This window comes from Durio zibethinus, chromosome 21 (assembly GCF_047325235.1).
Source record: "Durio zibethinus cultivar Kanyao isolate XHJ-2024 chromosome 21, ASM4732523v1, whole genome shotgun sequence".
NCBI lineage: Eukaryota > Viridiplantae > Streptophyta > Magnoliopsida > Malvales > Malvaceae > Durio > Durio zibethinus.
In genome coordinates this window covers 5,775,224-5,898,716 of record NC_143182.1, presented here as the reverse complement: position 1 = coordinate 5,898,716, position 123,493 = coordinate 5,775,224, and the positions used below count along the sequence as shown (strand labels likewise).

At 33.0% G+C, this 123,493-nt stretch overlaps 12 protein-coding genes, 2 non-coding genes and 5 pseudogenes across 25 annotated transcripts; 14 read left to right on the top strand and 5 right to left on the bottom strand.

Moving 5' to 3' along the window:
- Positions 1–5,113: 5,113 nt before the first annotated feature.
- On the top strand, positions 5,114–8,288 carry LOC111305146 (receptor-like cytosolic serine/threonine-protein kinase RBK2). 4 transcript variants are annotated; one of them, XM_022902389.2, is made up of 8 exons: positions 5,114–5,239; positions 5,818–6,235; positions 6,332–6,583; positions 6,688–6,842; positions 7,044–7,123; positions 7,211–7,346; positions 7,486–7,635; positions 7,724–8,288. In XM_022902389.2, the coding sequence occupies exons 2-8, from the start codon at positions 5,869–5,871 to the stop codon at positions 7,850–7,852; spliced, it is 1,269 nt and encodes a 422-aa protein (XP_022758124.2). In that variant the 5' UTR covers positions 5,114–5,239; positions 5,818–5,868; the 3' UTR covers positions 7,853–8,288. The 4 variants fall into 4 exon arrangements, with proteins under 4 accessions (XP_022758124.2, XP_022758120.2, XP_022758122.2 ...); XM_022902385.2 differs by having other exon boundaries at positions 5,748–6,235; XM_022902387.2 differs by having other exon boundaries at positions 5,713–6,235.
- A 1,055-nt stretch (positions 8,289–9,343) lies between these two features.
- On the top strand, positions 9,344–16,431 carry LOC111305135 (autophagy-related protein 18g-like). 2 transcript variants are annotated; one of them, XM_022902368.2, is made up of 10 exons: positions 9,344–9,883; positions 10,952–11,416; positions 11,829–12,266; positions 12,715–12,960; positions 13,060–13,896; positions 13,979–14,136; positions 15,037–15,170; positions 15,267–15,506; positions 15,627–15,863; positions 15,951–16,431. In XM_022902368.2, exons 1-9 carry the CDS (start codon positions 9,710–9,712, stop codon positions 15,845–15,847), a joined length of 2,913 nt encoding a protein of 970 aa, XP_022758103.2. In that variant the 5' UTR covers positions 9,344–9,709; the 3' UTR covers positions 15,848–15,863; positions 15,951–16,431. The 2 variants fall into 2 exon arrangements, with proteins under 2 accessions (XP_022758103.2, XP_022758102.2); XM_022902367.2 differs by having other exon boundaries at positions 15,267–15,863.
- Positions 16,432–18,705: 2,274 nt separating this feature from the next.
- Positions 18,706–30,733, top strand: LOC111305144 (bifunctional 3-dehydroquinate dehydratase/shikimate dehydrogenase, chloroplastic-like; annotated as a pseudogene).
- Positions 30,734–31,881: 1,148 nt separating this feature from the next.
- Positions 31,882–38,247, top strand: LOC111305134 (BRCT domain-containing DNA repair protein). Its single transcript, XM_089750524.1, has 8 exons — positions 31,882–32,888; positions 33,068–33,430; positions 33,609–35,743; positions 35,837–36,106; positions 36,226–36,306; positions 36,486–36,597; positions 36,684–36,750; positions 37,309–38,247. Exons 1-8 carry the CDS (start codon positions 32,828–32,830, stop codon positions 37,391–37,393), a joined length of 3,174 nt encoding a protein of 1,057 aa, XP_089606650.1. The 5' UTR covers positions 31,882–32,827; the 3' UTR covers positions 37,394–38,247.
- On the top strand, positions 32,084–32,155 carry TRNAP-UGG (transfer RNA proline (anticodon UGG)). The gene has a single exon. It is a non-coding gene; the product is annotated as a tRNA-Pro (tRNA).
- On the bottom strand, positions 32,476–32,547 carry TRNAP-AGG (transfer RNA proline (anticodon AGG)). Its single transcript has one exon. It is a non-coding gene; the product is annotated as a tRNA-Pro (tRNA).
- Positions 38,248–38,568: 321 nt separating the features above from the next.
- LOC111305149 (U1 small nuclear ribonucleoprotein C-like) lies at positions 38,569–40,215 on the bottom strand. The gene is made up of 5 exons (XM_022902394.2): positions 40,060–40,215; positions 39,917–39,959; positions 39,723–39,764; positions 39,366–39,633; positions 38,569–39,035 (listed from the first exon to the last, which is right to left on the bottom strand). Exons 1-5 carry the CDS (start codon positions 40,065–40,067, stop codon positions 38,773–38,775), a joined length of 624 nt encoding a protein of 207 aa, XP_022758129.1. The 5' UTR covers positions 40,068–40,215; the 3' UTR covers positions 38,569–38,772.
- A 582-nt stretch (positions 40,216–40,797) lies between these two features.
- LOC111306420 (uncharacterized) lies at positions 40,798–42,144 on the top strand (annotated as a pseudogene).
- An 8,093-nt stretch (positions 42,145–50,237) lies between these two features.
- On the top strand, positions 50,238–55,759 carry LOC111305145 (RNA-binding protein BRN1-like). 4 transcript variants are annotated; one of them, XM_022902384.2, is made up of 10 exons: positions 50,475–50,614; positions 50,822–50,904; positions 51,429–51,474; positions 53,054–53,105; positions 53,260–53,385; positions 53,542–53,621; positions 54,337–54,507; positions 54,693–55,038; positions 55,133–55,276; positions 55,354–55,759. In XM_022902384.2, the coding sequence occupies exons 2-10, from the start codon at positions 50,873–50,875 to the stop codon at positions 55,479–55,481; spliced, it is 1,125 nt and encodes a 374-aa protein (XP_022758119.2). In that variant the 5' UTR covers positions 50,475–50,614; positions 50,822–50,872; the 3' UTR covers positions 55,482–55,759. The 4 variants fall into 4 exon arrangements, with proteins under 4 accessions (XP_089606768.1, XP_022758118.2, XP_022758115.2 ...); XM_022902383.2 differs by lacking the exon at positions 51,429–51,474 and having other exon boundaries at positions 50,278–50,614; positions 54,693–55,026; XM_022902380.2 differs by lacking the exon at positions 51,429–51,474 and having other exon boundaries at positions 50,297–50,614.
- Positions 55,760–60,194: 4,435 nt separating this feature from the next.
- Positions 60,195–61,367, top strand: LOC111305150 (uncharacterized). Its single transcript, XM_022902395.2, has 2 exons — positions 60,195–60,826; positions 61,057–61,367. Exon 1 carries the CDS (start codon positions 60,343–60,345, stop codon positions 60,766–60,768), a length of 426 nt encoding a protein of 141 aa, XP_022758130.1. The 5' UTR covers positions 60,195–60,342; the 3' UTR covers positions 60,769–60,826; positions 61,057–61,367.
- Positions 61,368–61,763: 396 nt separating this feature from the next.
- LOC111305143 (Rho GTPase activating protein with PAK-box/P21-Rho-binding domain-containing protein) lies at positions 61,764–65,226 on the bottom strand. The gene is made up of 4 exons (XM_022902378.2): positions 64,700–65,226; positions 63,639–63,759; positions 63,191–63,541; positions 61,764–63,002 (listed from the first exon to the last, which is right to left on the bottom strand). The coding sequence occupies exons 1-4, from the start codon at positions 65,041–65,043 to the stop codon at positions 62,292–62,294; spliced, it is 1,527 nt and encodes a 508-aa protein (XP_022758113.2). The 5' UTR covers positions 65,044–65,226; the 3' UTR covers positions 61,764–62,291.
- An 11,067-nt stretch (positions 65,227–76,293) lies between these two features.
- On the top strand, positions 76,294–77,972 carry LOC111305155 (peroxidase 3-like). Its single transcript, XM_089750433.1, has 4 exons — positions 76,294–76,633; positions 76,733–76,924; positions 77,037–77,202; positions 77,495–77,972. The coding sequence occupies exons 1-4, from the start codon at positions 76,406–76,408 to the stop codon at positions 77,899–77,901; spliced, it is 993 nt and encodes a 330-aa protein (XP_089606559.1). The 5' UTR covers positions 76,294–76,405; the 3' UTR covers positions 77,902–77,972.
- A 2,266-nt stretch (positions 77,973–80,238) lies between these two features.
- On the top strand, positions 80,239–88,961 carry LOC111305133 (sister-chromatid cohesion protein 3-like). Its single transcript, XM_022902364.2, has 22 exons — positions 80,239–80,373; positions 80,467–80,686; positions 80,959–81,071; positions 81,314–81,406; positions 81,816–81,979; positions 82,081–82,317; positions 82,425–82,569; positions 82,683–82,861; positions 82,957–83,102; positions 83,185–83,303; positions 83,905–84,078; positions 84,248–84,409; positions 84,496–84,696; positions 84,779–84,916; positions 85,006–85,209; positions 85,305–85,449; positions 85,690–85,796; positions 85,961–86,098; positions 86,788–87,050; positions 87,146–87,270; positions 87,476–87,787; positions 88,577–88,961. Exons 1-21 carry the CDS (start codon positions 80,326–80,328, stop codon positions 87,784–87,786), a joined length of 3,432 nt encoding a protein of 1,143 aa, XP_022758099.2. The 5' UTR covers positions 80,239–80,325; the 3' UTR covers position 87,787; positions 88,577–88,961.
- Positions 88,962–89,796: 835 nt separating this feature from the next.
- Positions 89,797–91,549, bottom strand: LOC111305139 (protein SLOW WALKER 1 pseudogene; annotated as a pseudogene).
- A 340-nt stretch (positions 91,550–91,889) lies between these two features.
- Positions 91,890–92,754, top strand: LOC111305152 (histone H2AX). Its single transcript, XM_022902396.2, has 2 exons — positions 91,890–92,202; positions 92,321–92,754. The coding sequence occupies exons 1-2, from the start codon at positions 92,005–92,007 to the stop codon at positions 92,540–92,542; spliced, it is 420 nt and encodes a 139-aa protein (XP_022758131.2). The 5' UTR covers positions 91,890–92,004; the 3' UTR covers positions 92,543–92,754.
- A 144-nt stretch (positions 92,755–92,898) lies between these two features.
- Positions 92,899–97,876, top strand: LOC111305153 (uncharacterized; annotated as a pseudogene). Its single transcript, XR_016331304.1, has 8 exons — positions 92,899–93,361; positions 93,452–93,536; positions 93,625–93,732; positions 94,291–94,409; positions 95,181–95,896; positions 96,399–96,649; positions 97,073–97,184; positions 97,556–97,876. The product of XR_016331304.1 is annotated as an uncharacterized LOC111305153 (transcript).
- Positions 97,877–98,726: 850 nt separating this feature from the next.
- BSL1 (BRI1 suppressor 1 (BSU1)-like 1) lies at positions 98,727–106,311 on the top strand. Of its 2 annotated transcripts, none has more exons than XM_089750401.1 (21): positions 98,727–99,663; positions 99,749–99,809; positions 99,921–99,999; positions 100,105–100,184; positions 100,292–100,386; positions 100,858–100,957; positions 101,057–101,126; positions 101,471–101,572; positions 101,666–101,747; positions 101,841–102,011; positions 102,895–103,078; positions 103,171–103,351; positions 103,452–103,619; positions 103,694–103,932; positions 104,082–104,166; positions 104,267–104,365; positions 104,442–104,641; positions 104,721–104,796; positions 105,324–105,459; positions 105,533–105,672; positions 105,757–106,311. In XM_089750401.1, the coding sequence occupies exons 1-21, from the start codon at positions 99,459–99,461 to the stop codon at positions 105,838–105,840; spliced, it is 2,637 nt and encodes an 878-aa protein (XP_089606527.1). In that variant the 5' UTR covers positions 98,727–99,458; the 3' UTR covers positions 105,841–106,311. The 2 variants fall into 2 exon arrangements, with proteins under 2 accessions (XP_089606527.1, XP_089606526.1); XM_089750400.1 differs by having other exon boundaries at positions 98,735–99,663; positions 103,171–103,372.
- A 661-nt stretch (positions 106,312–106,972) lies between these two features.
- Positions 106,973–108,598, bottom strand: LOC111305142 (protein VAPYRIN-LIKE pseudogene; annotated as a pseudogene). Its single transcript, XR_016331302.1, has one exon. The product of XR_016331302.1 is annotated as a protein VAPYRIN-LIKE pseudogene (transcript).
- Positions 108,599–108,833: 235 nt separating this feature from the next.
- Positions 108,834–116,395, top strand: LOC111305154 (sugar transporter ERD6-like 16). 2 transcript variants are annotated; one of them, XM_089750403.1, is made up of 20 exons: positions 108,834–108,969; positions 111,279–111,495; positions 112,012–112,039; positions 112,161–112,362; positions 112,620–112,682; positions 113,370–113,459; positions 113,558–113,617; positions 113,739–113,804; positions 113,890–113,955; positions 114,046–114,121; positions 114,209–114,273; positions 114,348–114,440; positions 114,526–114,606; positions 114,699–114,783; positions 114,873–114,919; positions 114,994–115,056; positions 115,138–115,197; positions 115,364–115,417; positions 115,531–115,590; positions 115,680–116,395. In XM_089750403.1, exons 4-20 carry the CDS (start codon positions 112,168–112,170, stop codon positions 115,839–115,841), a joined length of 1,386 nt encoding a protein of 461 aa, XP_089606529.1. In that variant the 5' UTR covers positions 108,834–108,969; positions 111,279–111,495; positions 112,012–112,039; positions 112,161–112,167; the 3' UTR covers positions 115,842–116,395. The 2 variants fall into 2 exon arrangements, with proteins under 2 accessions (XP_089606529.1, XP_089606528.1); XM_089750402.1 differs by having other exon boundaries at positions 113,584–113,617; positions 115,680–116,390.
- The last annotated feature ends 7,098 nt before the right edge of the window (positions 116,396–123,493 follow it).

Sequence of the window (123,493 nt, the reverse complement as noted above, 5' to 3'; positions counted from 1 at the left end):
TTGTGTAATTGTGTTATTATAAAATACTAGTACTAATAAAATATCCATAACGCGTTCCTTTTTATTGAACGAGAATATTCTTTCAATAAAAATAGATAAAACTCCTTTTATTTTAAAATATATCAGTTGACTGTGCGGATGAATTATTACTATTAATATTATATATAATTTATGAATTATAATGAAATATTTAATATGATATTTAAATTTAAAAATTTTTTAATAAAAATATTTAAATTATAAATTTATTAATTAATATAAAATTTGAAATGTACATGTCATTATTTAAAATTAATTATATTATGATAAATATTATATTAATTAATAAATTTATAATTTATATCTTAAATTAAATATTTTTAAAATTTAAATATCATATTAAATATTTTCATTATAATTAAATAATTTTTGTACTGTTAAATCTAATAAAATGATAAAATACGTGTAGCTTAATATTGGCTTTGAAGCATGGTTTCAAGTAACGTAATCAAAGCCTAGTGGGTGGATCACTTAACCCGCACTTAAATTTAACCTTTTTTTTTTTTTTCATAATTTAGGATAATTTATAAAATGAACTCATTAAAGATGAATTTGAGTGTCAATATATGATATAAAAAATTTGAAGATCAATTTATAGCTAATAAAATTTAAAAGTGACGTATTTATCTATTACCCTTAAAAAATTAACCAAAGTTTAATAAAAACAAAAAAATTTACCTATTAAAACTTCAATTGTGATTGTAAGTATACAAAGATTATTTTTATGTGCGAATATAATAAAGAAATATTATATGTTTGAATGAAATATAATTTGATAAATAATTGTTTAATTATATATATATTAAAAAATACATTTAATAATGTTGATAATTAAGCAACTATACAATAATTTCAAATTATAAAAACTAGTTATGAATGAATATTTTTATATTGTATAATTCTTTTTGTTAATAATTTGTCTTATTTTATGTAAAGATATTATTGTTATGTAAAGGTTACATATGCAAATTTTATATTCATATATTTGTGTATTATGAAATATAATACTTTTATAGTCCATTTTTGTGTGTCTTATTTTTTTTTTTTTTAACTTTACTTTAAACCCCTATCTAATACTTTTTTGATTAAAAAGATATTATGTATATAAATTATTTCGAATTTGTAATATTTAAATATTAATTTTAATAATATATCAATTAATTTAAAGATCAATTGATTTATACGTTTCATTTTAATTATTATAAAAATTATAAAAAAAATTTAGTATTTTGTATTAACATGTTTAATTTTTTTAATTTGATATTTCATGTTTTTTACATAAAAAATAATACATATTTGAAATATGAAAAAGAATAAAAATATTTGTCATCGGATAATCGAAAAATTAAAACATATATTATAACTAATTGACTCCACTAAAAAAATATTAAAAAGGTATTTACTACGCCACTGATGGTTTCCATACAAATTTGAATCCACGTTTTACCCTTGAATTGGTTCAAAGTGCAGGAAAAAACAAAAAAAAAAAAAAAAAAAGTTCCCCATCCATATTTCCCTTTCACGGAATGGTTCGGAAGGGAACAAAATAAAACATGTACGAACCTAAGGCCTTTGCCGACAGCATCCATTTTCACTGCGTATATGAAAAAGAATAGTTACATTTTTTATTTTTTTAATATTAAATAAACGTTTGAAATTGTGACCTTCCGTTCAGTGTTATTAAAATTATGACCCTTTCGACCTAAGGTTAAACGATATAAGAAATGAAATTGATTACAGAATATGATGAGGAAATAGAGTAAGCCAAGTGGCAAGACATATGGCATGCCACATGGATGGATGAGGTTTTTTTCTAAGTGGTCAACGCTTAAAAAAAGTTCCAATGGGAAATTGGAAACAAAATAAAAGTAAAAATCTTTTCCTCTGGAATTTCAAATTAATTAGCAAACAGCCACTTAAATCCCACAGGATTAAAAATATAACAAATACTCTTAAAATCTAGTTAAAAATAAATACATATACTAGTTTTTAAATTTTATTTATGAAATTAAAAAAATCATATTATTAATATATAAAAACATCTCATATATATTTATAGAGGAATTTATTTATACTAATGTAAAATTTTTTAATTTTATATTTTTTTAACCATTAATTTTAATATATCTAAAAAATAAATTTAAATTATTTTTTCATTTATTTTTTAATCATTTAAATTTATTAAAATTAATTAATAAAAAATATAAAACTAAAAATTTAACATTAATATAAATTACGAAACTGTGAAGAGCAACACCGGAGGAAGCAATGTAGGAGGCTTTTTGCCCATATAATATGTCAACTGGCACTCTGAAATAATAAATAACTAATCTTTTTATCCATTTACTGCTGTATATCATGAATCAGGTGCAACTACCGTCACTTTATTTAAAAAAAAAAACAAAAGGAAGGGTAACTTTCTAATCATGCTGGCAATCCCCACAAGTTATGAATCGTGACACTGTTTATATGTATATCAACAAAACGTATAACATATCTATTTTACAATTTTTTTTTTAAAGTTTAGGAAATTAGAAACCCATTTCCTTTGACCAGCTTAATTTATGATAGTTAAGAGATGTCAAGATTTGGAACTTTTTTTTTTTTTGAATAAAATACAAAATGAGATTTTGTACTAAATTTTAGATTCTATAATAGTTGGTGATTTAAAATGTTAAATTTAACTTAATTTATATAATTACTTTTATAAAAAAATCTAATAAATTTAAATTTTGAATTATAATATTTAAAGTCACTTTCCTCTGTCACCAAACTCGGTCTCCTGTATAAAAAATTTATTAAATTTATGACTCATATTTTAATTGGTCAATTGCTTTGCTGCCTAATTTTTCAGATTATCCAAATTGAGTAGGCTTATGGGTCAACAAAAAAAAACTGTATCACGGACAAACCACACCACCCCCCCCCCCCCCACCAAAAAAAAAAAAACCCCACAAAACAAAGAATTTAACAAAAAAATATAATAATAAGTTGTTGATGGTCTTCACCAAAAAGACCAAAGTAGTAGTTGACACAGCAAAATCTGATCTCAATTCTTAACAAATCAGTTTTTTAGCGTAAGACCCAAATGCGAGCCACCAACTGAAAGGGGAAGAAGAAGAATCCCATTATTTTTTGATCTCAGCTTGTATCTCAATCAAAAACCACTTTCAAAAGTGACTTCGAATTCTAGTATAAATAAATAATTTACTCTCTTGCTGTAATCACTACTCTTATAAAACAAGCAAACATGATATTTTTTATTACCAACCAAAATATAAAAAAAAAAATCATAATAAATATGCGGTTATTTGTATTTTTTTAAGGAAAAAAAAATGAAGAGTATGAGAATCTTCGTAGTAGTGTTTGGTATGATTAGTTATAACGATCTCTTGATTTGGAGGTAAAGAATGTCCCTAATCATTTATTTTTCCACATCTAAGCTTACTTGTTTGTGGGTTTTTGATTTATGAATACTGAAGTAAATCATACTACTACTAATTACTACTTTATAATGATTACATACCAATGTTAATTTGTATAGTTGTTGATGTCATGAAATTGATATTATTTGGTTGTTCTTAAGGCATTTTGGAGTTATCACAACATTTATTTTATTTTTTATTTTTTTGGATTACAATTAGATTTGAAGTCTAAATTTTCAATTTTAAAATCAGACTTTAATACTACTAAATTAACAATTTATTGACTATCAAAATATTTATTATTATTTTATTTAAATAATATATTAGAAGTAGCATTGATTCGGTTTAACTAACTTAAGGAAATGGCATGAGATTAAATAAATCATAAATGATTTCTGAAGTGAAATGTCTAGACTAGTGTTAATGAGATAATATAATTAAGGACTAGATGGCTCTAAGATGATCATGGCTTCCGTGGACAAATTTTTTTAGCATTTCTTTTGGTCAATTAAATAAATTAATTTAGTACAAGAAGAATGGCCCATGTCTATATATAAATTAATTGAATTATCATTAAAATTTTTAAAAAATATTTATTAATAAAAAGTTAGATTTTTAATTTTAATAATCAAATTTTAATTTTTGATAATTTTAAATATAAAAAAATACGTGCATAAAATATTTTTCAAAAATAAATTTATTCAAAATACAATAATATAAAGACTTAACAATACTAAAGTGGTTAAATGTTGTATTATTATTGACATCTCACTCAAAATGAACATATTTATTTTTTTTCCCTCAATGTAAAATTCAGTAATTTGGAATTTAAAACCATTTGATCTGAGAAAACGTAAGTTTAGCAACATGACAAGTTCACAACATTGTCCAGTTCTCCACAAAATCTAAACTAAACCAATTTTTGTTTAGATTATGATTTTAGCAGAAAGACTCGGAAATCCTAACAAAGTTTACAAATATTTCAATTTTGTCCTTTTTTAGTTAGATATTCAAGATTTTTGTTTTACCTTAAATAAAACTAAAAACTCTTTAAACATTGAACATTTAGAATCTTCAAACTACTATATTTAAATTTCCTTTGATTTACTTATTGTTAATTTTAATTCATATAATTATTTAAATAAATCATGATATTTTTTTTAAGAGGGTAAAACAAATCATGAAAGAAAATTTGTCATGTTTATGATTTATTTATTTAATTAATAAAATTTAAAATATTATTTACGATTATTTATTAAATGTGATAAATAAATAAAAATAAATAAAAATTAAACATACTCATGAAATTTTTTAAAACCTTTTTGAATTATCTCTAATTTTTTTCTATACCTTAGTACAGGAACTCATTAAAAATCCACGTGACACAACTGGAAGGAGAACAGAAACGGAGTCGTCTATGACCAATCAAAGCTTTTCAAGTACGGATAAGAATCTTAAACCTCCTCATCTTTAATTTCCATTCTATTTTATTTCTCTTTAATAATATTAATTAATAAATAAATCATTTAAGCAGTAATAGTATTTACTTTTGAAATAAAAAACATATTTATTGAGGAAGCAATCATTAAAAACAATATTGTTGAAGAAGCAAGTGATCATAAAAGCTTAGAGTAACTGCAAAATTACGTGCCTCTCTTCTTTCTCCGTCACCCTACCCCTTTTGTTTCCGTATCCTCTGTTGTTGTTTTTCTGTTGTTTGCTCTTTGTCTAACAACATCTGAATATTTCTGAAGAGTTTCGGCTTCTCCTTAATGGTATGTCCATTGTCTTAGCTTATTGTTCTCTATTTTCTGTCTTTTCTTAGTATTCTGTCCCTTTTTTTTTTCTTCTTTGTTGCTTAGTTGGATGAATTTTGCATTATATTTTATCATAAACCTTTTTTCACGTCTTTGTTTTCTGTCTTGGCTTCCCCTCTGTATTAGTTTCTCTTTGTTGGGTTGCTTTCTTTTCAACATAAAACCCATTGTTTTTTAATATATATATATATATATATAGAGAGAGAGAGAGAGAGAGAGAGAGAGAGAGAGAGAGAGAGAGAGTAGGAAGCGTGCTGTTTCCATTTATATTTGTTCTATTCTGTTTACCAAGTTTGTTTTGCTACGTCAAAATTCTAACCTTTTGTAAGAATCCATCCTTTATCTTTGCACTCAAGTTGGTTTTTATTTGTTGTTCATCCTATTTTTTTTCTTTCGAATATGCCGCATGTTTTAATCTCTGCCCATTTTAGGTGATTCTTAGCTTTCTGTGATTGTATTTGCGCAGAAACCAAAACGATTTTGCAAGTTAACGGGTGAAATCAATTCACTCTGTTCTTTCCCCTGTCTCTTTTCAGTGAAGCTGCAAAATGGATTTTAGTTTTGGTTTCTATCCATGATCTTTAGATATGGATAAGAAGGCTGATACATGTTCTCCTAATGGAGTTCTCGAGGATTTCTTTAAGAGTGAAGAGTTTGAAAGGAGTTATTCTTCTAAAGCACCCAGTACAGACTCAGCAAATGAGCAAAACTCAAAGCAAGGTTTTCGATGGAGTGGATTTGCGCAATTATTTAGAAGTAGATCGAAGAAATCATTAGCCAATTTGCAGTCTCTTGGGTCATTTAGACTCTCGTTAAGGAAGAGTAGTAGTATGAGAGAAAATGTTGCTGTTGCACCTGATTTTCTCGGCAATAGCAATTCGTATAATCTTAAGTCTCCAAGGAGGGTTTTCACTTTTTCCGAGCTTCAAATTGCCACCAAAAACTTCAGCAATGGTTAGTATTTTCTAGAATGCTACAGATTGATCTTTTCTTCTGCTTGCAAATTGATTATGGCATGACTTAGTAAGATGTTGATTTACATTTGTGCAGAAAATCTTATTGGAAAGGGTGGTTATGCTGAAGTTTATAAGGGGAGTTTACCAAATGGGCAGCTTGTTGCAATCAAACGGCTAACAAAAGGCACACCTGATGAGATTATCGGGGATTTCTTGTCTGAACTAGGGATTATGGCTCATGTGAACCATCCCAACACTGCTAAGTTAATTGGCTATGGAATTGAAGGTGGAATGCATCTTGTCCTTGAGTTGTCTCCGAATGGGAGCTTAGCTTCTCTTCTTTATGGTTAGTTCATGATTTCTGGAAATGCTTGATTATGAACATTGAACAACCATTTTTTATAATTACCAGAATCCCAATCTAAATAACATATGTATTAATTCGTACAGGTTCAAAGGACAAACTGATATGGGGTATCAGGTTTAAGATTGCTCTAGGAACAGCTGAAGGTTTAAGATATCTTCATGAGGGTTGTAAGAGGAGAATCATCCACAGAGATATCAAGGCTGCAAATATTTTGCTTACAAAGGACTTTGAGCCTCAGGTACCATTCAAACCAGATTCTGAAATTAGATAATCTGCTTTACCATTAAGTTCTATTTGTAATATTTACATTAGTAACAAAAGGCAACAAATTTGGTGACAGATTAGAGGAAAGTTGAAAAAAAATGTATATTTCTTCTTTTTTCTTTAACACGAAATTTGGTTTGCTTTCTTCTTCAATTAGTAATTACTTTTTGTTCAGATTTGTGACTTCGGGCTTGCAAAATGGCTACCAGAACACTGGACTCACCACACTATTTCCAAGTTTGAAGGCACATTTGGGTTTGTATACCTAATACTACCCTTCTTAGCAGTTATCAATTAGAGATTCTATAATTAAATTATTTGCCTTATTGCTTACTTTTGCAGCTACCTCGCTCCTGAGTACTTAATGCATGGCATAGTCGATGAAAAAACTGATGTTTTTGCATTTGGTGTACTGTTGCTTGAACTAGTCACTGGTCGCAGAGCTTTGGATTACTCTCAGCAGAGCCTTGTATTGTGGGTACGCTTCTCTTTTGTTTTCTACTCACTAAAACACAACATTATACTCAAGGACTCCCTTGTACGCACATACATTTAAGGAAAATGCCGGCAAAGTAAGTAGATGGTAATCGAGGATTTGAAATTTTATGCTTTTCTAGGCAAAACCTTTGCTAAAGAAGAACGACATTAGAGAGCTGATTGATCCTGCCCTTGGGGAAGATTACATTTCTCGACAAATGAACCTTGTCCTCTTGGCTGCTTCTTTGTGCATACATCAGTCTTCAATACGACGCCCTCAAATGAGTCAGGTATGTTGAGAAGTTCACAATCAGTTTGATATAGCAGCTTTGATAACTTTATTCAATTTTAACAGTTGCTTTTCATTATGTCATGCAGGTTGTACAGCTCCTCAATGGCAACCCCAATTGCTTAAAGAGCATGAGAAAATGTCGGATCCCGTTCTTCAGAAAAGCTTTCCATGAAGAGATTTTCAATGCAGAAGATCTAAGTTGTGCCCAGAGTTAGAGGATCTCGAATGGAACAGACAGGTTGCACAGGAATTCTAGTGTAAACTACTATCATCTACCTCTTTTGCCAATACCCTTTAGGAAGATGAAGGTTTGTGATCAATGGGGCTTCAATTTTGTTGCTAGCAGAAACAAGTTACATGCAAAAGGAGTAAGTTCAAGGGGACAAAAGGATTGATGTTGTTTCACGTACGTAAAAGGGAATTTTAAAAAGAACAGAACAGGCGTGGAAGGAATTCGGAGGGGCAAAAGTAAAGAATGCCGGTGTTTTGGGACTTGGAAGACAGTGCATGTACGTAAGAGAATCCTAGGGAGCAAAAGTAAAAGAATATCCCATGGTTTAGTCAATTTTGTAGGATAGATATATGAAAGAGCCGTTGTCTTTTTCTTTTAAAGTAAGTTATGAAAAAGTCCTTACAAGAATCCTGAATCAATAGATTCGTTACCTCTGCTTCAGTTGCTGATCATTGGTCAGGGCTTAAATCATCATAAAACAACAAAACGTTCATTTTATTTATCACGTTACGTTAGGTTTGGGTATATAAATGAAGCTAATCCTGAAGATTAGATTGGTTACTAAAAACTAAATTACTTTCTAGATTAGATCATATTTCTACATAAAACCATGTCTTTAAGTTCAACCATTTTCAGCTAACATAGCAATTAAATAAATAGAATAATAAAAAACTTCGAAATTGTTGATCTGTGTTTTGTCTTTTTCATTGTGTTGGACCAAGTCCAAAGTAGAATTAGTTGGAATTTACCAATTTGCATCATGTTTCTCAAGGTGTTTGCGGTAGACAAACTAATTGTCATGATTTGTTTATTTTTGACCCAACCCTGGCGGCACGCAAACCTAATAGCCGCCGTAATCCGCCTATCCATCCCTCCTTATCCTCATTATGATCTTATCATCGTATCATTCACAGGTAAGAAATTTTTTTTTTTCATTAGTTTCGCAAACTATTATAAATAAACAGCCAAACGGCCGCTTTTATAAAGATATAAATGCATGGGGCAGGTTCTACTGTCCATCAAGAACAAATTCCACGACGAATGAAATCGTTTGTACATAAAAACTTTTTTATTTTCATTTTGTAGTTTCATAGCCCAATCCAAATCAGCCTAGGCCAGGCCCTACTCCTTCAAGCCCAATGCGAAGACGAAAACTTACCCAAACAACAGTAAAACAACGCAATGCAACTGACATCACGGCACAAAAGCTCCACTGTTACCGCAAATCCAAAATTTAACCTCCAATTTCCTCCTTAATCTCAGGCATTTTTAACTTCAAAAAAATTAAAAAAAAAATTTACTACTTCCTTTTGCTTACACCTCAAACCATGGGCGGAGTCGTCTAACACCAACACGAAAATACAGGTAGAGTGAGAGAAAGTTTGGGGAGAAAGCGAAAGAAAGCGAGAGAAAAGGAGACTTCAGAGAAACAATTAAAATATATAAATAAATAAATAAAATTATGTGGAAGAGTAAAGATAAAAAAAAGAAGGAAAGCAAATTAGATAAATAGAGTATAGAGTCGAGAGGAAAGAGGAAAGAGGCTCTTTCCTTAAGTCAAGCCTTAAGCAAGCTAAAGTGGGCTAAATTGGAAAGGTTTTTTTAGTTTTGGTTTGTTGTGAGTGTTTTTAAGTAGCGATCGGAGAATCGGATGTTATATCCGATCGTCGGCGATCGGAGATGCTACTTGCCTGTGGTGATGGCTGTGAATGCGGAGGTAGGCCATTGTGATGGTTTTGGGGGTGGTGGTGGCGGCAGTGGCGGAGGAGGAGGAGGAGAAGAAGTTGGCTGTGGTGGTTGAGAGTAGTAGAACAAGTAGGAGTGTTTTTACAGTTGGAGGATGAGGAAAGGAAAAGGAAGGAACAATGGCTTGTTGCCAAATTCGTTGAGGATAATATCGTCTTGTTTAAAGACTGTTTCCTCGAATGCTAGTAACGTCGCTTCCACGGTTCGCTCCGCTGGTGCTTCCGTTGCTGCTTCCATTTCCACTTCTTCTGAAGATCATAAGGATCAGGTTTACATTCAATTTCAGACTCAAACATTTACATTTGTTTTTAATTTTAATTTGCTTGGTACTTGAAAACTTTTAGGTTATTTTAGTAGAGTAGTCTAGTGTATGTATAGAGTGAGCGGCGATTTAGAGCTTAATTGCACTAAATATCTTCTTTTTTTTTTTTTTTGGGTACAAAGGAGGCCACATCTGGGGATAGAGGAATGGGTTGCATTTGCTAGGATTTGAACTCAATATATCTTGTCTTGGTACTTAAATTAAGTAAGCTTAATTTTTAGAGTGCCTAAACTCTATTAGGTTAACTTATTTATGTTTCATTAATGCTATTACAATTTACAAGTATATGAAAACCATAATTAAAGAAAAATATATGAATTCTTTTGGCCTAAAAGTTCTTGCCCCAAATTTTATTATTATCAAATAGTGAGAGAAGACTTGGTCGGGATATGTTGCTGAGAAACATTTGGATATGCTAAATATTAAACAATTCGGATTTGGAGTCAAGCTAATCTGCTCTAACTATGTTTGTTAGCCCAAACCTTATATCTTTACTAACCTTAAAGCATTGATTATATTGATGTTGCTTTTACTTTGCATAATTTTCGTGGGGTGTTAGTTTGGAAGATCTTAAAGTTAAGACACCCATGCACCTCCTTCTTGTGAAATAAATTAGTGTAGATTGCTATGATGATATGTCACACCTGGAGAATTGATATCATAGAACTCACGTATGAATTTTCCTTTCACAATGTCTCATGTCTGGACTTTTGTGCTTTGTGAAGCATGAATATTTCTTCAGAAATTTTGTTAACAACACTGAACATGGAATGTGATAGGTTCCTTCGTGGAATGGTGCTTATTAGGTTTAAGCTTTAAATCGTTGATAAATAGTATTTACACAATGTTTCTTTGATCTGCTGTCCTTGCCTTAGTATAAATTGGGCAAATTCTAATTCAATGTCGTGATTCTGTTGATTTTTTTGGGGTGTTTCAGAATGCTTCTTAATGCATTTCTTCCTATTTTGAAACATGTTTGCTTAGGTGTGTTTCCGTAATTTGTTCTGTGAACAGGTAACATGGGCTGGCTTTGACAGGTTGGAACTCGGTCCATATCTCTTCAAGCATGTCCTCTTACTTGGTTACCAGAATGGATTTCAAGTCCTTGATGTGGAGGATGCCTCTAATTACAGTGAACTGGTTTCAAAGCGTGATGGTCCAGTTTCATTCTTACAGATGCAGCCTTGCCCTCTGAGTTCAGATGGACAAGAAGGGTTCAGGGCATCACATCCTATGCTATTGGTTGTTGCTGGTGATGACAGCAATAGTTCAAGCTTGGGTCAGAATGCTGGCCATTTGGCTGGGGTGGTTCGAGATTGCCGTATGGAGTCACAGTCAGGGAACTCTGTCAACTCGCCTACAGCAGTTCGATTTTACTCTCTTCGGTCTCACTGTTATGTGCATGTTTTGAGATTTCGGTCATCCGTGTGCATGATTAGATGCAGTTCCCGGATTGTAGCTGTAGGTCTTGCAACACAGGTAAGTGCTGGCTGATATAAATGGTACATTAATGTGCAAACATATGAAAATTCATTTTTCTTGTGGCTTTTGAAGTGCAGATTAAAGTACTCAGTGTTGATACTGCTTTATTCTATGATAAAGACTTATCAGTAGCATAAGTTTTTTCTTCTAATTTATATCTCTTTTCTTTCTAAGTTTTGTTGTAGTTGTGGTTATGGATGATCTCAGTCTGTAAGTGGTCTTAGTTTCATGTATTGCTTTAACTAGTGCTGCAAGTAATCTTTCACTCCAAAGGCAGTATGTTGATTCATCATCTTGATGTATACCAATCAAAGACAACGCAATTGTATGAAGATTGTGTACTCCCCTTTGTCTAAGTTTATTTATGGTGCTACAAATCTCATAATTAACTCTTCTTGTTTGGTTGCAGATATATTGTTTTGATGCCCTCACTCTCGAGAATAAGTTTAGTGTTCTCACCTATCCTGTTCCCCAGTTGGCGGGACAAGGGGCTGTCGGGGTTAATGTCGGCTATGGTCCAATGGCTGTGGGTCCAAGGTGGTTAGCATATGCTTCCAATAATCCACTTTTGTCTAACACTGGCCGCTTAAGCCCACAAAACCTTACCCCTTCTCCTGGTGTCAGTCCATCAACATCCCCTGGTGGAAGTAGTTTGGTTGCTCGTTATGCAATGGAGTCTAGTAAGCATTTGGCAACTGGGCTAATCAACTTGGGGGATATGGGATATCGGACCTTATCCAAGTGTTGTCAAGAGCTACTTCCTGATGGGTCAAATTCTCCTGTGTCACAAAATTCAGTTTGGAAAGTCGGAAGGCTAGCAGGAACTGATATGGACAATGCAGGAATGGTTAGTTTTATGCTTTTGTGTAGAGTAAATGTCTTTTATTTTGATTAAAATTTTTTTTTCTTTTTGTCTATATTTCAGGATAAAAATTTATATTTTTTAAAATTGAGGTTGTATGTGTTATTTTTTGATAATGTTCTGAAGAACGGGTGTTTGCAGCATAATAATATGAGGAGGTGTACTTCCCAACTATTCCAAAACTCATTTAAATATTCCAATTAGATTCCTCTAATGCTTTTATTTATAAGCAGACGAGCAGGATAAATAATTTAATTTCAATCAACTCTTAAACAAATGTTATGATCTCTGAACAAATAGAATTTAATTTAATTTAATGAAGGTATGGACTCTGTGCAAAGAGAACGAGATGATCTTTTTTTTTTTTTTCCAATCTTGTTTCGGAATATCCTAATAACTAACACTTCTTAGGGTTTAAATATTGATTTTGTAGGTTGTCGTAAAGGATTTTGTTTCTCGAGATGTTATATCACAATTTAAAGCCCATACGAGCCCCATCTCTGCATTGAATTTTGACCCTAGTGGGACCCTTCTGGTTACTGCATCAGTATATGGAAATAACATAAACATCTTCAGGATTATGCCATCATATGTGCGCTCTGGGTCAGGTGTTCAAAGTTATGACTCGACCTCTTCTCATGTGCATCTTTACAAGCTACATCGCGGAATAACATCAGCTGTTAGTATAATTTTAGTTTCAAGATATATCTTAATTTTCTATTTTCTTCTTACAGATTGGATATATATATTATTGTATTTTTACATGTTAATTTGACAGATGATTCAAGATATTTGCTTTAGTCACTATAGTCAGTGGGTTGCGATTGTTTCATCCAAGGGAACTTGCCATATTTTTGTCTTATCCCCTTTTGGAGGTGATGCAGGATTTCAAACACATAGTTCTCAGGGTGAAGAGCCTTCCCTATTTCCAGTTTTATCCCTGCCATGGTGGTCTACCTCATCTTGTGTCATTAATCAGCAATCTTTCCCACCTCCACTACCCGTTGCCCTTTCTGTTGTCAGCAGGATAAAATACAGTAGTTTTGGATGGCTTAATACGGTAAGTAATGCTGCTGCTTCTGCAACAGGAAAGGTTTTTGTGCCATCCGGTGCTGTTGCTGCTGTTTTTCATAATTCTATATCACTCAGTCCTCAGCACGTTGAACCAAGAACAAATTCCTTGGAACATCTTCTAGTTTATACTCCATCAGGTCATGTAGTTCAACATGAGCTTCTGCCATCAATTGGGGCAGATTCAGGTGCTAATAATTCAAGATTTCAGACAGGTTCATATACACAAGTACAAGAGGATGACTTGAGGGTGAAAGTTGAACCTGTTCAGTGGTGGGATGTATGTAGGAGGTCAGATTGGCCAGAAAGAGAGGAATGTACTTCTCAGGCTACCCTCGAGAGACAAGATGTTGCTGAAGTTCTTCAAACTAAATCAGATTGTGAGGGATACAGAATTGATTTTCCGGAAATTAATGATAGTGTCAGTGGAGAAAAGACTTCAAAACTTTTTCCTACAAAGCCCCATGAGAGCTTCCACTGGTACCTCTCTAATGCAGAGGTGCAAGCAAACTCCTGGAGGTTACCAATATGGCAAAAGTCTAAGGTATAGTTCATGTTCTTAAAGTTCTCTTACTCATAATTTTGTGCCATAGCTCAGTTGAGATTTATTTTTCTTATGATTACAGATTTCTTTCTACATGATGGATTGTCCAAGAGCAAATAGTTGTAAAGGTGGTGAGTTTGAAATTGAGCAGGTCCCAGTTCATGAAGTTGAAATCAAACGCAAGGAATTATTACCCGTTTTTGATCATTTCCATCATATGAAATCAAGCTGGAATGACAGGTGATCACTCTTTCATTCTTACTTTTTTTGCAGCTTTTCTACCTATATTTTGAACTATGGAATTTGATGTTGATATCTGTCTTTGCTTGAAATTTCTGGTTGTTATTGATTGGGCCTGGTGAAATGTTTTATTCTGGCTGATAATTCATGGAAAATGCCCCTGAAATGGGTTGATGTTGCTGAATTTGTCTGGAAGTTTCTCATTCTCATAGCACATGAGGCTTTTTTTTTTTTTTTTGCCACAAAGCACATGTGAAGCTTAGTTCGCACAAAGAATGTGTTTAGGTCTAACTTTTATTGTTCTTTATTGTTGCTGATGTTTTCTTTATAGTGTAGTCTTAATAACCATCCAAGGATTTAATAAGATTTTCGCGGTTTGCCACAAATTTAATTAAGAGTGTTTCTGTGGGTGGGTGTGTGTGTGGTCTTCTAAACAAACAATAGAGTTCCCCAATGATTTTATGGTCTTGATTTCTCACCATTGGCACTTGAAAACAGAAGATATAAGAAAACATGGCCTCTTTCTCCCTCAATTATAATGCACTCGCATAAACTAATCAGGAGGGAAAGGGTGTGTTTGGCTGTGGTTGAAGAAAGGTAGTTTGTTCAATGAATACAGAATATGCTAACATCGTGGAAAATTTTCTTGTATAAAATGTTGGACATAAACATGTATTTGATTGCAAAAAAAAAAAAATGTTTCTGGTAAAATTTTCTGTTAATTTTAAGGATTTAAGTGCCATACTTGTAGGAATTCTATGTTTCCAACAAGTTTCATATGCGTATATGTCAGGGTGAAGTGAAGAATCCCTGCAACACAAATGTGTGTTCATGTGCATGTTTGTTTACTACGGTTGTGTTTAAAATCTACTTAGCACCAGCCTTGGTTGTTCCATATAGGTGTTTTGCTGCGGGAAAATATCCTCTGTCCTTGTCTCCAGATCCTCATCAAGGTGAATATAGAGCCTCACAAGAGACTATTATCTGTCATTCAATGCCAGCGTCACTTAGCTCCACTGAAAGTTCTGAAGGAGGTAAGCCTATGTGATTGCTGGAAAGCAGTTTTTGTTTTGTTTTCAAAATGTCTTGCCTATAAAATTTCATCATTTGATGATTGCAATTCCTGTTAGGTTCATCAAGGAGACTGGAGAATCTACTTGATTTGGATCAAATTAACTGTGAGAAGTCTTATACACCCATTTACCAGTGTCTGAATGAAATTTGCCTGGGAAAAAGTGGGAATGGCATCATTGAGCCATTGGTGCTGAATCAGGAGTCTTTGACCATTGTATCTTCTGCATTTGAGCAGTCAGAGAATATATATTTCGATACTGGTCACTCTGCGACAAACGGTTTTTCCTCTTTAGAGAGTAAGTTGCCTCCGTTAAGAAGTAAGGCTGAAGGAACACCAGCTATCAATGCTGTTGGTATTGGTGATGCCTCAATGTTGCATGTAGACCATTATGATGCATCTACAAACATTCTTGCAGATGGGTCGTCATTTTCTACGCAACAGAATCAGGTTGATTTTGAGCATTTCCGGGAAGGGCAATATGAAATCTTACAGCACAATGAATGCGGCAATTTGACTGAACTTGGGAATGATGATGTTGATGGCAGCAGCAACCACTGTGGTAAGGAAAAGCTACAGGAGGATGGGGAAAATGATGAAATGCTTGGTGGCATATTTGTGTTCTCTGAAGAAGGTTGAAACTTGAAGCTATACGGTACCATTTCCTCGCTAACAATGTCATTTTTCTACCTTTCTAAAATTAATTCACATGGCTTTACATTGGTTGGATTTCTTTTGGCAGGTTGAGCTGGATTCATCACTCATGGTATTTGTTCAAGCTGCAATACAAAGCTCGGTTCAAAGTTATCTAGACAGTTAGCGAAGGTATCTTTTTGGTATCCAAATTGCATTTCAGGTTGTAAATAAGAGGACGTACTGATGGTATGGTATTGTTTCCGAGTAATGCTCAAGAGTGTTGCAAGAGCATGCTTCATCTCTCCCCATCTCTTTTGTATATTTTATAGATGGCAATTCGTAAAAAAATCATGGAGAGTTTTGGATTTAGGACAAGGGTTTAACTCAAATCAAAACTCTTGGTGGTGCTACATTTGGGTTCACATTCCTTGTCTTGATGATATCAAACTTTTTCTGTACAGAAATTGTGTGAAGTTCATGTCCCAAGCTGTATAACAATATTGTTTTTCTGGTGATGACAAAAAAAAAAAAAAAGAAGAAAAATCAAATGAAAGGAGGAAAAAATTAAATGACTTTCTGTTTATAAATTCTTCACCCTCTCCTTGTTCTTTGGCTATGCAATGAAAAAAAAAAAAAAAGAACCATGTAGGATAACACATGCTTGATAATAATATTTCTAATATGATTAATATGAATGAGAAGATAAAAGTATTTATAACTCATATTAGTTACTAATACATAAAGATTGTAAATGATTTTAAAATATGGTAAGATAAAATATCAAAACAAGATAAATATTTTTTAAAAAATTAAAAATCATTTAAATGAAAAAAAAAATTGTTCCACACAAATAAGTTTTTAGGTCATAAAATCAAAGGCAGAGATGTTACATTCATTTTGTAATAATTTTAAAAATTTTATATATTTTTAATAAATATATTTTAATACAATAATAAGTAATAATTTTAAATCTATTGCTTTTAATTTTTAATGCTCTATAAAACACATTTTCTTTTTGTAACATGTAATTTTAAATTTTAAAACAAACAGACAAAAGTTAAGTGAAGCGGGCTTGAATTACAACAAATGTTTTCGTTTTTAGAGAATCCCAGCTTGAAACCATGCAGTTCAGAGAAGATTAACTCGTGCTGAAGAGGCCATTGCTGGACTTAAAAGAATCAGAGACTGGACTTCACCGCAAGGTAGATATTAATTCTTGAATGCTGTACCCTGGAATCTGTGTATTTGTCTATATGTATAACATGTCCATTGAGCTTGACAGTCTTTACAGGAACTAATTGACTTGTCACAGAAACATTACACTGAAGTTGCTCTTTCAAAACTTGTAATGCTGAGTGTTATTTCCTCATTGTAGTAATTCCTGATTCTAGCTAGTACTTACTATGCATTTATTAACAGGTTGCAGATTTGGTTCTTTGGAACTCTCACCATTTGATGGGGGGACTCTTAACTGATTTCATGCATACAAATACTACAGGTTCTTTGGGACATGTTGTAAGTGCCATACACTGGTATCTTTTGATTCTTAGATGCTTGCCTTGTACAACATCTTTATCTAGCTTGAAAAGGAATGCTTTAACGTTATTTCTTATTGTTGCCAAAGCTCTGCCAGTTTTCTACTCTCTATTTGTAACGAGTTCACTAATTTTATTAGTTTTCTGAGCAGGTTTAACGTGTATGTATTTGCTATAAACGTATAATATATTCACAGACTTTGCATCGTAGAGAATGTGAATTGACTACTCTGAACTTGGGTAATTGACAAACAAATATTAACTGTTCTGTCAGTAAATCGTAAGCTCTTATGGTATATACATTTATTGACATGGTCCCCCCCCCCCCCCGGTAGGCTAGCTACAGTCACAATCACTGTACGATGAACAAGTGGTCAAGTTCCTACGATACAGACCATACATTGAGAGAATTTAAGACCAAATGACAAAATTCAAGAAAACACCCATATTTTAATCTCTCGATGGAACCGGTCATATTGATAGATTTTGATACTTGATTTTGAAAGTCAATTAAAATTACATATATTTCATTGGTTATATTATTTGAATTCGAGAATAAATATTAAATATAGATACTTATTCAATTAAGATATACTTAATTTTTTTAAAAAATTTTTCATATATTTAAATTATTTAATTTCAAATTTACGTATACCACACAGGCATACACACATAATATATATATATATATATAAATTCAAACAATTAATATAATTTATTTAAAATTTTATCAAATATAACAAAATTAAAATAGTCTCAAAAATGTAAATAGGTAAGTGTAGTAAATTAGAAAGAAAAATAATACGTTTGGTAAAAAACTTTAAATCATGTTGAAAAAGTTATAAAATTAATTTTTTTTTTTTAACTTACATGAATGTAATTTATATATTTATGATAAATTTATCGCGTTTCATTTACCAAAATGGGCCTTCAGAGATTATCAGCCCCAGAATCGTTGGAGTGATGAGCTAATGAGATTGTTGGAACAAGACAAACATGTCTGTTCCAGAGTAAAGCTTGTATCTTCTTAACAATACGCATGGCACCAGAAGGACACAAAATCAAATCGAATTGGTGTTAACAAGCGAAGCAGGATCATGTTAGACACACTCTTTCAGTTTTTTTTCCTTTTGGTTTCTCTTCTTTTCCCCCAAACACTGTTTGCCAAAAAAACATCTTTTTTTTTTTTTAATTTCTAGTTTGATTTTTCGGATAGCCTCATAAATAATTGCTAAATAACAGTTATCCGTCTCCGCTATCTTAGACAAACTTTATTTTACGGACATGACATGTTGACATCAATGTCTTATAATTTAGGCAGTGTACTCTTGTACAAACACTACAAAGTAAAATTTCAAGGCTCAAAAGCTACCAAGTTTAACCATCCTTTTCTTTTCTTCTCTTCCCAAATCCAATTTCTTCTCTCATGGCTGTCAAGAACAATGTCCTAGTCTGCACGCCATTGGAATGTGAGACCTTGGAAGAAATGATGGCTTCCATGGAAAAGGCAAAGGAAGAAGGTGCAGATCTTGTGGAACTTTGCATTGCGTCCATGGCGTGCTCTCATATTTCTGATGTTGACAAACTTATTAAGCAAAGAACTCTTCCTGCTATAGTCTCCTTCAGGTAAATCCCCTCTATACCTGTCCAATACAATCCCTCTTGATCACCATTTCTCCATGGATGAAGTTTGTAACTTCATTACCACACCTAAAAATAAATAAATAAATAAATAAAACCACAATGATATATTTTTGGACGATGATGTCCCTCTTTGCTCCTACATATATGCAACTATTTTACCAAATCTTTCCCTTTTCCCTGGAAATACGTTTTGTTTTTATGTACTGTCAATATTTTACTCAACATACTCATTGTTAGGGTTTTGTTAAAAAAAAAGAAAAAGAAAAAGAAAAGAAAGGGTGATTTTCTAAATTTGGTAGTACTCTCTATTAGTATTATTGTTTTCTTTTTCTTTTACTCAAAGCCATTACTAATAAGTCAAGGGTATTAACTTAGGCTTGGTTTAATGCTACTATGTCACCTCTGATAAGGTGCAGTTAGTAATAAAAAGCCATAAAAATTACATTTGAAATTCAATTGTCTAGACAATGAGATTACTTCTATAACATTGAACCCCCATTTTTCCATTGGAGTTTTGAGGTTCGGTGAAAATTTATTTTCACCGCAGCTATATTTTCTAATATTACCTACTTTTTTAATCCTTAGTATATTGTGCACTAATTTTTTTTTTTTTTCATTTTTATTTAAAAATTTTTATTAAGTTAATATAATAAAAAAATTTATTTATAATAAATTAATAAATAAATATTTTCATAATTAAATAATTAATTAAAATAAATAACTATATAAATAATAAAGTAGATACATATTATTATATTCAAATTTTAAACAAGTTTATTACATTAAAATTTTAATTTAATGTCTTTAATGTTTATTTTTTTAATATCAATTATTTTACTGCTATCATTATTTTTACATCCAAACATATATTTTACTATTAATTTTAATTTTAATATTACAACTATTAATTTCACATTCACCATTATTTTTTATTTCACCATAATCATTCTCATCACTCGTTTAAATAGGTTACAACATAAAAAATTCTCTTCCTTTTTATCTTTATCTTCGTAAACAAAAATCAATATGAATTTTATTTAAAAAAATCAATATGAATTCTTTTTATTCTTTACCAAAAAAGAGTACCACGCAAATTTTGAAATCTTTATTATATTAAGCTTATCTTTATCAATTGAGTTAAAATGACATAATTTCTTTGATAAAATTATTTTATTAATATTTAAAAAGATTAAAATTTTTTATCTAAATTTTCACGAGATGGAGACTTGATCATTAATATTTATAATATTTTTATTTTTATTTTTAGATTTCGGTTTTCTTTAGTAAAAAAATTAAAATTTCATATGAACCGAAAGGTGAGAGAGAAAGCAAATTAAGGAGCCCCACACGTCCAAAATTAATTGAATGACTACAATCAAGAGGGAGTATTCATAGTACAACATTAAATTACCACGTGCAGGTAAGTTTGCAACCATTTTGTCTTATGTTGATGATATTGTCACACCTCGCGTGAGCTCCATCAAGGCCAAGGTCCAAGCACCAACATTAGAAAGCTAGACGCTTGCTCAAGCATTAGGTCGAGAAAATAAGTCCCTACAACAATTTCTTGCTACTGAGCTTAAAGATCTTGTGAGATAAGCTTCTAGAAAGCCTCGGAATGGTGGTACGGGCATTTCATATGTGAAGACTCTAGATAAACTTAGGTCCCAGCCAATGGTGAAGGCATAGAACATTCTGAAAGTGTTAGATGCGCAAATAAGCAAAAGTATTATAGCACTCAAACAAGAAAGCCTCTAGAAGGCCTTGGGCATGGACACTCTGCAAGGAAGCCTAGAATCTTCTAGACCCAGTGCATCATAGAGTACTTGAAACCAATTCCCTTCTAGAGACTTTCCAATCGACCTTATATGTAGTTAGGGATTTTGGAACCCTTTAGAATGTATATAAGAGCCACACTTGGCTCTTTAGTGACCACATAAGTCATAGAAGCTTATGTATAAATAGGGGTGCTCTTTCTTTTTAGGAATATCTATGAAAGCTAGTGAATTTGAAAACCACCCAAACTACTTAAACATAATTATACAAAAGCCACATTTTTCTAGCAATAAAGGATCTTGTATTCTTTCACCAAGTAGCTTTTTAGTGTGCACACCCATTTAACTCTATTAGAGGCTGACTTAGGCATACTTGAACGGTAGTTTACCTCTTAAGGCGTATGATTGCTAGGCTTAAAACTGAAGCTTGTGACAGTTGATATCAGAACACGGTTAGTGTGTGTCTGATCCAAGACAATGTCTACTTCAGAGGTAAGCCACTAGTACGCTGAGGGGCAAGAGTCTCGCGAGACACGCACTACTGGAAAGAGCAAGAAAGGTGACATGATGTTGGCCTTTGATGCTCGATTGGCCAAGGTGGAGTTGGCCATTGCTGAAATGCAAGACAAATATGAAGACCAAATGAAAAAATTGCTCTAAAAAAAAAAGGAGATCACAAAAAAGTTAAAGCAAACTCTTTTGGAAATATCGAAAGCTTTACCCATAAGAACTCCGCCCTAGAGGCCTTGGTGGAGGCCATGAGAGAGGAGATGAAGCAGCTTAAAAGGAGGTTTTCTGCGTGTGAGTCAGCTGTAGGGGGAGGTATACTTGCAATAACTTTTAGGACAAGGGTGAAGGTTCCCAAGCTAAAGGAGTTCAAGGGAACATAGTCTGTAAAAGATGTAGATAACTTTTTATAAGGCATGGAATAATATTTCCATGTAATGGGCATCAAAGAGGATGCTACTAAGGTAAGCACCACCTTTATGTATCTTGTAGATATTGCTTTCCTATGGTGGCATCGCAGGTTTGAAGAGGCTAAGCATGGTGGTGCTGTCATTGAAACATAGAAAGAGTTCCAAAGGGAGTTTAGGCAGTAATTTTACCTATAATACACCGTGGAAAATGCATGCACCAAGCTACGATGACTCACCTAATGTGAAGAGGTGCAGGAATATGTTCGAGAGTTTTTCGAACTCATGCTCTAAATTCCCAAACTTAGGGAGGACAAGGCACTTTTCACATTCATGGATGGGCTTAAGCCATAGGCTAAGCAAGAGCTAAGGAGAATTGATGTTCAAGACTTCACCCGAACCATGACCGCCACTAAATCTTTAATGAAATTAAAAAAAAAAAGACAAGTTTAAGTCTTTCAAGCCCAAGGGCAAGGGCAAAGGTAGGGGACATAAGGACAAGAGTAATGATGGCAATGCCTCAACACATAAATAAAAGTCCACTAAGGAGGGGGATAAAAATAAAGCTAAATGGCTAGAGACCAAACCCATGACCTATTTCCTATGTGACAGTCCACATCGAGCCAAAGACTATCCCAATAGAGCCAAGCTTATGACCATTGTTAAGGGGTATAAAGAGCAACCCAAAAAAGAAGGAATGAAGCTTGGTTCAATCATTTTAAGTTCTATCTTAGCAAAGAAGAGGCGTAAGAGAAAAAGGCTTATATTTTTTGAGGTCTCAGTTATAGGTAAGCACTTGAACGCTCTAGTAAACATAGGTGCATCAGACCTTTTTATGTTTGAAGGAGTGGCCAAGAGACTAGGGCTCAAGGTTGAGAAAAAAACTGGATGGATTAAGACTGTCAACTCCAAAAAAGTTTCGATTATAGGCATGGCACAAAGAGTCGAGTTACAGCTTGAAGTGTGGAAAAACAAGAAATCCATCGAGGTAATCCCTCTCGATGACTATGATTTTGTTATTAGTTTAACTTTCCTTAATAAGAATCAATGCACTTCTTGTTCCCTTTGTCAACTGCATTTGTATCTTGGATCGATGGTGTCAATGTATAGTCTTGGTGAAACATAAGTAAGAGACTAGAACCAAGGCATTATCTGCTATCCAGCTCACTGAGGGTGTATGAAAAGAAGAGCCCACCTTCTTAGTGGCACTAAAAAAGGATAAGCTTTAAAGGCCAAATGACAACACCCCTTTAGAGGTGTTAGAGGTGTTGACATCCTTCAAGTATGTCATGCCCTAGAATTACCTAAGAGACTACCACTCAAGAGGGAGGTAGACCACAATATTGAGCTGTGCTTGACGTCAAGCCACCAGCCAGAGCCTCGTATAAAATGTCACTCCTAGAGCTACAGGAACAAATGAGATAACTTAAAAAGTTTCTAGATGCGGGGTTCATCAGACCCTCTAAAGCTTCATATGGTGTATCAGTTCTATTTCAGTGAAAGCATGATGGATCCCTACGGATGTGCATCGACTATCAGGCATTAAACAAACTTACAGTGAAGAACAAGTATCTCATTCCCCTTATCACTGACTTGTTCAATCAGTTGAAAGGAGCACGGTGGTTCACCAAGCTAGATCTAAGATTGGGATACTATTAAGTAAAGATAACCGAAAGGGTTGAGCCAAAGATGGCATGTGTGACTTGCTATAGGGCGTACGAGTTCCTAGTCATGCCTTTCGACTTTACGAATATACCCATGACATTTTATACCTTAATGAATAAGGTACTATAACCTTTCATTGACCAATTTATTATAGTATACCTTGATGATATTGTTGTCTATAACCGTACACTTGAAGAGTATATGGATCGCTTGCGACAAGTATTCTAAGTATTAAAGGAGAATGAACTATACGTAAAAAAAGAGAAATGTTCATTCGCCTAGCATGATATCTCATTCTTAGGCTATATTATAGGGAATGGTCAAATCCGGATGAATGGTGACAAGGTCTGGGCCATCCAAGAGTGCAAGCTGCCAACCAAGGTTATAGAGTTACAATCATTCTTTGGCATGGCGAGCTATTATCGACACTTTATAAAGGGGTACTTGGCCATTACAACACATTTGATTGATATATTCAAGAAGGGATGAGTTTAGGAGTAGAGTCCCAAGAACCAAGAGGCCTTTGATCGTCCGAAGCAAGTTGTCATCAAAGGGCTAGTCCTAGCTCTTCCTGACTACACCAAGCCATTTGATGTACACACTAATGCATTTGACTTTACTATTGGTGGTGTGTTAATGCAGGACCAACACCTCATTGCTTTTGAGAACAAAAAGCTCAATGATACTAAGCGTTGATATACGATAAAAAAAAAAAGATGGCTATTATGGTGCAGTGCTTGCATACATGAAGGCATTAGTTGTTGGAAAGTAAGTTTGTGGTTATGACCTACAATGTAGTGACTAGCTACTTTCAAAGTTAGAAAAAGCTTACTCTCAAACAAGCACGTTAGTAAGACTTTCTAGCTAAATTTGATTTTTCTATGGAATATAAGTTAAGAAGGGCCAACATTATGGTTGATGCACTTAGCCGCAAAGTCGAATTAGCAGTTATTAGTAAGCCAAAAGGTTTTTTGGTGGCATGTATCAAAGAAGGGCTGACCCAAGACTCCACAACTAAAACCTTGACTGAGTATGCAAAACAAGGAAAAACTAGACGATTTTGGCTTGAAGATGATCTACTCTACACCAAGGAGAACCAACTCTTTGTCTCAAAGTTTGGCAAGCTACAAAAAAAAGTCATGAAAGAGTGTCATGACTCACAATGGGTAGGCTAAGTGTGCATCATACTTTAATCTTTGTTGAGAATTGATATTATTGGCCTAGGATGAGAGATGATGTAGAGGCTTATGTCAAAACTTGTCTTGTGTGCCAACAAGACAAGATAAAAGCAAAATCACCAGTTGACCTTTTAGAACCATTGTTGGTTCTTGAACGCCCATGAAAGAGTATCTCTATGGATTTCAAAGTCGATCTACCTAAGGTGGATGGGTATGGCAGTATCTTTATAGTGGTAGACTGGTTTTTCAAGTATGAAACATTCATTCCGACGACTAAGGAATGTCCAACAGAGGAAACGACCTGATTGTTCCTCGAGAATGTGGTTAAATACAAGGGTATTCCTCAATCCATCATCTGTGATTGAGATAGGTGATTTACGAGTAAGTTTTGGAGTGAACTATTTAATTTTTTAGGATCGGATTTGAGGTTCTCCACTACTGTATACCTTTAAACGGATGGGCAAATCGAGAGGGTGAATACCTTATTAGAGGTATATCTCCAACACTATGTTAATACCTTACAATGAGACTAACCTAAGCTGTTGGATGTAGCTCAGTTCTCATACAACCTTAGCGAAGCAAGGCTACAAATCAAAGTCCTTTTGAGATTATGACCAAGCACCAGTAATGTACACCTAGTGCTATTACCTCAGGGTACACGAGACTGAATCCAACAGCCTACAAATTTGCCAAGGCATGGCAAAAATAAACTGATTTAACTCGAGTGTGTCTATACAATGTAGCAAAATGATTAAAGAAATAGGTAATCAAAACCGACGGGATGTACAGTATCAAGTAGAGGACTTAATACTAGTCAAGCTACATCTGGTGCTATGGAATCCAAGGATGCACAAGAGGCTTACTCATAGGTACGAAGGTCTTTTTAGAGTTTTAAAGCAAGTAGACAAGGTTGCATACAAGCTTAAGCTTCCCACAAAGCTCAAGATACATCCGATCTTTCATGTAAGTATGCTCAAACCTTACCATGAAGACTTAGATGATCTCACTCGAGGCCAATCGAAAAGAGCACCAGTGGGCATTAAGCCCTCATATGATAAGGAGATTGAGTGCATCCTAGTCGACCACGTGGTGTAACAGAAGTAGCACGTGCCTTAGGCATGAGTACTTATAAAATAAAAAGGTCAATCGGATAGTGAGATAAGTTGGGAGCTAGTTGAGGCATTGTGGCAATTTCAAGACTAGACGATAGGTTCCGCGAAGCAGACGTGATGAGGGCATCGACGAAACATGTGAGGATGAATGTCACACCCTACGTGAGTTCCATCAAGGCTAAAACTTGAGCACCAACACTAGAAAGTCAGACCCTTGCTCAAGCACCGAGCCAAGAAAACAAGTCCCTGCAACAGTTGTCCTCTGCTGAGCGTAAGGACCTTAGCTTCTAGAAAGCCCCAAAATGGTGGTGCGGGCATTCCATATGTTAAGGCTTTAGATAAACCTAGGTCCAGGCCAATGGTGCAGGCATAGAATCTTTTGGAAGTTCCAGATGTGCAAATGGACAAAAGCACTGTAGCGCCCAGACAATGAAGCTTCTAGAAGGCCCTGAGCATGGGCACTCTATAAGGAAGCCTGGAACCTTTTAGACTTAATGCACCATAGAGTGTCTAAAACCAGTTCCCTTCTAGAGACTCCCCAACTGACCTTGTATGTGATTAGGGACCTTGAAACCTTTTAAAATGTATATAAGAGCCACACACTTGGCTTCCTAATGACCACATAAGCCATGGGGGCTTATGTATAAATAGGGGTGCCCCATCCCCTTAAGAATATATTGTAAGCCACCCAAGCTACTTAAACACAATTGTACAAAAGTCATATTTTTTCAATAATAAAGAATCTTATATTCTTTCACCAAGTGCCTTTTTAGTGTGCACACCCACTCAACTCTGTTAGAGGTTGACTTACGCATACTTGAATGGCAATTTTTGGTCTAAGGTCGCACGATTACTAGGATTAAATGAAAAAAAAAAAAGTTTGATTTCTTCTAACTCATGAAAAAAGCAAATTTATTTTATTATCTTTTTAGATCCTATTTGTTGCATAAAATTATACATACAAAACTAAATTGATCAATAATCACATTATTTATATATTAATAAAATATTAAACTCTTTAATAATTAAAATTCAAATTTTACACCCTCAAACAAAAAATTTTTGAGAATATATGTGATGAGAGAGATATTTACAACACCACTATTCGCAAGTAAGAGAATATAGGTAATCAATGTGGACGAGAGTCGGAAGTTTGGTGGTATATTTTGTTAAAGGAGCACGTGAAGTTCTGATGGACTGATTAAGATGCATGCAGGCAGGAGCGAGGCAGTGGAATAGTTATGGTTGTCCCCCCAAAGGGAAGTGGGTGTGGGTGGAGAGTCGAGACTTTCTTATCAGTTATCAGCGACCAGTCCAGTAAATACTCTGAAGAATTAATACCCTCTTGTCTCTCAGGATGTTGCCAACGTTAGAAGGACAGTAGGACTTTGAAACCTCAAATTCGATAGAGAAAGAGTCCAACCCCAAGAGGCGTCCCAGTACATTAACTTTTGTTGTTCTTTCCAAGGACAGATTCAAAATCCTACATTCAGCCCAATTACAACCTATAATCCGATATTAATTCTCCAAATTTATTTTTTTTATGAAAGCCCACGCCTTATCACTACAAAAGGAATTCAGTATTTTGATTAACAACATAGAGTATTAGTATTTTTCAAGTTGAATTATACCCGAAAGTTAACAATCTAAAGAGTCAAATAATTATTTGATGCAGGTTCCTGTTGATTTTTCCATATAGAAACTGAAATATAATTTAGTATCCATGCAAATTTAATGGTTAAAATAGTCCTATGCAAGGCATTGAACATTGACGAATGCAAATTTTGCCATTTTAATTACAGGCTCAAATCATCCCGGACCTTGAGCAATGGAGGTTGCTATAATACTTGCTTGAAAGTTTTGAAAAGGGCGTTAGAGCTAGATGTTGAATTCGTCGAAATGGACTATGAGGTACTCATAAAATTCATTTTCATATTGGTTGTTTTGCTGCTCAGGTAAAGGCTGCATTAGAGTATTTTTTTTTTCCTCAGTATAGATAACATTGTTTCTTCTGTCCCCATTTAATCTCAATAACGTCAGATACTTTTTGCATTTTGTAATCAGCAGACATCAAGGCTTTAGGCAATTGGAATTATGCATACATGTTCTAGTTGAACAAGAAAGTATTAATTCGATGCAATTTACTGGCTGAATTGAAATTTTTCTAGGTAGCCTCCGATGCCAATATGACTGAGTACTTGTACAACCGTTCGAATAGCAGAATAATCGTATCCAGCTATGTGAATGGTTGGAAACCTTCAACAGAGAAGCTTGCTGATTTAATTGCACGTATGCAGGCCACTGGGGCTGATGTGATCAAACTTGATATCTGTGTTGATTATATCACAGATCTAGCACCAGTTTTTACAATTCTCACCCACTCTCAGGTGCTTTCTTCAGAGAAAAGCATTAAATTGCAATATGGTTTGCTAGAATAAGAAATTTCTCTCTTGAATGGAGTATAAAATCTATGTATCTTTTTGTCAGGTGCAATTAATTGCTATGGCAGCTGGCAGCAGAGATCTGATAAGCCAACTGTTGGGACCAAAATTTGGTGGTTTTTTAGTATATGGATCTCTTGGAGGAAAATCAATCCCCGGATTGCCCTCTCTTCTCAGCCTTAGACAAGTTTACAAAATAGAATATATGAATGCCGATACAAAAGTTTTCGGTCTCATTTCGAATCCAGTTGCTCATAGTAAAGGCCCTATTCTTCACAATCCCACCTTCAGATATACGGGATATAATGGAATTTATGTTCCTATGCTTGTTGATGATATTAAGGAATTCTTTGAAACCTATACAGGCTCTGACTTTGCAGGTTTCAGGTATATACAAATATAACCATTCCAAGGGAAAGATGAAATATCACATTTTTCCAAAATAATTGTTTGCCATTTAACTTATGTTTCCCTTTCATTCTTTCTTTTGGGAAGTTCAGATACTTTCTATAAGACTAATATCTGGTTGCTGTTAGGTATTTGGTCTTTAAATGAACCAAACATAGAGACTCTGCTCTTCTGAATTTGGATATAAGGCTTGGTGAAGTTGGAATAGTACTGCTAAGCACAGTCCTTATTATATATCCTATGATTAGCGTTAGCACAACTCTGTATGATATAAACAACATTTTCTAAACCATGGTTTTTGTCCTTCGTGATTCTTGAACTTTGCAGTGTTGGAATTCCACATAAGGAAGCAGCAGTCACATGCTGTGATGAGGTCCATCCGCTGGCAAAGGTCTGAAGACATTACATTTTTGTATTGGCTTTAGATTTTTGGTAAATGAATCAGTAAAAATTCACCTTTGTGTAGGATCATGAATATGCAAGTGATCAGGTCTTGGCTGTAGTAGCTCTAACTGGATTAGTTCTTTGGACCAAACTCTAGTGAAAAAATTTGATCTTGGGTTAGGTTTGGTGTTGTTTTCAGGCATCCACCGCTGTCTACCCTTGCCATCAAGCCCTGCCCTTGACACAAGGGAGGGTGATAAAATTTTGTACTAAACCTGTAATGAAGATCCAAATATTTATAACTAAGTGAAGGGAGAGGTGAAGTTAATAAACAGGCTATTGCCTTTATGCCAATTCCCAATGGAGATGCATCCAATGAATAACATGTAGGAACTTCAGTTTATTGGAGATATATTAGTTAAAATTCTATATTGATTTTGCTGTTTTATATATATATATATATATATCTATAAAAGCTTCTGACCACCATGCATGTGACATTCTTTGTCAATCATATATATATATATATATATATATATATATATATATATAAAAGCTTCTGACCACCATGCATGTGACATTCTTTGTCAATCAGTCCATAGGAGCAGTAAACACTATAGTAAGGAGGCCCATGGATGGGAAGCTGATTGGTTATAACACAGATTGTGAAGCTTCTATCTCTGCTATAGAGGATGCACTAAGAGGTAATATATTTTCTTTGCTCTTTGAAGATTGGCTCCTGAGCTTCGGGGATAGTCAATCAGTGAGAATTTTGGAACATTTAGTTTGTTTCTATAAATATTATTCTATAGTGAATAGTTTAAGTCGCACATTAAAGAAAATGTAAAAGTTTCAAAAACTACGAATTTATGGGAGTTTGGTTCTAGCATTCGGTGAAAATCTACTTAAAATGATAAACATTGCTTATTCCTTGGCATGAACAGGAAGGCAGGTTAGCAAAAATGGAGTGCCACATAGTGCTTCTCCTATTGCGGGAAGAACATTTGTATTGATTGGAGCAGGAGGAGCAGGAAGAGCACTAGCTTTTGGTGCCAAACTTAAGGGGGCCCGGATTGTCATTTTCAACCGCAATTATAGTAAAGATTATGTTACCATAACAGTCTTCCCTTCATGCTATTCCTTTGTGTCTTCGATTGTCATCTTGATATCCTTTTAATGACTCTTTTCTTTCCCTACCAGAGAGAGCAAAAGCCCTCGCCAAAGCGGTTTCTGGGGAACATTGCCATATGAATTTTTAGAAAAATTCTGCCCGGAGAAGGGCATGATCCTTGCAAATGCTTCTGCTATTGGAATGGAACCAAATTCACATCAAAGCCCAGTTCCAAAGGTGCCTTTCTCTCTCTCTCTCTCTCTCTCTCTCTCTCTCTCTCTCTCTCTCTCATATTATACAAGTCAAATCCATTCATTAGTAAATCCTTCACATTTTCATGCCTGTTCAGGAGGCTTTGAGAGCATATGAACTAGTTTTTGATGCGGTTTACACTCCTAGAAACACACGTCTCTTGAAGGAGGCTGCAGAGGTTGGAGCCATTGTAGTGAGTGGAGTGGAGATGTTTGCCAGGCAGGCTCTAGGTCAATTCAGGCTGTTCACCGGTGGCTTGGGTAGTGTTCTTCTTCATAATCCGATTCATTACATAGCTCTAGAACAATGAATATTACATTTTTCTACCAGTTATCCAATCTCATGTCAGAAAACCAGAGATGATTTTGGTTAAAATTTCCTAAAATAGCAGAACTGATTTGTTTTTAACCTTGTGATTCTTTGCAGCTCCTGAAGACTTCATGCGCAAACTTGTAATGGAACAATTCTAATCACAGCAATATAAAGCCCAAAATAGCAGTATCTCTGGGATGTTTTTGTTGAAAATCTCTGGAGGTCAATGTGCTGTTGGATTTTATGGTGGGGGCCATTAACAAAGAAGACGGAAAAGAGATCTCTTTCTATTGTCACCAAAATGCCCCATCGATTGAACCAATCCCTTTGCTTTTATCAACGATCAGGACCGATCCAGAATTTATGATTGGCGGGGTAAATATTTTATATTAACTTAAAATTTTTTTTAAATACAAATCAATATATAATAAAATTACAAATAAAACCAAAATATAGAACATATCTTTTGTACACGAATAAATTTTGTCATAAAAATAATGTTTGTATATAAATTTAATTATATAATTCTTAATGTATACAGTCTAATCACTATTTAGATAGATTAATTTTCAATATAAAAACACATATTTTAATTTAATAAAATTTTTAAAAATAGATAAAATATGTGAAAGAATAATATAAAAATTAACATATATAGTTTTATGATTCACTTCTAATATGTCTAATTTTATAATTTACTTCAAATAAATAAACATATTTTGTTTTTTATTCATTATAATTTGAAGAACAAAAATATCTCCTTTCTTACATACAATGAAAAAAAATAAAGATATAAATCTCAATAATTTTTTAATTACTTCATATTTTATATGTTTTATTTTTGTATTAAAAAAATGGTTAAAATCATTTAATTAGTACAATCGGTAGGCTTCACTATCTTTATACAATCACCTCACATCAATTTAAATAAATTATTAAGAGAAATTTAAAATTTAATAATCTCAAACTCTCTAAAAGTAATTTATTTTTTTTACAAACTTATATATATATATATATTATAATGAAATTGTTTAGTACCCAAAAGATCAATGTTCAATACTAAATAAATAATAAAATATTTTTTGTTAGGGGTAAATTTTATAAAAATATTTTTAATGGGGGCAATATTTAAAATTTTTAAAATTTTTGAGTTTTTTTTCAATAGACCAAAATAAATTTAAAAACTCAGTTAAGGTAGCCGCCTTCTGGCTACTATGATATACAATCATATGAATAGAAATGATTGGTCAAGTTGCAAGGGTAATATTGTCATTGGGATTAATAAAATGTAATCTTCAGCTTCATTTGACTTCCTAAGATGACAGAATAGGTAGTGATAAAGGCAATCCACAAAAACTATCACGGCAAGTCCTCCTAATAAAAAAAAAAGGTCGGTTCAATAACACCGGGACAATTGGCAGAGAACTTGATTCTAGCATATGAAGCGCAGGCTCACTCTTACGTGTGCGTGATCAAATAAAAAAAATGGAGAGCGGTTTGTAATATCAGGGCGTTTGGTCTAGTGGTATGATTCTCGCTTTGGGTGCGAGAGGTCCCGAGTTCGATTCTCGGAACGCCCCCGTCCTTTTTTTTCATGACCTCGAGCAGTCATGGAGGTAGCATCTTTATCTTTCAACCTCGGAAAGCGAGGCCATAGATGCCACCTGTAATCAATAAGTCAAATATCAAATCATTATGCTCTTTTGCTTCTAAACAAAAAGACCAGAGAAGCCGACAAAGAAGGTAAAATACCAAAAGGAAAACTGAGGGGGCATTCCGAGAATCGAACTCGGGCCCCGTCCTTTTTTTACATGACGTCGAGTCATTATGCTCTTTTGCTTCTAAACCAAAAGACCAAAGAAGCCGCAAAAGAAGGTAAAATACCAAAAGGAAAACTGAGGGGGCATTCCGAGAATTGAACTCGGGACCTCTCGCACCCTAAGCGAGAATCATACCACTAGACCAAATGCCCGCTTGCTTTCGATTTAGATCAGTACGTTATATTTGTAGTTAAATATCTGCGACACGTTTCCCTCCAAAAGATTATTTCTGAGTCCCTTTTTTTTCGTGCCGTTTTTCCATTGCCCCTCCAAAACTCAAAATCCCACACTGCTTTCGTTGCATAAAAATCGGGTTTTACGTCACCCTTATAGTGTTCCTTTCCATTATTTAAGAAAATTTAAGTTTTCCAGCAAATGATCATTTCATCACAGGGAAAAATCCAACACTAAACAGAGGTTCTAATAAATTGAATGGCTGATTATGATCATAACGACACTGACACTTTGTTCTTTGACTCTCAGTCCCCATCCGGTAATCTTTTTTCTCTTAATACTTTTATTGTTTCTTTTTTTTTTTCTGCTTATTTAGGGGATTTTTGTTAATTACTAAGAAAAATCAAAATTTGATCAAAATAAGCACGTCACCATTGGAAAAAGATGTGTATTGATAGGAGTTGGTATAATGGTTCTCTTTTCTTGATTACAATATAGGAAGTAAAGGTGGAGAGTTGCAAAACACTGCCGTTTTTTATGATACCATGGTGCTTGATAGTTCTGTAAATGAAAATGAAACCCAGTTGGAGAATATTTGCTTTGACACTGAAGTCGCGGATAACGATGATGATGATGATCTGAGTAATAATATGGAGGATGTGAAAGTTGAACCAGTAATGTGTGAGCTTGATATGGAAATTGTGCTTGATAGTGAGGATGAAGAAATTTGTAGAGCCAAGGCTGAAAATTTCCTTGATGGTAGTAAGATCACGGATAGAAGTGAAGGGAAAGTGGCAAAGAAGAGGGAAGGGCAAAGCCCATGTTTAGATGCTGATTCAACTGACGAACAAATCGGTGCAGGTTGGTAGTACATTGGTTTCAGTTTCTTTTCTTTCTTTTTTTTTAATTTTATTCAATGTTATTTTACCCTTTTTTTAGCAAATTGAGATCAATATGATTGCTTTGTGTTATTGGTTTTGTTGAACATCACGTGTATAGGGTACTTTTTAGATAACATTTACTATGGTTTAAATTGAAGGGAAGAAAGGGTCTTCCACCAATCTTGATAGCAGTGATGGGAAAAAAGATGTGCCTCAGTTGTCAGTAGGTGATCATGAGATTGGAAGGTTGGAATATGTTAATTCTCAGGAACCGGAATGGTCATCCCAAGCTAATGCACTTTGCTTTGTGGATAACTTCTTGAGGTTTAATAATGTGGATATGTGTCAAGGAGTTGAAGAGAGAACCAGTGCAAGGAACGAATCACCTCTTGTTTCCAGTGCAAAGGGAACTCAACGTTTGGCTAAGATAATCAAGCGGGGATCTCTGGTCAAAGAAGTGGGAACTTTTAATTGGTTTGAGAGTTATCAGCAAGTAGAGACTGATTCCTTTAGCAAGAGGATGACAGCATCTTTTGAATTTGGAGGCTTTGGGCAGAGGACAGATAAAAGGCATCAAAATCTCCAGAATAAAGGGCAAAGAAGCTTAAGTAATGAGCATGAAGAGAAGAAAGAGTTTCCAGACCTCCACAGGGACGTTAGAGGTCCAAGTCATTCACATTCAAGTTTCATGGATCGGGGTTCGAAAGTGAGTATCATGATAGAACATGAATCTGAAAGGAATCTCATAAATGGATCCTTTAAGGAGTTGGATAAACCCAAGCAGAGAGAATCATCATGGGAGAAGTTTCAAACCAGTGGTACTGCAACAGACATACCAGACACATTTGATGTCGGTATAAGCACTCAAATAGCTGCAGAAGCGATGGAAGCTTTATATTATGGCTTCCCTCCTGGTTGCAAAGGTGGTGATACATTTGAAGGCCTAGAGGATAGCCTCAAAGATCTTCCTGAAGGTGAAACAAAGAGTAGAACCCATTTGGAGCAACATTCCCTTCAAAAAGTTGCTGCCTGTGAGCTAGGAGAAGTTGCAAAAGAGTCAATTCGAAGAAAGCGTTCTGCTAGAAGAAATAGTAAGAACATTTCTAATTCTTCTTGGAACTGTAATTATCAGGAATTGAATCACACAACAAAACCAAAAACATATAAGAGCAAGCAATTAGAGGTAGATGAATCTGTGAGCAGCAATAACCTAAAAAAGTGTGAGACTTATTTGAGTCCATCTATTCCAGATGAGCAAACCATGCTCAGGAAAAAATTGCCACGGGAGGAACCCGTCATTCAACAAACTAGGCACTTGGAAGGAGGAGCTTCCATGAAAAGGACTAAGGACCAACCAGATAGACCAAGGGTAATGACCAATAATGTTAAGGAGGGCAGTATACTCACATATAAGAGAAAGAGGAAAAGCCTGTTTGCTGATCCGCCTAAATTGTTGATTGGGAAGCAGAAATGCTCCAAGCTGCGTTCTCATGCCTCTGCTGAAGCTTTAGATGGCAAACTGAGTGAACCAGGGCAAAGTAGTCCACAAGAAGCTGCTATAGGCAGATTTTTGAGATTAGGTCCATGGAACTGTCCCAAAGGCAAAAGAACACATCATAAAATTCCAATCCATTCCTGTGGACAAAGTAATATGCATGCTTCATTCACTAGTGTTGGTGCAGAAGAACACAACCTGTGTTCTTTCAAAAGTCAAAATAAGCCAGAAGATGATGAAACCACTTCTAATAACTTAAACATGAAGGGTAGAGTTCTTACTTTCCTCTCTCAACTTTCTTTAGAAAATAATTCTGATGAAAGCTTATCAAAACAGAATTGTAAGGAACAAGTTACAGATATTGTTGCAAACAATGATTCAGCAGTCACTAGCATTAGAATATCTCCTTGGGACTTGGATAAAGCCAAGGCCATCCAAGCTGGCAAGCTAGATTATATGGATTCTACATTGATCATTAACAGTTTAAAGGACCATAGTTTTGGAGAATCACTAAGAAAGAGTATTGAACTGTCTGGTACCAAATGCAACACTACACTTAGTTGTGCAAAAGGTGTAAATGAGGCATCACTCAACAACAGGCCGTACGTATATCACAGAAGATCTTGCAACAAAAACCTACCAAAACCATCACTTTTGAAAGAGCTTATGGGATTAGGTGTTCCTGAGTCAATATCTAATTTTACAAGGAAAGTTTTCAGACCACGAAAAGAACCGGCCTATGTTCGAGTCTTGTTTAGCCAGCATTTAGATGATGATGTAATCAAGCAGCAGAAAAAGGTTTCTTTTCTAGAGTTTCTGTTTCTTATTCAGCAACATACTCATAGATCTACTTGTAATATTCTATGATGTGCTTACTTTTATTTTATGCAGATCTCTGCACGACTAGGTATTTCTATCACATCATGTTCTATGGACGCCACACATTTCATAGCAGACAAATTTGTGCGTACAAGGAACATGTTGGAAACCATTGCTCTTGGCAAACCAGTGGTGACACGTCTATGGCTTGATAGCTGTGGACAGGCAAATTGCTTACTTGATGAGAAAAATTACATCCTGAGGGACTCCAAAAAGGAAAGGGAAATTGGCTTTAGTATGGCTATTTCATTGGCTCGTGCAAGACAGTTTCCACTTTTAAAGGTGATTGTCTATTTATCTTATGTTATGAGATATATTTCTTCAGTTGCTACCGACTTTTACTAGATGCTTTTCACATTGCTGGAATAACTTTTATGCTGATATCTAATATCTCTCAACAGGATAAAAGAGTCTGCATCACCCAAAATGTTAAACCTAATCAAGAGATGATTACTGGCTTGGTCAAAGCAGTTGGAGGTGAGGTATGTCTATCTACCTTCATAGGTAATCTACAGCTATTGGTCATTGGTGGTGCTTGAATATGGTTGGTATAACTTTGTCTCTTTTCGTTTTACCTTTTATTTGTCTCAAGAATCGACAACAGTTTATATATCATTTACCACTACCATAAAGAAATGACTTCCTGAGAATTGCTCCTCAGGTTGTGGAGACAAGTCAGAAATTGGCAGTAAAAGATCAAAAGATTCCAGATGATCTGTTGGTTCTTTCTTGTGAAGAAGATCTAGCAATCTGTGCACCTTTACTTGATAAAGGTTGTACATTATTATTTCCTTTTGTTCTTTCAATTAAATGATCACTCAGCTTTGTGGTAAACGAACAAGTTTACTTTTAAGTGCAGGAGCAGCGGTGTATAGTTCAGAGCTTCTGCTGAACGGGATCGTCATCCAAAAATTGGAATATGAGCGGTAAATGTTATGGAACTTTTATAAAATATTATCCCTGCATTCTCGGTTGTAGGTGTGCACTTGCTGGTTGACATTGGATTTAAGAACCAGCAAGGTTTAAAATCTACAGTTTTCATAGCATACTTGATTTGTGGCATGGCTAGGGCCATCATTCTGCTATTTGCTTAGCATAGCATTTGAATTCATTGTCAAGTGAGGAAGGTCATCTAAATTTCCCCAAATGCAAGTCATATTAGCTTCTAATTTCAAGCCAGCAAGAAGGCACTTCAAAAGTGCAATGGGATAGGCTTCCCAGGAAAAAACTGACCAGCTGATAATAGTATAATCATCTTGCAATTCTCTTTTAACTCTGTAGATGGTATTAGGACCCTAGAGAAAATTATTCGGGCTAGTTACCAGAGACTTATTGATACTCCGTGAAACAATCCTTAAGAAAAGCAATTGTAGTAAAAGTTGCAGAATCCTTAGACATCGGATATTGCACTGGTTTGATATAACATTCCCAAATGAAGAAAGTTGACTGTTCTGTTTTTATAATGCTGCATTTTCCACTTACAGGCATCAGCTCTTCGCCAAATTTGCCAAAGAAAAAAGAGAGATCTCAGAGAGGAATAGACACAGCAGGATGCCAAGCAAAAACTGATCTCTCTTCTTACGGACAACTGTAACTAAAATTAGTCGGTCATATTTTGTATGAAATACTCTTCTACGGATAACAATGTCAACTTAAAGGGAGAGAAGTAGCCTTTGACTGTTATAAAACTTTTAGATTTTATACCTATTTTGCTAAGTAAGACTTCTTAATGGTTCTCGAATTACATAATTTTTCTCCGATCCCAATCTTCAACATCAAATACCTCTTACAAACGAAGGCTTTTATTGCTATTGTTTAGCTCCAAATACAGGACTTCGAAGCCCAAAGATAGCAGGAGAAAAGGGGAGAGAGAGTTTGTTTTCAAGCAGCTTTCAACATTGGATAAACCAGCGATGAAAGGCTCTTAATTAGGAGCTCAACTCCAGAATAGAATGCACATATTCTGGAATCCTACACTCACCGCCTTCTCACAGCACCTTTGTCTTGAAAAGGCTCTCATCCAAGCCGAAAGAGTATGACATGAATAACAAATCCCATGAGAATGATAACCATACGTACTTGCAACGTGGTGCAGCAATTACAGCTCCTCAAAAGAGTCCCTAGGCATGTTCATTATATGGTCATTATGATTTGTGATGCCCGGAAGAAGAAACTAAAACTGGAGAAGCTCCCATTACAACAAATAAAACGAGGCTACATAAATAACAAATCATCAAGAGACAGCTATTAATATTTCATTCCCTCACATTCATCAAGGCTCCAGATCTAAAAGCAACTTTCAACAGCATTACAAGCAAAATCTCACCAAAATTGTAGTGAATATAAGATAGTAATGGCAGTACAAAACTATCCTCCATTCAGCACCAAACAACTTGATGCAATTTACACAGTGAAAACCCAATAGAAAAGCTTAATGAAATATCATCACTTCACTCAAAGGAATGCCAGTGTGCTTTGATTGCCCGTAAAAAGAGTATGATCATGGTAAAAGTTATCAAGAAGATATAGAATCTCATTTATTAGGTCTAGTTTCAACATTATAAAGTAGGATGCCTCGTTATAAGAATAAAATGCAATCATAAAAGAACAACAAAATCAATCATGATACTGCTGGCTTAAGTTTGAATTTCTGCATTGGCCCAAAACATTTTGAAACCAGATATTCCTTTGCAAAGTTTATATACGCTTCCCAGCAGACAAATTTGCCAAAAAAAAAAACAATGTCAAAGCAAAATGAGCCAACTTCTATGTGATTTATCAAGTTATCAAATTTTCCATATGCTTCAAGTCTAATACACAAACTACCCTTCTAAAAAATATTACCATACACCGTTAATCATCTGAAAGCTTCTTGTTCAATAGCATACATGGGCTTACTTAAGCTTTTACTTCAGATATGGAAGCAAAGCATGCTGAGTTTAACCAGATTAATGATTAGCTTCAGACGGTTGTGCATTGGCATTAAAATTGTCAAACCCTCCACTTGTTGAGACAGCAATATTGGTTGGATATGGTGCAGGCGTAGCCATGGTGGGCGCTCCATTAGAAGAAGTGGGTGTTGTTGTACTTCCAGGAACTGTTGTTGGGGGAGCCAATGTAGGAGGCCGTGGAAGCCGATTTATTTGACCAGGCAAGGAAGGAGCACCAGGTGGTGCCAACATTGGTGGCATGCCCGGAACATTAACATAACCTGCCATTGTCACCCAAAAAGAAAAAAAATTCAATTCCATCCTATGTGTGCAAGTTAGATCCAGAATGGAAAAGCCAACGCCTTGATTGAAATGATGCCAGTATAAATGAAATGAGATAAAAGTATCCAACATATAAATCGACAGCTTTATGAAAACAAAACAAATACACAAACGAAAATCCTTTGAGTTCACTCAAAACAAATACACAAAAGAAAATCCTTTGAGTTCACTATCACCGCATAAATTTGTAATCTAATACATTAATTAACCAAATACCCAATTTTCATATTACCAACAACAAGAATAATGCAGATACAATCAAATCTTACCTGGAGCACCTGGTGGTCTAGGCAGAACAGGGGGCCTAATCCCTGGGACCATAGGTTGATTAACAGGCATCGGTGCACCCCCCGGAATCGGCATAACAGGTGTTGGAAGAACAGGAAGTCGAGGTCTCTGAGCCATTAGATGCTGATTGAAAGCAGCTCCAACCTGCTGGAAAGCTGCAGCTTGGCCAAGATGTTCCTTGATCCTTTGGTCAATTAAGCTTTGGGTCTGTTGCTCCTCAAATTGCTGATAGTAAGTTCTAACATTTGCCTAAATTTACACACAGAATCAGCCAAAATAGTATAACTCACAAGATAAATAAATCACTTTAATGCAAAGAGAAAATTCTCTATAACCACCTTGTGTTTATAACCTGCATTGTGTTGTTTTCTCACTGATGGCTGAAATTTAAACCCCAAAAAAAATTGTCAGCAATTTTTCTAAAAGCGACAACCCAAACTAATAAAGTTACTTAATTTTAGAAAAATTCAATCAAAAATCTGTTTAGAGAATAAATATGAAAAAGAAAAAGAATAAAAAAAAAAAAACTCACAGAATCGTGGGTCAAATAAGTGTCGCAGTAATCACAGTAATACCTACAAAATTGAATCCAAATGCATAAAATGTTAATAAAAGATTTTCGTAGTGATGATGTTAATTTCTTTTGAGATTGAATAAATGAGTCAAGATCCGTACCGAGGCATGAGTGTGAAAATACTCAGAATCGAAGCTTGTTGCAGATCGTGAAACCCTAGAGAGCGCGAACCGGACCGCCGTTAGAGCGAAAACCCTAGAGAACGAAAAAGAAAGAGAAAAAAGGATTTGACTGCGTTCTAGAACATTTGATAGGTGCACGGAGTTATATACGAATTATAATGTAGTGTTTCCGGGAACCGTGATCAAATATTTGACGGTCATGATTGGCTAGTTGGTCTTCACATCGGACCGCTAATAAATTAGGAAAACTTATTTTGATATTGCCAAGGTCATGCAAATTTTAAAATCAAAACTAGAAAGATTTAAATTAAAATATTAAAATATCTTAAATTATTTTTAATAAAAAATTTTTATTTCAAATGAAAAAATTATTTATGTCAAAAGATTTTTAAAGTATAAATAAAAATTTTAAATTTTTATTTAAATATAAATTAAAAAATAAAATTTATTTAATTATAAATAAAAAATTAAAGACTTATTTAAAGATGTTAAAATTTTAAATTTTTTTCTAAATAAAATTATAATTATTGTTTTTTTATTATTTTAGCGAAATATTTATATATAAAAAAAATCGTTTATACTGACTACTGACCGTTAAGACACAAACTGCATACGTATAATAAATCAATTCCCTCTTCCAACGGAAAAACCAGTCAGAGCGCACATTTTTCCTGAAAACCAAACGGTCGGAAGAAAGTGGGAAAACATAAACAAAAGATGGATGGCAATTCGGCTTCTCCAAAATCCTCGCTTTCAGGTCAGTTTCGCGTCCCCTTAATTCTTCTTCTCTTCTGTTTGGTTACCAGGAAAACAGAAAGAAAGTTAAGGAAAATGCCAATGAGAAGTACCAGAAAGTTCATTCGTTTTCGGTTGAGTTTTAAACATTTGATTTTCCGTAGCAAGGACCGTTAAAGTTAACAAGAGGCAGAGTTGGGCAACATCGCCGTCAGGTGCCCTTTATCACTTCGGTAAGAGTGGAATCTTTGTTGAGGTTGCCACCGGCCGTTCACATCCTCTAGGTTCACTTTTTTACCTTTTTCCCCACCGTTTTTTCCTTTTTTTTTTAACTTGATTCAACCATTTTTTGAATGCTATTTGCGGGATTGAGGATAGTGCAGTCTGTTAGAATTTTTTTTTCATTTTAACGACTGTAAAAAAAAAATTGTCTTTTTTTATACTTGTTGGGGATGATCGATGAACAAGAAGACAGAACTTGAAGTGAAGGGTTTTTTTTAAGTACATGTTTCAAACATGAAGTACAGATGACCTAATTGGCCTTGAAAAATGTCATACTTTTAAGAGGAATTAATTTTGAATTGCTTCAAATTAAAATACAAACTCACAAGAATATACCCAAAAAAAACATATGGAAAGACACTTTTTGAAGTTGGATCTTGGCATTGTTGATTGAATCTATAGCTAATTCATTTATCTGTGCGCGTAGAGTAGGTGCGCTTAAAGTTCGGCTGCAAATGCAGCTTTTTTTTTCAGAGGGGTCCTTTGATTGGAATGGTATTTGACCAACACTTTCAGTTTACTTTCCTGATGATGATTATCTAATTTCAATATATATACAGGTGTAAACAGGGACCATTATTTGTTCAAGTAGTGGAAAATGAAGCACCAAAGTCTCTATATTTAGGATTGACGCCTGCATTGACCTGATCTCTTCCATATGGAGGTCTTCGCTTAGGCTTGCATGAACCATCAAAATATGCCTGTGATTGGGCCTTTGGTTCCTGCAACATTTTAGATAAGATTGCATCAGGAGCAGTTGCTGGCGCCATTTCAACTGCCCTGAGCAACCTGTGGAAGTTCTGAAGGGAATGTTACTGCATTACTTATTCTAATCCTTTAAGCTCATTGTGGATCTAAGAAATACTTTTCTGCCATCTGGTGCAGCTACAGATGAACTCAGATTTGAGACAAAGCGGGCTAATTTCAGAAATGCACAGAATTGTTTTCAAAGAGGGAATAGGTGCTCTTTAGAAGGGTGCTGACCCTGCTACAGCTAGAGCTGCCTTGACTGCGTCACAGCTTGCAACATATGATGAATCCAAGTAGGTCATTTTCTTAGTAGGATGTTTTCAGTTTGAATATCCACGAAGTAATTTCCAAAATTTTTGGATGATTTATTTAGTGTTTGATTTATCATCTAGCTAGTGTGTCTGTCGTTCATTTTCTTTTCACTTTGCCTTTCTTTTCCACTTCTAAAGTTTTCTAAAATTCTATCAATGCAGATATTGCCTTTCTTTTGACACTCTTGAAGCTCAAGTACAATTGCTGGCTTGGCGAGCAGTGAGCACTCTGATTACAGCACCCATTGACACGGTTAAACCCCATCCTATGTTACAACGAGTAAGTGTTGGCAGCTATAAAAATGGACTTCATTGGGCATATCAGGTAAAGAATTGTTTCATTTTTATGTACTCCCTTCTTCATTGTTGCTATAAGTTGCTCCTTTTGTCACATCAATTTTTTTTTCTTTTTGTGCATTTAAGTGTCTTTTACTTTGTTTCAACCATAAGAACTGAGGTTGGACGGAGTGGCATTGCTGAGAGCTTCTATCAAACATAAAAGAGAATTGCTAAGAATCAGCATCTCGATTTCTTGGGTCCTTACTTTTTGGGAGGTGATGGAGGTTAGAGATTATAACTTTAACCTCATTTTATATATTGATTGATTTGGCCACTAGAGGTTTGACATAATTTATTTCCCAGTCATGCTATGTCTTACATCTTTGTTTTATTTAAAACTTATAACATGTGCGGGACCTTTCAACTCTGAATACATAACTAGACTGATGTATTTTCCAATGTATTTGGTTTCAGGTTCTGCGTACAGAAGGTCTCAGAGGACTTTATAAAGGGCAAGATTGTACATAAGTTTTCATTCTTTCTTACTTTTTTTTTCCTTTTTGATGCATTAATTTTAAATGCGGACAATGGACACACATGTAGCATCCAGAATTCCAGATAGTATTGGCCTGAAGCTGTAGGGTTAGTTGCAAGGCATTTATTGTTAAGTTTTAATCTCATATTCTGATTTCCAATTTTAACTCAAAGGTTCTTATTGCTAGGATTTTATTTGAGGGGATGCAAAAAGAAAATTAATGGACTGGTGAGCTCAGAAAAACTGTAAAGATTGTTACTTCATCTTTTTCGCCCATTGGTGTAACATACCGATTTCTGGATGTTGGTTTTTAAATTTTCATCAGGGGCTTCGTCAATTTGCAAGCTTGTGGGATTGAATGCAATCTAGTGGTGGGATAGTTCATTTGTTGTTACAACATTAGCTGTCTACAGAGATATGGAAATGCCACACAGCTGCCCTCATTGCCAGCAAGGCCCAGTTTGAAGGAAACAATTATATTAAATAAATTTTGTATTCATTCTTTTGGTGATTCAGGTCACCACTCAATTATGTAGGGAACAAAAATTTTAGTTGTATACCCATTAAAATTGGCCATACTTTATCATTCATAAGATGGTCCATATATTTGATGGAGTAGTTTACTCTTTATTTTCCCATAATTTTTGTTGTGGGGTTTGGCTGTAGTATAATCATGAAGCCAAATTTGGTGTTCTTGTCAACTATTATCTAACATGTTGCACTATTTTTTATATTTTCTAATAAAAGGGTTTACTTGTAGTTGTTGTAATTGATGAAAGATTGTTGATCTTGTCTGCATTTTTCCCATGTTGATGTTTTTAGACTTGTCTTTTTGGTTTCTCAACAGTTAAGGTCTTTTACAAGGAAGAATTCATAATAATTTATGATTTTGTCATCATTTCAAAGTGAATTGCAGGGCTGAACTCCGCTGGCAGGTCCTGTAAGGTACAAGCAAGAAACCAGATTTGTTGGGGCATACTTTGACTGGTTCTCCCTTGTATAAAAAAGTTTATTAGGTACAACTAACTCATTTGACTTTGAGAAATAGTTTCTTTTCCTTGAGGTTCCTCTTTTCGGTGCATTTTATATATAATTATTTAATTATAATAAAAATTTATATTAAAATTTATCATTTATAAATACAAATTTCATATAAAATTTTAATAAACCTTACATAATTTCAAATTATAATTAATTAATTATAAATGATGTACTTCGGTCTCCTCCACCAACCTTATGAAATATTATGATTGCTTCCAATCTTAATGTCACAGATTTTCTTTATCATACCATCTATATTTCTTGTTTGTCAAACTAGTTCCTCACTTTTCACATCCACCCTATGATTATTTCTCAATTTGCTGCTGCCACTTGCAAAATCCTTAATGCTACCATGCCCAGGCTAGGCCCACTGCTTCATCAGCAAACCATCTTTTCTTTCTCCTTTTCAAATTTTCAAACATATTAATAATTAATTAACCCAATAAATTGGTTTACCATTGGTTGTTTTCTCCTCTAAAATTTACAAATATGGTAGGTTTCATTTTTTTTATTATTATTAATTTAGTATTGTAGTTGTGAACAATTGGGATGAGTTAGGACGTCTTCTGCTCTAACTTTTTAAAGTTGTTTTAAAAATTGCCCATATTTTTCTGTAGGAATATAAATGATAGAATATGAGGGAGGTAGAACATTTTTTATCTCATTTTTATTTTTTATATTTTTTATATTTAATTGATATTTTAAATTTATTTTTATTTTCATTTTTATAGGTATTTAATAAGTCAGTATCCTAATTTAAAAAAAATATAAATTTTATTTTTTATTTTTATCTTAAACATTTATGTAACTTTTTATAAATATATTTTTTTAATTAAAAATATATTAATTTTAATTTATATAAAATAAATTTTATATTATTAAATAAAAAATTAATTTATTAAATATATAAAAAATATAAATACGTATTATATTATTCATTTTTTTTATATTTGATAAAAAATTTTAAAATCATATTTATTTTTATCTCATTTTCATTCTCAAAATATAATATACATTTTTATCCTCGTTAAAATAAAAAATTAAACTGATTTTTAATAAAATTGACGCCCTTAATTTCCAACCAATGCTATGACAATCCCGTAGCAGCTATTGGTGGAAATTAATTCCCCTAAGAAGGCAATCCAGTAGCGGCATTGGCTAAAATTAAGTCGAACTCGATTTCGACCATGAAATAGAACTTCAAAGTCACATCAGTCTACTTTTGGCATTTTGACTGGGAACTAGTCCAACATAGTGAGCGAGGACGGAGTCTACTACATGGTTTTCAATTTTTTTTTTTTTTAACACAAAGTCCTCGCAAATAAATGAATTACTACTATATTTACACCATCATTTTGACTGTAGATTTAACCTATTAAATTCATCGAGAGAAATTCAATTATTAAACAAAAATATTTTTTAAACTAAGATTCGATTTATATGAAGATAATTTCCTGAAAATAAAATTTTAAATGAATTAAATTGAGGTGAAACAAATATTTTTTTAAATGTTCAAAAAATAAAAATAGAATATGAAAATATTTATGATATCAAATTAAACCTACAAAGGGCAAAATTCTAATAAGTTCTAAAATCTTAAAGTTAAAATTCAACATATTCTTTTAAATGGATCTTATTTTTTGTTTAAATTAAATTTTTTAATTTTATATTTCTACCTAACTTTTTCCAAATATCAGACTGAGTAATGACCCTAAGGATTGAATTTCAAGGTATATTTGCAGCCTAGTTAGAGGTGCAGCACTCAAAGATGACCGTGGGTTGATTATGAAATGACAAAAATCATTACTCATTACTTCACCAATGATTTTGGACCTTTCGCTTTTTGGCGTCTAAATCTACTAGCACAAACAAAGTATCAAAAAACCGTCTTGGAATTTTTCACCGTTTGACCTTTTTTACAGTTTTACTAGTGGTAAAAATATTATCCCGTCGAGGAAGTAAGTTGCAATCGGAAAGCAGAAGAGCAGTCTTTTGTAACCTTTGGAAGCGAGAGGGAGGGGGTTAGCGTTGGCGGGACAGTCTGGCGTTCTTATCTTTTGCACCTCGGTTTTCACGTTAAACTACCGTTGTACCCCTCCCCTTGCTTTTACTTTCTTACCCTTCTGTTCTAGATCCTCTCCACAAAACTTATAACGGTATCCGTACACCTTTTCTGCTGAAAATTACCCTGACACACACACACACCCCCCCCCCCCATTTGGTTTGGTCAACCCCTTTCCAATTTCCCTCTTATTTAGTTCTTCCTTCTATTTTTACTATGAAATCCGGGTTGTATTAATAAAACAGACACTCAAAGTCAGAGTCTCCAAAGGATTGATCTAAAAAGGAAAATTTTGAAAAGCTGATGCATTTCTTTTTTTGTATAAAGTACTAGGAACCAAACATTTTTGCAGCTTTCTTTGGCATATTATATTATTTTATTTTGTTATCTAGATTTTGATATCATTTTTAATATTATTAGATAATGTAATTTTTTAAATTATTTTATTATTTGTGATTTGAAAATTTTTTATAATTAACGATCATTCATTTTTAAATTTTGAAAATTATTGTGTTTAATGTTATTAAAAATTAAATTTTTTATTTAAAAATATTAAAATAATCTTACATATTGTAAATTATGTTAGAATTATTTATAGATAATAATTTATAAAATATCAGTAATATTTTATTTATTTTATAATAAAACTTTTTAAATTATTAAATAAATATTATGTTTATTGATAGCTAAATCGATTTTTATAATATAAATTATATAAAAATAATTAATTACAAAATTAAAACTAAATTTATTAAAAACATAACAAAAATATTTATATTACAAATAATCTGGTGGAGACCAAACGGACATGGCTTTTCAAGGACAGACATTTAAATGGAAGGGAGGGAAAATATATATATATATGATTTGTATGGCAATGGGCTTGAGTTGTCTCTCTCATTTGGCGGAGCGCACCGATATTAATTTTCTTGCTCGAAGAAATTTCACATACTTTCATTCCTTTCTATTCTTGTATATTGAGTTTAATTAGACTTGGAAAAAAAACTATAAATATTACAATGAAATTTTTATTGTTGCACGTTAAGATAGATTACTTGTATGATTTACAAAGTAAAAAATGACTTTGAAATGGTTTTTGATACGTAGTGATTATTTCAAAAATGATTATAATATAAAATCTATATTTATGATAATTAAATTATTATGTTTTATAAGTGTTTGATGATTTTATATAATGATAAATTTCGATTATCAAAAATTAGCAAACCATTATCTTTAATTTGAGGATAATCTAATAATATTCATCGAAAAAGATGAAAAATTTTTATCATCAAAATAAATAATAGTTAATATTACCATTTAATATGTTAATTAAAACTTACTTACTCTCAAATTTATAATTATTTTATATTATAAAATTTTAAATTAATATTTATTGTACGTAACAAGTTAAAATAATTTATGTGTTTTTTAACTTTTTCAATGTTTATATATAATATATATATTTTTTTTGTTTTTCTTTTGTTATGGTTTTAATATATTAGTTTTATTTTCTAATTAAAATATTTTGTATATAATTTATATTATAAAAATTAATTTACCTATCAATAAATATATTTATTAATTTAATAATTTAATTCTATTTTATTATGAAGTAAATAAAATATTACTAATATTTTACAAATTATTATCTTTAAATAATATTAAAATCATTAACTCATATAATTATTACAATATAAATTGTTATTTTGATACTTTCAAATAAAATAATTTTTTTTTTAATAATACTAAATATAGTGATTTTAATTTTTAAAATTTAATGATTGTTAATCAAATAAAGTGATTTCAAATCATAAGTGATAAAAATAAATTAATAATAAAATTATTTCGATAATTAAATTATTATAATCATTTTAAAAATATTATATGAAAGTAAAGTGAGTACGAAGTGACAATATATAATCAATTTCCAAATCCTATATAAATCAGTTGACTTTTTATATACAAAAAAAATTAATTAATGGGAAGCTATCAAATTTCAAGACTAGCGCATATCACGGTGAGGACTTAAATTGGATATATAAATCATCCATTCGGAAGAAATATTGAAAGTGAAAAATCGAATTTAAATTTTATAAGTAAAATATTTAATCTTTATCATCTTAACTTGACATAAAAACTAGTCGATTGTAGCACGTCTTATATACTATTTTTACATATTTATACTATATAAGGAAAATTTATTGTATAATTTTCACCTTGTTTGATTCAAATATGAAACTTTTAAACTAGAGTTTTAAAATTAAATGTCCTATTGAGTCGCATGGTATTTAATTTCGTCAGTCACTTGCGGTGGCAGCCGTAGCCACATAGTGAATACAGGTCAATTGACTTTACTGATGTTTAAAAAGGGTTAATGTCATAAATAATTCATAAATAATTCTTAAATTATAGTGACATATTTATTATGTTACTTAAATTTAAAAATTATATAATGTGATACATAAATTATAAATTATTACTTAATATGATATTTAAGAAGGTATTTGTCAATTATATTTATCATTTAAAATTAATTATATTAAGGTTGAAAATCACTTTAATTAGCAAATTGACAGTTCAAATAACATATTAAAAAATTTTAAAATAAAATATCACATTAAACATTTTATTATAATTTATAAATTATTCATGATATTAATCCTTTAAAAAAAATTCTACATTTATATATACAGGAAATGCTAAATTATTTTGTAAATTTTTTATATTGATCCCATTAAAATTTAATAAAAACTTAAATAGAAGGGTCGACAAATAAAAATTTCATTCATTTTTACAATAATAATATTAGTATTTAGGTTTCAAACAAAGTGTTAAAAAGTTTTTATATTTGGGTATAAATATAATTATATGTTAATAAGAATCAATGCTTAAAATTTAAATGTGAGATATATATATATATATTTAAATATAAATATTCTATATAAATGTTAAATCATACATTTTATTGTATATAAACATTATTTTTTATTTATTTTTTATTCAAATATATTATTTTACTCCACATATCTAAAGATATATTTGACATAGTAAAATATAAATAATAAAAATAATAATCAAGTGATTTTCAATTTAATTTATAAATTTAAAGATGATTACACTGTAAATGCAATTGCAAGAGACAGTCTCTTATTGTAATCATTTCTATTAAATATATACTTTTTGTTATATACAATTATTGAATTTCAGGCAAATTTTTAGTAATATAATGTAAAAAATATTTATGTTATGTGCTTATATAATATGAGTTAGTGAATGAATATTACCTCGTTGATTTTGTTTTAGGTATGCCCTGGTCACTTGAATAATGCAAACATCTTAGTTTGTTATAATACTAGCTAATTAAATTATTTGTTGGTATGAATTAAACTTGCTTTTGAAAAAAAAAATGTATGAATGTATTTATCGTTGAATCAAATATTCAGCGTCATTTAAACATTTGCTTCGTCCAAATCTCTTAAAAAGTATAAAACTTTAACACATTGAAACAATTGTACCTTATATGTTTGCAATCTATTTTGTTTTTACTTACCTTATATTAATATGCTTAAGCCAACAGCACATAACTTTATGCACAGATCAATTATTCATTATTAAATCACACTAATGATGAGTTTTAAGTTTAGAGTTTGGTGACCAACCGATGGAATGCTCATGAAAGTCTATTTCTCATATACAAGGTTAAATCGTTGTTTAGAGTGTTTTATGGGTGAAAAGAAGTGTGGAGTTGAAGAAGTGAATTGAACCTATTATCAGCGGTTGCCGGTTTGGAGGTTAAAAAAAGTGGAGTTAAGACGTGGATTGGACTTGAATGTCAGCGAGAACTGAGAAATTCACCGTACCCCACTTGATCCACGAGCCACCCTATCAAATTCATCTTTCCCCCCCCTCTTTTCCAAGTGGAGTGTCCTTTTTTAACAAATCATGAACTTTTTCGATGCAAGCCAAGATGGCCGACGGGAATCACTAAAAAGAAGAAATGTAATTCTAAAAATTGCCAAATAAGACAAAGAAATCACAAGGGTAAATGCGTCATTCAGCATTGGCCTCGCTTTAAAGTACAAATCCTCGTTCCAGCTCACAAATGTACAAGTACATCCACCTCCAATCCTAGAGGATGCACAGCTGTAAGGGTAGTATCGTAAATAAACCCAAAATAGCCCCACTTTGCAGCCATTTTAATTACAATAAATCCATTGAAGATCCAACTTTGCCATCCAGAAACCCCCATTTTTCCCACCCCGACGACTCCCAAAAAATAAATAAAATAAATAAAATTCGGTTAGAGAGAGAAAATCAAAGAAAAAAAAAAAACAGAGAAAATAGAGGAAGAAGAGCAGGCATTAATGGCGGAGGGAAAAAGGGAGAAGAAAGCGACGAACGAAGAGAGCGTGAAGCTCTTCGTTGGTCAAGTGCCGAAGCACATGACGGAAGCTCAACTTCTCGCAATGTTCAAAGAGTTTGCTTTGGTCGACGAAGTCAACATCATCAAAGACAGGGCTACTCGCGCCTCTAGAGGTTCAACTTTCTTTTTGTTTTAAATTTATTATTCTTTTTTAAAGTTTCAAATCTCTCACATTTCTCGTTCTCTTTTAGCGGTTTTTTTTTTAAGTGATTTGTTTGATTCGTTTAGTTTGGAGTGAGATTTGCTGTGCTTTGGCGAGGCTTATAGTGTTTGGAACCCTAATTTTGAGGTTTTTTCTCGTGTTTTTTATGTTGATTAAGGGTGTTGCTTCGTTATATGCCCATCCAGACAAGAGGCCGATAAGGCGGTCAATGCCTGTCATAGTAAGAAGACTTTGCCTGGGGTTAGTTCAAATTTTGAATTTCTGTTTCTCTGTTTTGCCTTTCTTCTTAGTGATTTATTGCCACATTGTCAGTTATTGTTGTCAAAATCTACCTGTTACTCATCCAAATTGGTTGTCGTGATCTTAGCGTATCGTAATTAACTTGGCATTTGTAGCTTATTCGACAGCTGGCCTGCAAACTTAGCACCTAACGGCGACATCTGTCCACTCTATTTCACTATTAAACTATGAGGCAGTCAAAATTGTTGCATCTTGGACATTGTGTTCGTGGCATGAATCTTGCCATATACTGTTTTTGATACTGAAAGCTTGCATCATATGAAATTATTTCTTAAGTATTTATTAAAACTACCTTAAACTTGTATCTACTTGGCATTTTGTAGCAAACTCGGTATTAGTTCGTTACTGCTTCATTGTGCTGATTAGGGTACATGCAGATAATGCAGTTGTAGAATATAGAGTATGTAAGTTTGATAATTATTTATACTAGCTCATTTCAAGTAAATTGATATCTTGAGTTTTAGAGACAATGGAAAACGAGAAGATCACAACATCAAATTCCAGCATGCTGTAAGCATATATTTTTTTTAAACACCTGGTTGTTTTCTAATGAAATGAAATTCTGAGAAATTTTACTAGTATGTAAAAGATTAAGGCTAGAGCTTTTTATACTAGATATTATTTTATAGTAGAACATTATTCGAACAAGAAACAGGGTGATTTAGTGATTTCAACCATGAATTTGTCTGAATTTCAAATAATTAAGCAAACAATTGGTGTTGGAGTTCTACTTATAGTGTCACTTAAGGCTAACTAACCTCCAGCCATTTGTCATGTTACCACATTATGTCAGTCAATACGTTTCATAGTTGATTGACCTGCTTACAATCTTGGAGTGAAGACAAGCATAGCTTATCATTAGAATTATATTGTAATTGGAAACAAGGAGTTAGCTGATCAAATGAATTGATCTGGTTAGTAATGTCAACGTAATGAGTGAAAGTATATGATTTGAAATGAAAAGAATGAGGTGATGCTGCAGCTTTTGGGAATAAGGGGAAGCGTTTATGTGTATTAATGTAATTAAGAAAATGCATGATCAAGTCAACAAACAAACCTTTCAACACTTAATATCAATATGAGCTTTGCCTAGTCAGGCTCACTGCCCTGAGTTCCATTTTATGCCTTAGTTGTTGATTATTAATCATTTTAAATAAACACCACCCCATGGTTGAAGCACCTGATTGTTCATGCAATATTTTTTTATTTTTATAATACAAATGAGTTGCTGTAGCAAAGTAGTGTTGTTGTGATGTATGAATTGGAAGCATATAAGGACTTTCTTTCCCCACAGTTAATAAAAGAGATGAATTTCTGCATGTAGCTTGACAAACCAATAAGCCTGAAAATAATTCACAATTCCGTAGTAATATTTTAATTAAAAGTATATAAGCACGGTTCAGAAATGAAAATTCTCTATATGTAATCTCTTCTACAAGTTATATCTGATAGATTTTAAACAAGAGCAGAAGAACCACATAATTGTGCATAAGCATAGATCTAGGAATCCAATGACAAATAAAATCAGTGTCCCTTCTGGGAGGCAGTGTTAGTAGAATTTGATCGATGAGGATAAATTTGATTTTGACATCAATGTATCCTAAAATGGTTACTAGTATGACCAGAAAAATTTATGCCTCAGGTGACGTACATTGTGGCAGTCTATTTAGGTTTTATTTTCATGATTGAATTTGATTGACTGGGATAAATTTGATTTTGACATCAATGTATCCTAAGATGGTTACTAGTATGATTGGATAAATTTATGCCTCAGGTGACATACATTGTGGCAGTCATATTTACATTTTATTTTCATGATTGATCTTTGTGCATTCTGATATGTGGTGTAAGATATGCCTGTTTATAAGACATGGCATGTCCCTGATCTAGGATTTAGAGTAATCAATAACTTGATCCTTTTCATTCAAACTTTCAATGAAAAATCTTGGGACAATTTAATGCAAAGTACTTTATTGCAATCACCTATGTCTGCTGTCATATATTTGTGCATAGAGATTACTTTTACTATGTGAGAGTCTTATTACCTCCCTGATTAGAACTCATCTTTCTGTTCTTTTGCCCGATTCAGGCATCTAGTCCATTGCAAGTGAAGTATGCAGATGGCGAATTGGAAAGATTAGGTATAAATAACTTCTGTAAATTAATTGCTTATAATTCTGCTTCCTATGAGGTTGGCAGAATTGATTCTCTTTCATTATTTGGTGATGCTCTTTCTATCAAATCCTTGAATAAATTATGAAATATTATCTTCTTTTTACTGCCCGATGGATCTAGAGCACAAACTCTTTGTTGGCATGTTGCCAAAGAATGTCTCGGAAGCTGAAGTTTCTGCTTTATTTTCTAAATATGGAACCATAAAGGACCTACAGATTCTAAGAGGTTCTCAACAAACAAGTAAAGGTAAATATTCTTTGATCTTGATTTCTTTTCTTTCTTTTCCTTTTTTTTTTTAAAAGAAGAAACATATTAACTGCTAAATTGTATAAACAATTAAAACCTCAATCTTAAGCTGATTTCAAAATTTGAATTGTAGTTGTTTTGGTTTCTTTATGGCAGGCTGCGCCTTTTTGAAGTACGAGACAAAAGAACAAGCCCTTGACGCCCTGGAGGCCATTAACGGAAAGCATAAAATGGAGGTTGGTATTTTGTACATGTTTCTGCCGTTGAATATCAACAAATTACCTGGAAGATTGTGCTGAGTATCTATTCCCGTTTTATTTGGTATCTTTTGCATATTAAATTTTTCAATGCATTTAAAGGTTATGTGCTGATCAGCTATCTTACATAGTCATTGTTCATTCATAGGAGTGAATTATGACATCAAAATTTAGTCACCCCTTAATGCTTGATGTTAGCTTAGATTGTAAGAGCTCAAATCACTAAAGATTTCAATATTAACCTGGAAATTTTTGCACATGCATCAAAAGATGATTTTTCTGGCTTAATATTCCTATTATGTATTGCAAGCAACGAAACGAAATTCATTGTTGTGAATAGTTGCATGTTGCATCTAGAATCCAAGTTGTCAAGCAAATGGGCTCTCTTTAGAAGCCCATAATCTTTTATCTTCATCAAGATACACTTGGGCTTACATTTGAAATTTCCTTCTATACCCTAGTGGGTTGCAAAATGCATATGTACAATTTAGAAGCTATTGTCTTCTTTAGACTGGGTTTTTGTACCAGATAATTAGTCTTTAATCGAATCTTTACCTCTTGGCTTCCAAATATGAGTTAAGAGTGCAGTGGCGACTGCCTTAAGTAGCATCTTTTCTTATCATCTCTGGTAGTGAGTTAGACAGTTTGTTATTCTCAAATAAAAGTGGGGTGGTCTTTATTTTCTGCTGTTTAGGGTTCTAGTGTCCCTGTCGTTGTCAAATGGGCAGATACAGAAAAGGAAAGACAAGCTCGAAGGGCCCAGAAAGCCCAATCTCAAGCTTCCAATATACCAAATGCTGATTCACAACATCATTCATTGTTTGGAGCGTTGCCAATGGGTTATGTTCCTCCATATGGATATCAGGTGGGTTTTCGTTCTTTTTTGACAGGAGCTATTTTTAAATTTCTGAAACACATTTCGGGACTCATCAGTGATTCCGTTTCCTCCTATTTTCACTGAGATATGGGGATTGTCTAAATTTTTTGTCATGATGTTTTGACTGAGCATTTAATATCTAAATATGACTGATAATCTCATTATTTATTTAGGCTCCAGGAAGTTATGGACTGATGCAGTACCGCTTGCCACCAATGCAAAATCAGCCTGCATTCCACAGTATGATTCCTCCAGTAAATCAAGGAAGTGCATTGCAAGGAATAACACCTGACCTAGCTCCCAATATTGCTCCTAGAAATTATGCTATGCCTCCTGCAAGTTATGTGGGCTCACCTTACCCAGCCGTGCCAGGTCTGCAATACCCCATGGCATATCCTGGGGGAATCATGAGCCACCGTCCGTTGATTGGTTCACCTGGTTCCGTGCCTCAAGCAAATACAAGCAGTAATTCTTCATCATCTTCCACTGTTGGTACAAATTCAGGAGGTCAGATTGAAGGTTTGCCATCTATGGTCATCTTGGTTTTTGTTATCTTTCCAAAAGTAGATTCTTGGTGGTGGCATGCTATTAATTAGTCTATGCTTTGACCTAGGTCCACCTGGTGCAAATCTGTTTATTTATCACATACCTCAAGAATTCGGTGATCAAGAGTTGGCTAACGCTTTTCAAGGATTTGGTAGGGTCTTAAGTGCAAAGGTTTTTGTTGACAAGGCAACAGGGTTTAGTAAATGTTTTGGTAAGTACGGTATCTTTTACCTCTCAAACTGATATTATTGTTAAGGAGTTTTCTCTCTCAAGAACCTCTCTTTGTAGGATTTGTTAGTTACGACTCTCCAGCAGCTGCTCAAAATGCAATAAACATGATGAATGGATACCAATTAGGTGGTAAGAAACTGAAGGTTCAGCTTAAGAGAGACAACAAACAAAACAAACCTTATTGATTGGGAGGTGAGTCATGGAAGGAAGCAGAAAAAGCCTGTAACATGTGGTCGTATGGAACTTCGATATATTGACTGACTGCAGTATCAGCATTTTGGATGGATTGAGGATATCCTGTGGTTATATGTTTCACTCCATCCTTCTTGTAATTGCTTCATGAGATCAAAATCCCATAAAATTGTAATTCATGGTGCATTCCATGCCTACACGATTTGTATTCTGTGTATCATTGTATTCCATTTAGACACTAATTATTAATTTATTGATTTTTCCTCGAGAATATCTGTTCGTGGTATAATTTTGTGGGGACATCCATGATACAATGTTCCCTAAATATATTGTTTCCACGTTCAATAACTTGTTTTTCTGCAATTTTAATTTTTCCTCATCAAGATACATTCTGGAAGTTTATTCAAATCCTCTGTATTTTCACTAGAGCATTGTACTTCAGCACTTCCCTTCTGTTCCTTGGTGCAATTTATTTTTGCTAATATATTTTTGAAAAGCATCTTCCTATTATCCTATTAAAGAATGGCTGTAGAAGTGAGTGTGTTGATATTCAAGCTACCTGAAGTGATTATCCGTGTTTCTTGTGGAGTGATGCATTCTGACCTATGACGTTCAGGTATTATAAAATCATTTGTGTGATGAGGCACTATTATCTTTGAGGTTTTTGCATGTGATTTCCATTCTGTCCATCTGGCCATATAATCTCTCCATGGCTGTCCCCTGCAGATTTTCATGTAAGTACGTGTTTCCCCTTCCCTGAAATTAGTTTTTACATGTTTTACTTGTAGTTGAAATGTGTAAAATTTTTTAATTTTAAAACTTAACATCCAGTGTGCCTATCTTTACTTTCAGTGGCTTGGTTCAAGATGTTGGAGTTATGTTACCTGGATCTCATGCTCTCCTGTTTCAATTGAGCATTCTTATGCCTGAGAATACCTGCTGTTGCAGGGTAACCGGGACTCAACATCTCAGGTATCGCTTGTTGCTTGTATGTTGAGAATTCTTTGTACTGGGATCAAGAAGCATCACCAACAATTAAGGCACCATCTACTGTCATTTATGAGAATCATCATCGTGACATCACTTGGATTAAAATTCTAAGTACTGTGGTGTAGGGCTTGGGTATAACTAATTCCTGACTCTCTTTTACAAGCCTCACTCAGTTTTCCTAGAATTATTTCTGACATGATGCCTTTTCCCTGCATTTTATATCCCCGTTGATTTTAAGCTTGCTTATTTTTATTAGTTCATAACTGCTTTAAAATGGTATTTTTAATGGGCATCGTGTGGTTTAAGTTTTACTGAATTTGTAATATTGCTGGTTGCTGCAAATATCTAGTTGATATAAAGAACTAATTCTTGGGGGTAGACTATATTGCTGGTAAATATTTTAAAACATCATACCTAGAAAAATAATAGAAGGCTGAATACCTGGAAGAGAAATCTTGCTGTGTGTCTGGGTTCATTTTATATATTTTGCTTTCACCATTTACGTTGACAAAATATTCTACATGACACTATTAGTTTATTTAGAAAGGTTGAATTGGAACTTCAGGGGTTATGTATTTCTGCATTGTATTGCATTTCCTCAATTTCAGAAGCATCAACCAGCTCACCTAAGGATAATGTTCATCTAGTATCATTGAAAGTAGTAAAGTATGTAACTACTGCAAATGCTCATATTTACAGCATTGCTTATGCTAATATAAAATCTTGATTTGTTATGAGGCTAGGATGCTATGTATTCTGTTGATTTTTATGTTGCAAGTTATATGAAGTTGAAATTGCATGGTTAAGGATGACTTGAAAGAAAATGCTTTACTAATTCTTTGTTACTATGAAGTTGAAAAAGCTTTACTCCCCACTAAACTGCAATGGTACTAAAATTTGGAGTACTGTTTTTGTTAATTTTTAGCTTCTAGTGGTTTATCCAACCCTAATTGATATTTAAATTTCATTTATACACTGATAACGATCTATAAAGTATGTTGAAGCTTCCTGCCCCCATTTCTTGACGCCGTGTGCTGTTATGTTTCATTTTCACTTCCTTCCAAGTGTATCTTTTCTTTGTCATGCCACATTGTCAACATTCATGTGTGGGTACTTGGTGCATCCCGCTGTATCATTCTTCTTGTTTGTTCTGTAAACAAGACTGTATATTGTAGACAAAGCCGAGTACTAAAATTTGGATATGATTGGTATAAATCTGTTGGCTGCTTGCTTGGAGTGTGGTAAATCTGTTAGCACTTTTAGTTTGGGTCCTGTGACTGTATCAAGGTTTAGGTTTGTTGCCAAAGGCATTTCGATTCTTTTGAATATGAATAAAAATTTAAATGAAAAATTGGTGGTAGAGCATTCCAACCTAATTTAATTCAGATAAGGAATAGGAATAGTTAGGAGTAGCTTTTGAAGTTTGAGGACTTATTGCAGCTGAAAAAGGAAGTAGAAATCTATTCTGCTGCTATCATGTTATGCTAACGAAGGAAAAAGGCGACTAGGATTGTATTGTTGTCCAGTTGAGCTATAACTCCTGCATCTTCATTTCCATTTCTACGTTTTTGTCGTATATGTAAGCCAGTTTGATTGAGAAGGCTGTCTTGCTTTGTTGGTTTCCAATTTCCACATGCTTTCTTTGCTAAATTTTTTTTTATGAATTTATCATTGTGAACTATGTGGTTTATAAGTTTTTGGCAGTCTTTTTCAATTTTTCCACCTTCTTTTATACGCTACAAAGAACGATTTAGACTAAAGCTGTTTAATGTTGTGGGTCATAAGCTGGTCACCATCATTATCAACCTTATCCTTATTTTCCAAAATTCTCATATCTCAATAAAATAAAACAAATAAACAATCTTACAAAAAAATCTTAATTAAATAAATAAAAGAGGTCATGTGAGATTTAGTCCCTGAACAAAATTATTTTTCACAATTTGATACATATAAAATAAATCACATATTTGAATTTTGTTTTCATTAAGTATTTTGCACATATATTATTAATGGTAAGTTGATGTGATCAAAAAACTATTAATAATATCATGACATGTGGGTTTTTTTTTAGTCAATATTTATCGTTAGCATTTTAATTAATGGTTTCAATCAATAATGTAAAATACTTTGATAAAAATAAAATTCAGCTTTTTAATTGTAAATTTTTACATGTATGGAACCGTTAAAAATAATATAATCCATGAATTAAATTACATATTAATCTTAAATAAAAGCTTATGCCTCCTCATGATTCATTTATTAGATGCTTATTTACTATTTAAATGTAAAATATTGGAGCAGATTAATTATTTTGCTTTCTGGAAAAAAGCCAATAAAATTGGTTGTACTTGCACTGTAAAAAAAGATAACCAAGTGTTGTGTTTTTTTTTTTTTTTGGGCCAACTAGTGTTGTTTATTGTGTTTTAATTTGGCATGTTTAAACATGAAATGTTTTGACGAAGTAAAAACAAGTACTCACACAGGAAATGGAATTTTAAAAAAGGATCCACAAGCTTCACCTGGTGAATAAATTAACTTCATTAATAAAAAAGAGTAAAGCTGAAGGAAGAAGACCAAAAACCCCAAACTTGCTTTGCCAAATAATGAAAACAATCAACAACCTGCCAGTTGTTGAACACGTGGTTGATTGCAATCTTTTTACGTAATAATTTGCAATAATTTTTGAATTAATGCAATCCTCACGATTTTGCCGTATGCATTTAGTAAACATCCCCTCCCATCCTGTTTGCACTCTTTCATTTCATGTTCCGGTAGTTACCACAACAAAATGTCATGTCTACCCCTTTTTTTAAGCTTAGCCAATTCAAATAATTTTTTTTAAATTTAAAATTATTAAACTTAATCATTAATTATTTAAATTAAAAATTCTAACTCCGTTGGATGACTATTAACTAGTGATAAAACACTTAATGGGTTTTTTTTTTTTTTTTTTTTTTTGCGTAGGTCAAAAATAACGTAGCTAGAAGTTTGCTTTTTGATCTTTTAGAAACCGAAATCCTTTTTGTTGAAAATGGACCCCAAAAAACCCCAATAGTCCCAGTATCTATATTTTACAACATTAATGGCACAGTCACTTTTGTTCAACTGCGTTCCAATCATGATTCAAGTCCAGTTTTTTTCCTTAGTCGGTGTACGCTGCCGCTTCATTTTTCCACTATTATCAGCACCCTGATGTTTCTTTTTCATTTTAATACTGTAGAATTAAGTCATGAGAGACGTTCAAATACAATAATACAACATGATATAATAATATAATATAAAAATATAATTAAAATTATATATAAATTTAATAAAAAAAATATATTTTATATATCCATATAATTATAATACATAATTTTTATATAATAATATAAATACAAAAATTATCAATAATTTATTCTACATAAATATATTAATTATCATATTAAAAAAAAGTCTAAAACAGGTACACGCAATACTCGGGGCGTTGGACACTTTGCTTCTAGAAGCTGTGGTATATATAATTTTTTCTTCTAGAAGGGTGGGTCTCAGCTCTGATCTATCTATATCAACAATAAATCAAGTATTCCTTCTAGAAAAGAAAAGTAGATGTCACTTCCGTTTCAATATCAATCTTTTTTTCTTCTCAATGGAATAAAATAAAATTTCAAATCAAGCATGCCTACCTCCTAATTTTTGATTGTATCCAATAGAAAAATTCGTGTGTCAAACACGGCATCAGCAGCCAGCAGCCCACCTTTCCTATTCCTTTTCACTTCCTTTTATATATTACCTCCTTAATATTTTAATTTTGATGAATGGGAAAGAGTTCAAAACAGAGTCAGTCAGTTTTGTTCGTGTTGTTCTCTGGTGTTGACCGAAGATATGGACATGAAAAGTAAAGTTGTTGATGTCTCCTCTTTCTTGCTCTTCGAGGCGACAGGCGATTCGGAAGCTGGGTGTTTTGATCCTGCCATGTCTGTTGTTGACCGTGCTGAAAATGATGATGATGATGATGCAGAGTCGTGTAGCTGTGATACTACATCTGATTTTCTTCATGGTGTTAGACAGGTTAATAGCTTAGAAGACAAAGCGAATGTTGATGATGATGATCATGAAGTTGAGGATGGGGAGGTGGTGGAGCAGCAAAAGGAGGTTCATTTGTATGAAAAATGCAGGGATGATCAGCGTATTAATGTAGGAGGAGTTGCAAAAGGAAAGGAATTATCACATGTTTCTGTTGATTCAACCAAAACCATGAATGAGATGGAAAAGAGCAGGCTATTTTGGGAAGCCTGCCTAGCATCTTAGACTCTGGGTTTAACCAAAACCATAGTCCCACTTCCATATATGAGATGGAAAAGAACAGGCAATTTCTAAACACTTCACCAGTCATCTTTGTTAGTCTCAACGTATCTCAATTTCTCCAGTTCCCCCCTTTTTTTTATAATTTATTTCCCATCTTCTTTTGTTGGTTATTTTTCCACTGTTTATTTATTGTTTAAACGTCAAGAACGTATACAAATGAATCAATCTATTGTTTCTGTAGTTTTGCAGCTTTCTCTTGATAATCTTTGGGGTTTCTTTGTTTTTCTCCAGGACTTAAGATTATAAATTGTGGTTGTGGATTTTCATGCAATCGCTTAATTTCTAGTCCAGACTGCAATGGAGAGGACACTTTTTAAGTGTCACCGATTAATAAGAAGAACGCCACCAATAAACGGAAGAGAAAGGAAAGAGGCAGCCATGAATGCTTTCACATCAAGAATGTAGCAACAAAAATACAGTAATTTTTAGCTCCATATACAGTTTACAGTATTTGGACATATATATACGCTTCAAATTTGCAAAGAATCTTCTGATTCCAGTTGTTCTCGCATGAGTAAAGCTAATCTTACGGATTTGCAACCTGCATGAAATTTTAACCCCCTATATTATTGTAGCTGAAAAATTACTCTCAAAGATGAAAGGTCGGAACCAGCTGAAAAAAAAAAAATCTTTTGTTGTTCTTTTGATTGATGATTTAGCTGAAAAAAAAAAAAAAAAAAAAAAAAACTAAATTTACAATCGAAAGATTTATTTGCAGATAAAATGGTTTAATACACGCTTTACACTTTCCATTCTTTTTAGTAAGTTTGAGTAAAATTTGACCTTTTAACATTTTATCAGCAGAGGAGACAAATGTAACAAAAAGGAAGTTTCAAGTGAGAAAATAGAAGGTAATCTTTTCCCCCTTCACTGGACAAATAATATAACAACCATGGACATTCAGTAGAATACATTGATAGAGAAGAATCACGAAGAGATTAATCGAAACATAAGATGATAGCGAGTCATTGTAAACTCGGGTTTTCAGAAACTGGATATATAAGACAATCACATAGTCTATATGACTTCAAATGGAACCTTAGCTCTGCAGATCAACCATGTTTAAAAACTACACTTCCCCTATAAAGCTGAATCTAGCTAGCTTCCTAAGTGCATGCGTACTAAACTTTTGCATATCTGCCTAGATGGATATAATAAGAGACTGGACTGGATTAGTTCCAATCTTTAAACAAGTCGAAGTTAGAATACTTTGAAGACCTGAAGAAAAATACGAAACCAAACACTAGTTCAGCCCTTGCTGAACCATGATTCAAACAATCTGCCGGAAGCTAATACTCCCTACCTGAATTTCAACCAAAGCCAACTTTATCAATTTACAGAAGCAACCGTGATTGAAGAGAGGCAAACCAAAAAGTGCAAGTATTATTCTAAATAATGTGAGGATGAAGCATCAAGTCAGCCAATAGTAGACAGACAGAGACAACGCTCTTGTGTTGTGGACTCCACTAGTTGCCTATCATCTCCACATCATCTGCGTTCTCACATCCTTTTGCTAGGCTCTTCGTACAAAGCCCATGATCCTGAGCCTTAAGACCATCAGTTGCCCCTGAGTCCTCTCCATCACTTGTACTGAAGGCAGAATTCTCGTTCTTGCTATCTGTAAAGGAAACACCAGACTCAACATTGCAGCCTGAGCAACTTCTTGGACTTGCATGATGAGCCTTAAGACCATCAGTTGCCCCTGAGTCCTCTCCATCACTTGTACTGAAGGCAGAATTCTCGTTCTTTCTATCTGTAAAGGAAACACCAGACTCAACATTGCAGCCTGAGCAACTTCTTGGACTTGCATGATCTCTTTGTAATTCATCAGCTGCTTCTTCCGAAAAACTATCTGTGACATTCTTATTATCATCCAGTTGCCTCAAGAAGCATTCCTCTATTTCACCTAGTGACTCAACTTCATCTTCATCTCCGCTACAGTTACTGTAAAGGGCATTATCATATTCTGATGTGGGCTCTCTCAGTTCACAGCTGGTATCATTCTCTTGCTGACTATCAAACTCCTCATCTGTAGGGCCATCACATGAATGAGATGACACGGGTGAATATCCTCCTGTTGCAGTCTCTTCACGTTTCCTTAGCGTTCTCATGATCAAGGTCTTGAGCAAGTTCATTACTTGAACAGCATGCATCAGAGCTGTCAATGGATCGGACATCTGCATAAGAGAAAATCAAAATAGAATGCTTCATTTTTGGCCAAAAAAAACTCCAATGAGTTAATAACACCTAACACAAGAATTTCATGGTAATTTGTAGTATTTGATTAACAATTTAAGTATTGAGAAAAGTATAATTTTGTTTCTGCAAACTAGAAAATATATTGAGGAAAGTATTGCTACCATACCTGAGTCATATTTGGAGCAAAGACCATAGCTATATTTCTTGCATTCATTTTGTTTGATTCCTCTTCCTCAACAACATCTGCCATAAGATCAACAGCCCAATTGAGCAGTGCAGCTTCAGTTGGCTTTAGCTGCTTCACAAGGTCAACAGATTCTTCTTCGGTATTGCATTGGAGAACCTGTTCGGGGGAAAGTCCATCCAGCACCCCTGAAGGAAGCTCCCGAAACCAGGCTTTTATAAGGCCTGCAAGACAGTGGACGTCAATATTTTCAGGCACGACGCCCCTGTTCAGCTGATATCTTACGTGCTCCTCTTGGCTATTTTCAGGATTTATCCGGAAAATCCCTTCTGCCTACAAGATCATTTAGAATAAAACCGTTTAGTGTTGAAATCATAATCAGATAATCCCAAAAATGTGAATATTAGTTGGCATGTATAGACATTAAAACCTTTAGGCCTCCTTGTGAATAAAGTCGCTCCTGCATCAACAAGAGTATAGTGGGGACGCTATTCCCTTTGGAATCGAATGTGCATTGCATTGATTCCGCTGAGACCCCAAACACACTAGCACTGCAAAAAAAAAAGACAAGTGCAATTAAGGACCACGGGTAAAAAACAAAGAAAATGATAAACAGGATATTGTACTAGTTCAACACACAGAAAAGAATCCAAAGACAGTAAACAAATGACTTTACCGAGATAGATTCCAGCTCATTATTAAACAAATTTCATTGAAAACCCAAATATCTTCGCAAAGAAGGTTGGCTTGCAACTACTATTTTGGAAATAAAACAGTACAGAACATAGTATTATTTACTTTCTTCACCTACATAAAGCAGGGCTAATAATAACATTTATTGCGCTCTTCGGATGTAGCAAAAACCAAATAACCATAAAATCTAAAATAATATTAATAGAGTCTAAAACTCCATGAAATTCACTGAAATTCTCCAAGGAACTCCAATTGAACAGGTAGAGAACTCAAAGTACAATTTTTTTTACTGATGCTGAAAATGGAAAATTTGAAGAAGGTATACCATTTCTAGATTTCAGAGAGCTGTATGGAAGAAAATGGAAAAACTAAGTTTAACATAATATTTAGGAAAATGGAAAAACTAACTTTAACAAAGTATTTAGGTAGTTGATATTTAAATTTTCAAAATGAACTGAGCTTGAAAGTCAAATCTTTTAAAATTTTCTGGAATATCCAAAAGCTTAATTCTTGAAAGCCTCTTAAAATTGGGCATATCTAAACCTCTTAAAAATCCTTCATTTCAACTAGAATACAGCTAAACAAATTCCCTTTTGTTTTTTAAATGCAGATATTTCCTTCTCTCACTCTCTTTTTCTCAGTACAGCTAGAAATCTACTTTTTTTTTTCACTCTTCCAGATCTAAACTGCACAAAACACTACATTTCAACTTTAAACAACTAAAAAAAAAAAAACAGATAAAATCTTTAAACAAAAAAAACATCTGAAACCAAGCCAGAAGCAAGAAAGGGAATTTACCTAGCACTTGGAACCCGACCGGGGATCTCAACTTGGAACTCCACAGGAAGACCCAAGAACCCATTGAACCGATCAAATGTAACGTGGGTTATGTGTCTTACGTTGGTTGGCCACCCGATTTCCATATGATGAACGGTGGAAGATATTACCTCATCTTGTCTGTCAACACGACAAGACACCATAGATTTCCTCAAAGCAGCTAAAAGCAAAGCCACGACAGAAATCTGGTCCTGCTGCTCTTCATTACAGCTCTTAACTCCTCCTTTAGCTCCTCCCTTTCCACCAACACCGCTACCAGCACCACCACAGCCACCTCCTTTGGTCACCATTACGAGACCAGTCATTTTCTCTATTAGCTATGGTTTTTGTCTCTTCTTCTCTCTCTCTCTCCAAAGTTTCACGGGGTTTTAAATTTTGTGAGTTTTTTGTTGTGTTGCATTCAAGCAAGGGAGTTGGGTTTTTCAAGTTTGAAGAGTTTTTAAGTGTTTCTTTTTACCAACGGCCACTTGTTTTTTCAAATTTTCTCCTTAAAAAAAAAAACAAAAAAACTTTATCTACAATGAAATTTGTTGTTTGACCTTGAGAATGAAACGCTATTACGAAAGTGCCATGTACGCTAAATATACGTAGTTACCGTATTTCTTTTTTTATTTTAGAATACAAATATTAATAGAATATATTTAAAGGAGAATAAATTTAAGTAAAATATATTAATATACAAATATTAATATTTGTAGTTTTTAGAATACAAATATTAATAGAATATATAAATACAATGTTTTATATAGTGTAGGACTAATGCAATCTAATTTAAAGGAGAAGAAATTTAAGTAAAATATTTTAAAAAATCTTTTTAGGATAATAATTTTTACTATGATATAAATGAATTCTTTAAAACGTTATTCACAAGACATAATAATTAAATCAAATATTTTTTAAATCGAAAAAAAATAAAATAACATTTGAGTTATTATTAAACACATATAAACTAAAATTAGAAAATTGAGAGCGAGAGAGAAAGATTGTATGTTAAAAATTTTTAATTGATCATGAATGAAAGTATTTATTATCTTTAAATAGCATTTGAAGCAACCCTCAAATTAAATTTTCATAAATTTAAAATATTATGCACATTGAACTTTTTTAGATATTATAAATATAAATATATGTGATAAATTTTTAAACTCTAATTCTATTAGTATAATGTAATTTTCATTTACGATGTATGGATACTTTTTCATGATAAGTTTCAACGCACTATTTTTTTTTTCATCTACGAAGAAAAAAAACAAATAGGTGATCGGATTTTAGGGATTTGTCTAACAATTACTACCGCGCATGCACATACAAATGCTAGAAAAAAAAATATATATATATATGTATAAATTTCTATTGATATAAAAGTTAACTGAAACTGTTTTCATTTTAAAACATTAAAAATTAGTGGAATTTTTTTTTCATTTTTGCAATGTCCCAACTCTTACTTTATTGTATTATTTACAATTGATTTTTTTTTTTAATTTCATAATCTATATACTTCCAATTCAACATCAATATTAGAAAATAAAAAAAAAATGAACATTTGCTAATTAGAAATTTTGTAAAAAATACGTCATTTATATTGGATACATTTAACAAGTCACACTAGCATGCCATAATACGATTATAATAATTGTTAAGTGGTGTTATCTAAAGTTTATTAAATTTTAAATTTTTAAAAATTTATATTCAAATTAAAGCTCTTCACTTATAATCAATTAATTTTAATTTGATTACTTAAAATGATATAATAATCAAAAATTATTTTTTTATATATTTTATGAAATTGTCATGCAATAATTTCAAATATGTTAAATTATAATTTTTGTATGTTATATTCAAGTTAGACATAATCACTTGTAATAATTAATTTTAAGTTAAATACTTAATAATAATGATTATATTAACAACAATGATCATGGTCATGATAATAAAATAGTTCAAAACATACGTTATTGTTAGTGCAATATTATTATTGTTTTTGAAAAAATAAAAGTGCTACGAAGAAAATAAGTATTGAAATTTTATTGAAAAATTACAATTATACTATGAAAGTGAAACAATTGAATTTCATATAAACTAGTTATCATAATTGCAAATTTTCAATAAAAATTACTATAATAATATTAATAATGTTATTAAATTTATGTTATTCTTCATTATAATAATGTGCTAATTAGAAAAAAAATTTACTAACCAATATTTTAAAAACGTTGTTTAATGTTGTTTAAATGTATTGAAAATCAGCATATATTATAAGATGAAAATATTATATTAAGTAATTTTAAAAAATTCTATAATAAAAGTATAAAAACAAACAATAGAAAAGATAATACCCATTTTCCAAGGAAAAACATTTGGTTGGAAAAAGCAACTGGAATTAATAAAAAAGACCGTTGGGGAAAAATGACCCGAAATTGGCCCACAATAAGAGGACGACTTCGATACTATTTCCAATAAGGTTTACTACCTTTTTATGTCATGTCATTGGCTTGATTAAAGGAATTGCTACTTGTGTATTTGCACATTCCACATCTTGTTTGTCTAGAAAATAGAATCGACGGAGGGTCCGGGACTATGGGCTGGCTGGGGACAGTATTTTCTTGGTTTTGATGCTGATTTTGAGAGCTTGTTTTATGATGATGATGTCTTGAGAATTACTCCATGTTTTCCATCTTAAAAAAAAAAGGCTAAGACTTTTGCGTTTCATTTGGTGGAATTGGGCCCATTATTATCGCGAAAGAAGACCAACCAAAAAGTTATTAATTGGTTCTGTCTTCACCAAATTAACTTGTGTTAGCGTTTCACCCAATTCCCCTTTCGGATTCAGGCCCCATTACGACTAACAAACACCATCATTTTCCTCTTTCAAAAGCAATCATAATAATAATGAATCAATATGGATAAAGGTCACTTTGGTCAATGTATTGAGACAATTGAATAACGGGGAGAGCCACGTGAGAAAATCGAGACAAGGAGCGACCCTAATTAGATCTCAGTGGACCTATGTCCGCCTAGTTCGGTCTACTGAAAAGCAAATAAAAATATATAAAAAGAAAAGCATTTTTTTCTTCTTTTTCACTTCGGTGATATGGAAGAGAAGAAATGGAAAATTATTTCGCGGAGCAGAGGAAGGAGACAGGGAATTTGACATGGATCACGACATGTGGGACCGTCTCAAGACCTCCAACGAGCATTTGATTCTCCCTCCAAATTCCCACCATTCGAATTTCAAATCTCAGTTTCATTCTCGTTCTTCCTCTAGTACTTACAACTCCTAATCAGTAGCTTTTTGTTTATTTATTTATTCCTCTCTTTCATTTTTCCGTTGCTATAACTCTTTTTTTTTTTTCCTTTCTGTTATAATGTACTTTCGTTGTGCTCTGCCATTGCAGAATGATTACCGGTTCTAAACATTTTTATTTTTATAGCTGTTGATAATAAATATTAATTTGGACATGCATGTTCTGATTTTTGAAAACTAGTGAGAATTTCCAACCCACCCGGCCCAGCTCTATTGATTGGAGAAATATTGGCATGGATCCACCAAAGTCGTTGGAATTTTACAGTTCCATAACCCAACCAAAGATATAAGAAACAAATGTGTGAACTTCCACAGAACAAAAGTACAATTCGAAGAAGCCAAAGTTTGGGTAATCATAAGAAAATAATCGAGAGGATAGTTTTTTTTTTTTTTCATACTTAAAAAAATGTTTAAAATTTCTTTTATAAAGATATATCAGATTTTTTTTAATTTTAAATTATTTATAAAAAAAATACATTTAAAATTTTACTTAAATATCTAAAACTTTCAAAATTTAACAAATTCATATATATATATATATATAATAAATTTTTATTATATTATATATAATTAAATCTCTATTTTTTTTACTGTAAGCTTTTTTTCCAGTTTTAGCTTTATCTTTTTATAGGAAGTCTTGATTTTCAAATTTTAAGTGTTGGTTTCACATTACCAACATTTTTTCGTTCATTTAAATTTAAAATAATTAAATAAATAAAATTATCCATTTAAAATAAAATATATATTATAATATAAACTTAAATTTTAAAAGTTAATATTATTTAATTCAAATTTCATTAGTTATATAAATATATATATATCTTTTTAAATTTTAAAATCTCAAAATTAGATTTTTTGCCTTTATAAATTTGTTATATTCGTTTTTCTAAACGTTTTAAATTTTAAAAAGATGAATATCACTTATTATATTTTTTCAATTCAAAATATATTTATCAGTTTTTGTTCACAATATCTGATTTCTGGATGTGTTCTAAGATTTGCAACATTGTCCAATTATTTTGGAATAAAAAACTTATCTCTTTTTGTGATTTTTGAAAATTTTTGGAGAAATTTTAACTTTATCTCATATTTAACCTCAATAATAATATTTTTTTATTTTACTTTTAAAAATTAACATAATTACATAATAAATAAAAACTCGTTATGACATAAAAATAGGCATCCATGGTTACATGATTGGACAAATGTGCAATCATGATCACAGAACTGGACAATAGACACACAATTAGATACATAATATATTACATAAACTAAAAATAATTTGTTTAAATAAACAAACGTAGTAGATAATCGAAACTTTAGGTTTTCAAACTTTTTTAATTTAAAAAAATACTTTTTTTAAACTAATAATAAAATAAAATAAATGTTTTCATATGAACGACGTTTTTTATGTTAAAAATATAATAATAATATAATATAATAATATAATATTTATGATACTTTTAAATATATATTTTTATGTAAAAAATGTAATATTTGTTAATTATATGATTTTATACATATCAATAATTATGTTTCTTTTTATAAAAACGTACTCATTGCTATTAGGTTGTATACTTTACGTTTTTCTTTAGTGTTTTAATTACTTTTTTTATGTTAAAAATATAATGTTTAGTATCGTTAATTACGTTTATGAGATAAAAACTATAATATTTGACAAATAATAAAGATCGCATTTCTCAATATGGTATAGATGACGACCAGCATTTAGAAATTACAAGTTAATTGAAATTTAATGATGCTTAAGAGGAGCTGCAACTTCAAAGAAGCTGCTTTTACATTAATCTCCTCTTAGCTATGAGAAAATTATCTTGACCAAGTTAATAAAAAACCTGTAAATTTTTTTTCTACAAAAGATTTTGATAAAGCAAAGTGCTCCATTACAAGACCTAGACCAATAAATGAAATGATACCTTTTCATTTCTTATCCACAGTCATAGATAACCTTGCACTCTATATACTGTTTTTTAAATCAAGAAAACGTCATCTTTAATTAAACAGCTACGTTTAGTAAAGAAACGTAGTGTTTGATTATTTTTCAAATATTATGCTTATTATCACATAAATATAGTGTTTGTTATAAACACTGCACTTATATAAGAAAAACATAATATTTGACTTATTATATAATAAAAACGTAGTTTTTAACTTTATATTTTTTTTTATCAAAAATTACGTTATATTTTAAAAAATCAATAATCTTTGATGTTATTATATATATTTTTTGTTCATAATATACCACATTAATTTAAACATTATAAAAATGATTTTTTAAAATTTTTGTTAATAAATAATTGTCACATGTTTAATTTTAATAATTAGTTATATATTATTCACATATAATAAAGGTCATTATAATAAAAAAATTTTATTACGTAATATAACTTTCATTTAAATCGAATACAAGAATCTAACATTCCAATAACACGAATCCTTTATTGTCAATAATTTACACTCATCAAAAGATTTTTTTTTTTTTTGAAATCTAAAGTTTCACAAATCAAACGCCGCCCTCCTTAATTGTTATACAATAAACCTATAAATAATATGTATTACATCGTTATTATTTTTCAATTTTCAACTTTTCTTTGAAAGTTGTACTGCTAATTTTATAATTTAATTATTATAAAAAATTAATATTTAATTCTATTAATGTTTTTAACATTCATTTATTAACTTTTTATTTCATATTTTGTTAATAAGTTTTGATGATTTATCACAAAATGATGGTATGTTGAAAGATATTTATTAAAATTCTTTTGTTGTTTAGAAAATTTATGTTAAAATATAACTTACTATAATTTTTTTCTTAAAATTGTACTCTTTTTGGATTCTTTGTATTTTTTCCCTAATTTTAACATATTATTAAGAAATATTAATTTTTTACTTATCATATTTTTCATATATTTAAGAAACAGTTTGCTTTATTATAAATTAATTTGTAAAATCATAAAATTTGATTCTAGATAAAATTGCTCATCTTATTACTTGCTTGGAACCGTGAATAATTGTTTTAGGTCAATTGATAAGGTACCAAAGATAGGAATATTAAGTTTTTTAACTTATATTTTAAGATAAATTATTAAAAAAAAAATGCTTAGCTTGATTGTTTCATATATCATTACCGTTGGTTTGGGAATTTATAGTATATACATTAAATATTTTAAAGAATATTGTAAGATAATTCGTAAATTAAACGATTTTGTCTATCATTTTAGATTTTATTTTTCATTTTTATCATATAAAAACATTTTTATACTCTATATGTTTTCTTAATCACTTTATATAATTCATAATTCGTGAATTAAATACTTTAGATTTTTTTAAATTTTTATCATGAATTAAACAAATTATAAATCTATATGCATTTTTAAAATAAAATCTTTAAGATTGTAATAAATTTTTTTATACAAATAATAAATTAGAATTATGTTATTTTATAAGGGAAATGATTGACTTAAATCAGTGTAAACTTTTTTAATTTTATATTTTTTCTTCAAATAAATCCAAAAGATTAGATTAGTTCTTTTTTTTTTTTTGATCTCTATATTCTTTCTTTGGTATCATTTTCCTTTCAATATGAACCCTTCATCTAACTGATCACTATGTATATTGTATTTAACTCTATCACAAAAAAATAATACCCATTGGAAATTAAGTAAAAAAAAGTACCAAAAATTATAATTGGGAATAATTCGTCATCTTAAATAATGATGTCCCAAACCTATGTAAGCATTTCATTATAAAAGTTCATGAAAAACTTCCATTCACTTTTCTTTCAAACCTAATATCTAAATGACATGATCTTTAGGTCCTTTTCGTAATTTTACCGATTATAAACTATCTTATTTTCAAAGTAGAACAACATTACAACAACATTCTTCGAGCCGCATAACTTACGTTTCGCAATTTTCTAGCTATAACTTTAAATTCTTGAAGATTTAATTATTATCAACAATACTTTCGGTTTCATAGCTAAGTTTGATCAAAATTATAACATGCAGCTTTTTGACCAAAACTCCTATCAAATTAAACAAAAAAAGTTACTTAAAATATTATCGTTCAACTGTTTCTTTGTCAATTACAAACCCTGTAATTGCTAAAGCTTTCAGAACCGTACGAGATATAGAAAAGCAGAAAATCTTAGTCTAATAGAAAATAGTAACTAAATTACCCTTAGACTCACATGCCAAACACCTGGCGAAAGGCTTGAGGTTCACATATCCACAAAAGAATATATATACAAAACACAAAATTATATTAAAAAAAAAATCAAATTAGGTACCAGAACATGAGCGCTAAAGAAAACCATCACAATTAATCTTATTTGCTCTGATGTTATGGAAAGATCATAGGAAACCAAAAGGCTAAGTGCTCAAATTCTAAAGTAAACAACTATGTAATAATAATCACCTCTATATGCACGGTTAGAAAAGAATCAACAACATTAATACAAAAAAAAAAAAAAAAAAACCTTCAAATTTGATGCTATATAAAACAGTCCAAGTATAAGCAAGTAGTTAAATTAATCTCATTCGAGCAAAAAGGTTTTCTTTTCTTGATCATACAAACCCTGGCACTTAAATTTTAAATCCAAAATTTCCTTTCTCTTCCTAGCTTTTCTCATCAACCAAACAGAACAAAACCATATTTAAATTCAACGCAAATTCTAGCTCTCCGTTTCTAACACAGATCAAGCCGCCCGGTAGCACATCATCAAAGAAGATGAATATGAGCTACTCCGCCCAGTGACACATCTATTTTTCCAAGCCCTCTGTTGTTCTTTTTTCTTTTCATTAAATCTCTAGAAGCTTCCACTTTTTGTATCTTTCCAAAATATCCTTCAATCAAAAAAATTTTTTTTTTTTATATTGATTAGTTGTTATGTAAAATAAAAGCAGGGGACTACTTTTATATATACTTATAGATATAAAAATTAAAATAAATTTAAATTTTAAAATTATAAAAAATATAATAAAAATCTGTGTATCTCAAGTTGAAAAACTAGTTGAGCTATATTATTATTATCCCCAACTAATTAAAAAAATGTTAGGCTTCATTTTGGGCTTAAACCATAGATGAATTGACGATTAAGCATTACTTTGTAGTGTGAAAAGGCAACACCAACGAACGCTTGTTTTTCCAACATGTTTGATTCAAAACTTACATCTAATCACAGCCAATCGTGTCTTAGTAGAATGTTTTGTCGTATTTTATTGCATTAAACATCTATCTATACAACTAATCTATGCCCACTTGATTACATTCTTCGCATCCCATCCAATGAGGCACCGAAATTATTATTACCACAACTTAACCTAACGCGTAAGAAATAAAATAACTAATAAAGCCGCCATATTTAAGGAGTTGTCGGAGAAAGGATAATTGAAAATGATTGGTGAAAGGGATACTCCAAAAATTTGAAAAGAAACGATAAAACAAAAAAAAAAGTAAAAAAAATTAAGTATTATATTTATATAATTAATTGAATAATTAATTATTTTATTATAATTAAATTACAAAATTCACAAAATTTAAATTTAAAATCTTAAAATTTTAAATTTTTTTATTTGTTACTAAGTCCAAACCTGCGGACAAAACTAATAAATTTTATAATGATATAAATTGATGCTCCAATGTAATTATACCTTGATCAAATGATTAAAAAAAACCCGTAAAGCTACTAAATTTTATATTGAGTAAGTTTATACTTGCACGTAACTGTATCTCAGTTTCGATTTTCAAGATCCAACATTTACGGGTCAACTTATGGAACTGCCTTTTTTTTTTTTGTTTAATTTGAAAGTCAACTTTTAATTTTTTATAACTAAGCAGAGATTAAACTTAAGCACCTACCATTAACAAGAGCCCTAAATGCAAACTAGTGGTTGATAATGATTACAATTTGTTGATGGCTATATGAAGAAGTTAATTAAGAATCAATATTTGGAACTTTCCATCTTTCCACTACCAACCAACCCCCAAAAAAAGAAACCGAAAAAAAAAAAAAAAAACCATTCATGTTGAATGGGTCAGTGGAGAGGCGACTATTGGCTGGAAGACTAGTCAATGGCCAATGTATTGATGTACAGAGCTGGCTGCTGCCAATCTGTTATATATGTTAGGTTTGTAATATTTTATTATTGCCACCAAACAATTTAAAAAAAAAGAATCTTGTTTATTTTATAAGCGGATTATTAATCTCATATATATGCACTGTTGTTATTGATTTTAATTTTAATGCTACAATTCCAATCTCACCATTGAATTATTAATTTCATTATCGTCGTTGTTACGCTATCAATCTTATGGTTCACCGGACGGGCCTTAGTTAAAAACTCCAAGGATAATGTGTAGGATACTTGGAGCATTAGAGATCAAAATGGCCTTTCTGACACTTACAAATGTATTAAGCTGGGGGAGGTGAAAGTAACCATTTAATTTTGCAAGATTTATTTCACATTAAATGTTTGACCTTGAAAAAAAAAACATTTTGGATTAATGTCCCAGAACATAGATAAAATTATTTTATTGTTTGTGAAGACATAAAAATATAGGAATTGGAGATAGATAACAGAAATCTCTTGATTAAAGACTAATATATATTCTGAATTATAATTAAAAGTTTATTTAAATTTTTAATTTTTTTATAATTAATTAAGACTTTAATATTTTATTTCGATTTAATTAAATCATTAATTGGACGGAATTTATTCATGTAGTAAAATTGAACCCTTAGAATATCTTAGAAAGAGAAGTGGAAAAAATTAAAGAAGAAAAATAAATTTATTTTATTTAATTTTTACATATATTAAATACGTTATATATCAAAATTTCATCTATTTTATTAATGCCACATGTAATTTTATCTTAATTGGTAAAAAAATTAAAATTTTTTTTCTTTCAAATAAAGCTTTAATTAAATGTAAATAAATATTGGACGGATTAATTGATTACAATTAATGGCCTCTTTGACACTTACAAATGTATTGAGCTGAGGGAGGTGAAAGTAACAATTTAATTTTGCAAGATTTATTTCACATTAAATGTTTGACCTTGAAAAAAAAAAAACATTTTGGATTAATGTCCCAGCACATTGATAAAATTACTTTATTGTTTGTGAAGACATAAGAATATAGCAATTGGAGATAGTTGACATAAATCTCTTGATTAAAGACTAACATATATTCTGAATTATAATTAAAATTTTGCTTAAATTTTATTTTTTTATAATAATTTAAGACTTTAATATTTTATTTCAATTTAATTAAATCTTTAATTAGATAAAATTTATTCATGTGGTAAAATTGAACCGTAGAAGATCTTAAAAAGAGAAGTGGAAAAAAGTAAAGAAGAAAAATAAATTTATTTTATTTAATTTTCATATATATTAAATATGTTATATATCAAATTTTCATCTATTTTATTAATGTCACATATAATTTTATCTTAATTGGTAAAAAAATTAACGGTGTTAATTTTTTCTTTCAAATAAAGATTCAAAGGATTAATTGATTACAATTAATGGCCTCTCTAAAACTTACAAATGTATTAAGCTGGGGGAGGTGAAAATAACCATTTAATTTTGCAAGATTTATTTCACATTAAATGTTTGACCTTGAAATAAAAAACCACTTTGGATTAATGTCCCAGAACATCGATAAAATTACTTTATTGTTTGTGAAGACATAAAAATATAGGAATTGGAGATAGATAACAGAAATCTCTTGATTAAAGACTAATATATATTCTGAATTATAATTAAAATATTGTTTAAATTTTTAATTTTTTTATAATTAATCAAGACTTTAATCTTTTATTTCGATTTAATTAAATCCTTTATTAGACTAAATTTATTCATGTGGTAAAATTTAACCCTTAGAAGATATTAGAAAGAGAAGTGAAAAAAAATAAAGAAGGAAAATAAATTTATTTTATTTAATTTTCACATATATTAATTACATTATATATCAAAATTTCATCTATTTTATTAATGTCACATATAATTTTATCTTAATTGGTAAAAAATTTAACGGTGTTAATTTTGTCATTCAAATAAAGACTTAATTGGATGTAAATAAATATTGGAAGGATTAATTGATTACAAATAAAAAAAATAAAGAGTTTTGAGAATTTTTTTAATTATAGTTTAGGTGCTTTTCATAAGGGAAATTTCTTTAATATATAAATTGCTTAACTGGATTTTAGTTGGGAAATACGCCGAAAGACAAGTATAAAAGGCAGAGCTGGTTGTGCCTACAGCATTGCCAGATTCAACTAGAATTACATCTTCTTGCTTAGCAGAGGAAGCATTGTCGGTTGAATTACTGAAAGATACCAGGATGAGGAGTCACAATCTGCTATTGCTTTGTGCGGTAGTTGTTGGAGTTCTTGGGACCTGCCAAGGATATGGGCCATATGAGCCATATGGCCTTAGGTTGAATTACTACGAGTTCAGCTGTCCTGATGCAGAGGCGATAATCAAGAACGCTATCGACAAACGGGTTGCCAAGGATCCCACCCTGGCTCCAAATTTCCTGAGAATGCATTTTCATGACTGCTTTGTCAGGGTAAGGCTTCTAAATATTGTAGCGCATTTGGTTATTAATGAGACCACAAGAACCTGCAAATGTCATTCACAATGCTCACATGTTGTTGGAAAATTTCAGGGTTGTGATGCTTCAGTTTTATTGAACTCGACAAGGAACAACACCGCCGAGAAAAAGGCAACTCCGAACCTAACTTTAAAACGTTTCGATATCATTGACGATATAAAGGCAGAAGTGGAGAAGAAATGTCCAGGTGTAGTATCTTGTGCTGATATTCTGACCTTGGTTGCCAGGGATGCAGTTTCTTTCAAAGTAAGTTAAAGCAAAAACTTTACAAGACAATATATATATATATATATATATAATTTCAATAAATGAAAGCATTTAACTATGTCTATGTGCACTGAATATAATTTATCTGCAGTTCCAAAGACCATTGTGGGAAGTTCCTACTGGTAGAAGAGATGGCGTAGTGTCACGAATTTCAGAGGCATCGGCTAGTATTCCTTCCCCTTTCTCCAACTTCACCACCCTCGTCCAAAATTTTGCTAACCAAACCCTCAATGTGCTTGACCTGGTGGTTTTATCAGGTACATTATCCTAAGAATTTTTAAGATACATATGCAAGATGGAAATAACAGAGTCCAGAGTTCTTTTGAGCAACAAGAAAAACAAATATCAATGCAGAACATTCGGGTGATAAAAAGATGAGTCTCAGTTCCCCAAAAAAAAGATGAATTCTGCATGCAACAGTCAAAATTATCAAATTAAAGAACTTGTCAACTTCTTTAATTATAAGAAAATATAACTAGAAGAAGCATATCATTCAATATCGACAATAATTATGAGCATTTCAGTGACAAATTTTAGGATAAAATGCAGGTGCGCACAAGATCGGAGTAGGCCACTGCAATGCTTTCAGCAAAAGGCTATACAACTTTACTGGAAAAGGAGACCAAGATCCGTCATTGAACCCAACCTACGCAGCTTTCTTGAAGACCAAATGCCGAAACCTTACTGACAACACAACCTTCGTGCCAATGGATCCATTTATTAGCTCTCTGACGTTTAATAATCACTATTATGTCAACCTTAAGCAAAACAAGGGCCTCTTCCAGTCCGATGCCGCCCTCCTGACAAACCAAGGCTCGCTCCAAATTGTCAACGAGATGCTTAACTCAGAGACATTCTTCATAGAGTTTGCAAAGTCAATGAAGAAGATGGGAGCCATTAAAGTTCTCACAGGGACTGCAGGGGAGATCAGGAAGAAATGTTACGCTATTAACTAATTCCTGAATGACTTTGTTTCTGTATTTCAATTGTTTATGCTATCGTAATAATGTATTGTTTTGTTTTGTTTTGTTTTGTTTTAAGAGAAGAGATGATTCACCGAATCTACTCTTAGCAGGCAATAATGTTTGATTTTCCAAATGTTCTACTGCATGTATTAATGCAAGTTATTCTAAAATAAAATTCTACTGGTTGAGTTTTTCACCACTAAAGTCTAGTATTATTTTTGGTAACTTTTGTAAATTTTTGGTAATTTTTTTATTATATTTTATAAAATTTATATTTGATGTACTGCATACCAATAATATTATCTCATTAACAAGAATATTAACCCTTCAAATAGCTGGATAAAAAATTTATATTATTTAAATTTTTATTTAATAATAAAGTAATATCATCTTATTTATTTAGTTAATGAGATGGTTGACAGTATATAAAATATATACATTAATAATATATTAAATATAAATATTTTTTATACCTTTATATTAACTTTTCTAACCCTTTTAGAATTTTTGTTAATCTTTCTAAGAATTTTAGTAACTTTTTTAGTGTTTTTTTTTATAATATTCGTAAAATTTTGGTAACTTTTGCAGTGTTTTCGATAATTTTTGTAAGAATTTTTATAACTTTTATAGTTTTTTTTTTTTGTAACATTTGTAGTTAATTAGGTAAAATTTTATAGTATTTTGGTAATCATTTGTAAGAATTTGATAAGCTTTGTACTGTGTTTGGTAACATTTTAAAGAATTTTGGTAATCTTTTAGTGTTGTTTGGTAACTATTGTAAAAAATCTAGTTATATTAATTGGGCCGGCTGATTACATTTATTAAGTTTATATAATTATTTGCACTGATTATAAAACTCGACTGTGTTTGAAAAAAAAAAAAAGAAAAAGAAAAAGGTGCATCAGGTAATTGCTTTCAGGTAAATTTTGAATGATTTGTTGATAATTATTATTTTTTAAGTGCTTAACAAACAAAATCTGTATTTTAATAACAGGAAAGCCTGTCAAGTGGATATCTAGCATGCGCTATGGTTTTGGTTAGTAGTACATAACATGATAACATCATAATTATCCACTAACAAACTTCAATGGCAAAATTTTACTATGAATTATAAAACAGAAGTTGATCTACGTAAGGAAAATTACTAAACAACGGTCTAGCGGATTGAATCTTGTATTTTATTATCTAACATCAAAGCTGAAAACAACTTATTCATCTCATCAACAACCATCTATGATCACTTCAAAGAATATATTTTTGTGTAAAGGTAGACTACCGCTTTTTTTTTTTTTTGAGGCCAATCAACATTAATTGATTTTGATAGTGCAACCTTGATCTCGAGACTTGATAATAAAAAATAAGCTAAAATATTAAAAAAGTTTATGAGTTATTTTATTTTTTAAATAAAAATTTATATATTTATTGTACTTTAATAATGGATTATTTTTTGATTTATATATATAAATAAAAATTTTTGTAAATAAAAGATTGATTTATGCTAATAATTTATTTAAATATAAATTAAAAAATTAAAGAATTATTTAAATGAAAATTATAAATCTATTTGAGTAAAATAAAATATAAGAGTATATTTAAATAAAATAATAAAATTATGACTTTTTTTATCGTTTGAGCCCTATATATTTGATGATTGGATCCATTCGACAGGAGGACAAATGTTCAGCTAGAAGTGAAGGGCTTATTGAGTAGTCAACTTCCTGCACGATCCTTACTAGACTATAATAGATATTGACTGAGTCAAACCCAAACTCATAAAAGTTCAGTTGCTCAACTTGGGCCCAAAGCCCCTGTTAGTTCCACCGACTCATTGGGTAAACTTTGGCTCCATTTTGCATTAAGGGTGAGATTAATTGTAATAACATTAAAATAATAATAAAATTTATTATATTTATAATAAAAAATTTATAATTACAATTAAAAAATTTTTTAATAAAAAATTTATATTAATTTAATTTTATTAAAATTAAGGAGATATGATGTAATTAATCGCCGGTGGGATAGAATTCAAACGGGAACTTTGTACTTTACAGTTCAAACGTTCTCTTGTCCTATTTGCCCCTTTTTTATTTAATTGCTGTGCAAGTTTCTCCCTTTTTTTTTTTTTTGGTTGTTTCTTTAAAAAGAATACTACTACTGCTGGGCTACTGGCGCTTTAGCGGCGAGTTGATCCAGTGCATCAGTTATGCTACGACTCCTTGACGTTATCACACGAAATCACTGTTGCCCTTAGTCAGTAAGATCTAACGGCCGTTAAAACTTAACCAATGTCCTTTGGCTTGGTATTTCACTTTCTACTCTCTTTCTGCTAGTTCGGTCCAACTTAGGGCAAATCTCTCTCTCTCTCTCCGCTTAAATTTCCCGGTAAGTTTGCCAGTAGTAATTCAAATCTAGGTCATGGATGATGACGCGCCTTTAGCCTCCGAAATTACCGCTCGCCGTTTGGTAATTCTCTACTCTCTCTTTCTCTCTATGCGCATGTAAATCCATTCTTGTAGTTATCAATTGACCTAATTTTGTTGAAAATCGAGTGCGCAGAAAAGGGCTCGGGTTCAAATTCGAGGCGAATCTAGCGAGGCAAACGGTAATAATAGGGAGAATCAAGAAAGGAGCAGCGATGCCAGTGATGGGAGCCCTAACCCAGAGGAGCGGGAGGGTTCACCCGATGATTTCGAGGAAATTCGTCCTAAAACCAAGCGAAATCGATTTGCTGAGGGGACTTCTGATGCCCCTAACAGAGCTGATGAGATATTAATCGGTAATTGTCCTTGAATTTCTTTTGTTTTTGAATTTTTAAACTTACATGTTTGTACTGAAGATCTATAGTGTTATGAATGAAGCTTACGATCTTAGTCTATATTGGCTACAGGTTTATACGGTTGGCTCTGGACATAAAATTGTTCCTTTTAAGTACATATTTATAGTGTTGTTGTATGAAGAGTATTTTCCTTGTGACTGTTTAATTTAGGATGTTACTAATATTGTTGATTTTGGCATATTATCTTCTTGTTTGGATGTGATTGTCTTCAGAGGTTATCAAAGGTGAGGGTAAACATATTTCTCAAGCTGTCAAGTGCTGGGTTGAGCGATATGAGAAGAATCCAAAGCCTGCTATGGTTGAACTCTTAATGATGCTTTTCGAGGTAATTTTTGCAAAATTACGGCTTATTAGAGAGTGAAGAAACATGTGAAATATTAAAGTTTCAGCAGAGTGCCCACTACCCACTATATTAAGCTGTTTAACCTCATAGGGAAAATTCCCACCTAGTACTTATACATTATTAATTATCTGAATCATTAAACCGCTTCTTTTGACTCTTCAACTGCATGACCTTTTCCCAGTGTTGGAGTTTGTGACTGAAACCATATATTTATGAATTCACAGGCATGTGGAGCAAAGTATTACATCAAGGAAGAGTTTCTGGATGAGACTGATGTTGATGATGTTGTGGTTGCTCTTGTCAACCTTGCTAGAAAAGTATCCTTGTGATTACATGTTTTCTTTGTTTATTGTAATGTTCCCTATTTTTCTCTTTGGGGGGTGGGTGGGGGTGTTGGGGTTGAGCAGTTTTACCAATAACAACTTGATACTGCAGTATATTTTCTGTAACTGCTTCAAATGCACAGATTAAGGTCTCTGTTCCCATAACTTTTATAACTAGAATATTTTATTCCATTCAAACTACTTAATTTTAGGTTTAACATTTTCCTGAATACCTCTATGTAAATCATTTTCAGTTCTAAAAGCGTATCGTTATTTACTTGTTTCCCTTATCCCCATTGGTTAATAATTCATATCCATCTTTTTCTAGGAGACTTGTAAATTATTTTGAGTTCATGCACCTGAACTTCCTGTGTACTGCGTTGGCTTAACTATGAAAATTCAGGGGGAAGTTCAAGATTACCAAAGTTCAAAAAAGAAGGAATTCAAGAATTTTAAGGAGAATCTTGTCTCATTCTGGGAGAATTTGGTTGTTGAGTGCCAGAATGGGCCATTGTTTGATAAGGATTTGTTTGACAAGTGCATGGACTATATAATTGCATTGTCATGGTTAGTACAGTAACATTGCGAAGTGCTGTTTTTTTTTTTTTTGCTGCATTTATGAGGTGACTTATTATGATTTATTTTTGCCTGGTGTTGACACTGAGCAGCACACCTCCAAGAGTTTACCGTCAAGTTGCTACTGTCATGGGTCTCCAACTTGTCACATCTTTCATTTCAGTCGCAAAAAGGATTGCTGCACAGCGTGATACTACTCAGAGACAGTTAAATGCTGAAAGGAAGAAAAGAGCTGATGGACCTCGTGTGGAGTCACTAAATAACAGGTTATCGGCAACTCATGAACAGAAACTTGTGATAGATGAGATGATGCGCAAAATCTTCACTGGGTAGGGTTTTTTTACTTGATTTATTTATAATCAACTTGATAAATTCATGTTTGATAATAAATTTCGCTTCTATCTTTCTAACATGTTCCACATGATGCTTTTTGAAGGTTATTTGTGCATAGATACAGAGACATTGATCCTAATATTCGGATGTCATGCATACAGTCGCTGGGTATTTGGATTTTGTCATATCCTACATTGTTCTTGCAGGATCTATACTTAAAGTATCTTGGATGGACCCTAAATGACAAAGTAAAATTTGTTAATTGAGTTATAAGTTGATATTTCATTTCTATTCTTATTAAATGCTACATAAATCTAATTTGCTCTTTTTTTTATTTTTCCACATGTTATTTTGTTTGAAGAGTGCTGGTGTAAGAAAAGCTGCTGTCCTTGCATTGCAAAATCTCTATGAGGTGGAGGATAACGTGCCAACTCTTAGTCTATTTACTGAAAGGTTTTCTAACCGGATGATTGAGCTTGCTGATGACATTGATGTTTCTGTGGCTGTGTGCGCCATAGGGCTTGTAAAACAATTACTTAGGTGCCTATTTTTTTTTTATCTTTTCCAGTATTTTATTGTTGATTTTCTTATGGAGATGTCTGTCCACTGAAATTGATTCGTTCTGTGTTTTGTAGGCATCAGCTTATACCTGATGATGACTTGGGTCCTTTGTATGATTTACTTATTGATGATCCGCCAGAAATCAGACGTGCCATAGGAGAATTAGTATATGATCACTTAATTGCTCAAAAGTTTAATAGTTCTCCATCTGGGTCAAAAGGTTTTTGATCTTCTTTAGACTTAATTATCCTTTGCTCACAAATGATATATCAATTAATTCTCCTTGCCAACATCCTTTCCAGGCAATGAGAGTGAGGTCCATCTGGGCAGAATGTTGCAGATACTACGGGAGTTTTCAACAGATCCCATTTTAAGTATATATGTTATTGATGATGTCTGGGAGTACATGGAGGCTATGAAGGTATATTGTAATTTTCAAAAAGTTTTGAGACTGCATCTTGATTATGAAAGTGATGTATTCAGAGGAAGTTTGGAACCTACTCAATCTGACCTGTGACCGGGTAGGGAAGGCCATACGCACAGATTGGAAATTTATTGATATCCTAATGTTGGGGGTGAAGAGGCATTAAGCAGGACTGGGTTGAGTATTTGTTGCATACAATGTTTATGAGGAAGAAAAGGGAAGTAAAACTTGATGCTTTAACAAACAAAACAGTCTTAAGTTCTAGAAAGTTCCATGCTTACAAATTTATCTTTTCCAAATACATTTTTTGTCCATTCAGTGCATGTGAATGTTTGAGGTAATATATTTTGAATTTTTAAAATGCCAATAATGATTGTGAATTTGTGATGGTCGTTACAGAGAAAAATGAGTTAGATGGAATGTCGGAGGAATGTACTTTCAAGTTCCACCTCCACCTCTATCCATTTGGCCTACATGCTTTTGAGGAACAAATACCTCTTCACTAAATAAAATTACAAGATATTCAAAATGACATTGATATGTCTTAATTATATACTGTTTTTGGTAATTAAGATTGTAATTTGTATTTTTCTTGCAGGATTGGAAGTGTATCATCTCCATGCTCTTGGATGAGAATCCGTTAATAGAGCTAACTGATGAAGATGCTACAAACCTAACTAGGCTTCTTTTTGCTTCTGTAAGAAAGGCTGTTGGAGAGAGGATTGTTCCTGCTTCTGATAATCGGAAGCAATATTATAATAAAGCTCAAAAAGTATCTAAATTCTTTGTCTCTTATTCCTTATTCACATTCCTCCTCAGAGCATATAAGGATTTATTTACAATATTATGTTTCTTTGTATTACTAGTGTGGTGATTCTCTGCTTTGTAATGCCACTCACATAGAAGACTAAATCTCAAATTGTCTTTTTCTTAAATATTAGGAAATATTTGAAAACAACCGGCGGGATATAACTGTTGCCATGATGAAGAACTACCCATTACTTCTACGTAAATTCATGGCTGACAAGGCAAAAGTTCCATCATTGGTTGAGATAATTGTGTATATGAACCTTGAGCTTTATTCTTTGAAGAGACAGGAGCAGGTAAGTGATTAAGTCGCTTGTTAGTGCCAGTTATTAGATAGTTTTGTGCCTTTTCATGGTAAGTACTGATATGCTTTCCCTTTCAGAATTTCAGAACTATTCTTCAGCTCATCAAAGATGCATTTTTTAAGCATGGTGAGAAGGATGCATTGAGATCTTGTGTGAAGGCTATTAAATTCTGTTCCACTGAAAGTCGAGGAGAGCTGCAAGATTTTTCTCGTAACAAACTGAAGGAGCTTGAAGATGAGCTTATAGATAAGCTTAAATCTGCAATTAAAGAAGTGATTGTATGTTTCCAGTTGAGTCTTTTGTTCTTGATTGTGGCCTTGTTGACCAAATGTATAGAGTTGACAAGTTTTAAATTTGCAGGATGGAGAGGATGAGTATACTCTTATTGTAAATTTAAAGAGGTTGTATGAGCTTCAATTGTCAAGACCTGTATCAATTGAAGACTTATATAGAGATGGTATCACAATCTTGCACAGCTTCAGAAACTTGGATGATGAAGTAAGTTAAATGAGCAAAATTTACAAATCCATCATTTTGATTCTTCTATCCCTTGCATTTGTTCTTAGCTGCTGTTCATTCTCATTTAGGTTGTTAGTTTTCTGCTGCTCAACATGTACTTGGAGGTAGCCTGGTCTATGCACTCTATTATAAACAGTGAAACTGTCTATGAAGGATCATTGTCCTCTCTCCTGTCTAAACGTGATACCTTGTTGGAGGAACTTGAGTACTTTCTTAATGCTCCTCCTGAAGTGAGGAAAGGGGGCAAAACTGGGAATCAATTAGCCTGCAGGGTAATATTTTTGCCACAATATATGATTTTTTTTTTTTTTTTTGCAAAAAATTCACGAAGACTGTTTTCTCTTACAAAGTTTATTTAATAACCCAGGTTTGTACCATACTAGCAGATGTTTGGTGTCTGTTTAGGAAGACTAATTTTTTGTCAACAAAGCTTGAAAGATTAGGATTTTGTCCAGATGCTCCTATTCTTCAAAAGTTTTGGAGGCTCTGTGAGCAAACATTCAAAATTTCAGGTGATAATTTGTTTCATTTCCCTTTCTGAGCTCAATCTTGGAAATCCTTAACTTGCTGCTAATGGGGCCGTCGCCATCTGGGTGAAATCACCTGGAGTAAAGTAACTATTACATTCTCTTTGTCTATTGTTTACTAACACCCTTTAGATGTTGGTTGCATACTTTGATGAGAATTCATGTCAAACATCTCATGCTATTTATTTGCAAATTTTAGTTAGACCTTGCATGTCTGTGTTGCAGATGACACAGAAGATGAAGATGTTAACAAAGATTATATCGAGGAGACAAATAGAGATGCTGTAATGATTGCTGCTGCAAAGTTGATTGCTAGTGATACGGTCCCAAAGGTCAGCATGTGCTGTAGAATTTGACCTGCTATTTCTTGCATTCTGTGCAAAATTTGTCATTACACATTATCCTTCTGGTGTCTGAAGTGTGCTTAGTAATTTGCTTGCAGTACCATTTCTCTTCTTAATTTAGAAAACTCAGTCAAAACCTAATCCTACTGCAGGATTATCTTGCTCCGGAGATAATTTCTCATTTTGTGATGCATGGAGCTGGCATTGCTGAGATTGTAAAGAGTCTGATCACAGTTCTGAAGAAAAAAAATGATGATGTTTCTGCAATCTTTCTAGACGCTTTGAAGAGGGTAGTATTCTTAACTTCAATTATTTTGGTGAAATCTACTCAATGACACCACATGTCATGTGCTAATATTCAATTTCTTTCATTTTTGTTTTATGGGCTAACATGTCTTTTTGAAAAATATTTACTTGCATGCTAATTTGCGGCTAGAATTTTATTTATTTTTCTTTACAATTTTATGCACCAACTTCATGTACCTAATGAAGGGGATATCTCATTAGGGTTGATTATAAGCCATGAGATTCATTATCAAAGCCAACAGACCAACCTCTTACAATTAAAAAAAAGAAAGAAGTGAGAAGACAAACCAAGCTTTTTATTCTTTTCACAGATATGAGGTGAACATCAAAGGCCTGCCACTTGTTGGGCGTAATGGCTGATTTTGTAAAATGATTTTTAATTGAAGTATGCTAATTTACTCTATTTTAATAATATTTTTGTCACATTTTTTGAAAGTAGTTAAGGTTGAATTAAATCAATAAAGCTATTACTTAGGCTTTGAGTGTTGTCCACTTAAAAATCAATGGGCTGTTCTTCAGAATTTTGTAGGAGTGGTATGTAGGTTATAGAGGGCTATACGTGTACTCTTTGACTAGCCTAAAATTGACATGTGGTGGAAGCATTTGTGATTTTTTGTCTCCATTTTTATATCCCCTTTAATAGTTCAACCCCATTTCTTTTAAATTTCACCAGGCCTATCATCGACATGTAGAACTCTCAGAAAGTGATGATGAATCCTTAAAAAGTGAGTCTTTTCTGGAGTGTAAGAACCTGGCTGCCCGGCTTGCTGGAATATTTGTTGGTGCTGCTCGAAACAAGCACAGACCAGAGATTTTAAAGATTGTTAAGGAAGGCATTGAGTATGCCTTTCAAGACGCTCCAAAACAGCTGTCTTTTCTGGAATCTTCTGTGCTTCATTTTGCATCAAGACTTTCTGTGCCTGACATCCGAGACATGTAAGAAATTTCTCTGATGTAATAGAAAACATTCTATTTCATTTTTAGACGGGGATAAATCATTGTGTATCACTTAATGTTTTATTATTTTGTAGTCTGAAGGATGTCCAGAAGCGGACCGAGAATGTAAATACAGATGAGGATCCAAGTGGGTGGCGCCCTTACGATATATTTTATGATAGTTTGCATGAGAAATGTGCAAAGAACGAAGGGATTCTAGGTACCAGTGAATCTTACTTCAATCATTCTCTGGTTCTTTTTTATGTGAACTAGAAATTTGGATTACATGTTCCCAAGCACTGAAGTTCTCTTCTAATAAAAATTTCTTCCTTTCTTCCCGTTTACTAGATCATTTCACCATTGTTAAGTAATGAGTCTGTTCTTTATATTTTAATTCAAGAGTTAATTAAGCTGGTGTATTGCAGATGAGAAGGAAGGAACGACTGCAAGACGTAGGGGTCGTCCTCGGAAACGGCGAAATATTGGGGGAAAGAGACTTTTTGATGAGCACAGTTCAAGTGAAGAAGAGGATTCAATTAACACATCAGACCAAGAAGATGCTCAGCATGAGAGAGATAAGGAAGATGAGGAAGATGACAATGCTCCTTTGATACATTCACTTAAGTCCTCTTCTAAGTTGAGGTCATTACGTGTCTCAAGAGAAGAAAACAGAGGCCAGTCAAGGAGTGGAGCTTCTGGAAGAGCTACAGATAATTTAGCAGCTTCAAGCACGTAAGGTATGAAATACATTTTCTAGCGTCTGTAAATTGGAGATTGGTCTTTTGGCTAAGACAAGAATTTAGAGTCTGAACTGCAACTCCATTGTGTGTGGTGTTTGTACATGTGGTTTGGCACCTGCTTCTATCCATTATTAATCATTACACCAACAATTATAAAAGACACCATTTCTTGGGGATGTATGAAGTGAAACTGGATAGGAACTTAATAGATTCAAACTTCTGTTAGAATGCCATTTTAGGATGTTTGCTCCAACTGTTCTTCTATATGGCAACATTAAAGCACCTTCCAACCTTCAGGATTTGAAGATGTCCATAACACACGGCTAGTTTTCGAACTTATCAAAGTAATATGAACGCAGTACACTTAAAGACTTTAAGCATCTGTTTATTTATCTCTCTGTTTGCATTAAACACCTGATCCTGCTAGGTTAACTTTTAAGATTGATTATTTATTTTGGCTATGATCTATTCTTAGCTTGTTATTAAGATCTGATATATGGTTTGGTATAGTATTGGGGCATAGGAAAACGTTTTTTTTTTTTTTTTTGTTGTCTTTTGCATTTGATGTAATAAGTAATAAAGGGGCAAACTTTTCGTAACAATAATCTAGTCTTTTTATGGATGTTTATATCCTATTTCATAAGTTGACGACTTTTTAAACCTTGCCTTGAAAGGAGGGTTTATTTCACTTGTAATATGCCTTCTTGAAGCAAGAGATTAATGCTTGTGTGATCAGGTGTGACAAGTTCTTCTTCTAACTTGATTACTTTGATTTTGATCTTGCAGGTGCACACAAGTAGAACTAATTAAGCTTTAGCTGATTTTGTAACTGATTAGTGTGTCTACACTATACAGTTTTAGTTTTTTAACATTCCATTGCCCTCAGTTGAGGGCGGCTGTTGGAATCGCGTCCTTTATGTAGCATAATTCTGATGTCCAATACCACCCTGCATTAATTAATCCTTGTGTGGTGTATATAGTAAAATGTGTAGTTTGAGGAGATTTTCACACTTCTTGTCATCTCGGTTTCACTGCTGTGGTAGTGGCTAGCATAGCACGGCTGTATACAATCGGAACATGGGTCGTTGCTTGTCGAAAAGTGAGACCTCTGCTGGTGATTGTAACCACTATGTTTCATATATGTTTAAAAGGTAAATTACCGGTCTCTAAATTTATGATAAGCTAAGCAAAGAAGGATGCTTATCACTTCCAATTTTTTTAACTATAATATTACAACTAATCAATATAATAAAAAATTGTCACAATTAAGAATTATATAGAGGTCTATTACTCAAAATTAGAAGTTATGCGTAAATTTTTTTATTTACTTAATAAAATATTGAATTATGATTGATTAATTGTATTCTATATTAGTGGCAGAACAAATATAAATGGCAGACACTTAAGAATTTGAGTAAGCTGCTTTTTCCAAGTCTTCAAGTTTTCTAGTATTGGAAGAACACATCCTTTTGCCAGAGTTATTCCAAACGTAAGAATTGCTATCATTGGCTATAATGTTGCCCTCAGATTAATCCACATTTTCCCCATTTCTGGTCGTCAAAAGATGAAAATTATTTGATGTATATTCAATTGATGATGTAATTATTCATATGTAGTGCTTGGTAGAATAATGATCCATTTCTATTGACATCAGAATTTTAAATTGAAGGATTTTGTTAACCAGTCTAAATCCCATGAATTAAACAGCTAGGTAGTGCTCTGTTCTGAAAACAATAAACCCTTATGTAATTTAACTTGAGAAACAATTAGATCTCTCCCCAATCTCCATACCCGATGAGTTTAATTCAGTGTTGGCTTACTAAAGTTGAAAAACCAATCTTGAAAATGGAACAGAACTGTTTTGACAAATTCATATGGATGTGTCTCAAAAATCAAAATTATATCAATAGCACTACTGGAAAATCGAATTTAGTTTAACAGGAAGTGAGGATGGTCATCAACATGTGTTTACATAACAGCATAAGGGAAGAGAAGTAACACAAAAATTGAATAAAGGGAAAAACAAGTGATCATAACGTGATATTTCTAAGCATGGTAGCTTAAATTCCTTCAGTAACACATCGAAAAAAAAAATTGAAGAGCTTCTCTCATCATCAAAATTTCTCAAGCCTGTAAGCAAGCAATAGAAGAAAAAGTATAAAACAGCAACAAGTTAATAAACTTTTTTCATCTTCCAGCAATCCTTAATAAAGGAGAGATTATACCCTGAATTTCTTGCAATGAGTGCTGCATCCTTGTCTCTTCCTCAATTGACCGCTTAAGATTTCTAATATGACCCTTTAAGGCATCCCAACTTCTGATATCTTCAGCCCTCATGTCAATAACCTTCCGTGTCAACCCCATCAACAAACTAGAATATCTTGCCAATGTAGCATGCTTATGCATAAACATCAGCAGTAAACCAAGCTCATCCGCATTCAAATTCGAGGCACATTTCAGTAACTTCTTCCTCGCCACCAACTATCCATTACAGCAACCACATTCTCCGGGTTCTTCCTACCTAAAACCGAAACTAATGCATCCTTATGCCTAAACTTCTTCAACAACTTATCATGCTCACCCAATTTCACCTTCTTAGTTCTCGTCACCATATAATCCCCCTCAGCTGGTTTCTTATTCTGCTCTCTATGAAAATACCTAAAATATGTAGGCCTCAAAACCCGTCTCTCCGGCTCAGCTATGCTCCCAAAACCCAGAACATCCCCTCCTCCACTCTCCACATTCTCCTTTCCCTCCCTCCTCCCAGCAAATATAATCCCATTTGCTGTTCCAATCACTCTAGTCTTACAATCAGGTGAACAGCTAACCGATATAAGGGGAGCAGGAAACCTCATTGAATGAGTAATCTTCATATTACTATAATCAAAAACTTTCATATACCCATCTAAACCAACACTCAAAATCCTATCCTCCATTGCCTCAACCACTCCATTTACCTTCCCAACTCTACCTACACATATTGAAGTAACAGTTTTATCATGACTATCCATAGAATAAACCATCCTTCCTCCTCCAATCAAATCCCAAATCTTCACTGAATTCCCACCAGCAGTGGCAATTAATCCACCAGAAGGCAAATAAATCACATCTTCCACTGGTTTCCCATGATTCATTTCCAGAACTGACCTCGAATTTTCGACTCTTACATCCCAAATCTTAACAGTATGATCATAAGAACCCGTTATGAACATATCAGCGCTTACAGGACTACAATCACAGCAGCGTACATAATCCTTATGACCTAATAAGTCCGAAACCACGCTTTCCCCAGCATCGTCGCCGCCGGAGAGTAAATGGAGCTTATCAAGAGTTGGATACTTGACGCGAACCTAACGGGTATGAGACCAGAGGCGACGAAGTGGGGATCGGACATCGAAGACTTGGATAAGACCGGTGAGATCGGAAGCGGCAAAGAGAAGGCCGTCGAGACGAAAGGAGAGAGAGGTAACGACGTCGGAGAAGGAGGAGATGGTGGAAGAGGGTGAAACGTCGCCGTCTGAGATGGAGAGAGGAGAGGAGAGAAACGGAGGCTGAGTAAGCAGCGGCGAAAAGGTGGGAAGAAGAAGGGGAAAAGAAGAGGGAAGAAATTGAGGAAACGAGGTTTGAGATTTGATTGGATTTGAAAGAAGACCAGTATTTGCATTCTGGGGTTTGAGATTGGATTCTTGGTTTAGGTTTTAGTTTTGGTTTGATTAGGAAGGTTTTTGAGATTGTTGTTGTTCGTTGTTCTGTTCTGATTTATACCATTTTTTGCTTGGTATGAAGAAATGTTTGATGCAGAAGCTTTTTTGCACTGTTTAGGGTTTTTGGTTTTTGGGTTTTAGGGTTTGTAACTTTGCTGCATTAAAATGGTGCGCTTAAGAAATAATTAATTTACTAGAAAGGCCACGTGGCATCTTCATTATTTGCAATGAAAAAAAAAAAAAAGAAAATTGGAAAATAAGGGAAAATTCCATTATTTTAGTTCCACGTTGGCAATCCGTGGCTGTCTCACCTGAACCAATCAAAACTAATCGCCCCTCTCCCAAGCCCGCTTCTCACTCTATAAAGCCTTCATTCCCACGCCTTTCTTCTCATTGATTGCCACCAACGGAGAAGCTCAGACTCAAATTCTTCTTTATTACACCCCCCCTTTTTTTTTTTTTTTTTGGCTTTTCGTTTCGGAAAATAATAATCTAGGGTTTCTAAAGAAGATGAGTTCAACAGGATCAACAAAGGGAGGCAGAGGAAAACCTAAGTCCTCCAAATCCGTTTCCAGATCTCAGAAAGCCGGTCTCCAGTTCCCTGTCGGCCGTATCGCTCGCTTCCTCAAAGCCGGAAAATACGCTGATCGTGTCGGCGCCGGTGCCCCCGTCTACCTCTCCGCCGTCCTGGAATACCTTGCCGCCGAGGTCCGTGCCCCACTTAGATTCCCTATTCTTTTGACATTCCCTTGATCCTAATGTACTTTTGACATTGTCCGACTGTAAACGAAAAATTAAAAGAAAAAAAATTCTTCTTATATTGCAGGTTCTTGAACTGGCTGGAAATGCGGCTAGGGATAACAAGAAGAATCGGATTGTTCCAAGGCACATACAATTGGCTGTGAGGAACGACGAAGAGTTGAGTAAACTTTTAGGGACTGTTACGATTGCTAACGGAGGTGTTTTACCGAACATTCATCAGAATCTGTTGCCGAAGAAGATTGGTAAAGGGAAGGGTGATATTGGATCGGCTTCACAAGAATTTTAGACGATTTTGAGAGCCTCCTTGTTTTGGAACTTTATTATATTCTTATTATTGAAAATGTGATAAGGATCGGATTGTTTTCGATGGATTGTTTCAATTGATGCTGTATAATCCTTAATTTTGGAATTGTTTTGTTTTGGTTGAATTAGGTTCTGCAAATTGAAATCGCCTACATTCTCTTTCACAGAATCCAAATTTGGAGTTGTTCTTACAAATTGAAGTTGTTTTAATTCTCTTACATGGAATCGAAGGAATATATATAAGAAAACTTTTATCCGATGAAATGTTTGAGACTTTTGGTTTTTGTTTCTGGAAATAATACCTCTTCAGATGAGCAATATTTTTAATACCATTACTCTGCATTTGCAGTAACTTTGTTTTAATTCAACACAATTTTCTTTCTTTCAAGTAAGCCAAACTTTACTTACCATTGGCTTTGATATTTCTGGTCATCAAAATCAATTTTAAATTTGCTGCTGACTCTACCAATATATGCTGATAAGAAAGGTTTGGAGCTGCATGTCCAAAGAGGATGTAGCTCAAAAGGTAAAGGGCTCGATTTGCATGTGAGAGGTACAGGGTTTGATCCCCTGCATCTCCAACTAGTTTTTCATTTTTGCTTCTTACCCGGTATCGAAAATTTTCAGTAAAAGACTCACGTGGAAGTTCATAGCAGAGCCTGGAAGCGTTATCCTCTCATATCTGATAAGATGGAGAAGTTTCCCGCTATTTTTCTCTGTGGTTTTGCTTTAAATTAAAGAGGAATGTCCGTTCCTCTCTTCAACCCTTCTCCTAATTTGACAGTCTCAAGGCTCTGTTTAGGTTTGTTCATAACTATGCTCTCCGCTGTCTCATGTATCCAACAAATTGGAATTCTAATCCTCCCTTGATCTCTCTGGGTTATTTCTTTAGGAACATTGACTTTCGGGGAGCAGAACTCTCTTCCTCAGTCATTTCGTCTTCTCGATCAAGCTTTTGACTTCGACTCTGCCGAAATGTACAATTTTCCCATTCGGGGGTTTTGACATTCTTTTGTTTTCTAAGCGTCGGTATATTTATGTTCATATTCTGTTTTGTAAGTATAGGTATCCAGTTCCTCAGCGTGCTGAGACTCGAGATAAGAGTGAGGAATACTTTGGCCAATGGGTTAGAAGAGGAAGATTTCCCCTGATCGTGTTGTCATTGCTACCGAGGTTATCTCTGTTTCTTGCCTTATCAGATGTTTAACTTATTGATTGATTCCTTATAATGATCAGTGTCCATTTTGATACCTGTACCCATCTCACATAATCTCTGTATTGGGCTTTAGTTTATTCTCATTGCAATGAGTTTCATGTGTTTTGGCCTTTTGCTTAAATTTGCAGAGTGAGACTTCAGGGTCTGCATGAGACCAAATCTTTTTAAAGTTATTACACATTTCAATCCAAGGTTGTGTATGTGGCATACTAGTATAATATACACTGTAGAATAAATTCAAATTGAAAAGGAATGCCTTTTTAGGCTTGGCACCCCCCTAGCTCTTTATATAGCTTTTGGTCTGCTGATCTGAACTTTGACTAGGATTGCAACGAGTTAGTTGTGAAGTTTACAGTAGTGGTTGTGTGGACTTATGGTGATTCTCATTATGTGAGAAACACAATATCCAAATTTAGTATTTCCCTAATGGTGTATACCTGTCAATCTATTTATCTTTGCCTCACATTCAAATGTTCTACATTGAATATTGATCATAACAAGTGGTTATGAGACAGGTTACTGGGCCATCTTGGCAAATGAGTTGGATCAGAGATGGAACAAAGCGGTTCTTTTTTGGCCAGAGATGGACCAAAGTGTTTAGATGCCAAAGTATTGCTGAGGCTGTAGATGGCAGGTTAGTTCCACATGTTATGGTTGATATATTATCAATTGCGTTGAAACTGTTTTGCAGTGTAATTAGTGCATTATGAGGTTTTATGCTAACCTGCTTTGTTTAGTTTCTTTATCACTTGTATCAAGGGGAATTCTCTTGCTAATTCCGGACTGTCCTTGCATGTTAAGTTACCTGTTTAGGCCCAATCTTAAAAGTATGGAATTTGTTACCTTGAAACAATCTTTTGGTATTCTGGATTGTCAACCTTTTACTTACTGAATGTATAACTTATCAATAAGTTTAATTGTTGCAAATTACCTCTCTGAATCTTTTTTCTTTTTCTTGGCCTTTTTCATAACATGTAACTTGAACCAATAGCTTTTGGTACTTTGGATTGTCAAAATTTTAGCTGCTGAAAATTGTCTTAGTAATAGACTAATAGTTTATTACACAGCAGCAAATATACTTATCTGGATTTGGTTTTCTTGCAGTACCTGATTGTAGAAGTCTGAAAATTACATACTCTTTTTCTTCTACTTGGGTAAAAAGTAGATACTTGTACAACTGGAGTTATTGAGAGAACTGTTATCTAACTTAACCAACATCATATTTGGTTTTACCGTAAGTTATCATAACTAATACAAATTGATTTCTCATATGGTAACGTGAATGTATGTGCACCACCCATAACTACTGCAAATTGATTTCTAGGAGAATGATATGGTGTGTGCCTGTGTGGGGGTGTGTTTGTATTCTTTTATGCACTAATAGCTTCATGTTTGAGTTTTGTAGCTTAAAGCATCTACAAATGGGTTACATTGGTCTTTATCAAATCCATTGGCGTGACCTGTTTGTATGTAGATCTTATCATTTATTTATTTCCCTGGGACACAGTTGGGGTTGTGGAGTTGCCAATTTAAGACAAAATATGTAAATAGAGAAAAGAGAAAATGACATTCTTAGTTATTGTCTCATATACTTTATTTTATCTTTCTTTTTAGTTTCTCTCTATAATACAAAAGCCATCATTTTAAAGTGATTCATGGCTGTGTCTGCAGCTTTGGTCCCATGTTTGGAGAAACTGAGTATGATCTAGTCTGACAACTCTCTTCTGTCCCTACAGAAGAACAACTTGATGCTGTTGTCAGAGCTGTTGATGCTGGTAAGGTAAGTGATATATAATGTGTTTTGCCTCTATACAATCTCACCATCAAAATTTAGTAAAACGGTTTGACTTGCAGATCAAATATATTGGACTCAGTAATGAAACACGATACGGTGTCATGAAGGACCTTCATTTTGCAGAAAAAAATGCTTGCTACCCTAAAATATCATGTGTACTGGTTGTCTGTGCTTTTGTGGTTAAAAGCAATATAGCCTCTGTATGTCTCACTGCTTTGTACATGTTAAGGATGATAAACAGCTTATATTTTTTTATGATAGAATTCATACAGCTTGCTCTGCCAAACTTTTGATTCTGGAATGGCTGATTGCTGTCATCATTAGAGGTATACTGTGAGTTTTATGTTTATAAATCGAGAAGGGTAGATTATATTTAAATTTCCTCATGTATAGGATCTCAATAAAAAATTTCTTTGTCTTACAATTGCCCATCTCTGGAAAATCGTAGGATTGATGTGGATAAGTTATGCATTTTATGTTCTTGCATCATATTCTCTCTCTTTTTTTTTCTTTTTTTTTTCTATAATTAAATTGTCATTCTGAATAGGTTGTATCATTACAAACACAGAATTTATCTCTGCAGTAATATGACTTTGACAAAAGGGATTTGTAGCTGAATTGAAGTGTTATAAGATTCTTTGTTTTCTGCTCACCATGCAAAAGACATATATACTTGTGTCATTCTTTGCTAAAAATTTAGAGTTTGCGTTCTGAATATTCTTTGGAAACTAGATTTATTAACTCTTTAGTTAGTTTACTTGTGTAGATTATCGGCATTCCTTGTGGCAAAGGTTTCTTTCTTTCTTATACTCGTTCAATATTTTATAGGATCAACTTGTTGGGGTACAGCCCACTTGCAATGGGCATACTTTCTGGGAATTTTTGCTTCAGATGGTGGTCCTCCTGATGCTCGGTTAAATCTTTTCAGTGGTTGATTATCATCATTTTATATTCCATTGTTTAGGATTACTCCAAATTATGATTGAGGTTTTTTTTTTATCTCATTTCTGCTTTCTAGGGAGGTATAAGGTGACTCCCGATACAACCTTGCCAAAAACGCTTTAAAAGCAGCTACAATGGTAAGTAAATTATTTTGAGTTTTGAAAGACATTATTTATGGCACTCTATTTTGTAGTTGGACTGGGAAAATGGAATCTGTTTATGCATTTTCTACTGAGTTATTGTCTGATAATTAATTCAAATGGGTTTAATGGAGGACACCTATCAAGTAGGATATTGAAGGATGTTCCAAAATAACAATTTGTGTGTACGAGTACATGTGGACATACTGGCATACTGCTGTCTTTGGTGGATGTATAGGTTCATAATGAAAGAGTTTACATTAGAAAAGCTTATTGTTTGAATTTGACGTGGAAAGCTGTTTGCATCACAGCGTATAGTCTTTGTTAAGAGTAAAATTTTATTTTTACTCTTAACATCTCTGTTAAGCTTATTGAATTTGACACAATTGACGTTTCAATACCATCTCCCTCTCTTTGCAGGAATACCTTGGTATTGCTGAAAAATGTGGTCTCCATCCTGTATTACTTGCAATGGATAGGTTGTGGCGTACATGTGCATGCACATAATGATATTTGCACTCTATTTGTCCAAGTAATTATCCTTGAGATCACGTATATCCATTGGTTGGTGATAGCTTGCAAGTATACATGCTCTAAAATTAGGGGATCCTTAATAATTCTTAATAGTATGGTTAAATTGGATATGAAGTTTTGGTCCTCTCTGCCTCATGTTTCAAAACCCATTACAAATCACAAAAATGGAAATTTGAAGCCAGTTTTGGTTTAAGCAATAAGGATGGAATTCATTGGATATACTCTTTGAGTGCTAAAGGCTTGACCACCTTTATTTGGAGAGCTTTGATCTGTTAATATCTTAATGTTTTAAATTAGCTAATATTTCTTACTCTTGTTTCTGTTTTGTGTTTGCCATTAAACCTTTTCTTTTCTTCAAATCTTTTGCAGCCGCCTTTGTTTTGAATCATCCTCCTGTTGCAAGTGCTGTATTTGGAGTGACCAAATCATGGCAGCTTCAGGAGGTTATCAGTGCATGCAATGTTAAGCTCACATCTGAGATAATTGCAGACATCGATAAGGTTCATGCTAAGTTTCCAAATCCATGTCCCTGATCAATACTGACATGTTTTAATTTCTTTCTGATTTGGAAGTTTTGAAATTATCTAGAATCATAGACGGACACTTGTCATAGGTAAGACTAATCCCCGCAGATTTAGACTTTATTTCTTGGGTTATATATATATATAGTGGATTGTTTTGAACTGCAAAGAGGATCAAACCGTCATTTCAGTCCACCTTCAAAATATTCGGGCTGTCCGCCGGCTGGAAATATATATGGAAAGCATGTGATGATTCTCAAATCTTACTGTGAAATTCAATGATTTGCTTTTGCTATTTTCTTTAAGAGAGTGAACTCGCCATGGTTTGATCATGTTGCCTCGTACTTTTTTGTCCATGTTGCCCTTTCCTGCCCCAAGGACTGAAATTGCGTTTGTGCTTTTAAAAAAATAATTAAGAATGGAATGGAAAGCGACAAAGTTTGGAATTTTTGGCTGAGGGAATTAGATGATCGCGTCAGCTGGAGCTATTGAACGACGGAGCATTGGCGCTGCTGGGTCCCAAAATGGGTATTTTATTCCCAGTTAATTACTTGTGTTGATCTTTTTGGTTTCTTATCTTTGTTGGAACGTTGAAGGAGTAGAAGTCATCAACTTTGTAAGAAAATGTCCAGCCGACTGGCAAATTTATTATTTTATTAGAATACCAAAATAGCGTGTTATTGACAAAACTTGGGACGAATGAAGCATTGATTGTGGCTTTTCCACAGGGGTTTACTAGGAGGGGATGGGGAGGGAAGAAGAGTGCCGGCACTGAGGCATAGACAGACCCTGATTCTAGCAGCCAGGTTTCATTTCAACAATCATATTAATTACCCAAGCTTATTCTAGAACCACTCGGTCCACTCTCATTTGTTTCTAATCTTTGAGTCATGTTTGGTATATAAAAATATGAAAAGATAAAATAATATTATTAATATAATTAAATTAATAATATTATTTTTTTATATTTGATGTGAGTAAGAATTCAAAATTAAAAATTTATTTATTAATTAAACATATTTTATCATAATTTTATATATTAAATAATTTTAATATTTTATATTAATTACCCACAATACAATCATAAAAAAATAAAAACAAAAAAAAAATCTAATCAAACAATCCCTTATAGAAATATTAGAAAATAGTGACAGAAATGAAAAGATCAAGGAAAGTGGGGTTGTTGCTTGGAGTTGGAGTTCAACCTCTTTTAATAGGTTTGACATTTATTACAACACAGCTATGCATACAACATCACAGATCCCATTCTATCACGAGCGTCTCCAACGGTCGACTCTTTTATTATTTATTTCCTTTTGTTTTGGGAGGGGGGTTGTTCTCTTTTCGTGGGGTCATGTGTCCTAAGTAAGGCCTCCAATTTCACAACTAAGCACCAGTTTATCACAACCCCACCACGCCCACCCGCCACTTATTGCAATCATCAAATTACAGAAAGAAAGAGAAAAAAGAAACAATAAAAATTTATAAAGTTTAGTTTTTGTTTTTGTTTTTTCCTTTTTTTCAGAGATTTTTAAAGTTAGATTCACACAAATTCTTAAACCCCCCCTAAAAAAAAGAAAAAGAAAGAAAAGAGTGTTCCAACGCCCAAGCAAAAAATCTGGTCCCACCACTGGGCTCCGATCTTGGGTTCTTGAGCCTTTGGTTAATGTTATTGTAATAGATCAGACTTATTTTGGAATGGATTAGGGATTTGGAGTTTAGGATTAGAGTTGGGGTGAGGTGGGGTGGAGATGGGTTCGAAGCCGTGGCTACACCCGGCTCCTACTTTTCGCACTTTGGAGACTTATTGGGATTCGGATGACGATGCGCCTGGTCCCCGATGTGGTCACACTCTTACCGCCGTTGCGGCCACTAAGACGCACGGTCCAAGACTTATTCTCTTCGGTGGTGCCACCGCCATCGAGGGCGGCGCTTCCTCTTCTGCTCCCGGAATCAGTTAACCTCTCTCTCTCTCTCATACTTTCTAACTTTGGATATGATTTTTTCAATATTTTATTATTACTTTTTTATGGGTATTTAGGATTGGCGGGTGTTAACAATTCTGTTCATTCGTACGATGTTCTTACTAGAAAGTGGACGAGGTGATTATGCATGTCTCTTCCTTCTCCTTTTTAGGGGTTTTTTTTTTTTGTTAATTCGAGTTTGAAATTTTAGCTGATCTTTTGGACGGTTTTAATTGAATTATTATACAGAATAAGACCAGCTGGCGAACCACCTTCTCCTAGGGCTGCTCATGCGGCAGCTGCTGTTGGCACCATGGTCGTGTTTCAGGTGTGTAAACTGCAGAAACACTAAGATTGCTACTTATATATATATATATATATATATATATATTTGGGTTTTTTTTTTAACTAGTTATTTGTTTCTGTTGGCTAGGGTGGGATTGGTCCAGCTGGGCATTCTACTGATGATCTTTACGTGCTTGATCTGACCAATGATAAGTTTAAGTGGCATAGGTGAGTTTTAGTTGTGAGGATTTGGGTATTATTCATTGTACAAATTGTTGTTTTTTAATTATAATCTGATTTTTTTTTTTTTCGTTTTGGTGGTTTTCCTTGACCAGAGTGGTTGTGCAAGGACAGGGTCCTGGACCTCGCTATGGCCATGTTATGGATTTGGTTGCCCAGAGATATCTTGTCACTGTAAGCGGAAATGATGGTATGAACTTTCCATTTTCCAGCTTTATCCCATCTACCTTGTGATGTATTTCATTTTTGTAGCAGAGACCTGAATATATTGAACTCTGAAAATTTGGTATGAAGAAACAGAAATGAAGCTATTTGTCTCGGTCAACTTATTCACTTTGTTGATTACTCTACAATCTTCTATAGTTATAGGCAACTTCCTCACTCTCCAAAATCCTTTTTGGAAATTAGTTTGCTGGGTGGAACATGATTGCTTTGATAAATTGAGTTGTTGCCCAGAACTGTTTTATATCAGTAGTCAGTAAAGATTGCCCTTTAGTATCTGGAAGACTTATACATTGCTTGTCTTATTTTTTGGCAACTGTGATTGAAGCATGGTCACTTCTGTTTATTTTCATGTTTGTCAGGTGATTTTACCTTGGTCTTGTTTGTTTGCATTGAAATCTGAGCAGCAGTTCTTTTATTTTCTTTTATTTTTAAATAGGAAAAAGAGTTCTTTCCGATGCCTGGGCTTTGGATACTGGCCAGAAACCATATGTATGGCAGAGATTAAATCCTGAAGGCGATAGGCCTTCTGCTAGAATGTGAGTTTGTTTATTGTTAATAATATACACAAGATATTAATATGTATATTTCCACAATCTGTGTCCTACATATTCCCATTATTTATACTCTCTTTATAGGTATGCAACTGGTAGTGCCCGCTCAGATGGCATGTTTTTGCTTTGTGGTGGAAGAGACTCTTCTGGGGTGGTATGATATCCTCTTGTGTAATATGTGCTTTATGTCTATGTTACAATTGTTTGCTACACTTCCGGGGTAAAGGGGGATACTGTCTTACTTTTGGTTGGTGAACTGTTGAGGTCAAAGGTCATTCTGCATTAAGCATTATTCATTAGTGTCTGCTAAATGTTAACATAAGTTGTGATATTTAAGTTTTGTTACTTTGAATAGCATGTAGCCATGTAACTATTAGACTGAATAATATAATTTCCTCTCTAATTAACATTCTGAACATTCTTTCTAGGGGTGAATGGGTTTTCAGTGTGGTATACTGTTTTTGTGTTTATTGATTATATATATATGTACTTCTACAGCCTCTGGCAGATGCATATGGGCTGTTGATGCATAGAAATGGTCAGTGGGAGTGGACTCTTGCACCAGGAGTGTCCCCTTCACCAAGGTATGAGCATGCTGCGGTAAGTAGATGCCACAGCTATTGAATATAGTAGTTACGAACATCAGACACAAGTTTTATAGGCCTTCAACACTTTTTTTTTGCATGCTACTAGGTTTTTGTTGGCGCACGATTGCATGTTACTGGGGGTGCGCTTAGAGGAGGACGTGCCATAGAAGGTGAAGCAGCTGTTGCAGGTAAGCTTTTGCTTATCATCTTGAAATAATTGTCCCAAGTGTGCGTGTTGTGTATATCTCACGTTTATTTTCAATATTGGCTCTGTTCTGTAGTACTGGATACTGCTGCTGGAGTATGGTTGGACAGGAATGGGCATGTCACTTCCTCACGGAACACTAAGGGACATGCTGATTATGATCCTTCTTTGGAACTTATGCATCGTTGTCGCCATGCATCTGCATCTGTTGGTGTTCGAATATATATTTATGGTGGTCTTAGAGGAGGTAAAGAAAGCAAAGTTTAATCTGTAAGTATTGTGCATGAATAGTAAAGTTTATTCTGAAAGTATTGTGCATGGACTTGTCTCACTTAACTGGTTTCATTTGACTAATTAAGTTAGAAGTAAAAGACCAATTAAGGCTTAAGTTTTGGGAAGTTTGACTGCAATGATCCATGCCGTTCTAGTTGACAATAGTAGAATTAATATGTGCGGAGAAAGATTCATATGCATGCTCACCTCTACTTCTTCAGTTTTTTTTGGATTACCATACGGCAAAGAAGTGTGTACTGTCAATGTGAATTCAATTACCTTTTTCATGCCCTTTGTTTTTCACCAGATTGACTGCAGCAACAATTGGTTTGTAAAATTTACTTTCTACAGGAAACCTTTAAAGAATAGTTTCTTTATATTTTCTCTGTCCATTACTGCAGTAATTAGCTTTGTTGGGTTGCTGCAGAGGGAACTGCTGTTGGCAGTATGGGAAAATGGAGCACAGGAAGACATGGATCTGTCTTCCTTTGGTTCATGGGTATTGAGAACTTCATTATAGATTCATGTGACTTTTAACTTTGAAGGCCAAATGAAATGCATGTTTATCTGCGTCCTTGGAAGAAATATTTGAATCTGAAATCATGCACACATTTTGTCTCACAGCTATTTGACATCTCTGTTCTTTTTGTGAGTAACAATGCCCTGCCTTGCTTTTGATTTTATGTGTCAGAGTGACTTATAAATTTGGATTGTTTATCTAATCTTATGGTTCATTTTCTTTTTCCTTTTTTTCTTTTTTTTTTGTTCAAGGGGAGGGAGGGAATGGGGTTGGGTTGCACAATTTGCTAATTTATTGTCTTGGATGATTAAGTTATTAATTATTTTATTTTCTGCAGATATGCTTTTGGATGATTTCCTAGTTGCAGAAAATTCACCATTCCAGTCTGATATTAATTCTCCTATATTAGCCCCTGAGAGATCCTCAAATTTGTCCAGCCCCAGATTTAGTCAACCTAATTTAAGTTCATTTGGAACAACTTCAGGTTACGATCCAGACTTCCCTTCATCCGGGGGCATGAGGTCTGACTTAATAACTCTCTCTCACGCATACTTGTGCGCACACACGTACACATCATGGGATTATTTATTGATGATGAATCTTTATCTTATAGCATGGACAAAAATTCATTGGAGAAACTTAGGGAGGCATCTGCTGCTGAAGCTGAGGCAGCAAATGCTGTCTGGCAAGCTGCACAGGCTACATCTGCTATTCCTGCAGAGGAAACATCTGTATCTGATGACAACTCACCTGCTGGTGAAACAGCTTCAGATGCTAGCGATAATGAAGCTGATGTTCGCCTTCATCCTAGAGCTGTGTGTATATTGCAAGTCACATGTCTGAATGGTTTTCTAGTTGTCCAGTCACAGTATTCTAATGGGTTTTTTCCCACAGGTTGTGGTTGCTAAAGAGGCTGTAGGGAACCTGGGTGGGATGGTTAGGCAGCTATCCTTGGATCAGTTTGAAAATGAGAGCAGACGGATGATTCCCTCTAATAATGACTTGTCCTATCCCACCAAAAAGTTTGCTAGACAGAAGTCTCCTCAAGGCTTGCATAAAAAGGCAAGCATTGCCCATTTTTTTTTTTTCCTTTTTAATGTTTTTAAAAGTAGTTTAATTTTATATTTCTCTTGCAGGTTATTTCTACACTGCTTAGGCCCCGAAACTGGAAAGCTCCAGCTAATAGGAGGTTTTTCTTGGATTCTTATGAAGTGGGTGAGCTGTGCTATGCGGCTGAACAGATTTTTATGCAAGAACCCACAGTCCTTCAGTTGAAAGCTCCTGTAAAAGTCTTTGGTGATCTTCACGGACAGTTTGGTGATTTAATGAGGCTATTTGATGAATATGGGTTTCCTTCAACTGCAGGAGACATTACGTAAGTTTGATAGTCTTGCTGCCCATGCAAGTTTGTTAACTTCTAATCATAGTTGAAACTTTAGGTTGATGACTATTACTTCCTATGATATCACTTGTTCTGCAATTTCTTTTCCAAAATTGCTTAATCATTTGTGTTTTATGTTTTAGGTACATTGATTATCTATTTCTAGGAGACTATGTTGATCGAGGACAGCACAGCTTGGAGACAATAACATTGCTTCTTGCTCTTAAGGCAAGCTTCTGGATCAAATGAGCCTTAGTTTGGCTATGCATGTAATCTTTTATTCTATTTCTTAATGGATTCAATTGTCTTGTCTGTTATGATTGTGCAGATTGAATATCCTGAAAATGTTCACTTGATTCGTGGAAACCATGAGGCTGCTGACATAAATGCTCTCTTTGGTTTCCGTATTGAATGCATCGAGAGAATGGTCCGAATGAGTATTCATATGCCGATTAATTATTTATTTTTCCAGAGAAAATGTGCTTATTTTTTTCTATTTGTAGGGGGAGAATGATGGTATATGGGCATGGACACGGTTCAATCAACTATTCAACTATCTTCCACTTGCTGCTCTTATTGAAAAGAAAATTATCTGCATGCATGGTGGCATAGGAAGATCTATACATGCGGTTGAACAGATAGAGAAACTTGAGCGGCCAATAACAATGGATGCAGGATCCATTGTTTTAATGGACCTGTTATGGTATGCATTTTTTTAATCTATTAGTTCAATTGATATAAATATTTATAGAGATTAAGTTTGGCTTTCATTTCCTATTCAGGTCTGATCCAACAGAAAATGATAGCATAGAAGGTTTGAGACCTAATGCCAGAGGTCCCGGTCTTGTCACTTTTGGGGTATGCATGTTATTGCTTTATGTGTAAAATGGTTTATTGGTTCTTATTTTAACTGCATCAAGGCAGTCTTTTGTGTCATACATTTTAATTTAAAAAAAAAAAATCAGAAAGAAAGAAAGACAAGGAAAACACTATGCATTTTAATGTATCTATTATGACATTGCATATCATGCTAGGAATCTTTTAATTGGAAATCTACACTATTCCCAGGATTCAGAGGAGCCTATTCCATGAACCACTTCGTTCCAGTTGCAACATAACCATGTAATACTGGACCTCCTGGTTATGAATCAAACGTGATAGATCTAGGAACTGATAACAATTGGCGCTGAGGTGTAAATGTTTTAGTTTATTTGCTTTTATAGGTTGCTTTTCTTTGTTTGAATTTACTGGATGCTTCAATACTTTTGCATTCTTATTTTCACATAATGCATGTTACAGTCGTGAACACTTCCTCTAATCATATGCAATTGGACTTTTATTATACATGCACATGAACCTACAACGATTTATGTTGCCATATGCAGCCTGATCGTGTAACAGACTTCTGTAAGAAAAACAAGCTACAGCTAATTATAAGGGCTCATGAATGTGTAATGGATGGGTTTGAACGGTTTGCTCAGGGTCAATTGATTACTCTCTTTTCTGCAACAAACTATTGTGGTAAGTAAACTACATTGAGCCTTGTCCTGTTGGTGGGGTATTTTTCGCTGCCTAATCTGAGATATGCCTCCAGGTACTGCAAACAATGCTGGAGCTATATTGGTAGTCGGAAGAGGATTGGTTATAGTCCCAAAGTTGATACATCCCTTGCCACCTCCCATTCAGTCCCCGGAGACATCACCAGAGCGTGTTGCAGATGATGCATGGATGCAGGTAATTTTTATAAATTTTGATGTAAAAAGCATACCTGCTCACTGCATGTACATTAATATTTAGTACAATTCTATTGCACTACAGGAGCTGAATATCCAAAGACCACCAACGCCAACTCGTGGTCGCCCTCAACCTGACCTTGATAGGAGCTCACTTGCATATATATGAAAATGATGCCAGGAAGTTGAGAACTTTTATATAATTTACAAAGCTATGATGCGGGAGTCCCATATTTATAAGCGAGGGTTGGTTGATTCTTACGTTCCTTGAATTTCAAGAAGTTTGTATCAAACCTCTCCGAGCATGCATTAGTGCTCATGTCTTTTGAAGATGCCAGTAGCACGGTGCAGAAAATGAAGACTTCGTTTATTGTACACTTATCTCGGGAGTTGTAGATGATCTAGTTTTTAACCTACGACCGCATTAGTTCGTCAAAGGGTCGGTATAGCATTTTGCCATTGTGCAATTCAAATAATTTTATAGTCAGGGTTCAGGTTTTTTTTTTTTTTTTTTTTTTCCATTTTCGGCATTGTAACATAAATGGTGATACATCTAGGTCTTGCATGAAGCCATTTTTTCTTATGTTTTTTATTTGTGCCACTGCCTGTGTAGACAATAAAAATATTTAAGTTTGTCATACGTTGTTAGGATCAAGAGCCCATAGATTCTCGCTCATATTAGGTGTCTCCACAAATTAATACTGACATACCTAGCTCATAATTTCGGTGGTGAAAAAGAGTTTTGTACTGACATATCATACTGCTAGACATTAACTGAGCAAAATTAACGACACTTGGTGATGAGATGAGTTGCTAAATAAAATCAAACCCCAATTAAAATATGTTGGGATATTTATATCAATAGTTATATTATTCACCTATGTTTCTTAGAAGGACGTTCTGTCTCTGATTTGTGTGCCATTGCAAGCCCGATTGCTGGTTTGAATCAGAATTGGAATTCTAGCTATATCAAAATTCACACCCTAAGTATAGAATTCACGAGTATCCCATATGATATCCAATGATCCAACAACGGAATCCTTGGGAATTAGTCCCCTTTGACTTACCCAAAGAAAGGAAAGTATATTCTTTTCCCAATTCAGGTCATTGATAAAATACCCAACTTCAGATTATTACAATACTACTTGATTATATGAATTTTCTCATTTCTTTGAACATGAAAGGATCGACAGCCAAAAAGCAATAATGGAAGAAGCGGGAATTCGATCTGAATCATCAAAACATAAGGCAACTAGAAGAACTGGGCAGGTAAATTCCATTCTCAAAGTATATGCAGTGAATGATTCAAAAATTTTAGCCATGTTTTTCCTCAGAACCGAATGTATAGCTTGGTTGGGAGCAGCAGAACACTCTCCCTTCTCTCTCTGACCAAGCAAGTGATGCCATCCCCATTATACAGTGAAAATTTACAGAACGCTGTACAAGTTTCAAAATTACAAGAAAATAAAAAAATAAAAAAAAAAGAAAAAGAAAACAGGCAATCCATCTGTCTGTCATGCTCATTCCTTCTCATGACACAAAGGCTGAACAAGAGAAAGGTGATTCTTAAAACAATCAGAATTCAAAGGAACCAAACCTTTAAGACGCTTCACATTAGCTTTAGCTCCATAAGCAATCAACAACAAAGCAACTTCAACATGTCCTGCCTCCACCGCACAATGCAACGGTGTGTACCCATTATGATCAACAAGGTTAACCTGAGCACCATGGTTAAGCAAAACCTTAACACTCTCGATTCGACCTTTGAATGCAGCCCTATGCAAAGGTGTCCATCCATTCTGATCTTTGCAATTCACATTTGCCCCTTCTACAAGGCAACTCTTCATCCCATTAACATCGTCAATCCTTGCAGCACGGTTCAAGGCATCACCTAAATGCAACAAATCATACAAATTTGAATGCCCATTTTCAACAGCAAGTGCAAAAGCAGTCTTCCCATGTTCGTTCAAAGCATATTTAGCGTAACTTGAAGCCTCTAATAAACATTCTACAACATCTAAATGACCTTCCTGAGCAGCCAAATGAAGTGGACTACATCTATTAATATCTAAAACCTCAGGGTTCCCTCCAACTGATAAACAAAATCGAATCACTTCAGTATAACCGAAACTTGCAGCTATGTGAATTGGAGTTCTACCACAAAAATCAACAGAATTCAATTCTACATTTTTATATGCTCGAAATAAGACCTCTATCAAATCTACTCTATTTATTGCTGCTGCATAGTGCAAAACATGATCAGCTGAATTATCAATTTCGCAACCAGAAGAAATCAAGACATTGACAACATCAAAATTTCCAGCTTCAACAGCTAGGGCGATCAAGGACCTTCCTTTAGAGTCCTTATCATTAACATCTCCACCATGATCAATCAAGGTACAAACGAAATTAGCTTTCCCTGAAACGACAGCAGATTTGAGTAACCCTGTGAGCTGATTCCCAGTACACCCAGAAATTGCTTTGTTCAAAAAGAGATCAGTTTCTCCGATATGGTTATGGCAAGAAATCAGATGTTCAATCACATGAGGACCCACAAAGGAGATAGGTAAAGTAGCGTCTTTGAATATGTGGCGTCCAGGCTTGGAGAACAGGCGGCGGAGATCATCAAGATGGGCCTTGCCTAAAGGAAGTATGGCGGTTTTAACGGTGATGGCATCAGGAGGACTGGTCAAGGGAGGTTGATCAGACGGCTGAGAGAGGAAAAGAGTGTAGGATGAAGATGAGAGAGGTGGGATTATGGAAAAAGGTTTGTTAAAGGAGAAGAAAGATGGGTTTTGGGTGGTTAAAGAAACCGCCACGGACATGGTATGCATAAGATTTGTTAAACGGAATGTCGAAGTGCTCTTTTGACCTCTCTTAAAGACTAATTCTACTTCTTTCACATCTGCTTTCACTAACCGGTCCATGGAATATCTAACTCCAGCCTCTTACCTGGAAGAGTTTTGAGATTTAGGAGGGGTTGTTTGATTGCAGAAAAAAATGAAGATAGATCCTATTTTTTCCTTCTTTGTTTACTTTTATTGTTGTCTGATTAAGGGATTAATTTAATTGTTGGTTTAGGTTTGGTTGGTCTGAAAATGGAGCAGGTAAGGAAAGACTTTGAAAATGAGAGGAAGGAAGGAAGGAGTCATTGTCGTGGGTTTGTAATCATTTGAACAAGGAGCAGCCTCGAAGAGTGCAGGACAAACAGGAACTTTTTCCTGATTGATGAAAGCTCAACCACTTCAACTTGAAAATTAGTTCTCTTACGGAATTTTCATTTTGTAACATTTTCAAGGTGAGACCACCACTTCTGGTTGAACGAATAAGAATAAGCAGCTGACTGTTGTGCTTTGTGTATAATTCTAAAATATAGTACTATCTTTTAACATTTTTTTTCTTTTTAATGAAGATTAATCAGTAGTTAGATGGGATCTTTAAGAATAAGCTCTTTTATATTAGTCTTTGGGTAGGCTGAAATTATTTGTTTCAATTTATAATAATGGTTATAGGTACATCAGTTTCCATTATTTGTCCCCAACTTGGCACAAAATATATTCCTGGTGATGAATCAACATTGAGGAGTCCCTTAAAACCTCTTTTTTTTTTTTTTTTTCTTATTTTTCAACTGTTTATTAAACATTTGATTGCTTATGCAGGGTTTGGGTAAAAAGCATTTAGACATATAACATCCTTGACTGATTAAACTCTAAGGAACGGAACTAGAGTTCTATGAACCAGAGGAAATAGCTTTAAAGAAACGAAAGTTTGAGACCATTCCTCTTGAGAGTTAGTAATTTCCCAAAACATTCCCCATGAACATGATGATAGGAGATTTGACCCTGCTGCTTGATTTGATTTGTATTAAGAACATTTGTTCCTGACAGATGGTTAGAAATTTCGTGTAGGATCAAATGACAGCAACTTTCCGTTTGACTATTCCATATTCTGTGACTATATGTCTATAACTTTTAATTAATGTTTTGCTATTGTCGTTATGAGCTGACATTGTCGTTTGTCATGGGCAAACTCTTTGAATGTTTGTAGCCAGAAAACCACATTGCTTCAATTTTATATTATTAGTATTATTGGATGTTTCCACTCGTTATTACTTACTAGTATTCGTTTGATGTAATCTGTCTCTTCCATTACCATGCTTGTGTTACATTGTTGAATGCTGTTAAATTCATGTCTATCTTTTAAATTTTGTTTCGATGTTGATGAGAAAAAATAAATTATTTTTAACAAGTTGTCCCGTAGAGGTTTACTTTGAAAGCAACAGCTTGGTTCACAACTTTTATGGATTACTTCCATTAATGATTTTTTTTTCCTTATAATTTCCAGCAACAACACTGAGAAAATGCAATGTCAAAACTCAAAAGTTTTGACAGAAATAATGACACTGCAAATAATAAATACTTCAAAAGTAAAATTATCTCTTGTTCGAATGATGCAGACATATTTTCAGAGTCTTACATATTTCCCTTCATTACATTTCTAGAGAAAGAGCATAGCTAGAATTCTGAATTTCCAATGCATTAATAGGTCAGTAGATGCTGCATTGGAGCACTTCCATGGCTCTGCCACTGCACTTTTTAGGAATATCATCCCCTGTTAGTCAAGTAAAAATTTTTGGCAGACTGCCAGTATCCCATAAAGATCCATTTCTGTCTTTCCATGTGAGTAATACAACAAGCTGTTGCTGAACCAAACAATCATCTTAATGAACTCTCTAGATCTCCCCTTTACCATTTGTTTATACTAACTTATACCAGTATTAAGATAATTATGATATCATCTGAATAGAATATATTAAGATCTTTCAATTTTAGATTGGTTTCTGTTAAGTATGCAACAAAGAAAGGTTTCATTATTTATAGATATCGCTTATTTATGCCAAGGACTGTGACCGATGCTGTGCATAAGAAGTTTATTAATCGTTTTCAAAAAATTTTAAACTTGACAGTTGACGTGGACTAGCCTTAACCAAATTATGCTTCATGTCTTTGATTATTTTATTCAGCTACCTATTCAGCAGAGTGAAAAAAAAAAAAGTGTTTCTTAGATCTAACAAACAATATATTTGAGGCATCTTTGTCTTTTTATTTGGCATCACTTTGAGGAATGTATGAGATTTTTTCGACTAAAGGTTGGGCCTTTACAATACTAGGTAAACTATTCTCAGAGCAGAAAAGCCTTCCAAAAATTGTGAGTTTGATGTTTTCCTGTACACCGTCAGTAAACCTATTGGCTTAATTGCTATCCTAAAACATGTCATAAGGATAATAAGGACAGGATGACAAGGCAAAACTTTTGAAATATTAACATTTGACAAGTTGAAATGGGACAACTTTGGACATTATTTGTTTTTGGTACCTATGAGGAAGTTTAAGAGGGTAACAAGGATATGAATCTAGGATTTTAACACACTTCAAACAGGAGTATAAACTGCTAGGCCAAACCTGCATTGTTTTTTGGACATCCATACTTTAGTCACAATTGATTTAAAATCATCGATACATATAGGATTCATAATGAGCACAAACTTCTGTTCTCTTCATAAGTTGTCACATGATAAATTTTCATTTTTTTTTCTGCTGCATCTAGTGATCCTGCTGGTGGAGATCCAATCTACAATATAATTCAGAATGCAACAGCTGTGAATCCTATCAAGATATCTTTATGCAGTCGTCAAGTTTGACAGGCCGCAGCTAGTAGTATATGCAATGCACTGGAATTTTGAGAGACATATCACCAATTCAGAGCACTATGAAGAACTGTGAATAATGCAAACTATGCCCCAAATAAATCAAGGGTGTGCAAAGTATGAATTTTGACAGCAATTTCTTATATACTTGAAGTTGTAGCATGACTTGACTTGTTTGAAAGTAACAAATCACCCAGCAGTAGAACATAAATGGACTTTCTTCGACATCTGTTGCATATAGTTTTACAAGTAATGCATTCAGAGGCTAGTTATGAAAGAATGGGAAGATAGTTTGATGATGTTATTTTGATCAGGCCATCAGTTTTGAATACCAAAGTTATGCAATCATCTGCCACATGAAGATGATTTATAAATTTAAATAAAAAGAGTTTCCAATTTCCATCAGCAGTAGATCCTATTGAGTTTCACATGTTTGTTAGAATAATTTATTCATTTGCTATTGAGAATATGGCAACTTGTTGTATTTACTAGTATAATCTCTGCAATCTAAAGCTGGTATCTTGGTTCTCTTTATCCTTTTTATTTTCTTCTATTGCTGTAATAATGCATATACTGCCAACTATAGCAAAGTATTCCATCTGAAAGCTTTTTCCTTTTCCTTCTGAATATCAGGACATACAACAGCCTCGCTTATTCTCTAGTGAGTAGTTCTTTTCTACTTTCTCGTTTCCGGAGATATATATATATATATGCATTAATATCATGCCTAGATACTCATAGCAAAAGAATCTCGTTTCATCTTGCCTTGATTATTGCTTCAGATGACAAATGGCAAACAACCAAGGTGTAGAAATTGGTGAAAGCAGTGTGAAAGCTGAGATGAAAGAGCCACTATTGCAGCGCATATATATTAAAGATGAGGATAGTAAGTTCCAGAAAAAAAGTAACAGGAACGGATTACCGAAGGTTGTTTTTCTAAGTACTTTTATAGCAGTTCTGGGCTCCTACGAATTTGGCTCTTGCGTAAGTTGTCAATCCTGTTATTACTTAAACTAATCGTTCACAAATACTAAAAGATAAACAGCAGATTCTTGAATTTCACAATATCTTGACTCTTTGATCACCAATGTGAAATTGTACCAACTTGAATAGTTAACATGTTGGGTGGTAATGCTTCCTGCAAGTCTAATCTGCTTAAGGGTGTATGATCCATTAAAGTTGTCATTGCTCTCTAAAACTTAAATGAATTGCCTTCTAATTAAAACTTGTTTACTTTTCAGATGGGATATTCAGCACCTGTTCAATCCGCCATCTCAAAGGATCTTGACCTCTCTGTTGCAGAGGTTGGTTCAAGAATTTTTAAGTTCCTCCTCCCCCCCCCCCCCCCCCCTCTAATTTGAACTCCTTTACTGGAGATAAAGTAATTATTTTTCATTCACATGCATGTTTAGGCCATTTCTTTTCTTTTCTTCTTTTATTCTGTTTGGTAAAGTCTACTTGTTATTTGATTCAGTGGCCCTGTAGGAAATGAAAGATAGTAAGTTCTCCAGGATGAGTTGCAAACACTTGCTTAAAATTGTAATCAGCCTCTTAATACCTCTCAATTATCCATACAAAGATCTTAGTCTTGCCAGAATTAAATCAAATAGTATTAAAACTGATTTCCAAGTATTGATCCTAATCTAATTCATAAATACTAATACTATGCACAGATATCTTGTAGCCAATTTTCATAAATTTCCGCTCATCTTTTCTGTTTATCTAGAAATTTCTTTTAAAACTACAACATCTGATCTTCTCAACCTAAGTGGTAGGCTTTAGATGTTTAACATTGTGAAGCCTTCCCTTCAATGAAATCATTACTCTGTCACAGACACTGGTATATAGAACGAAACTGACCTATCTCCCTTAACTTTTCTAACTAATGCATTGATCGGATCATGTTTCTTTTTCTGATGAAGCATCATCTTAGTTTTATTCATCCATAAATTCCCATTTGGAATCTATAACCTTTTCATTCCCACATACAGTTTTCAGCATTTGGTTCCATACTTAATGTTGGTTCAATGAATGGTGCTATCACAAGTGGGCGAATTGCAGACTTCACAGGCCGAAAATGGGTAAAGCGAATTTTGTACAGACCTTTACAATAGCATTGCAAGCATGAATGTGAGAAATGAATTCTATACTAATCCAATTATATTTAAAATTGAATGAGACAATGAGAATATCTTCTGTCTTCAGCATTGCAGGATGGATAGCTATTTACTTCTCCAAGGTTTGTGTTTATACCAGCAATCTTCCTGTGCATGGAGTTCCAATTCTGAAGCAATATTCAAGCAAAATAATTTTACATGTTTTCATTCCTGTTTTTCTCTGCATGTGCTAATATTTACAAGGGACCTTTACTACTTGATATTGGAAGATTCCTCTCTGCATACGGAATTGGAATTTTTGCTTTTGTGGTATGTGGTTATACTGAATTTATTTGTTTTCTTCTGAGTTTATCATCCATAATGTAATCTGTAACACATACAAATACATGAACAGGTACCCATATATGTAGCTGAAATTGCACCAAAGGATCTCCGTGGTGGGTTAGCTACATTGAATCAGGTGCACAAATCTGGGGCATATGAGGCATATAAAACAACCAACTAAACAATAAAATGGATATTAGGTTCTTAATCTGATCTCATTCTGCAGCTCATGATCGTCGTTGGAGCATCAGTAGCCTTCTTAGCAGGGACAGCTTTGACTTGGCGATTGTTAGCTCTTACTGGTAGAATATAGAACCAAGGAGTTGTCTATTCATTCATGTCCCTTCACCAATAACTTGTGCTTACCCTTTCTTTTTCTTTCTTTGAAGGAATCATCCCATGTTTAGTTCAGCTTGTGGGTCTTATTTTCATTCCCGAGTCTCCAAGGTGGCTGGTAAGCAGTCAAGTGCCAAAGAAATAGGCAACTGCATCCCTTTCAAGAAATAATATTTTAATTGATCATCTCAGGCAAAGGCTGGGTATCAGAAGGAGTTCTGTAATGCTCTGAGGAGACTCTATGGCGATGATGCCGATATTTCTCATGAAGCAGCTGAAATCCAAGTAATAACATCAAGCATTGGAATATTTCAACATTTTTACTAAAAACAAGGCAGAAATTAAGGTAGCAAATTTAACTTCTCGACAGGATTATCTGCAAACTCTAGACCAGCAACCTAAAGCCAGTATGCTAGACTTGTTCCAAAGAAAATATATGCATTCAGTCATTGTAAGCACCTGTCTTTCCCAATCAGATGCAAACACATCCATAAAGGTTTTTGTTTCATAACTGATAAGTCCTACTGTATTGGTCATGCTCAGATCGGTGTGGGACTAATGATGTTTCAACAGTTTGGAGGGGTAAATGGAATTGGTTTCTATGCAAGTGAAACTTTCACTTCAGCAGGTTACAAGATTTGCGAACTTTTTTTAACTGATTTCTCTTCCACTCAATCTTAGGAAATAATGATATCAAAGAAGATTTCTCTATTGCAGGCTTTTCTTCGGGGAAGATTGGGATAATTGCTTTTGCCTGTATTCAGGTATCAATTCTCTCATTTCCTTTAATTTTCAACATACATATTTCAGGCTATAGCAACTAAATGAATGATTACAGATCCCTATAACTGCTGTGGGTGCATTCTTGGTGGATAACTGCGGAAGAAAACCTCTTCTGCTAGTAAGTTCCTTGTTGCTTACCACTTAAAAGTTTGGAGCATCATAAGCCTTTTATGGTTGAAACGGAATTCTTCTCTTTCAGGTTTCTTCAACAGGCACATTCTTGGGATGCTTTCTCGCAGCAACGTCATTTCTAATGAAGGTAATCACATTCACAGCATGTCTTCATGATTATGTCCTAATCATTAATCCTCAAGTCAGCTTTCTAGAATAAATCTTGTCTCTTTTAACCAATCACATCTTGCATCGTCCTTGGTTTTTATGTCATCCTTTCTTTTTTAGCGTGCTAAGTACATCATACTTCTCAGGAACACAACTTGTTTCAAGAATTGATTCCATTGTTGGTACTATGTGGAATGCTGGTAAGTGATAATAGATTTTATTGAGCTGGAATAAGTGTTATAATTTAGGTCATCATTATTCCCTGCAAGGACTTGTAATTCTATTGTTGATTATGATCTTTAAATGCAAACAGATCTTCATGGGTTCATTTGCAATTGGAATGGGAGCAGTTCCTTGGGTCCTAATGTCGGAGGTACGTGCAGAGCTTGGATGTATATTCGTCATCCTGATATTAAAAAAAGATATATTAATGATTGGCCTGAACGACATATGTTGTAACAGATATTCCCCATAAATGTTAAGGGAGCAGCTGGAAGTTTGGTGAATCTAGTACATTGGTTTGGTGCGTGGGCAGTTTCTTACACATTCAATTTTCTGATGGATTGGAGTCCTTCAGTTGAGTACATATTTGAGCTCAGTAGATATTACAATGTGCCTAATTGATAGTTAAAGGAGGAAATTTACAGTAGTTTCTTTCCCGGTACCTTTTTCCTCTGTTCAGGAGTTTGTGCAGCTTCTGTCCTTTTTGTGGCAAAGATTGTGCCAGAAACCAAAGGAAGAACTCTGGAAGAAATACAAACCTCCATGAATGCACGAAGGAATTTGGTTGATTCTGATGTCTATTTAACTAATTCTGTACTGTTACAACATTGTTTTTTGGCTCTAATTTATAAGTTTCAACTGCATATTAAAGTAATGACCAGTAACATTATTTTCCCTTTTTTCTTTTAAATGAATTCGATTAAAAATATGGGAGTGTTGCAACTTGATGGCCAAGACATGCACGAGATAGCAGGCATCCTGATAATGGCAACTGCTTATAATTTTGGGCACTCTACTTTGTTACATCCTGAAGGGAAAGACGAGCTGCTGCATCCGAATAAGTCTAGGTGAACTGGGTCACCCTGAAAACGGGCTTGTAAATTTCTTTTGCTAATGACCCATCTCTAAATCGGCTTTTGGAGCCCAGTCCTCCAAGTGCCTTTATTAGGGCATTAGTTACTAATTTTTTTTAATTATATGACTTATATTTGTTCTTGTAATCATTTTTAAAAGTAATTTTTAATAAATATAAAGTATGGTTTCCAATAAAAATATGAATACCTATGAAATACTAAAGAACGAAAAATAGAAAAAAAAAAATTTTTACGAGGAACATGTGGTTTTATTGTTGAGTATCTGGAAAAATAAAATGGAAAATAACGATATTTATTGACATACTTTTTTCTACATCATTTGTTAAAAATAAAAAGGAAATTATACCCAAAATGCATTTTCTTTAAATTATAATATATAATAAAAATAAAGGAAAAAGAAAAAGAATAAAGCCATGGATTCGTTGTGATCATTTGATATATCTCTAATACAAAAGAGAATACAAAGAAAAGAAGTGTAGGAAAGTAGCTCAAAAGCCTTTTTTTTCTTTTGGCTCGCCGACCACCTTGAAACAAAGAACGAAAATTATATTGAATTTGACTTGTGAAACGATAAAAAATAATAATAATAACAATAATAATAATAATTGCATGACCTTTGCCCTAATCCTTCAAAATCTATGGCTATTATTAATTAAGGACAAAAACAAAGGTTCCCTGGCTGTCCTTTCACACACCAAACAAATTAAGAGCCCACTTGGCTAATTCATGGAACGGACTCCTTCCAACAAACAAATCATCAGTTCATCCCCTCCGACACTATCCATGCCATCTATGTCTGCAATTACATAAACATTTGGTACTATGATCAATTTTAGTTCACAAATTTTAACTTTTTACCCTGTAGCTGAACACTTTAAAATGTTTTCTTTGAGATATTATTATATGGTAGTATAAAATACCAGGAGATCCATTTATATTAGTTCAAAATTAACTTAACTTTAACTTTTATTTTTTTTTCATATGATTTTTCTAAATTTTTTATATGATTTATATTTTATTAATCCAATTATCTAATTGTTTTAAATTTTATATTTTATTCACATAAATTATAATGCCAAATTTAAAATAAATTAAAAATATTATAACTATTTTTTTGCTAATAATAAGTTTTCAACAGTTAATACATATTAAATAATATATTATCCTCAATGAAAATAATAGCAGATTAGATTGACTTAAAATTTTACATGTATGACATACACAACTAAATTGTTAAATTTAAAGATAAATTTATAAAAATATTAAGCATATATTAAATTATAAAAGAATGTGTAAAATATATTAATTTCACATTGATGTAACTTGATTTTTTTTTCATAAAATATTAAAAAATTAGGTTTCCACACATATTAAAATCAAGCAAGTAAGAAAGAATCCAAACATGTGACACAAATATTTGTCTTCCATTAAAAGCATAAATTATCTTAAATTGGTAAATCCAGTGCCTTCAAATTATTTAAAAAAAAAAAAAAAAAGCCTAAGTGGGTATATTCTTAACCCTACCAATTTACTTTAAATTACTGACTTTCGATAGATAATGGGGCTAGATTCAAGATTGAAAGTAGTTTTATTTGGGCAATTAGAATTCCATTTACATTGAGTATTGTTTTAATAATAATAAAAAAGGATAAACACTTTGATCAAAGCTAAGGCATGAGGCATGTGAAGCTTTGATTTTATTCAACAGGGGAATAACCTAGTCACTCCAAAGACCAACACATACAATGTACATATCGTTAGAGAGAGTTAGGTCAGTTGTTTCTCGAGGAAAGTAACATAATCATCCAAATCATATTCATTGTACATTGTTTTTATTTGTCTTTGATGCCCAAATTTCTCCCCTTGAAAGTAATTGTGTAGTCATTGAAGACAATTTTTTTAATTAATTAAATTAAATGGAGGGATAGCCTTTTTCTTTTTGAGTTTTTGAAACTTTAAAAGTTGGTATGTAACCTGTGAGACATTTGGAAGTCGCCGCTGCTCCCTACATTTTTTCACAATGCCACCAAAAGTTCCAAGAAAATGATGATAAAGACAAAAACTTTTAAAGTTGTAATAATATCATTTAGTCGTACTTAAAACGTGAACAAAGATTAGTAGGTTTTGGTAGGTTGCTGATACACATGATTATTTTTTGTTTTTACCTTCATAATAATTCCTGAATGAAACTGGTTCCTGGAATTTCTATGGGCGAAAGATGTTTTCCGTTTTGTGTACTCATTATTAACAAATGTTTTTAGATTGGTTTTTAGCTATGCTCGTTTCTTTGTCTGGGTCCCTATATCAACTGTTTCTTTGGAGCACTATTATCTAGAAGGTTTGCAGAAATGTTAAAAAGAATCGTATTTTATTTAAATTAATTAATAGTGCTCCAATCATACGACTAACATATTAATTGCTTGGTACTTATCTTTTCTAAGAGGGTTTTGGCAGCAAAGTTAAATTGTTTTGTGCAATTCTGACCGCATAATATATATGCTTGGTAGCATTTTTATATAAGACAGGACCCTGACAAAAAATGACATACGTGTCAAACTATCAATAACTCTTGTGTAATTTTTTTTTGTAAAAAAAGATTAATGTCCTTAAAAAAAAAAAGAGAGAGATGATAAAGTAAAATTCATGTTTTACATGATTTTTAATTGATTTTTTAATTACTAAATTAAAAAGAAAAAATCATTTATTTATTAATTGTATAGGTAAAGAAGAAAGTATGGAAAAAGAGATTGACAGACTTCTATCAATCAGCAAGACAAATGTGATGATGTTTGTGTTGATGTAAGATGATGATAGATGGGAGGCGTGCCAGTCCCTGATGGTGACTCTTTTCATCAACGCAAATTTCAAGTTTTCTTTACTTGAAAATGGTTTCCTTTTTTCATTTCACTTCTTTTTCCTGTTTGTTGCTTCCGATTAAAAACCCATTATTAAGAGGTAGAACTTACAAAATAAGATAAAGTACCAAGAGTATTTATTCCTTGCGCCTATTCAAACAAAGTAACAAACTATTTATAATATTAATGTTAAATCTTTAGTATAACTGCTAAAGATGCTGTTGAAAAAAACAGCCACACGAGCACACAATGACCCATCGTATAGAGAAAATATTGGAGTAATAATATCAATACATTAATCAATACAATTATATTAGAGCAGTTGCCTCCAAATAGTTTTGGTAATTCCCTTTACTGCAATTTAAGTATGTTGGTGCTTGGTTGGTGAGGCAAATATTGTGGGTTTGAGATATATATATATATATATATTAAAATTTTTAATTTATTTTAAAATTTTTTACCTTACAATTTATTTACAAAAAAAAATATTACGAGTATAAATTTTTTTAAAATTTATAATTTTTAAATATCTAACTGTAATAGTATATAAATTGATTCAAATACAGTCAATGGATTTGATATTTTTTTTATTTCACCTGTTTTGGGTATAAATAGATGTTAAAAATTATATAACATAATTATGAAGTTATAACGTAACAAACCGAAAAGTCCGCTTCTCCTGTTCCTTTCTCATTGTTATATAGATTACCAAAAATACCTTCTTCATCTTCTTCTTCTTCTTCTTATTATTATTATTAGTTTGAACATTTTAGATGAAACTTTTAAATATCACAAGTAAAATTAAAAGATCATCATGTATTTTTTATTATATTAATAAAATTATTTAATATATTATCAATAAATTTAAAAAAATCAATAAAATTAAACAATTTATGCATACACTTAAAATATATTTATAAATTAACATAATAAAAAGAAGTATATGATAATATTTTAATATCATTTATAAAATTTAAAAATTATATAAACGATGTAAGAATTTCTTTATAAACTTTAATAATTTGCTTATGATGTACTAAATAATAATAAGTAAAATTTTGACTAAATATTTCATCTAAAATTCAAAATTTCAACAAATTCTCAATTAAAAAAATAATATTTAATTTGATCTAAACAATAATTAAATATTTTCGAATTGATTCAAATAATATATTTTTAATAGAATAAAATATGCACATCTATAAATATAAACTCCATTACTAATGTATCATTTTCCGTTCAGATGATAGAACAAGTGACACTTTTTTATTATTATTAAAAAAATTAATAATTTTTTGTTTTTATTTATTTCCTTCTCAATCTCCCAAAATGATTTATTCTTCCCTTCAAATTTTGTTGAAGCTCCTTTTGGATCTAGTCATCATCTCTTGCTGCTCCTCTTTTACTTGTCTTTTCTCTAACTTGAAATTTTTCACTTCTTATTTTCTTTTTTATTTTTCATTTTTCCTTATGACCATCGACTCTTCCTTCATTGTGCTCACCTGTTGCTTCTTTGCTGTGGCTGCTAATTGCTCACTTGTCAACGATCATTTGTTAGCTTTTTTATCTCATAGTTGTTTGCTCCTTTTTTTTTTTTATTACTTTCTATTATACTATTAAATTTAAAATCACAAAATTGTGTTAATGTTTGTCTTTGGAAAATTTTAATAGATTTTATTTTGTTTTGATTTACTTTCATCTATTGTGTGACTGAATTAAATGAATTTCTTTTCTGTGATAATTTTTTATTTTTGGGTTTTTATTTCTTCTTTGAATTTGTCGTTGATTTGAGTTTTTAATCTTTTTGAATTTGTTATATTTTCGAGTTCTGGTTTTTGGATTTAACTCTTTGATTGATTTGAGTTTTTTTTTTTGGAATACGTAAAATTGTAAATTTTAAATTTTTAAAAAAAGTATTTGATTAATTTATTTAAATGATTTTAAATTAAGGTTTAAATCTCAAATTTTAGGGATTAAAATTTTTTAATCATTCAAAATTTATTAAATGACCGCATGACATATAACATGTATAAAAATTAATTTATTAATAGCTTATTTTAGCAAAATCACGCTATTTAATGTGCGTGCATATAACTTTCGTCAAAAAGTTTTTATTTAAACAAATTTAAAAATATTTAATATTAATTTAGATCAAATTAAACTTTATATCTTTAATTAAAATTTTTCTCAAATATTATATTTTAAATTTATAATTTAACCTGAATCTTTTACGTAGAAAATATCATATAAATATACGCTTTTATATGAAGGGAGGGAAGGGGTAATCGACCCAATGGATAGAAGGGAGAAGCAGCCGAAAGCTGATCCTAGTTGTTGACCTAACGCATAAGCAGCCAAAACCGAGGTGGGCCGCACCTTGGACTTAAAAAACAAACAAAATAAAAGCCAAGATAGATATCAATACGATTACTACACTTTGTATAACGAGAGCGACACGTAGTCTAAATCTAGACAAGAAGAATTGAAGGAGGAGTTTTAAATGTAAATAAATAATAAAATATTAAAAGAATAAAAGAAGCGGAGAAAAAGATTAGGAATTACAAAGCAACACGGCAACATATGTTTGGTATGGGGTGTGCGTGTCACATGTTTAGCCACCTTCGTATACGACAACCACCCCTCCCTCTTCCAATTTGCTATTGCCATCCACCTAGTTTTCTTTTTTTTTTTTTTAAATTACTTTTGCCCTATCGACTGTTGCTCTTGCTTGTTAAAGTGTTTTATTTTTATTTTTTATAAGTGATTTTATCTCAAAGAAAAATAAAGAATACGGGACTGATGAAGTAATATTTTACTCTTAATTTTGTTATTGGTTACTTTGATGACATTTGGCTTTTCGTGTTCGGATTATTATTGATTTATTTTATAAGTTTGTTGTAAAACAAACATTAAAGAAGAAGATAAGCTACATGTAACATGTGTTAAAAAACACATATATCATCAGTCACATGTTTTGGATTATTAGCGTGCATTATCTCATTCTCTTTTATCTTTTTCTTTTTGCTCTCATATATGAAAATCTATTAAATAGTTGAAAATTGGAATTTTTTTCATTGTTTTGTCATCCCATCATCGCCATGAATATTTAAATCAGCATGGTTGATTATAAAAAAACTTTGGTGTTTTCCTTTACTCTTTCATGGCGTAGATAGGTCAAGGCAAGAAGAAAAAAAAAAAAAGGTTTGGATTGGAAAAGATGGGATGAAAGAATAGAAGAAAATTTACGGCCAATTGTGTATTCAAATGCAAAGAATCTTTAGGAATGCTATATTTGTTAGACTTTTCCCATCAAGGAAAAACAAAATAATCAACGGTCCCGATTGGCTTCAAGTACAAATAAGCATGTCTCCGATAAAACTCCCCGCTTTTTTTTTTTTTTTTTTAGGTTAATGTTATATTTAGCTTATATTTTATGAAAAATTCTATTGTAATATTTTATTTTTTAAATATATAATATGATATTTATATTATCATTTTGTGTGATAATATGATATCAAAGGTTGAATTGATAACTGAAATCAATTAACGCTACGTCTGTCTAATCACACGCTCATATGTAACGAATAACATCATGTCATCATCGATATCATGTGTGCATTTTAATATAATTTCAAATGATGAGGTAAAATGCATTATGTGTCATAAATTGAATGACAACAATCATTCATCTTATTTAATTATATTAAATTCGGATATCACATTGACTCACAAATATATCATATATTTTTAAAAATAAAAAATGATGCCACATATATCATACTAAGTATTTTAAAAACAAAGGTATTATATTATAAAATTTTATATAATAAAAGCCCACTACTTTTTAAAGGTATGGTATGACACGAGGTCATTATAAAATTTTCTGAGAAAATTTGGATTTAAGTTGCGATAGAAGGTGATTATTTTTTAAAATCATTTTGAATATATGTTAAGATACTCGATAATAATAATGATTTATTTATTGAAACTTTTATTATAAGGTTTTTAGGGGAGAACAAAATATTTATATATGATATTTATTGATTTGAAAAAATTTTGTGATATAATTTCTCGAAAAATATTTTGATAAATCATAACGAATAAATGACTTTTTTTTTAAAGTATATTAATATAATTTTAAAATGTACGAAAAAGTTGTAATAAATAAGATGATAGTTTGGGCATGACTGATAACTTTTCAATTACTTCAAAATTATATCAATACTTAAACCTAAATTTATTTATTTTTTATCAATTATGATAAGTTCACTTGACATATTAAATATAAGATATCATAGTACATGTTATTTACTGATGATATAAT

What these genes read in the sequence shown, in the direction of transcription:
- LOC111305146 (XM_022902389.2), top strand. Translation starts at nt 5,869, where the DNA reads ATGGATAAGAAGGCTGATACATGTTCTCCTAATGGAGTTCTCGAGGAT. An exon ending in CTTAGCTTCTCTTCTTTATG is followed by an intron (nt 6,584 to 6,687) that starts GTTAGTTCATGA and finishes TAATTCGTACAG; the next exon opens with GTTCAAAGGACAAACTGATA. An exon ending in AGCAGAGCCTTGTATTGTGG is followed by an intron (nt 7,347 to 7,485) that starts GTACGCTTCTCT and finishes ATGCTTTTCTAG; the next exon opens with GCAAAACCTTTGCTAAAGAA.
- LOC111305135 (XM_022902367.2), top strand. Translation starts at nt 9,710, where the DNA reads ATGAGGAAAGGAAAAGGAAGGAACAATGGCTTGTTGCCAAATTCGTTG. An exon ending in CAATATGGCAAAAGTCTAAG is followed by an intron (nt 13,897 to 13,978) that starts GTATAGTTCATG and finishes TTATGATTACAG; the next exon opens with ATTTCTTTCTACATGATGGA. An exon ending in CACTGAAAGTTCTGAAGGAG is followed by an intron (nt 15,171 to 15,266) that starts GTAAGCCTATGT and finishes AATTCCTGTTAG; the next exon opens with GTTCATCAAGGAGACTGGAG.
- LOC111305134 (XM_089750524.1), top strand. Translation starts at nt 32,828, where the DNA reads ATGGCTGATTATGATCATAACGACACTGACACTTTGTTCTTTGACTCT. An exon ending in TGACGAACAAATCGGTGCAG is followed by an intron (nt 33,431 to 33,608) that starts GTTGGTAGTACA and finishes TTTAAATTGAAG; the next exon opens with GGAAGAAAGGGTCTTCCACC. An exon ending in TCAAAGCAGTTGGAGGTGAG is followed by an intron (nt 36,307 to 36,485) that starts GTATGTCTATCT and finishes ATTGCTCCTCAG; the next exon opens with GTTGTGGAGACAAGTCAGAA.
- LOC111305149 (XM_022902394.2), bottom strand. An exon ending in CTTATTTGACCCACGATTCT is followed by an intron (nt 39,765 to 39,916) that starts GTGAGTTTTTTT and finishes TTTAAATTTCAG; the next exon opens with CCATCAGTGAGAAAACAACA. An exon ending in TAGACCACCAGGTGCTCCAG is followed by an intron (nt 39,036 to 39,365) that starts GTAAGATTTGAT and finishes TGACAATGGCAG; the next exon opens with GTTATGTTAATGTTCCGGGC.
- LOC111305145 (XM_022902380.2), top strand. Translation starts at nt 50,443, where the DNA reads ATGGCGGAGGGAAAAAGGGAGAAGAAAGCGACGAACGAAGAGAGCGTG. An exon ending in GTAAGAAGACTTTGCCTGGG is followed by an intron (nt 50,905 to 53,053) that starts GTTAGTTCAAAT and finishes TGCCCGATTCAG; the next exon opens with GCATCTAGTCCATTGCAAGT. An exon ending in TTCCTCCATATGGATATCAG is followed by an intron (nt 54,508 to 54,692) that starts GTGGGTTTTCGT and finishes TTATTTATTTAG; the next exon opens with GCTCCAGGAAGTTATGGACT.
- LOC111305150 (XM_022902395.2), top strand. Translation starts at nt 60,343, where the DNA reads ATGGACATGAAAAGTAAAGTTGTTGATGTCTCCTCTTTCTTGCTCTTC.
- LOC111305143 (XM_022902378.2), bottom strand. Translation starts at nt 65,043, where the DNA reads ATGACTGGTCTCGTAATGGTGACCAAAGGAGGTGGCTGTGGTGGTGCT. An exon ending in GGTCGGGTTCCAAGTGCTAG is followed by an intron (nt 63,760 to 64,699) that starts GTAAATTCCCTT and finishes TTTTTTTTGCAG; the next exon opens with TGCTAGTGTGTTTGGGGTCT. An exon ending in ATTCACAAGGAGGCCTAAAG is followed by an intron (nt 63,542 to 63,638) that starts GTTTTAATGTCT and finishes ATGATCTTGTAG; the next exon opens with GCAGAAGGGATTTTCCGGAT.
- LOC111305155 (XM_089750433.1), top strand. Translation starts at nt 76,406, where the DNA reads ATGAGGAGTCACAATCTGCTATTGCTTTGTGCGGTAGTTGTTGGAGTT. An exon ending in TTCATGACTGCTTTGTCAGG is followed by an intron (nt 76,634 to 76,732) that starts GTAAGGCTTCTA and finishes GGAAAATTTCAG; the next exon opens with GGTTGTGATGCTTCAGTTTT. An exon ending in GGGATGCAGTTTCTTTCAAA is followed by an intron (nt 76,925 to 77,036) that starts GTAAGTTAAAGC and finishes ATTTATCTGCAG; the next exon opens with TTCCAAAGACCATTGTGGGA.
- LOC111305133 (XM_022902364.2), top strand. Translation starts at nt 80,326, where the DNA reads ATGGATGATGACGCGCCTTTAGCCTCCGAAATTACCGCTCGCCGTTTG. An exon ending in ATTATAATAAAGCTCAAAAA is followed by an intron (nt 84,079 to 84,247) that starts GTATCTAAATTC and finishes CTTAAATATTAG; the next exon opens with GAAATATTTGAAAACAACCG. An exon ending in GCAAACATTCAAAATTTCAG is followed by an intron (nt 85,450 to 85,689) that starts GTGATAATTTGT and finishes TCTGTGTTGCAG; the next exon opens with ATGACACAGAAGATGAAGAT.
- LOC111305152 (XM_022902396.2), top strand. Translation starts at nt 92,005, where the DNA reads ATGAGTTCAACAGGATCAACAAAGGGAGGCAGAGGAAAACCTAAGTCC. An exon ending in TGGAATACCTTGCCGCCGAG is followed by an intron (nt 92,203 to 92,320) that starts GTCCGTGCCCCA and finishes CTTATATTGCAG; the next exon opens with GTTCTTGAACTGGCTGGAAA.
- BSL1 (XM_089750400.1), top strand. Translation starts at nt 99,459, where the DNA reads ATGGGTTCGAAGCCGTGGCTACACCCGGCTCCTACTTTTCGCACTTTG. An exon ending in GCACCATGGTCGTGTTTCAG is followed by an intron (nt 100,000 to 100,104) that starts GTGTGTAAACTG and finishes TCTGTTGGCTAG; the next exon opens with GGTGGGATTGGTCCAGCTGG. An exon ending in CAAGGTATGAGCATGCTGCG is followed by an intron (nt 101,573 to 101,665) that starts GTAAGTAGATGC and finishes GCATGCTACTAG; the next exon opens with GTTTTTGTTGGCGCACGATT.
- LOC111305154 (XM_089750403.1), top strand. Translation starts at nt 112,168, where the DNA reads ATGGCAAACAACCAAGGTGTAGAAATTGGTGAAAGCAGTGTGAAAGCT. An exon ending in TAGCTATTTACTTCTCCAAG is followed by an intron (nt 113,618 to 113,738) that starts GTTTGTGTTTAT and finishes AATATTTACAAG; the next exon opens with GGACCTTTACTACTTGATAT. An exon ending in GGTTAGCTACATTGAATCAG is followed by an intron (nt 113,956 to 114,045) that starts GTGCACAAATCT and finishes CTCATTCTGCAG; the next exon opens with CTCATGATCGTCGTTGGAGC.